The sequence below is a fragment of the Panicum virgatum genome, chromosome 5K, assembly GCF_016808335.1.
Source record: "Panicum virgatum strain AP13 chromosome 5K, P.virgatum_v5, whole genome shotgun sequence".
NCBI classification, from domain to species: domain Eukaryota; kingdom Viridiplantae; phylum Streptophyta; class Magnoliopsida; order Poales; family Poaceae; genus Panicum; species Panicum virgatum.
Window position 1 is genome coordinate 12,083,005 of NC_053140.1, and position 140,617 is coordinate 12,223,621.

Sequence of the window (140,617 nt, forward strand, 5' to 3'; positions counted from 1 at the left end):
GCATCAATAAGTACTATGGAGTAGCAATATGGTCCAGTAATGGATGGATTGACCACTGCTTGAATGCGTCCAAGGAATTGTAGTGGTTCAACCTTGATCTTAAGATAAGGGGTTCTTAATATTAATTCCCATGGCACTTGCGGTGCACAAAAAAAAAAATCTGAAGAATTGGGAAATTTTGAATTATCTATGTGATGACCAATTGAATTACTGATAATTTTGATGTCATCCAAATTTTAGAATGACTAAGGCAATGATGCCTTATCTTGACGTTATCAAGATTCTAAAAATTATCTTGTACACAACATTTTACGAGTTTGATGTGTATGTAATACAATCTCGTTGATATTGAAGGAATTGTTTCCAGCATTTTGCTTATATATCAATCATTGTTTAAGATGAATTGATATTCATCGTTGTTGTCATTAGGTGAAAACCTTGTGACAGATATCTCTATAACTCAATAGGGAGAATTAATATGGCTCGACCAAAACCAATAATCACAGTATCGCATAATGCGATTTGTGTGAAATTTTCTTAACTCTTTGTGAGAGTTTGGAAGTATTTAATTTCCCTAAGTATAGTCTTAGTGGTACCATGTCCACTAAATATATTCCTTTTTTTATTTGGATTGTTCCTGTGGAAGAATCCTTGACAACAAATATTTACGACACAATAAAAATATGGCTAGGTATCAAGTTGCTGGGAATTATGGAGATTAAGTTTTCTCCAAATATGTCGTTGAATTGAAATTCCACGACCATATCGTCAGTGCTCAATATGTTATTCCACGTGGTGGGATCTCCTCATTATTTTGTTCTGTAGAACATCTTCATTGTGTTCCGTAGGAACATCTTGGAGCAACTGATGTTACTAGGTCGAGTTTTGAAGTGTGCTTCAAACTTGTCCCCTTGAACTTGTTTACCAACGGATTTCAAGAATAAGTCAACCAAATATCTAACAGTGTTGCATTTTTAGTGATGTGATTGTCACAATCACAGCATTTGACAAACTTTTCAAGTTTGTCATATTGAGTATTTTTCTAAAAATGCTTTTGCCTTTGTTAGGACCCGTATATTTATGATATTTCTTGGTGTTTCCTTGAAATTCATTTTGAATTTCATGCCACCAAATTTCCTTTTGATATTCTGATCATTGTATTTATTTTCTGATAGTAGTGCTGAGCCCTGCGGGGCATAGTTGATGGTTCTTTGTTAAGAGTGCATCATATTTTTCTACCTGTAGTCGGTCATGTATGAGATCAAAATATTTGGCATATTTGTGCCGATGGTATTGCTGATGCAATAACCTATTCGAAAGGAAAAATATAGATAATGTCTTTTGGATTATTTCTGCATTATCTATAATTTGATCACAAAACTGAAGCTTGCAACAAATTTTGGGCACTACAGAGTTGAATTCTGCGATAGATTTGTAGTTCATAAGGCGAAGTGGAGACCACTTGCGCCATGCTTCTTGAAAAATGATTGCCTTATGTTTATCATAATATTCTTCCAGTGCAACCCAAAGTTTGTATGGATCCTTTTCCAATATCTTGATATAGGGGTACATATGTGTCTCAAGAAATAATGTGGTTATTTTCTGAAACATAGACTTGTGTACTAGATTTATTGATGTCGTCAATAAATCCAGGACAGACAGTTGTGACCATCTGTTGTAGTTTCAGCGAAATCCTTATTTGACTAGATTAGCCATTTTTTCCATTTTTTACATGAAAGATCATGTATATGATTAATTTAATGTGGTAAATTAAAATTTGTGTGTGTAAATTTATGCAAAATAATGAAATCAAGATGATTCTTGAATCATAATTTAAGGTATATTGATTTGAATAGTGTGACTATTTTTATAATATTTCTACGGGAATAAGTGACTTGATAGTCTTAATATATATAAATCTAATCGTATAGAATATTTTGGATATACACATTATAGGTAGTCATCATAAGATATAGACCTTTAGCAATGAGAAAATAATTTGCTTCCTAAAAGCATGGTCTCAGGGCAAATAAATTCATAAAGAATTTATTACAGCCAATGGCTAGGTCTTCATTACCTTGTGTTTTCCAAAAATGATTTATATACCTTAATTTGAATTTTGTATATTTCTACATGATGTAGAATGTAAATTATGTGCTAAATTGATAGTAATTTAAATAAAATAAATAGCACATGAAAAGTTTGTTCAAATAATATTTGCATAACCAATATGAAATCTGCGGATCACATATGTACAATTACTGTGGTAATCGTAATATTCATATTGCATTGGTGCTAATTTCTAAACTTGATAGTTTAATTATAATAAATATACAAATTCAGAATAATCTGAGAACTAAAATAGAACAATCTAGGGCCACAAAAATACACATGCAAAATTGGATAGTTAAAACATGTATAATTGATAGAAATTGGGGTGGGGGCCTGGGGGCCTTTAATATATATTGTGAAATTGTATGGGAGAAAAGGGGGCTCGGCCGGCCTGCTGTGGCTTGGCCCGGCTGGTGGCAGCGGCCCAAAAATGGCCCAGTATGGCCCGTGTAAAGAGCAGGGAACGGGGCAGTTAAGGAATCGACGAATCGTCGTCTCCATCTTGTGAATCGGCGGCGCCGCCCCTCCGAAACCAAACGTCGCGGCGCCCCTTCGTGTGCCGCCGCCGCCGATCGTCGCCGCCTGGAGGCGGGCCGCCGGTTCGATGAAGGTGCGACGCGACTTCCTGTCCCTGCTCGTCCCCTTTTTCTCTCTTGCGCCGTCCCGCCCCATGTGCGCCGGCTGATGCCGGCCGCCGGCCATGGCCGAAGATGCAGGCGAGCAAGAGGGCCGCGGACGTCGTGATTGCCGGCTGCTGATGGCGGTGACGCGTGTGCTGGCGAGGATCCATTGTTGTCGTTGTCGGCCGCCGGCCTCCGCCCGCGATGCGAGCCTCCGGTCGAGGGGTGCGCGCCGGCGTTGCCGGCCGCTTACCGCCGATGGTGCGGCCGTGGAGGATCCGCTCGCGTTGAAGAAGGGGGTCACATCTTTGAGGCGTCGCGGGATGGGCGCTGCCGAGGGCGGCGCCGCCGTTGGTGGTGGAGGCGCTGGTCGCGATAGCAGTGAGGCGGACGCCGGCGAGGCCGTCACCGATGCCACTGTCAGAGGAGGTACGGGCGCCGAGGGCGTCGTCGCTGGTGGCTCCGCTGCTCTGCCGATGGCAGATTGGTGGGCGCCGCCGCCGAGGGCGGCTGTACAGGTTCGGATGTGCCGTCGGCCGGCGTCGAAGAACGACGGTGCGTTCGTTCTTCTGTGTTCCTCGGAGTTGCAAAGAAAATGTAAGTGAATAGTCCATTCTTACTCGTCGAAGTTTAGGCCTCTTGGCCTCTCTCCTGTCTTTTTTTCTTTTGCGTTGCATGAATTCCGGCGAGGTCTCCGGCGAGGAATTCCGGCGACGAACTCCGGTGAAGTCTCCCTGCAGTGGCCTTCGCAGGGGTGTGAGGGCGACTTGTCCTCCAGCGTGTTCGTCTAGTTCTCTGGAAATCGAAGTCGGCGAGTTTCTTGCTTTCGGCGAGATGGCCGATCTCTCCTGGCGTGTCTGTTCTCGTCGAGTTTCCTGTTGCTTTCTTCTTGCATGAACTCGGAGAGTTCTGTTTCGTTCTCGGCGAGATGGCCGATCGCTCTAGTGGGAGCAATGGCTGATAACGTGTTAAGAATGAAAGTGAAAGAGAGAAAGGATTAAGGGAATGAATGAACTGTTGTGTATTAATTGATGGTTTAGATCATATTATTTATATGTATAAGAGGACAAATGGTGTCTATTCATGAAAAAACATGCCCCTTCGTGAATGGCTCTTTCGTAATATTTGTAACTGACTAGTGACATCACAATGATGTCATTAATCTAATTATTGAATATGAAAATTGATCACTAAGTCTATTTTCCTTCGTAACAATATCTTGTGAACCGGCGTCGACCTTCATCATTCTAGCCGAAGTATCGGTCAGGGGGGAGCCGACACTTTGGGGAGCTGATGCCAATGTCAATCGGCTGCACACTGTCCAGATGCCCATGGTACATGTTGTCAATGGTGGATTTCTTCGTGATGCCTTGGGGATACGGAAAGGATATATCGGCTGTTTATGAGCACGAGGTATATGGTGCGCTCTGCTGCACTCCACTCATTTGGTTTTTCATTTTTTTAATTTTTTCTTCCATTTCTTTTTTCTTCATTTTTTCTTTTTCTTTTTTTTCTTTTTCTTTTTTTCCTTCTCCCATATCCTCTCCGTCTCCCACCGCGAACCGCTCCTTTTTCTTGGCCTCGTCGCCAGCGTCGACCGCCCGTGCCGGTCCACTCCCGCCACCCTCTGCCGCCAAGCCACTCCACTCGCGTCGCTCGCTCATGCGCTCTTCCCTGCTTCATCCTGCTGCCGCCTCTCCCCCCCCCCCCCTCCCTCCCTCTCGGGCGAGCCTAGTGGCCCGGGAACTGGCGATGCCCACGTGCATCAGGGCGGTGCGGCCTCCAGCGAGCCCAGCAGCCTACTCCGTGCAGGCGGCCTCAGCGGAGCATCCAGCCACCGCGGGCGGGTTTGACGCTGTCATCGGCTGCGGCGCAGGCAGAAGCAGGGGGCTTGGGCGTGGCCTCGGTGTCGCCCTCGTGCGCTTGCTGGGGACCGTCGTCGCAGTGCTCGGCGAAGCACGCCATCTCGCCGACCGAAAGCGAGAGTATTCCGCTGAGCGTAGCGGCACCTGCCCACCCTTACCCACCGCTGCGCCTGCTGCCGCCGCTGGCGCCTTCCAGGGGTGGTTGGTGGGTGGGAGGGCGGTCGCCGGCGGTTGGGTAGTGGAGGGAGGCGGTAGAGCTTAGGGATTTTGGGTTTCCGGGTACCCATGGCTCGCCGGGTTTATAGGATAAGGGGGGCAGCGGCTCGCCCGGCGGCATGGGCGAGGGGCGGGCGTGATAGCGCACCCGGCCGGGCAAGGCGGGACAGCCGGTGGGCGGCGGGTGAGGGTGGGCAGGTGTCGCTGCGCACATCAAATCCACATTGCCCCGGGAGCTGCGCACCCGCAGCCGCGCCATCTCGCCGACCAGGAGCCGCGCACCCGCTGCCGCAAGCCCGCGCTCGCCGGACAGCCACCGTCTCGGTGGCTTGGGTGCCAGCAATAGCGTCTGGCAGCGGGCGGCGTCGGCGTTGGCGCCAGGGACCGTATGCCTGGGCGTAGGCGGTGGCTCGAGTGTGAAGCGTCCCCTCATAAGAGAAGACTTAAATGTGATACAAACATCAGTCCCAGGAGGCTGATGCCACATTTATTACATCAGATGGTTCATTACCGTACAAACCTCCGAGGAGGACACTCGATACAGATAATGATAATAAGTAACCAAGCTACGACATAACACCAGACCGCAAACCACATGGGGTCTAACTCGGGCTCAGAGTACTGCGTCAGCGAAAACATCTCGAAACAAGGCCGGTTCCACAGGCAAGGTTGGGTGTTAGCATTTGTTTGCATGTATGCTTATTGTCTGGTACGAAGTCTGAGTCTTCTTCTGTAAAAAGTAAGAATGGGGTGAGTACAAACGTACTCAGCAAGTCCAACCACACCCACGGAGGGGGTTATATCAGAATAACATGCACAGTTAAAACAAGGATAAGGTTATGGCTTTAATTTGCGGAAAGCTAAATTTTTATGCAGAGGTTTGTTTAACCAAAATATTTCAGAAAACAGTTTTTGTAATGAATAACGCGGGGTTTAAGTTTTAAACTGCTACCGGACTCCCCGTCCGTCGTAGCACACGGCACAACTGCCGGACACAAATCCAAAACAACTCACGCTAGCCCAACCCAAGGTAAACACTAGTTATGTGACCACACCGTAACTCGCCCAATACTGTGGGCACGGCTATTCGAATAGCTTTTAACTCTGCAGAGGTGTGCAACTTTACCCACAAGCGGGTACCACAACACGAGCACCGAAGTGTCGGTGTAGATCCCGACATAGCCATTACCCACCTTAGCTAAACCTAACTAGCCATCACGGGATGCACCAAGGGGTCATCGACCGTTCACTTAGGTATAACCGGGCATAAGTCACTCGGGGCTTATCCCTTCTCCTTAGTCACCCATTGCTCTCAGCTCTTCTGATGGCTATCAAATTAACTAGTGGGATTTATGCTAAGCCGTTGCCCATTCAACGGTCGAGTGGTTTGCACGAGAGTGGAGTTAGGTGAGATGACACACCAACTCGGTCCTTAGACACGAAAAGATGGATATATCCCTTCTTTGCTTTGCCACATTGGCATGAGCACACCAAATGGCAAATCCGTAGAAATGCCATCCATCCTGTCTAAACTTTCTTTATAAAAAAACACCACATTTATCCCATCCCACATACGCACACATTTCCTTTATAAAAATAAATCGTGTTATGAGTAAAGTCCTAAGCATTCTAATATCGATTAACATCCAAGCAAAATCAGACATTAATCTAGGTGGTCAAGGAATGGTCATCACAAATCAAGGGGTGGCTATCCATCCATGTTTTTATGCAAGCAAAACATATGCAATTTTTATAAAGCAGGCCATTGGGTTGTGTTTATAAAAACTAGGACAGAAACATGCATCAAAGGATGGAATTGAACTTGCCGTCTTCAAAGCCTTCTGTGATGTCCTGTCCTTCGGGCTCGGGGTCGCGGAACGGGTCCTCATTCACCTGCTCACAGTACTGCTCGTTGATGGGCTCTCCTTCGTTCACTCCGTGGTCTACAACGTACACAAACAAGCACACAATCAATACACAGAAAATAAAGATCTACCGTTGAGCTCGAATCGGGAACACATAAGATATGGAGTACGGAGTAATATTTTCGAGCGGTTTCCCAATGGCATGGTCGAAACTATGTTATGAGAGGCGTGGTAGAGTTTCGGGTTGATCAGAGTTCATTTGGTGCATGAAATGATAGGTTACATAAAGGGTTAGGGGTTAAACAGGGGTCCAGGGACCTATTTGTAATTATAATTGAGGATGCAGGGGCTTGGTTGGTAATTTAGAAATTATTTGGGTTATTCTAAAAAGGGTCAGGGGTTTATTTATAAATGATTTCATAAGGTGGGAGGGTCTGTTTTGAAATATAATAAAAGAAGGTGTTTCTTTTGCAAAATGGTCAAAAGGTGGGAGGTTCCTTTCCTAAATATAGAAAAGGGGAGGGGCTTTTGGGCATAATGCCCTGCCCTCTTCCTCCCCCGCGCTGAGAAACAGGGGAGGGGCGGCGCGTCGCCGGCGGTGCCGATTCCGGCGGCCAGGGCCTCGAGCGCGGCTCCGGGTGAGGGGCCCAGCGGGGTCGATCCCCGGCCGCAGCTCGGGCGGAGGCGGCCCGGGTCTGCCTGGCCGTGGCGGGGTGCGGTAACGGGGCGGTGGCAGCGGTGGGCCGATGGCTCCGAGTCACGGCGGTGGCTGGAGAGGAGGGGAAAAGGGGCAGCGGGGTGCAGGGGTTCGATTCCCCTGCTCACCTTGGCCTGAGGCGCGGCGAGGAGGCGGGGCAATGGGAGAGGGCGGCGGCGGTGCTGATGGCGCGTGGCGGCGGCGCTGGCGCTGGCGCTGGGCAGGAGGCTAGGGCGGTGGGCTTGAGGTGTGGTGCTGCGGAGCGGCGCCGGGGGGCCTTTTATAGGCGCGAGAGGCGGTGGAGGCGAGGGTGCGGCGGTGGCGGCATGACGGACTCCGCGGCCGGCTTTAATGGCGGTAGGGGGGCCGGCTCGGCGCTGTGCGGCACTGGCGCGGCGTCAACGGCGGCGGTGGTGCGGTCAGCGAAGCGAGTACTGGTGACGCGACGCCTCGGGCGACCGGCGCAGGCGGCGCTGTGCCAAGGTCGCCGGCGCTGTGCGTGCGCCGAGCGACGGCGCGTGCGTCAAGGCGGGACGTGATGCGTCGGGCAGGCGGCGACCCGGTGCAGGTGGTGCTGTGCGGCCGTCAACGGCGGCGGTGTGCGTGTGTGCGGGCGGGCCGGTGTGCGTGCGTGCAGGCAGGCCGGTGCCACGGCTCGGCGCACCGCGGCGCGGCGAGCTCGCGCGTCCGAGTGCGGGCACGGCCTACCTTGGCGTGGCGCGTCGCTCGGCCAGGGAGGGGAGGCCGGGTGGAACGCGCGGGCGTGCGTGGGTGGGAGCAGGGAGCGGCCGGGTGGCGCGCGGGGCAGGCAGGCGGGGGCGAGCGGCTTTCGGGGCCGGCGGGCGCGTACCACGCGCGCGTGCGCGCGTGGGGTCGGCGGCACGCGGCTCTATAGCGAGGGGGCGAGGTCGGGGCCGGGCCGGGCGGCGCTCGGAAGCGGGGCAGAGCAGGCCTGGAGCGGGGAGGGGTGGCGCGGTCGGGCCGCGCGACAGAGGAGGAGGGAAGGAGAGAGGAAAGAAAAGAAAAGATAAGAAAAGAAGAAAGGAAAAAGGAAAATGGGAGAGAAAAAAAAGAAAAGGGAGGGAAGAGAGAGAAAGAAGAGAGAGGGAGGGAGATTCGCGCCGGATCCGCGGCGCGTGGTCGGCCATGTGCAGCGCTGATCACGCGTGCTCGGTCGGGTGCGTGTGCGGGTCAAGGGTGAACAGGGTGATGGATTCGGATGTCGGGGTCGGGTCTTTCGGGGATCGGGAGATCGGGCGGGAAAAAGGTTCGAGCTCAACGACGAAAAACTTTTTAAACCATTTTATCGCGTGAATTATTTCGGTGGATTTTGGGATGTTACAAACCTACCCCACTTAAAATGAATCTCGTCCTCGAGATTCGGCTGGTTCCTAAAGAGGTGAGGAAACTCCTTCTTCAGAGCGTCTTCGCGTTCCCACGTAGCTTCTTCTACTCCGTGTCTGCTCCACTGGACTCTGCAGATCCACACTTCGGAATTTCTGGTCCTCCTGGTGACAGTGTCTAGAATCTTGACCGGTATTTCCTGGTATCGCAGGTCTGGCTGTTGAGCTATCATTTCAACTGGCACGTGTTCTGCTTCGGGTACCCTTAAACACCTTCTTAATTGTGAGATGTGGAACACCAGGTGTATATCCGACATTTCTTCTGGTAGCTCTAGGCGGTACGCTACTGCTCCAACTTTCTTCAGAACTCGGTACGGTCCAATGTACCGGGGGCCAATTTCCCTTGTACCTGGAATCTTCGGGTTCCTCGAATGGGCGACACCTTGAGATACACGAAATCCCCTGGGTTGAAATTTATTTCCCATCTTTTCTTATCGGCGTAGCTCTTTTGTCGGGACTAGGCTGCTTTTAGCTTTTCTCTAATCTCAACAACTCTTTCTTCTGCTTCTTTTATGAGTGCGGGCCCGACTAGGGCACGTTCTCCAACTTCTAACCACATCAGCGGCGTTCTACACTTCCTTCCATAGAGGGCTTCGAACGGTGACATCCCTAAACTTGCTTGGTACCCGTTGTTGTATGAGAACTCGGCATAGGGTAAACTCTGCTCCCAATCTTTGCCATAAGTGAGGACGCATGCTCTCAGCATATCTTCCATAATCTGGTTTACCCTTTCTGTCTGGCCATCTGTCTGCGGGTGATAAGCTGAGCTGAAATCCAACTTGGTGCCCATGGCTTTATGCAGACTTTTCCAAAATCTAGAGGTGAACTGGGTCCCTCTATCTGAAACAATTCGGCTGGGCACACCATGCAACTTCACTATGTTTTCCACATAGAGCTTGGCTAGCTTTTCTCCGTCGTAATTGGTTCGTACGGGTATGAAATGAGCTGATTTAGTAAGTCGAACCACTATTACCCTTATGGAGTCGTGCCCTTTCTAAGTCCTGTGCAAACCTACTACAAAATCCATTCCTACCTCGTCCCATTTCCAAACCGGGATGGGTAAGGGTTGCAGCAATCCTGCTGGCTTTTGGTGTTCAGCTTTGATCCTTTGGCAAGTATCGCATCGGGCGACAAATCGTGCAATGTCTGCCTTCATTCCATTCCACCAATATTTTTGTTTTAAGTCCATATACATTTTGGTGGATCCTGGGTGAATCGAATATGCCGAGTTGTGAGCTTCCTCCATGATCATTTGCCTGAAGTCTCCTTTCTGGGGTACACAAATTCTATCTTTATACCATAGGGTTCCCTTATTATCCACTCTAAAGTCTGGTGCCTTATTTTCTCCAGTCTGCCTCCGAATTTCCATCAGCCCCTTATCCGAACTTTGTGCCTTTCGGATCCTGTCTTCTAGCGTGGATTGAACGCACTTGGCTGGAACCGCGAGGAACAATGTGCACATTTAATCGTGCCATTTCCCCTCACAGATGATTAGCCTTGGGTCCATAGGATTTCCGACTTAGGGCATTGGCTACTACGTTTGCTTTCCCCGGGTGGTAATGGATTTCCAGGTTATAATCCTTAACCAATTCCAGCCATCTTCGCTGCCTTAGGTTCAGATCCGGCTGGGTGAAGATGTATTTCAGGCTCTTATGGTCAGTATAGATTTCGCACTTATTCCCGATCAAATAATGCCTCCAAATTTTAAGAGCGTGCACTACGGCTGCAAGTTCCAAATCATGGGTCGGATAGTTCTGCTCATGGGACCTGAGCTGACGGGAAGCATATGCAACGACTTTCCCGTCTTGCATCAGTACACAACCCAATCCTTGGTGGGATGCATCACAATAGATGACGAAATCCCGATGAATATCTGGTAGGGTCAGTACTGGAGCGGTAGTCAATCTTCGCTTCAGCTCCTGGAAACTCCTTTCACATGACTCTGTCCAGGTGAATTTCTTCTCCTTCTTGAGAAGCTCTGTCATAGGTCGGGCTATCTTGGAAAATCCTTCAATGAATCTCCGATAATACCCAGCTAACCCAAGAAAACTTCTGATCTCACTGACGTTGGTCGGTTGCTGCCAGTTGGAGACTGCTTCGACCTTCTCGGGATCCATTGCTACTCCTTCCGCGGTCAGAATATGACCAAGGAAGGCTACTTTCTCCAGCTAGAACTCACATTTGCTGAATTTGGCGTATAGCCTATGCACTCTCAGCTTTTCCAAAACTACCCTCAGGTGCTGCTCGTGCTCCTGAATGCTCTTCGAGTAAATAAGTATGTCGTCGATGAATACTACGACAAACTTATCTAACTCGTCCATGAACACCTTGTTCATGAGGTTCATGAAATAAGCAGGTGCATTTGTCAGACCAAAAGACATTACTGTGAACTCAAACTGCCCATATCGGGTGACAAAGGCTGTCTTCGGGATATCGCTCTCCCTAATCTTGAGCTGAAAATATCCGGACCTCAGATCGATCTTGGAGAAGTACTTGGCCCCTTTTAACTGATCAAAAAGGTCATCGATCCTGGGAAGGGGGGTACTTGTTCTTGATAGTGACCTCATTTAGTGCCCGATAATCTACACACAACCTCATACTTCCATCCTTCTTCTTGACAAATAGAACAGGGGCTCCCCAAGGAGACGAACTTGGCCTGATGAAGCCAATTCGTTGTAGCTCTTCCAGTTGTTTCTTTAATTCAGCTAACTCCGAGGCTGCCATTCTATAGGGTCTCTTTGCTATAGGGGCGGTTCCGGGGACAAGGTCAATAACAAACTCTACATCCCTATCTGGTGGCATACCAGGAAGTTCTTCAGGGAAGACATCTGGGTACTCATTCACTACTGGGACTTCTTCCAAGGACTTGGCTTCCATGCTAAATACCATTGGGTTTGATCCACTTTCCTGGGTATGGCAGGTCACTCGTATTCCTTCTGGGTTTGTTAGGTGTACCACTTTGTCAGTACAGCCTATGAGACCATTATGTCGGCTTAACCAATCCATTCCAAGGATCACGTCTATCCCTTCTGACTTAAGTACTACTAGGTCTGCTAGAAATTCTACCCCACTTAAATTGATCCTTACCCGTAGACAACCCAGTTGACACTTGATGTCACCTCCAGGCATCTGGGTTATTAGGGGTGTTTTTAGTAGTATTGTAGGTATTTTATGTTTCTCCACAAAACTTGAGGATATGAACGAGTGTGATGCTCCAGAATCAAATAGTACTGTTGCGAGGGTTGAGCTGACTAGGTACTCACCGAGTACTACGCCCTGGCTCCCTGAGCTTCCTGTGCGTCGATGTGGTTGACGCGGGCTCGTCCAAACGACTGCTGAGGCTGCCTCATCTGTTGACTGTTGTTGTTGGCGTTGCTGTTGTTGCGGATGGGCACTCGGTTGTCACCGGTCAGGACTGGCTTTGGTCCGTTCACCGTGTTGGAGAAGGTTGACGTAGCGGGCTTGTTCTTGGCATAGGGACAGTCGGCGATGAAATGTCCCGTCTCTCGGCAGTTGAAGCAGGCCCTCACATTGTTGTTGTTGGTGGTGACCTGGCTTGCATTACTTTGCGGGGCCCTCATGGTGTTCTGGCTTCTGAGCTGGGTGTTAGGGGCCCGTGGTCCTGTCACTTGAGATTGAGTTCTGTACTGCATTGGGGCTTGGGACCTTGGTGCGTTGTAGCTAAAGCTTCTGGGCTTCTGGAAATGATCCTGCTGGCGTGACTTGCTCTCCAGGAACTTGCGCTTGTTATCATTTCTTTCATCAATCTTGGCCTTCTCTGTGAGGATTGCCTTGTTCACCAAGGTGTTGAAATCAGGATAGATCTGAGGAGTGAGCAGGGTCCTGAGTTCTGGGTTTAGTCCCTTCTTGAACATATCCTGCTTTTTCTCGTCGTCGTTCACTTCTTCTGGTGCATAGCGAGCCAGCTCCATAAATTGGTGAGTATACTCTTCCACCGACATACTCCCCTGCTGAAGTGCGCGGAATTCATCTGTCTTGCGCTTCATGGTGGCCGAGGGGATGTGATAACGGCGGAACTCCTTCACGAATTCATTCCAAGTGATGGTGGAGGCATCTTTGGCAGCGGCGCTGTAATTCTCCCACCAGGCTAAGGCAGACCCGGTGAGTTGATGTGCTACCAGCAGAACTTTATCTCGATCCTGGCACTCGAATGGCTCGAGCTTCCTCTGGATCACACGCAGCCAGTCATCTGCATCCAAAGGGTTGCTGGATCCAGCATAGGTGGGCGGCTTGGTCCTCAGGAATGCTGTCAGCTTGTCATTCATAGTTTGTCCTCGTGGCTGCCTATTGACAAGGGCATTGGCCAGTGTTTCAAGGATGAGGGTCTGATTGTGGATTATTTGTGCCAGGTCCCCGAGGGGTGGTGGTGGTGGCAGTGGCATTTCTTGGTTTTCTCCTCGGTTCTGGCTCACTTCTTGTTCATCCTGAGGAGGGCTCTGTCCATTCGGCTGCACTTCCACATCCGCGACTGGAGGGATCCGGTTGCGGGAGGCCCTCGTGATGCTCCGGGAAACCATCTGTAAATCGAGTGGATTGGGACTAAAATTAGGTGATGTTTAAGTTGTTTAATCCGTATTTTTGAAAAGGCAGTATCTATCTACTGCCGAAAAGCACACAACTAACAAGTACACAACATACCAACATCAAGCACAACAACTTTATTACTGCAAGGGAGGGTACAATTACGGAGCAAGGCCAAACGCGTACTACACGTCCGGGTACACAATTTCAAAAGAAAAGGGGAATACAAATCTTCTTCAGACCACACGGCTTCATCCCTCGACGGTCGCTAGCTTTTTAGGCAAACCCATTGGCTTGAGTGGGTTCTTCCCTTGGAAGGGGACTCACGCCTTCCGGGGGAATGAGTGGTCCTTGCTCGTCGTCCTCTAGATCTCTGTTTTCCCGGGGTTGCCTAGTGGCTTCTCTTGCGGCGGCGGCCGTAGACCTTTCAGGGTTCTCGGGTGGGGCTTGTGGGTGTCCAAAGAATGGTCCCCATCCTATGATGGGCGTTCCGAGCAGAACATGGTCTTCTCCTATTGCCGGGACTGGGGTTCCACTTCTAGCCCATTCCTGCATACGCCGGTCCCAGGCTTACCTGAGGCTCTCCTGAGCAACTACCTCACTGCTGGCCGCGGCTGCGGCTCTTGCCTTGGCTTGGACTGCTCGGATCTGTTGCAGTCTTACCGCGAGCTCTGCTTGCTCGGCTCGATGGGTCTGTTCCCTCAGCAAGTTGGCTTGCTCGTCAAAGAGCTGATCCAAGGAGGCTAGGTAGGTAGCCACTTGGTAAAGGAGGCCTTCTTCATGGTGGCGCCGTTCTAGACTTCTCATTCGAGCTTCCCAAACCGGGGTTCTGATGGCCGGCGGAAAGAACCTCATTGGTGTGGGGGCGAGGTGTCTTTCGAAAATCCAGCACAAGTAACGGAGTGCTTTTCTGACGGCTAAGGGATAGGTGTCCTGGTGCCTAAACCCTGTAGCGGTCACTCGCCAAGACTGGATGTCAGGGTAGCGGTCACTTCTGGCGATGACTAGGATCACCCTGCAGCGGAGAGTGCCATGATGCTCGTACTCTCTACTGTAGTATCTTGGGCGTTCCGTGACGCCAAGGCTTTCCAGGGCGTTGGTCAAGAGGCTGGGGAAGCCAGGTGCAGCTTGGCAGTCGCCCTGGGTCCATCCTTCCTCAGCCATCTGAAAACAAAGATAGGGTGAAGAACTTGCACAAATATTTGAGGTACACAAAGGGAGTAGATGATATTTATTAATGCAGCATGGTGGGGTACAACTTCATGGTTACACGATTATTAGGGCAAAGGTTCTAGCTTGGGGCGCTTCTCCTATCATGGAGACTCTTCCTCGATCCTAAGAGGGCACTTCTTCAGTGGAAGATACCGATCCATCGCGTCATCTTCGGTCTGAGTACCTCTATCCCAGTGGGTTTCTTCGGGTTCTTCTCCTTCTGTCTGAGTACCTACATCCCAATGGGTTTCCATGGGTTCTTCTTCTTCTTCTTCTTCCTCTATCCATCCACCTATTCCTCTGCGAGCCTCATACTCTCGCATTCGGGCTTGGAGGGTGGCTAGGGAATTCTCGGCGCGTGTGACTCTTGCCTGTTGTTCTTCCAGTTCCGCCTCTTATTCTTGCATTTGGACTTGGAGAGCAGCTAGGGAATACTCGGCGTGTACAGTTCTGGTCCGTTGTTCGTCCAGCTCTTGGGTTGCCTTTTCCGCTCGGTGGACTTGTTGCTTCAGTTGCGCCGCTTGTTCGCGGTAGAGTCCATCCAGGCCGGTGAGGTAGATGGATAGGTGAGAGACCGTGTCTTCTAGGTCTTCTTCTTCTCTTCCAAGTCCTCTCATCCTGGCAATCCATGTGCGTCCTCTTCCTCCAGTCGGTGGAAAAAAATCCCATAGGAGTCCGCTGAAGGTGATGCCTGTAGATCACGCGTAGACGTCGCAGGGCTTTGCGGGCGGCCTTTTGATAAGTGTCCGGGAAGCGAAAACCAGTGGTGGAGCTGAACCAAGGGTCCACATCTGGGTAGCGGGTGCTCCTTGCCACGAAGATCATCAGGTCGCACCGAAGGGTGCCCTTGGAGTCGTACTCCCGGTAGAGAAACTCTGGTGGGTCCACAACTCCGATGCGTTCCAAGCTGAGTATCAGCAACATAGGAAGGCCGGGCTCTGCGTGACAGATTCCGTCGATCCATCCATTGTCAGCCATCTGGAACAGGGCAAGAACCAGTGGTGAGTGTTTGTGTGAAGGAAGGGTTAAGGAAGGAATAATCCTAGTGTGAAAGGGCCTAAGACAGGGTTTCGTTCCTAGGGTCACGTCCTACGGCCAACCTACGGCTCTGATACCACCTGAAGCATCCCCTCATAAGAGAAGACTTAAATGTGATACAAACATCAGTCCCAGGAGGCTGATGCCACATTTATTACATCAGATGGTTCATTACCGTACAAACCTCCGAGGAGGACACTCGATACAGATAATGATAATAAGTAACCAAGCTACGATATAACACTAGACCGCAACTCACATGGGGTCTAGCTCGGGCTCAGAGTACTGCGTCAGCGAAAACATCTCGAAACAGGGCCGGTTCCACAGGCAAGGTTGGGTGTAGAACGATAACCCTACTTGGCGTTGTCTGGTACGAAGTCTGGGTCTTCTTCTGTAAAAAGTAAGAATGGGGTGAGTACAAACATACTCAGTAAGTCCAACCACACCCACGGAGGGGGTTATATCAGAATAACATGCACAGTTAAAACAAGGATAAGGTTATGGCTTTAATTTGTGGAAAGCTAAATTTTTATGCAGAGGTTCGTTTAACCAAAACATTTTGGAAAACAGTTTTTGTAATGAATAACGCGGGGTTTAAGTTTTAAACTACTACCGGACTCCCCGTCCGTCGTAGCACACGGCACAACTGCCGGACAAAAATCCAAAACAACTCATGCTAGCCTAACCCAAGGTAAACACTAGTTATGTGACAACACCGTAACTCGCCCAATACCGTGGGCACGGCTATTCGAATAGCTTTTAACTCTGCAGAGGTGTGCAACTTTACCCACAAGCGAGTACCACAACACGAGCACCGAAGTGTCGGTGTAGATCCCGACATAGCCATTACCCACCTTAGCTAAACCTGACTAGCCATCACGGGATGCACCAAGGGGTCATCGACCGTTCACTTAGGTATAACCGGGCATAAGTCACTCGGGGCTTATCCCTTCTCCTTAGTCACCCGTTGCTCTCAGCTCTTCTGATGGCTATCAAATTAACTAGTGGGATTTATGCTAAGCCGTTGCCCATTCAACGGTCGAGTGGTTTGCACGAGAGTGGAGTTAGGTGAGATGACACACCAACTCGGTCCTTAGACACGAAAAGATGGATATATCCCTTCTTTGCTTTGCCACATTGGCATGAGCACACCAAATGGCAAATCCGTAGAAATGCCATCCATCCTGTCTAAACTTTCTTTATAAAAAAACACCACATTTATCCCATCCCACATACGCACACATTTCCTTTATAAAAATAAATCGTGTTATGAGTAAAGTCCTAAGCATTCTAATATCGATTAACGTCCAAGCAAAATCAGACATTAATCTAGGTGGTCAAGGAATGGTCATCACAAATCAAGGGGTGGCTATCCATCCGTGTTTTTATGCAAGCAAAACATATGCAATTTTTATAAAGCAGGCCATTGGGTTGTGTTTATAAAAACTAGGACAGAAACATGCATCAAAGGATGGAATTGAACTTGCCGTCTTCAAAGCCTTCTGGGATGTCCTGTCCTTCGGGCTCGGGGTCGCGGAACGGGTCCTCATTCACCTGCTCACAGTACTGCTCGTTGATGGGCTCTCCTTCGTTCACTCCGTGGTCTACAGCGTACACAAACAAGCACACAATCAATACACAGAAAATAAAGATCTACCGTTGAGCTCGAATCGGGAACACATAAGATATGGAGTACGGAGTAATATTTTCGAGCGGTTTCCCAATGGCATGGTCGAAACTATGTTATGAGAGGCGTGGTAGAGTTTCGGGTTGATCAGAGTTCATTTGGTGCATGAAATGATAGGTTACATAAAGGGTTAGGGGTTAAACAGGGGTCCAGGGACCTATTTGTAATTATAATTGAGGATGCAGGGGCTTGGTTGGTAATTTAGAAATTATTTGGGTTATTCTAAAAAGGGTCAGGGGTTTATTTATAAATGTTTTCATAAGGTGGGAGGGTCTGTTTTGAAATATAATAAAAGAAGGGGTTTCTTTTGCAAAATGGTCAAAAGGTGGGAGGTTCCTTTACTAAATATAGAAAAGGGGAGGGGCTTTTGGGCATAATGCCCTGCCCTCTTCCTCCCCGCGCTGGGAAATAGGGGAGGGGGCGGCGCGTCGCCGGCGGTGCCGATTCCGGCGGCCAGGGCCTCGGGGGCGGCTCCGGGGTGAGGGGAAAGGGAGAGGGCGCCCTGTGGGGTCGATCCCCGACCGCAACTCGGGCGGAGGCGGCCCAGGTCGGCCTGGCCGCGGCGGGGTGCGATAACGGGGCGGTGGCAGCGGTGGGCCGACGGCTCCGAGTCACAGCGGCGGCCGGAGAGGAGGGGAAAAGGGGCAGCGGGGTGCAGAGGTTCGATTCCCCTGCTCACCTTGGCCTGAGGTGCGGCGAGGAGGCGGAGCAACGGGAGAGGGCGGCGTCGGTGCTGATGGCGCGTGGCGGAGGCGCTGGTGCTGGCGCTGGGGAGGAGGCTAGGGCAGTGGGCTTGAGGTGTGGTGCTGCGGAGCGGCGCCGGGGGGCCTTTTATAGGCGCGAGAGGCGGTGGAGGCGAGGGTGCGGCGGTGGCGGCCTGACAGACTCCGCGGCCGGCTTTAATGGCGGTGGGGGGGCCGGCTCGGCGCTGTGCGGCACTGGCGCGACGTCAATGGCGGCGGTGGTGCGGTCGGCGAAGCGAGTGCTTGTGACGCGATGCCTCGGGCGACCGGCGCAGGCGGCGCTGTGCTAAGGTCGCCGGCACTGTGCGTGCGCCGAGCGACGGCGCGTGCGTCGAGGCGGGACGTGATGCGTCGGGCAGGCGGCGACCCGGTGCAGGCGGTGCTGTGCGGCCGTCAACGGCGGCGGTGTGCATGTGTGCGTGCGGGCCGGTGTGCGTGCGTGCAGGCGCGGCCTACCTTGGCGTGGCGCGTCGCTCGGCCAAGGAGGGGAGGCCGGGGTGGAACGCGCGGACGTGCGCGGGTGGGAACAGGGAGCGGCCGGGGTGGCGCGCGGGGCAGGCAGGCGGGGGCGAGCGGCGTTCGGGGCCGGCGGGCGCGTACCGCGCGCGCGTGCGCGCGTGGGGTCGGCGGCACATGGCTCTGCAGCGAGGGGGCGAGGTCGGGGCCGGGCCGGGCGGCGCTCAGGAGTGGGGCAGAGCAGGCCGGGAGCGGGGAGGGGTGGCGCGGTCGGGCCGCGCGGCAGAGGAGGAGGGAAGGAGAGAGGAAAGAAAAGAAAAGAAAAGAAAAGAAAAGAAGAAAGGAAAAAGGAAAATGGGAGAGAGAAAAAAGAAAAGGGAGGGAAGAGAGAGAAAGAAGAGAGAGGGAGGGAGATTCGCGCCGGATCCGCGGCGCGTGGTCGGCCATGCGCAGTGCCGATCACGCGTGCTCGGTCGGGTGCGTGCGCGGGTCAAGGGTGAACAGGGTGATGGATTCGGATGTCGGGGTCGGGTCTTTCGGGGATCGGGAGATCGGGCGGGAAAAAGATTCGAGCTCAACGACGAAAAACTTTTTAACCATTTTATCGCGTGAATTATTTCGGTGGATTTTGGGATGTTACAGAGTACGGGCGGAGTCGGCGCAGAGGGCAACTCGATTGCGGATGGAGAGACGCTGCCTCGGGTCGACTGTGCCCGATGGGATCGCCGCGCTGCGGCCGCGGCAGGTCGGCGTGGCAAATCCATGGCCTGTGTCGGGCGTCTCTCTCGGGGGCTGGTCTCAACTTTCCCTCCCAAAGCCACGTGTCGCTCTGGGAGCTTCCGGGTGCTCCCAGCCCTCCCTCCCCATGGAGTTTTTTTTAATTTTAACCCTTTTTAATCTAAAATTTTAATAATAACTTGTGTGGATCTAAATTTCCAAGAACTAGCCCTTTTAGTCGCGCCAAAACTCGTGGCGCGACTCACTGAAGGGTCGCGCCACATGCTTTGGTGTGACCAACTTAACACGCTGGCAGCTCAGCTGACCTGGCAAGACTGAGTCGCACCACATGCTTTTGGGTGACTCTTCAGCGAGTCGTGTCGTGCGGCGTGGCACGACTCTTAAAGGAGTCGTGCCGTCCGGCATGGCGCGACCCTTCAAGGAGTCGCACCGTGCGGCGTGGTGGCGCGACTCAACTTAATAAATAATTACCTCATCTTCCTCCTTCCTTTCTTTCTTCCCCCCGCCCCTCACACCCTACTTGATCTCCATGGCACAGCCTCACGATGCAAGCGGACCCATCTGCAAACGCTGCAGGGCTATCCGTCTCACTTGTATGCACTAATTAATGGCTCTGCAGGAGCCTGCCAACTTAGATTAGGTGTCCTGCAAATCTCCTGTCAGATTTGTGCAGAATAAATCAAACAGGCTGCAAACACCTGCCGAGATATGTGATCTCAAAACAGCTCTCTGGCCATGAAGACATACTACTGATAACTGTAGTGCCAAAAAATGCATTCATGACTGCAACAGTGTTTGAATCAGCATAATCAATCCAATAGCTTCAAATAAAAATTGATTGCTCAAAAAGGACGTAAGCCACATAATTGTGATATAGAACTTGCTGAGCGAATTCAAAAAAAATGCCACATATAACAGATCATTCGCGACAAACATTGGTTGACATTGACCATAAGAAAGAGAAGCAAGAGCCAAATTCAAAGAGCATTTTGAAAACGATAAATATGTCAAATCATAGAGCACAATACTGACCATATGATTTGACATATTTCACACACAAGTACTAATGGTTAAGATATTAGTTCAAGTATCAGTCCATCCATGATATTATCTCATTTTATAATACTAAAATTTTAGATATTAATTTTGTCATCCATGAAACTATACATAGTGTCATGAATTCACGTCGCCAGGTTGTGATTTAGAGTTAGGATAATGAGTCATGACTCTCTAAAACTATAGATATGACATTCTAAAAATATAGATAGCAGGATGTGCTGGCAATATAGACTTGGCTGCAACAGTAGATGTTGTTACAGGCAATACATCTTGGGCCATACAAGCTAGAATTGGATATTTTGGTGCATGCATCTTCTACCAGGTGTAAAATGTCAAAACTATTATTATCACATAGGAATAAATTGCCATACGAGTGAACCTTTCCTGAACTTGTAATCTCACCTTCTTGAGCAGAAGAATTAAAAGACTCTCCTATTTTAGATGAGATGAGTATCCGTTGTACAAATTTCTTATAGTTGTACATACTTAATCAATGTGAACACTAGCTATGTTTCCAAAAGTCTTGTTTAAGTAAAACTTAACAAATCCAAACTTGAATCCAAAAGCCTTGTTTAAGTGAAACTCAACAAATCCAAACTTGAATCGAGGATCAAATATAACTAGTATGCAATTTGAGTATGAGATTTTCTAATATTTCTCAAACTTCGTCTTCATTTATGTCACCATAAATGCAATAATTTGGTTTTGACTTGATGTTTTCTTGTCCAATACTTTTTTCACACTCCACATTTCATAAAAATAAAGATTAGAGGTGGGATATTTTGAATTGGAAACAACATTGATCACTTTTTCGAATACCTTTAACAAATTAAAAACTACTTTAGCTCTTTGTCATTCTTCAAGTGATGGAAAGTATATGTAGTTGTGGTCCTGCCTTTCTAACTCATAAAATGCTTCTCTAAATGCAAAGCTGACTCTAACATATCACATGTTGTGTTCCAATATGTCGGCACATTTAGTGTAGGACGACTCCCACAATCTATGCCCATCACTACTATTACCTCCTCAAATTTCCCCTTTATAGATGTGGAACCCTTAATGTACTTCACGCTCTCTCTTATATCATTGATTACTCCATCAATCACTTCCAAATATTTTTTTACAAAAAGATTAAGAACAAGAGCTGCACAACGGACATGAAATAGATCTCTATTGCAATGCAATATAGATTTTGCTAAGAGATTACTTTCGCAACATAATAGAGCCAATAGTTTCAATTGATATCCAGTTTCAATTGGAATTACTGTTTAACTTCAGCTATTAAATAAGAGTTGCCAGAGAAAAAATAAGTGTGATCGCCATAATAACCTCAACCAACTCAAATCCAAGAAAATCAATGAAATGGAGGGAAACCAATCAGTTAGAATGGAGGAGTTACCTACAAGAATTGATGATTTCCCTTTGTTTCCCCTTCGAATTGGGTGGAGGATAGAGTGGATTTAGAGGGGGAGGGGCGGTGCCATGGAGATATGTCGGGTGGGAGGGTTGGGGGGAAGAAACGGAGGAGGAAAAAGTGATCGTTTATTAAGTTGAGTAGCGCCACGCCGCACGGCGCGACTCCCTGAAGGGTCGCGCCACGCCGTACGGCACGACTCGCTGAAGAGTCACGTTGTGGCGCGACTCAGTTTTGTCAGGTCAGCTGAGCTGCCAGCGTGGAAGGTTGGTCGCGCCAAAGCATATGGCGCGACTCTTCAGTGAGTCGCGCCACGAGTTTTGGCGCGGTCAAAAGGGCTAGTTCTTGGAAATTTAGATCCATACAGGTTATTATTAAAATTTTAGATTAAAAAATGTTAAAATTAAAAAAATCCTCCCCATGCTGCATAGTATTAAGATTATGTCTGATGTGCTAATTGGCCGGATGATTTCTTAGTTCGGCTAGTTCAAGTGATGGGAACATTATTGAAAACTGGTTGTTTAGTGTCCGGCCGACAAAAATATGACACGGGTATACTTGAGGGTCAGACATGCCAAGTTCTAGTGCCCAGATTAATCCGAAGGAGCTCAACTCTCCAGGTTCAGAGGATGATTTCACATATACAAAAATATCCCCGTGCTAGTGAAGCATCCTATTGATTAGTACTATTGAGCCGATGGAATACAGTGTTGGCTGTTCAGTGTTCGCTTAAACAAGCATTGACAGCACCTGTTGGATTTACGGCCGATTGACCAAATTACTCTGGTCTTCTCCGATATTGGTTGGCTAAAAAATATATTATATTCTGTAAAGAAGCTAAGCCGGTGCATTGAAATTCCGTCGATTGGCAAGTGGATGGCCGATGTTCGCATTGGCCCGCTAATGGTTGACATGTCGGAATGAACTGCGTCGCGGAGGTACGCGAGCTGCCGGCACAAGCAAAGGTACAAACAAATAGCCCATAGTTGTTATTAAGCAGCCGAGATGTTGCTGCTGATACCATCAATACTGCTGCTGATATTGAGGATCATCGGCTATGAAAAAAGTTGTGCTGGAAAAGGTTATCACGGTCTCCAATTCGTTGTGGTCTTCATCTGTCAAGTATTTTGAGTTTTAACTTCCGGACGCATCGTTGTCATTTTGTCTGGATTTACCTATCAGTTATCGAAGCCTTAATATTGTCATACTGGAGGCATCAGCTAAATTCTAATAAAAAGCAAATTGAGACATTGGATTTACAGAGTTTTGAAGCATGAAGTCTTTATACTCCGAAACGAGGGGGGCTTGTGTTGACACCGAATTTTGGTAAATTCGATGTAAACTGAATTTTGAAGCAATCGGATGTTGGCGTATTTAGATAGAGTATCAACATGGAAGCCGATATGCATTGTCAGCTGCCGATAGAGCTAGAAGCATGCACACGTGTGGAGAGTTAGTGCCTCGTATAGATTCCACCTTGTATTAAAGGGCAGCACATAGCTGGTCACGTGGAGGCAGAGCTGATCAGAATAAAGAAAAATAATCTAAAGGGAAGAAGCTTGCGTGCGCGACCTGGAGAAGGATCTGCATGCAAACTGAGTTTTTTACATGTTCAATCAAAGGCACACTACAAGAAGTTAGGCCTTCTATGACTAATATATTGTGACAATTACAATCTTTTTCTTGTCATTGTACCCCTTCTATGACAATATGGGTGTGGTCATAGAAGGTGGGTCATAATCCCCCTTCTGTGACTAACAAATCCAATTGTCATTAATCTTAGTGACAATCTACACATTCATCACTAGGTTATGACCATGATATTTATCACTATATTTGTCATAATACATTAGATGGGATGATGACATGTGTCTACAGATTTGACGTGGCACATGATGTGGTGTGTGACATGGCACAAGTAGTATGATAAAAATATTTGTCATAAAAACACATTTGGCCCATATATAGCATAAGCTATTTTTACAGCTATAATTAGAACAAACCAACTGGCCCCATGTGTAGGCCGACCATTTTTGGCCAATTTGTCCAAGCCCATGTAAAAAATTGTCACAGATAATAAACCACATCCAATTTAATGACAATGATAATTAGACATCCAAGCAAGTCATGCCATACAAATTAATGGTTCATAAGTTGTGACCATTCACTGGCCATTTAGACCACAACAATCATTCACCCAAAATAAGTTGAACAGTACATCAAAATAAGTCAAACAGTCACAACTGATCACAGGTCCATCATCACCACTTCACCAACAGCAAAACCAAACTGAATGCAGGCCCAGGTCCATGCATCACAACAGATACAGTTCACCAACAGACACACGGCAATTTAAAGGTCCATGCAGCTATACAGTTCCAGGCACCAAAATGAGTCCGGATAACCAAACATCATACCAAACTGCAATCACAATTCAAGTCAGATATCGCCAAAATGATGAGGCATAGCACAAGTTGAAGATGTGTACCTGAGCACAGTTCAAGTCAGATATCGCCAAAATGAGTTTAGCATCCTGCAAAACATATTGTGACAGAATAGCATTATTAGCCTGCTTCCAGAAATATTAGTAACATTTAGATTTGACAAGAAGCTTTTAGAAGAGTGGTAGCCCCCACAGTTTCAGCATCCAAATAGCATAAGAATATTAGATATTCAGTGTATGCTTAAGCATCATATGAAACTGATACTGAGCTCCCTCATTTGAAAATTGAAATTATGTTTTTGTCTCCCAAATTTATCATAAGATATATAACTGTACAATACCAGATCCGCAACTTTCAATTTAGAGATTAATCAAAGTGACCATGAAGATGTGTACCTGAGCACAGCCAAGGAGTAGTCTGATGAGTGGCTTGACTCTGTCCAAATGCTATCATCTGGCGAACGAGATTCTGAGTATCAACTGTTGCCTTCTTCAGGATGTCAATCTGCTCAGCTTGTTTCTGAGATTTTGCCTCAGATTCTTCTGCCTGCGCTTCCAACCTCTGGAGCTTTTGCCGAAGTCCTGCCGATTCTTCCTTCTGTGCCTCCAATTGAGCTCGTAGCTCTTGCATATGCGGTGAAACAGACTTTGGAGCGGCAGTCTGCTGAAGTCCCACATTACAAAGGAATGTGCTTGACTTCGACAACACTTGGGAAAAAATCTCTGTGCAAGTCTTTTCCTGCTCCCCTTCTTGTACTGGTCTTGTCAAAATGGCTTCCATATCATCCTAGCAAGACAATGATTTATCAATTTGTATTTATTTATATGGTTCATTATGCAGTGTACTACAAAAAATGGAGAGGTACTTACTGCCGCTTTCTTGGCACTATCACTGAAACCCTTAGTTTTGCTGCAATGCGTCAACTTGAATAGATCAATTGCAGTGGACTCTATATCTTTGAATTTGTCTTGCTTCTGAAATGTTCACAAACATAGAATGACATTACCAATTCACATATTAAAATACACAGACAAGAAAAAAACATGTTCTAACACATGCATGCTGTCATACAACCACATGACATGATAGGTTTATTTTTCTTACCGAGGCGTAGGCTGCTAAAATGTAAGACCGAGATCCGATACAACCAGGCAACTTGACTTTTGCACGGTTCTGTTGGCCCTTTGCACATTTTTTCTAGACATGATACAATTGTGTAGCATAAGTAATTGTGTATCACTATTTAATCAAGTTGTATCACTATCTATCTGAATGCATTGAGTGAACTACAAAAGGAAACAACACAAATCTGATATAGTGCTCATTAAATTGGGCCTCTTTATTTAGTGCTTGTTTTTCAAATTATTTTCAGAGTTGTAATATCTTTCAGCCAAAATGACTGGCCTCTCTCGAATTGAGGGGGAAGATGTGTATATACTCCCACCCAGTGGCGGAACCAGGATTGAGTCGAACCCCGGGCCGAGTTTTAAGTATAAACATCCACAAACTCACAGTTCAAAAAATACATGAAAATATAAACGGAAAGATAGATAACATACAAAAAGTGCCATCGCGAAGTAATATATTTATTCTTCTTCAGCAATTGATCCAAGTCCTTCTTCAGCAATTGATCCAAGTCCAGAGGTAGAAGCTACTGTAAAATGAAAAAGATATATTAAATATCTAAAACATGTAGCAATGATAATGTAAATCAACAATTCGAACAAGGATTTTGTAAATACCACTCGAATGAGGTAGTTTAATCCTGTGCTTTCGCATATCCTGATAGTGCCTTAATATCTTATCGTTTTCAATGGCAGTAAATATCTCTCTCAATATAGCACACCATGCGGTGATTTAGCCAATCATCAGCCATCTTATTCCGCAACTCAGTTTTGATGATATTCATAGCTGAAAAGGCCCTTTCTACAGATGCAGTTGCCACCGGCAATATCAAAACCAACTCAATAAGACGATAAACCAAATCTAAATCCCCATCTTTTCCAGTGTCAACCATCAACTCTGCAATCTTACCAAGGTCATTACAACTTGACCATTTGGTTTCATTTCTTGCTTCATGAATGAATGTCTCAAGTTGCTCTCCCAACAATATCAGATCATATGGTTTAAAGTCGGCATCATATATTGAAGCAAGCTCAACTAACTTACGAGAACCGCGCATAGCGCGGGTGGCAGGAGCCGGTGGGTGGCTTCCTGCCCACCAGAGTTCGAGCCAGAGGCTCGCTGGTGTCTCACCGGGATTTATCCCCAATTTCTCCAGCTGCAGGTTTGTAGCTGTTGCCTCACACGTGGATGTGCCACAATGGTCAGGGTGACGTGCCCGTCACGTTCGAAGTCTGGTTAACTTCGAATACCTCTCAGCCACGTGCAGTCTCTTCGTATAGGGGTAGGTCTAGCTTGCGCACTAGGGCGTGAGTGTGTGAGTGTGTGCGTGTGGTGGTGTGAGTTAGTGCGTGAGTTCAGATACTACAGCTTGTATGGAAGAGTTGAGGCATCAAAAAAAAAGCTCAACTAACTTACTTATATCAAAGTTGGCAAAAGAATTCCTAGGATCAAGGCATGCAATGTATTTCAACAATTGTGTAGATCTTTCACCAAAGCGATTGTTTAACTCCACAATAAGTTGGTCAAGTACCACATTAAAGATTTCATGATGGAAATGATGTTGGTAAGTTACTAGCTGGCCTCCACGACCCCTCGAACGACCCCTTGCAACAGTTGTATCCAACATATTTGGCACTATGATATTATGCTTGGCACAAAATCTTTTTGTACCTTCAAATATCTCTTCCCAACCATGTTCTCTAAGGTCTTTCACCTTCTGTAATGTGGCTCCAATCAATGCTACAGCATGAACTATATTTTGGTCCTTCCTTTGCAAGCATTGTGACAAATCATTAGCCTTACCCAGTACTTTTATCATAAGATGCATAATGAGCACAAATTCAAAACTCTCCATTTGTTTTAGCAAACCCGCTGCACAAGTTTTTGTTGTTGATGTTGGGCCATCATCACATATATTCTCTAACACCTCTAATACTGCTTGCCACATGAGTTGAAGACGGCACAAATTTTTATGATGTGATCCCCAACGAGTATCCCCACGTCTTGCAAGATTTGTTTGTTGGTTTTTCCCCCTCCCAGAAAAAATTTCATCATTTTCTAATCCTCTCACTAGATTGTCATGATGTTCCTGGGCCAATTGGTCATGTCTCTTACAAGATGCATTGACAGTGTTAACAATTAAAGTGGTGTAGTTGAAGAAATCCGTGACAGATGAACAACACTTAGCAACTGAAACAACCACTAACTGTAACTGATGGGCAAAGCAATGTATATAAAAGGCATAGGGATTTTCATCTTCTGGTTGTTTCGTTTGCTTGGTATGGTAGCCCTGCGGTTTCTACCTCTTCGGAAAGATTTAGGTTGGTATTTATTTGTGACTGTGTTGGCATAACCGGTGTTATAGCCGGAGAAAAAAAAGATCTAATCGACCTATGCCTCTTCATCCTCAAATCTGAAAAATTGACAATTTAACTCTATTACTCTAACATCATAGATTCATAGTACTCTAACATGATGGATGGATCCAGTCATCGAGAATCGAGATCTAGTCAATCAAATTCATCAAACTAAGTCTTCTTTTCGACATTCTGAAGTCTGTCATACTAATCAAATATTGAATCATTGAAAATAGAAACTGAATCATTCTAAAATTGTTAATTTGTTCATCTAATTTCTTACCTCTCCTCGCTATCTGCTGACTTGCAGCACTGGCTCACCGCAACCCACTGCCGCGCCGCGCGGGTGTGCGGCGGCGCAGGCCGCAGGTGCCTGGCCGCGAGGCGCGAGCCGCCTGCCGCTCGCCGCACCTGACCGGCTGGCCGCTCCCCTCCCCAGTCCTGCCCCTCGCTTCGCCCGTGCAGCCGCCTGCAGTGCCGCCTAGGTGGCTGGGTGCCTGCCTGCCTGCCGCTGCCGACTGCCGTCGCCCCGGGGCCCCGGCCAGTCCCTGGCCGCGCCTCGCGCGATCTCGGTGCGCCGTCGCCGGCTGCCGCCCCTGGGTGCCCCCGATGCCGATGCGCGATGTGGATGGATAGTGGATTGGGATAGGGTTGACTATTTGTGCAACTGGGCCTTGGGCTTCAGAGTTTAGTGAACCGCTACATTAAATTTGGGCCAGAGATCGGAAAACTAAAAAAAAATTGGGCCGAACCCCGGGCCATGGCCCGGGTGGCCCGGGGTGTGCATCCGCCCCTGCTCCCACCGTTTTTATTTACACGTCGTATTGAGGGGGATTGAGTAATAGCTAATAGGGTCGTTGTATTAGATGTCTAAATAGACAATATGCCACTTTCCCAAAGCATGACTCTTGACTCGTGATAATAGAAAGGATATAAGAGAGGAGGGGTCCGCAGCAGAGAGGCACAACCTGTTAACGTGGGCATATCCAATGTTTTTCATGGACGCATGCTGAATATAGTAGGGGGACCAAGGAGAAGTATGGCTACCCTACACATGCCATAGCCTCTAGGTGCATTTGGCGGGGGTGGGGTGGAGTTGACACTCGGAACTAGGATGTAAAACGGTTGGATATCTACAGATACGAAGACATATAGCTATTTTTCTTGAATTCGGATCAGGGAATGATAATATTAAATTTATCAGAAAAAATATAACTAGATATCGATATCAAAAAAATCTGAGTTTTAGTATTCGGATTCAAATACGGCGTCACATACTGAATATTCAAACTCAATACGGACTGATATTAACCCCTCCATTTGGGGTGGGGTGGGGTGGGGGTGGGGGTGGATGGTTTGACACATGGAACCATATTAGAGGAAGTTGTCTGTCTGTTTGAATTCTAAAGTGAACCATATTAGAGCATGATGGGTCTGCCAAACATTGAGAAGAACAGAAAGCACACCGAAAAAGCGCTAAGACAGCAAATAACACAGGATTATCAAATGTTCAAACCTCACTATTACAGGTACACTACACGCATTGGAGGATCTAAACTAATACATGCACCCATCTAAACTAATATGGTGTGTATGATCTTCTCTAGAATCAATAAGATCAGTTCCAATCGTGTGGTCCTGAGGGATGCAGTGAAAGGCACAATCTGAACGTTGTTAAACCATTGTTATCGCCATCAACCATATTATTCTGCAAAGCTTCGCGTTCATTTCTTTTGGGCATCCCGGTACTTTGTTGCAGAAGCGGAACTGGGTAGTGACAAATGCAGGACTCCGGATGAAGCCAAAGAGAACAAAAGAGACCTTTCTGTTCGTTTATGCGTCTTGAATTTGTTCCCGTTGCTGTCAGGTGAAAGATGGGGTATCGCAACCACAGGATTACACTTTTATAGGTATAAGATAGCAGCATGCCACCAAACCATTCACTCTGTTAAGTAAGGCAGGCGGTTTTCATCCAAGTGTTGAAACTTTGAAGGATCTCTTTATAGGAATCATTCAGCCTAGCTCGTTGGTTATCGGCTATTTTATTTTATTATCTTTCAGTTTGATGAAATCTGATGACCGAAAAAACTGTTGGTTCCTTTTGGGAAAAAAAACTGTGGGCGCATGCAACTGAAAAACTGTCGAGAGATAAAACAGAACGATATCGTGGAATTGGCACTCGTTTAGTTATCCCTAACATGGAGAATCTAAATAGCAAAAGCTAACAATAGCTGATATGGACCTTAGAAAAACAACACTCTTCACCAGCATCATAGATGCCACTACTGAGTAACCATCACGTATACTCAGTGGATTGAAAGGAATCTGCAGAATCACTAGCACAAAAACTTAAATCACAAGCATTAAGCCCAATAATTTCAACTGAAAATAGGGTTTCAGGATCTAGCAGCTTTGATACTACTGAAGTTTAGTAGCTCCTGAACCTGAAATACAGATTCACCTGTCTGAATTAGGTGTCAGACCACAACATCAAACCACAATTTCTTCAGGTATCTCATGCAATTAGCACACATCAAGCTGCATGACCATTACGGCAACTTCTCAGGATCCAAATGCAAGTGACAGCAACATAAAGCATAGGTTTGCTTTGCTTAGAAGCAGGAAAGACCATAAGTTCTTCAACTAGATAGATTTCGCCCTAACACTGCTTGGGTTAATACGTACTAATAGCTGCCCAATACTGACTTTTAAGTAACAGTACTGGGCTGAATGCCGGAACATTTAGCAAAATCTTAAATCTAGAGACGTCATCAGCACCGAAAAAGCTTTAGTCGGCTAAAGGTCCTCCGAACAATGATGACCTCTACAGGAACAGGTGCTTGAACTTGTCACTTGCGAGCTTGCACAACCCTTCAAATGCCTTGGCATCTGCCAGATAAACATGGTGAAGACAAAAAAATGTGTTATGGGTAGAGGAAAATGAGTATGAATGCTGTGTAGGATAAAGCTGTTGCAGCAAGAGGCAGCATGAAAGAGAGACTAAGTACAATTTTTTTGCACCTAAAGTGCAGAACAAATACATCTAAACAAACTTCACACCATTGATGAGCTCCTCCAATTGTTATTGGAGATAACATGATTACATTTCCCACCAGATAACATGGTTCTCATCCTGAAATACATTCTAAGATGATGGTTGGGAGAGATTTAAAACCACTTGGGGGATAAGGCTAAAACCTTGCAAAGGTAGCTAGAACACATTAAAAAAAATAACAAAAGACGATCCACATTCCTTGCAACAATTTAAGCCAATTTTGCTCTAGGTCAAGAAACACTCAGCAGTCAGCATCTAATTGTAAATTTGAATAATTGAGTGGAAAAGAACTTCTTAATCTGCAATTGTATAAACACATAAATCACTCAGGCTGCTCTGGTATTCTAAAAATCAGATCAAGTTCTAATGGCTGGCAAAACAAATGTTTGCTCATCATACCTAGGAATAACAAACCCAAACATTTAACAGGTTAAGGGGAAAAGGGGGCAAAGATCATTTTCACTTGCTCCTTATTGTGCATAGGTTACCGTAAAGGATAAAATATGCACACTACAATCATGTGATGTCATGGAAGATATAAGAGCTAACGAGCTTGAACGTTGGAAAGTTTAAACCAGGGAGCAAGCAGAATAAGCTAACAGTTCACATTACTATGATCCACGGGACAAAGGCAAACACCATAGGTGTGTCAAATCTCACCAAAGTTGGGACCAAAATCTGTGCAGACTTCAGCGCGGATGGTCTGGTCATTTTCAGCAATTCCATAAACCTCCATGAAGTGCGATACAGGAATGTTCATGGCACTTTTGATAGTCAACGGGCGCCCGTCAGTGGACTGCCCGACAACCATTCCACCTTCGATGCGTTGGACTTGGACCACCGTGCGCACTCTTCGCCCCACAAACATTTTCAGATTCTCTCCATTGACGAATGCTGCGGGGCTTGATGTGTCCATCTCTGCAAAAGTTGGAGTTCAGAACTTCAGAACTATCAATGTAATTTTGTACTGCCATCTAGTAGCAAACAGAGAAGCAAATAAATTATACATATCATCTAGTCCCTCTTATCACATCAAACCATTATGTCAAAGACTGCAGTATTATGAACAGGTGCTCGGAGAGGTTCTCTACAGCCAAACATGCAATGAGACTTCTGGTATTGTCACATCAACCAAAACACTACCAAGTCTCTGATGCATACATTAGCAATGTGACGTGTAAGGAGCCTATAATATTTATGCACCCTGAGCTAAACATTTTGGGCGTTATGGATGTGATACAATAATATCTGTATGGCTAGAAATTCACAAGAACAGTCTTCAGAATTTCGGCCAGCACAATTAGCGTGAAAATCACACATGCTTGTGCAAAGTACACTACATGGAAGGGGCGGACCCAGCACAGGACGTGGGAGTACACATGTGCACCCGATAGTTTTTGCAAATAAAATCGAACTTATTAGGTAATATATTGCAACTGGGACAGATCCGAATACAAAATAGCTTCGTTAGGGTTTGGGGTGCTCCATTCCGCACGGCAGAAGGGAAGAGAAGGGGCGGGCATACCTGGTGGATGCTCGACGCCGGCAAAGGGGTGGGCGAAGACTTGACAAATGGCGCCGCCGCTCGCCCAGTCGTCGCCGCCAGGAGGCCAGGAAAGGAAGACCAAGGGAGGAGAGGGACAGAGAAAAGGGAAAGTGGGGGAAGAAACAGAGATGAGCCGGCGAGGGTTTTGGCGAGTCGCCGCCGCTGCTGCCAAATTTCTACCGGTGACAAAATACCTGGTGTGATGGGCTTGACTGGACTGGGCTTTTACGCTCAAGAAAACCACTGTGAAGTAGTAGAAAAGGTCCACTTAGCCCAAGTCCGATTTTTAAGTTTCCAACAAAAAACTGAATTCCATTTTCCGTAACCATTACATTTTCTCCGCTGGATGGTTTTTGACGCAGTTTTAGTCTAAGCGCCACATAAAGGCCGTCTTACGTGACCCTACACCATATGTGAGATGATAAATCAGACTTAGTTGGTACTAGTTTATTAGTTTAGAGAAATGTACTTTATTTCAACTATAACAAAAGGTTACCTAAATATTTTTCATACCGGGTGTCATTGAGGAGAGAGAAAAAAAAGGAAGCTGAGCCGGTGCTAGCTGACGTGTCGAGCAGGGGTGAAGCCACATTCACTTTCCCTACCTCCCAGGTGCACATGCACCATGGTGAAAAACAAATTTCTAGTAGTTGACTCAATTTTCATCATGTAAATTATATCAACTTTGTTCTATGCAATGGAGAGTGCACCAAGTTCATTTCAATGCTCACCCCTAGTGTCGAGAGGGGAAAGGGAGCAGGCGAGGGGAGAGAGGCGAGTCAGACTGGGTCGTCTGGTCCTAGCACATTCAAAAGGAAGAAAAGAAAAGAAAAATAAGAAGAGGTCCTGTTTCTAAAAGAAACAAACAAATTTGAACTTAAATGAAAGATAGTACAAAATAAATGCACCAACATGAATGCGTCAATGCATATTATACCCTACATTAAATGCTAGAAAAATCCTTAAATCCTGAAACAAAATGAAATAAATTCTAAATAATTTTAATAATATTGAAATTGTGATTTTTGGGTGTTACATAATTCCACTGCATTTCAACGTAAACAACTAAACATCAAATGCTGCCTGCCAGATGGTCTAGTATAAATGCAATTTTAATCAAATACTCCAATCAAATTTTAAGGCTTTGTTTGTTCCTGAATGAGGATATTTTATACCTCACGTCCTCATCCCCTTGCTTTTAACATGAACACAAAACGATTCCCCTCAAAAAAAAAAAAGGAAACTCAAAACGGTTCCAACACTTCAGCTCAAACTGGCAACGGAAAAAAATAAATCAGAAATCATCGAGAACATAGTCTTCAGAACTGACTATCATGGCAAAAAAAAAAAAGATTACAATAAGCAAGATGACCCATGCAAATTTGGCTAAAGTTGGGATCATGCCACCATGGACTAGTCAATGTCAGTGATAAACACATAATAAGCAGCGACATACGTAGTAACTTGGGCTCTTACTGAAGATCAATCATTTCTTAACATATACTAGTAGTTTAAAACAGTAAAGCACGCATGCCATCATCCATCCATTCATCCCAATGTATTCTGCTCAGTCGACGCAACTAAAACAACCAAACATTACGATCGAGGTCCTGTTCGTCTACCGCATGCAAGTAGTTGACTGCTTACATATATACTACTAACCGCAATCAACGAACAACTTGACAGTTTCTAGTACTTAAAAGCCCAGCAAAATGGGGCGGTAGTTGCAGTAACACAAATTTCTCTAGCTAGGACACCCTCCATCACCAAAATGAGACTAATCAAAGCATCCTTCTCCAGCCTAGTGAACATATGCAATCATCTCTGAGCTGTGATGATATTGGGTTCGTCCCACAGCAAGCACGAGCAGGTTGCCTTCTTTTCCGTCCATTCTTTCCCACAAGTGTAGCAGAATTCATGGGCGCACCTGAAAAAAAAGCAACAAGCAAATTTTCAGAAGCTGGAGTCAACAGGAAACCATATAACAGTTAATGAATCTTTCTCCATGACAACTAGAGTACAGAAATTATGCAACTGAGAGCAAAGAGAATGGACCATACACGCAGGTCATGTGGTAGCAACCCTCTGCAAGCTCAATCATGTGCCTGCATTTGACACGTTGCCGCCACAACCGTGTCTTTGCAAGGTTCTCAAACCTTGCATCTTCTGGATGAGCATAGGGGTACTGCATCTTGTACTCATCGCAACTCATCATGTCATGCCATGGGACCATACAACTCATGCAGAAAGAGCCTCTGCATTTGACACACTTCCTCAACGTGGCAGCAGCAGCAAATGTGTACTTTGAACAGGATTCTTGCATTGGATGGATCACTTCACTCAAGGACATCAAGGCTGAACACTTGGGGTATGGACAATAAATCTTTTGACTCGGTACGATCTGTTCTTCCCTGACACGTTGCAGCATAAAGCAGTGGTGATAGGAATGTCTTTGATCCTTCCACACTCAACATTGTGGTGCAACCATCTTGTGGGCAAGTTGGGAGCATTCCATGGAGTAGCTTAACTTTCACGTGCTCCTTCATGCAGGAGAAGCAAAAGCAATGTGCACAACCTTCAACTGCATGAATCTTTGTAATGTCAGCGTCTTCCAAGCAGATAGTGCAGGTCTCTCTTTTTTCGTTGCTACCATTGGCAGCAAGAGCTTTGGCAATCTGAACAGCTATTGAATCTCTTGCTAATTTTACCACATAGCTGACTTGGCTAGGCTCAACAAGTGAGATTTCACATTGCTCGAATTTCCCCCGCACTGTCAGGACCTGATTGACAATATCTGCTAGCTTCTTCCCTGATGGACCCCAAATCCCAAGCATCTGCCATTGTAAAGATATTAGGGAATGATCACAAGAATGCATTATTATATTTGAGGAGCACATACAGGGAGATACAATCATCAGACCATAATAGAAGAAGGCATTCACACACAGGATTTGAATTTACACGTCGTTCATGCATTTACATACCACAGGTCCACAGCTGATGCACAAGGAGAACACACACTTATTGCGTACGCAACATTAAGACCGGCATTGAACTACACTAAACTGTGATATATCACTCTTAAAGGTTCCAATTCTTGCTGAAAAAAGAAACCATAAAACTAAAAATCATCATAAAGTTGTCTAGTTGTAGATGCGACATTTTAGTCTTGACCATCGAAGTGTTTGCTTGTATTAAGTGCTCCTAGACGAGCTGTTCAAGAAAATATATGGTGTTTTGGATATACAATCTCCTGAAAACAACTTTTGATCATCAATATTAGCACTAGACTATTGTCTTAGCTTCGGTCGCAGAGGAAATGAGGCTATGGGGTTTAGCTGGTCTAAGGGCATCACCTTGCTGATTGCCCCGCTGCTTGGTGCTGTTTAGCTCCTTGGTTGATCCAGTTAGTGGTCGTTTTTTCTTTTGTGCAAAGGTGCTACTGGCGTACGTTATGTCTTATAATTATAAGCATGTGCGAGTGAGTGAGTTTGTTTGTGAGGTTGGTTTTGTTTCTGTTGGGACTCTTTTACCCTTTTCATATGCAACTCTCTTGTGTGTTCGAGAAAAATAAGTACTCCTAAACTATCTGTTAAAGAAAATATGTTGTTTGCCTACAGTAAACAACTTTACTTATGATGACATCCACACTTAGTAAAGAGTGTGAGGTACTGAATTTCAAAATTAGTTATCATAATAACAGAGAAAATAGGAAACCACAAAAGTTCAAAGATAACAGTCAACCACCTTCGAGTCTCAATTCATGTCGAATATCCCCGTTGAAACATAGATTGCACCCTTCAGCTAATGTGGCTCAAGCTTGGCATGCAACATGGCCCTTAACGATATATATGAATGATAAAGGAGCTCGACCCACTTGTTGTGCCTATTTCTTGTTTGTGCCAACCCAAAAGGAGAGGCCAAAAGGAGACCAAGAATTTGAAAGAAAACAGTCAAAGCAAGTGGACTAGGGTCCATGTAATACGTGTGAACATAGAGACTGCATCAGAGCACACCTAGATACCAGGCTTGAGCAAAATGGGCTAAAGTCTAACTTAAGGTATGAGCACACCTAGATACCTGCGGCGAGCTCGCGCGCGAAGAGGGCGTCGTGCGCGGCGATGCGGACGGAGGCTGCAGCTTGGGAGTGGGCGGCGCGGCAGGCGAGGGCGTCCCAGCGGTCCTGCTCGGCGAGCGCAACTTCGGTGGCCTGGAGCTCGAGAGCGTAGGCGACGTCGGAGGAAGGCTCGGGGAGCGTGGCGGCGGCTTGCGTCCAAGAGGATGAGGCCGCATTGGGAAAGGAAATTGAGGTATGGACACGGAGGGAGGCTTGGATGGCTTCGTCGACCTGGAGCTGAAAGGCGTAGTCGAGGTCGCGGGCGGAAATGGCGGAGGCGGAGGCGAGGGCGACCTGCTCGGGCAGCGCGGCGAGGTCGTCGTCGCCGGCGGCCGTCATCGGAATTCGGGATGGGAGTGGGGGATGGAAATGGGGGTTTTACGTATTTGCCATTACAATGGATGGCACTTATTGGAATATCACTTTTACAATGATACCTATAAATTTACTATTTTTATTTCGCGCCTTTTATATTTTTATCACAATTGCATATGTGACACACAGCCAACGGCATGCGAAATGTCGTGATTGCCCTCTTCTCTCTCCTCCCTTCCCGATAGGTGGGTCTCACAGCTTCTCTCACTGCCAGATGGGCCCCACTCGTCAGCTTCGTCTTCTCCTTCTCACGACGCGTCGCTCTTCCTCGAGCAGTACGGCTCCGCGCTCGCCGCGGGCGAGCTCGCTGCCTTCGACGCGCTCACCTCGGACTACGAGCCCCTCACTGTCCCAGCCCCTCGCCGCGAGCTGCTAGGCCTTGGCGACGCCGCTGCCCCCACATCCCCCACGCCGCCGTCCTCGAGCAGAACCGTGGAGGGGAGGCGCGGCAGGGAGGGGTGGGATTTTCAATTGGATAATGTGGCAACGAATTCGTGAATGAAGTTGATGTGCTACTGCTCTGCTGCTTTTCTGTGCGTACTCAAAAGAGATTGAATCAAGTAGCACCTTGGTGGATCCGGTGGATTTTGTGCGGCATGTAGCAAATCGAAGGGAGGAGCAGGGAGCAACTGCTTCCCACCACCTCCAAGAACACCCACCAGATTCGCGCGCCCGGCCCAGCTGCCATGGCCAGATCGACGCTGGAGCTGCCGCCGCAGAATTACGCGCCACACGCTCCGGCCCTCCTTCCCTGAGGCATCCTGCGGTCCACGCGGGGAGAGGGTAGGACCCGAGGGGCGCAACCGTGGCCGCCTCCGCGGCGGGCGGTGCGTCCGGGTCGGAGAGGGCGCCGGCTGATGTTTGTGGGCAAGGGCGCCGGAGGTAGAAGACGAAGCTGACGACTAGGACCCACCTGGCAGTGAGAGAAGCTATGGGACCCAGCTGTCGGAGAGGAAGAAGAGTGGAGCAGGTGAGGGGTAGAACGGACATTTCGCATGTCTTTGCTGACTGTGCGCCAGCGTGTTACGCCGCGTGGCGTGCCATGTAGGCAAATGTGGTAAAAATATAAGAGGCGCGAGATAAGAATGGTAAATTTGTACGTGTCATTGTAAGAGTTATATTCCGGTGAGTGTCATCCATTATAATGGTAAATACGTAAAAAAACCCCACCCCATGGAAATGGGGGGTTTTGATGCCATTCAGGGAATGGGAAGGGAACCATCCACCGCCGGTCTGCCACTGCCCGCTGGAGCTAGAAGTCTGGGCTGGGTTGGTTTGGGCGTTTATACGCTCTAGACTGATCGTAGAAAGTAGAATGGAGTGGGAAAAAGTCAATTTGGTTCCTCATTTACCGATTTCTCATGTCAACCCAAAACGTAAGGGTGCAAATGGGTGATCTTTAGATGCAGTCTTAATTCTCTTTAGTTTAAAAAATTTTTACTATTTTTTTTAAAAATGAAATGGAGGATTGGAGATGCACCTAAAAGCCATTCATTTGCACCTCTACCAAAACCAGATTTTAGTTGCCCCTCAACTTCTGAAACTTGTGGGGACGTGAGTGTATAGTTGGTAAGGTTCATCTAGACTCGAGAGTTCTCGAATCAGTACATGTACTCGTATTTTTTAATTTAAATCTTATTTGGATCGTATGAATAAACTTTAAGCCTAAACTTTAGTTTAATTACTAGATATACAAAATAAGGGGATTAGAAGGTGTGCTAAACATTAGTCACACATCAACTAACCATTAGTTCTTCAAACCCATCGAATTCGGATTAAAGTAGAAAAAAAATCAACCATCTGAGGATGAACCATATTACCCCTCTACCTTATCCCTTCATGCGAAAGGGTAAAATTGACTTTCTTTATCTCAGTTGACTTTTAGTCTTGGAATTCAAGTAAGGTATAAATCTATACTATAAAGTTGAAACAATTAAAAATCTTTCTCACCAAGATTAGACCCACCGTATCTCTCATAGAGGTCCCACTTGTCAGGCCAAATGGTTTGACGAAAGGGGGTGGAGTCCCATTTTTTTTATAGAAGGAAAATGTTTCCACCCAAAATACTTGTTTTTTTTTCACCAAAAGTTCTAGCATACCCACCTCTTCTACCGGGAGATACCTGCAAAACATACGCACACAACTGGAATATGTATGGCGTTAATGACGGGGCTTGATTTGTTTTGTTTCCATATTATATGCACACGGACAAGGATTTATTTTGTTTCCTTATTATGAACACGCACAAAGGAACGCAGACCCGTCAATTTGTTTCACGACTGGCTGACGTTGGGTCTTTTTGGAAGGAAAAAAGCGTTGCTGCCTGCCGCCGCCTCCGATCCTGCCTGCCTGCCTCTGTGAGAGTCCTGTTCCTCCGCTGCTTTCGTCGGCGATCAGCCCGGTGAAAACGCGGTTCCCGGCGATGCTAAGGCAGAAAGGCACTCGACAATGGACAGCAGCGTCAGCGAGAACAGGCCGACGACGAACCGGTTCCTCGACACATCGAGTTGCTCGAGGAGGTAGAAGGAGCTGAGCTCGCCGGTCCCGCCCCTCCCAGTTGGAGTGTCGCCGACCTGCTCTTGTTGCCAACGTCGACGCCGATCAGCCTATTGCCGACTCACGACGACAAACGGCGACGCAAAGTATCCACTATTGCCGATGCACGACGCGCCGTCGATCAGGCGATCTGCCTACCTGGAGGCCACGCTGAGGAGAAACGACAAGGCTTTGTAGGTTGGTTCCTTTGTTTCGCGAATCATGTTCTTGGCCTCGGTTGATCGCAGCAGATCTTATCATCTATATCAAAATAACAGATCGGCAATCCGTTCGAAAACCAGGTAGGTAGCAGCGGCAGCCAACAACCATGCTAAGGAGGATGTGGACAATAGCATTATCCGATGGCCATATTTTTCTGGCTCCTAGAGGTTTATCTGATTGATTACAGTACAAAGTTATAGATATTTATCTGATTGCACGGCCGCTGCCCTCTCGGATCATACAAAACAATTGCACCCCTCAGGTACGTTTCCCTTGTGTGTCGACGTATTGTATTCGGACAATGGTGTAAAAAGGATGAACCGCAGCACAAAAGTACCGTATTTTCTCAGCAATTGGGTAGGTATTTAAGAAGTGCGAAGGCATATTCGGAAACCATCATCATATATTCATATACTTACGCTGCTCGCAGCCAAAAAGAAAAGAAAAAAGGAATGGAAAGAAATGGTGAGCATCTGATTCGCAGCAGCAGATAGGTTGACAAGTGTCCTGCTGGTGGGCCCGACATGGAACAACAATGGCTCCTGGTAAGCACAGCAGATGGCGAGTTCGTTCTCCTATTGAGCATGGCTTATATTTCTTTTGGACAGTCAGGTTGGTCTAATCTGAGTGATCTCCAAGATTTTAATTTAGATTTATCTGTGATTTAGGAGATAAATAAAGATCAACATCAACATACATAAAAATTCCAATGAAATGTATGGCTCAACATACATAAAAATTCCAATGAAATGTATGGCTTTCATTTTGCACATTAGTGGTACCTAATAATTTCTTAAGGCTAATATTAATCACTACCGGAAAACCCAAATTTGCCGAATGTCTCGGCCTTTGCCGAGAGCTAAGACACGGGCACTCGGCAAAGACATGGTTTGCCGAGTGCCAGGCAACGAGCACTCGGCAAACATCTGCCACACGGCATACCCAAGCGTTGCCGAGTGCCGGCCGTCGGCAAAAAGTGGCACTCGGCAACATGTCCCTTTTGCCGAGTGCTGGCCCGGCGGCACTCGGCAAAGACTGCGCACGTGCCCAGCACGCGCACCCGCCGTGCGCTGCCCGTTAAGGGGCTGACGGCGTCAAGTGTTTGCCGAGTGCCACCTGGCACTCGACAAAGGAGTAATTTTGCCGAGTGCTGGAAATAACAACAAAACAAGTGTCCTGTGAAATTTTGGTTAATTTTTGATTTAGTTATCTATATTCAAAATTATTTTTGCATGAAAATCAATATATTTAGTTTTAGTTTTAATTTGATCTTTAAATGCATAAAATAATAGGGTTTTTTGCATGAAATCATGAACCATAAATTGTTGCATTATTTTGGCAAATTATTTAGTTGGTAGTCACATGAAATAATAGGTTTTCTTGCATAAAATTCAATTTGTTGATATAAATTCAATTTGACATTAGAAACACATGAAATAATAGGTTTTCTTGCATAAAATCATGAAACTTGCAATTCTAATTATCTTTATTTGAGTTTGAAATTATTATTCATGAAATAATATGTATTTTAAATTCGTATCTTATTCTTTTTTTGTGTTTTGCATGTAAGAATAGAATTGGTAGAAATTTGTTTGCCGAGTGTCTCGGCCTTTGCCGAGTGCCACCTGATCTGGCACTCGGCAAACAGATACTTTGCCGAGTGCCCTGATCTGGCACTCGGCAAAGCGTCATAATAACCCCCCCCCCCCACCGGCTCACGCGCCCTCACACATTCGCTCACTCAAACCTCGCTCACACGCCGACCCGCCCCGCCGCCGCCGGACGCTGTCGCCTGGTGCCGCCTCGCTCCCGCCCCGCCGCCGCCGGACGCCATCGCCGTCGCCTCATGCCGCCACGCACCAGCCCCGTCCACGCCGCCTCGCGCCGTCCCGCCCCCGGCCCGTCCCCGCCGCCTCGCACCGCCGCCGCCGTCGCCACCAGGCGCCGCGACGAGAAGCCGGCGGCGGCTTCCTGCCCGTAGCCCCGCCTCCACGCCGGCGGCCTGCCCGAGGCTCGAGGCCCGGCGCCCCAACGCCGCCGCCGGCCCCGGGCTTCGGCTCGTCGGCGCCCAAGGGCACCCTCCCCGCCGCGCCGACCCGCCCCCTCCCCGCCGCCGCCAACGCATCCCCAGCCGAGGCACCAAGGTATTTTTTTAAAATTATTTAGTTCAATATTTAGATGTTTTTTATTTAATTTATTTAAAATGATTTTGTATATAGTATATTTAGAGTGGTTTAGTTTAGGTGCATATAGATTTTATATGTTAATTGTTTATAATACTTTTAAGGCTTCTTTAGTTTATTGAGTTCGGTTATTTTAGATTATATAGATATCGACAAATGGATTTTATATTTAGTTAGTTTATTGATAATTATATTTTGAAGAGTAACCCGCAAATATGTTATAGCACATACACCAGTTAGGCATCTCCCGTTCGAAAAAGATACGGTTGAAAGTATGCAGATATTTGCATATTGATGGCCGTATCTGTTTCGAATTGTCCACGTTTTTTGACAGCCCGAGGATGAGTAGATGGGGTTAGTTTATATGGTCCACTCCGATCCGAGGCAGAGTTTTGGCATCATCTCCATGTTGTTCTTCGGATACACAATCTCCCTTTCGGATTCTGCTAGAGCGACTATGTTTAGGCAGAGACAGTGAAGACGACATTCCTCCTTCGGATTCTGCTGGTTATGTTGACATAGCTGATAGTGATGATGGGGATTACGATCTAGCTAATCCCGATTATGACGACTACTTCTAAAACATGTAGGACTCGCAATATTTAATATATATTGTGCTAATTTGTAGTTATATTTTCTTTATTTTCATTTATTTGCAAGTATTGTTTATCCTGACTAATTCGTTCACTCCTTTTGATTTCAGGTAACTAAACAAAGATGTCAGGTGGTCACAAGATGACTTGGCTGAGCTCCTTGTACAGAGGCAGTGGTGGAGGAGGCGGTAGTGGGTCCGACGCACCCGAGGGGTCCGGGAGCCGTAGTGTTCGCAAAGGTGGTGGAGGAGGGGGAGGGAAAGGGAGACGGAGAGGGAGGGGTGGAGGAGGAGGTAGTGGGAGTGGTGGAGGAGGTAAGGTGAGGAGGGGGAGGAGGGAGAGGACCCCTTCTCCTGTAGAGGACGAGGAGGAGGAGGAAGAGGAGAGGGTGGAGGACCAGGGGAGCGAGGAGGAGGAGGAGCACGTGGAGGGGGACGAGGAGGAGGCCGAGGAGGGGGCGGCAGGAGATGAGCGGATGGTGTGGTTGCGTGGACCGTCGCAACTCCCGCGACGTCCGATACCTCTAGCGAGACGCCCGATGATTCGGCCACTAGAGCCTAAGTAAGTATGTTAGTATTTATTTATTATGCATTACATATATTTAAAATTGCAATACTAACTAAAATTTTACCTTAAACACTCTTGCAGGGGGTGGTTTTTTGTGCGGCCTGGTGAGCACAAACGGAAGCCCAATGGTATCTTGGGTCTTTTGTGCCGGCTGCACTTCCCCGGGCTCGTGATGCATGCCGGGGTGCTGGAGCCGGCATACACGTAGGACCACTACATGGCCAGCCCGGACGCTACTGATCACGAAGGAAGGAACTTTACCACCAAAGCGAGGCGGGTGGTTGGGGAGTTGTGGGTAAGTCATCCTCGCACTAAAATGGTTGAAATATCACATTCTGTTTCAATTTTTGGAATAATGATTGCAATTATCTTATGGGTATATATGCAGGATTTCTACAGGTGCGAGGAATGCTATGAGGCCCGGGCGAACGAGCGGGCTCACCAGGCTTGCTACAAGCTGGTGAAGGACATGCACTACGAGGCGCGTGTCCAGGCCGTCGTTGTGTACTGCGCCGAGTTCGAGAAGAGGAGTGTCAAGAAACCAGCCGCAAAGGATATCTTTCTCACGCGAGACCAGTACTTAAGGGTAAATAAATGCCATCTCTACTCATTTATCTTGTATTTGATATTACAATATGTCATGCACTTCATTACATTTAGGTGCCTCCGAACTGGTGCGCAAACAAGGCCGAGTGCTGGTCTATGATGGTGGACAAGTGGATCAGCGAGGATTGGGCCTGCCAGCACGCCTTATGCCGGGAGCGCCGCTTGATGATGCCGGGTCCGGCACATCATCAAGGGAGCCTTAGCCTCGGCGAGTACAAGAATACTTGGGTAAGTTCACTAATTTCTTCATTCTTTCTAAAGCTATATTTTTAATTCTTACTAATCATCTTGTTGACTTCTTGGCAGTCGGAGTCTCGTCCAGGCCAGTCTTGCAAAGACTTCACGGCGTACGCCATGTCTCACATGGGCAGGGCGACGTCGGACGTGGCCTACAACCCGGCGGCTCCACCAGAGGCCTACACAAACCCAAGCATCCACGCGCGCATCAATGCATACACGGAGGTGGGAAGGGCGCTCCACGGGGAGACTTGGGATCCGACCACCGCGCCACTCTCCGGAGAAGCCATCATGAGGGCGGGACAAGGGAAGAAGCACGGGCGGTACTTGATCGCCAACAGCTTGGTCGACACGGTGAGTACGCCCAGTCTCTCGCAGCTTAGGGCAAGTACCACCAACTCGACCCCGCCCATACGCCCACGGCCTGAGACTTCAGTGGCCAGCGTGCACCAGAGACAGGTTAGTTTAGATTTAGTTGCCATTCTATGATTAAAATGAAACTTTGCTTCGTATTATAACATGGAGGTTTAAATCTTGTAGGCCGAGATGGAGGCTAAGTTTAAGGAGGAGAGGAGGTGCCGAATGGAGATCGAGGCCAAGCTGGAGCAGGAGCGGAAGCTGAGGGAGGAGCAGTCGGTTATATTGCACAGCATGGTCACCTGGATGCAAGGACTTGGTGAGTCGATGAACTATGCGACGCCGCCTCCTCCCTTCGCCTTACCAGCTCAGCCTTACTTTCCTGCAGGACCTTCTGACACTCCCATGAGTATGCTTTGTTTGTAAATATTAATTATTATATCTTTGTTATTCTTATTCAAATTATGTGTTTCTATTTGCAGAATCAGTCGTGGAACGCATCGAACGACCCTCCTCTGGACCAGAACTCGCCGGCGACTCCGTGGCAATCTTGCCCCCCCCCCACCTGACCGTGAGTGACACCTGCTCATAGCTTGTACACTAGTGGACTTGGCGCGTCGATGGACTCTTAGCTTGTGGACATATTTTATGTATTGGACTTTATATATGTGATGGACTCGTTCTATGTGATGTATTGTCTATCGGACTTGTGATATATGTGATGGACTCGTTATTTGTATCGATGCTATTCTCGTATTTGTCAATTATATATTTATTGTTATAACTGCCTGTAATGTCCCTGCATTTATATATATTGTTGTTGTATTTATATTGAAAAATAGAGAAAAAAGAAAAAATGTGTCAACTTTGCCGAGTGCTTATGCAAAAACACTCGGCAAAGTGGCCTTCACACGTCAGCAGAACATCCACTTTGCCGAGTGCCAGGACCCAGCACTCGGCAAAGCGACCACGTGGCGTGTAACGACCTGCCCTGGGATAACAGATAAGATCTACTCTGCACGTTGAGTAAATCACACCTGCTAAATAACTCTCTTGCGCTTTCGTCCTCGCTTCGCGCAAAAGGTTGCAACCGGAGTTATTTAGCTTCCTTGGGCCTGGTATTTAAATTGGTCTGGGTTCACTTCTGCTTCCAGTATGGGACTAATTCCTGACGCTACAGTAGCATGCTACAGTAGCTCGCGAATTTAGCCCGGCCCACCCAGTCCGTGGGCTGTTACAATCATCCCCCTTAGGACTCGACGTCCCCGTCTGAGTACCAGACCAACCTAAATACCACCAGGATCTCCTCTCTTGGCCACGTCCCATACGTCTAGTGCTAACGGTCCCATGTGCCACGTCCGTGCGTCCAGTGCCAACGGTCCCTGTGCCACGTCCGTGCGTCCAATGCCGGCGCATCCCAGATGCCCGCGCACTGACCCGCCATGCGCCCGTCCACATGCCGGTGGCAACTGCGCCCCCACGCGCCCGTGCTCATGCCCGTGCACTTCTGCCCGTATGTGGCGTGAAACCGCGAGAGTCGGCTCTGATACCACCGTAACGACCTGCCCTGGGATAACGGCTAAGATCTACTCTGCACGTTGAGTAAATCACACCTGCTAAATAACTCTCTTGCGCTTTCGTCCTCGCTTCGCGCAAAAGGTTGCAACCGGAGTTATTTAGCTTCCCTGGGCCTGGTATTTAAATTGGTCTGGGTTCACTTCTGCTTCCAGTATGGGACTAATTCCCGATGCTACAGTAGCTCGCGAATTTAGCCCGGCCCACCCAGTCCGTGGGCTGTTACATGGCGGGACCCTGGGTGGCTGTTTTGCCGAGTGCCTACCGTTAGGCACTCGGCAAAGATTTGAAAGTTTGCCGAGTGCCAAACCCAGCACTCGGCAAAGCGACCACGTGGCGGGACCCTGGGCGGCCGTTTTGCCGAGTGCCTGCCGTTAGGCACTCGGCAAAGATGCCGCCCAGGGTCGCGCCACGTGGCTCCTATACCGAGTGCCAAGGCTCTCGGCAAATTCTTTGCCGAGTGCCCGAAATCTGACACTCGGCAAAGACCACTGTGCCGTGGGTGGTTTTGCCGAGTGGTGTTTGCCGAGTGTTACACTCGGCAAAGAGTTTGCCGAGTGCAAACTGGCCTTTGCCGAGTGTAACCGGCACTCGGCAAAGCCAGTGAATGTTGGTTAGTTGTCTGGCTAAACTGATGTTTTAACAATAAAACACGTATGCTTGGTTAGGCTCATTGTTGTGATAATCAATATTGCTTGTTAGGTTACTAAATATTTGCTTTCATTTTTTCTTGAGCTCATGATATTTGATATGAGAGGCAGTGAATCACCAGCCATGGTTATGCCGGCAAAACGAACGCTTGGTTCATGGTATTCTGTTTTATACTCCATTATATTAATATATTATTAATATTTTGGATTATAGAATTCATGTTCTAATTTTTGGACTATAGCTTCAAAGTTGTTTGAGTGTGGCACATTGTATTCTGGGTTGTTTTGATATGGGTGGATATATTTTGTTTTTTTATATGATATAATACAGGGTACAATGACTTTGTTTTCCTTCACATTGTTATTTTGATGTCTTGGAATATATTTGCTGTGAAATTAATCAGGAAAATATGTATGCTGCCAAGATAATTTGTTTTTATTTAGTAAATTAGCTGATGCAGACCTCTTTTGTTTTAAGTTGATTAATGATTTTATTATCCACAAAAAAAATAATCAGCATCTGAGATATACGGGTCATCTTTAGAGTTGGTTGCTAAATAGAATTCGTTTCCATCATATATCTATATGCATAAGATATATGCAATTACAAAGTATAATCCTCAAGGAGTGAAGAGTTTGGGATTCTGTCTGTGCAGGCGACAGACATCGATATGTGAACTGGCGATTCTGTTTATACAGGGCCTCTTATGTTTGAGATCCTGTTTAAATAAACAGGGCCTCTTAATTTTTATGTCTTATGACCTAGACAGCATGTGGATTCATTCCTATACAAGTTAGAGTAGAATAGATTTTCGATCTAATGTTCCGTATATAATTGTGATTGCACTCAGGTTGAAGTTAGTTGAAGAAAATAAAGTAAAATCTTGGTTATTTGTGGAACTTACAGGATTCCTTTTTCATCTTGTAGACACGCACATAGCTCCCATATATGAAATTACTTGGTGCAACAAAAATTTGTTATTTATTAATGAGATTTTTTTATAGTAGTTCGATGCAATCCAATCATTTTTAAACAATTTGACTTTAAACACGTGCCACAGGCACGTGCATCTCTACTAGTTAGTCAAAAAAGAAACCATTCCACATGAATCAGTTCGGACTAAACTTTTGTTTCAAGTGATAGGTGATATAATCGAAGTTATTCTTTCAGTGACAGATGATATACCCATTAGTAGCTAGACGTTTGAGATGATTTCATCAGTCTTAAAATCAGCTGGCTCAATTTTTCAGAAGTCCTCGTAGGGAAAGAGTTGCATACGCATATTTATAGGTGTTAGTATATATGAGTGTATCTGCGTACGTGTCTATACCATATATTACACACTATATTTTGAAGCTAAATTCTGTAGCTGACTTTCAGTGCTGATGCTCGTTGTCCTTCTGTTCTTGGATATCAAATTGTGCCAACTCTGAGACTCCCAGCTGACAGTCTTGCTTAAACAATACTAATAAATTAGAACACGCTATTAGATTTCTTCTTGTATTTATCTGAAGCTTTTCATCTACTACTACTACTTGTCAAACATGCTAAAAAAGCGAGAACAACTTCTGTTCATGATTTTTCACGCAAGTGCGAGCGTAGTAGCACTGCAGATTTTGCATTGCTGTAGCAGCAGTTCTTCTAGCTCATTCCGCGACAGGTCGAGTGGTCGATCACAGGGGTCTCCTATCTCGATCCTTCAAGTCGATCGATCCCATGCACTACGGCTAATAATCAACTAAGTTACACTGTCTCTACACTATATATACTTGATCCAATCGAGTAACTGGCACCGAGACATGTGCCTCGTCGATGTGATCGGTCACGCCCACGCGAGGATCGCGGCGGCCGCGCCCAGCAGCAGCGGCGGCGGCGTGAGGCTGCCGCCGACGAGCGAGGCGGGCCGCGTGGCCGTAGAAGTACCCGTCGCCGTAGTTGTCGCCGCGGCCGTCGTCCTCCGAGGCGGCGCAGCACGTCGAAGTCGCCGCGGAGGCCCGAGCGGCCGCATCCCCGGTCGAGCGCCGAGCGGACGTCGGCGGCGGTGGCGCCGTTGTAGAAGCGGAAGTTGCCCATGATGCCGTCGACGCAGCGGAGCACAAGCTCCGTCTCGGCCACGCAGGGCCCGCCGCAGAAGGCGTCGGCCGACCCCGGCGGCACGTCCAGCGCGCCCTGCGGGCCCAGCCGGAACGAGCCCTGGCACCCGCTGTAGATCTGGTCGCCGCGCCATGATCGATCGTTACAGGAGCTCAGGCATTAGATCTTATCGATCGAATCAGACAGTGAGGTGATCATATCGATGTACTTACGTAGCGGTCGTCGAAGCAGACGAGGGCTCGCCCGACAATTTCCGGGGCGTCTCTCTCCTGGCCATGGAAGGCGGCAGCAGCAGCCACGGAGCCATCTGCATGAGAAACGAAGAGATGAGCCGTGTCGAGGAAACTAAAACAACAGAGTAGAGCTGAGAGAGCATGAGCGAAGTGATGGCACCGCACCTGATGTGCAGCAAGGGACCAGCAGGCAGCAGGAGATGCACGCCAGCAGGAAGCAGCGCAGCGCCCGGCTGGGAGCGGACGCCGCCATGGGAGGCAGCGGCTCCTGGCAAGCAAGCTCTGGACGCCGAGCGAGGGGGGGTGGAATGGTGTGCCGCCGGCGTGCGAGGAGGAAGAAAAAGAAGAAGAAGAAGCAGGGTGAGCAGAACAGCGTTGATTGATCTTCACTTGATCTGAATAAATAGTGCAGTGCGGGGTTACACAGCAGCGCACGCATGTTGCTGCCGTCCCCGATCGCTGTCAGTCCACGCGCGTGAGCCGTGCTTGCGGCCGCGCGGCCACCCGGTCACGATGACCGTTTCCACCAAAGCTCCTGCTCTGCTCCGCCGCGCGCTCCGGTTTGGCCCTGGTTTCGTCGGGGCAGGCCAACCAACCCGACCAGACCTGACCAAGATCGCGCGGGATGCTCCGCGCGCGTGCCATCTTTTATAGTTTCTCGCTGCCTCACCCGTGTCCCTTTCGCGGTTTCGCCGCAACGATCTGGAGCCCCTCGACCCGTGTGCTCCTAGTCCTCCATCCTTGCTCGGCGCACGGCTACCTTCTTCTGGAATCGTTTTCTGCACGCACGTACTCTTTCCTGGAACGGCATGTTGCTTCGCCGGTGAATCCTCTCATCCTCTGACACCTGATTGAGACTTTGCGAGGGTTTGTTTTCAGCTAAGGTGTGTGGGGTGTGTGGTGAGGGTCTGGTGGCCCGGGAGGAACCTACACGTGCGCGCCTGACGTCCGTGCCTCCAAGGGACGGGGACGAGGACGCGACCGGCGTGCAAGTAACCACCGGTCAGGTCAGGGGCACGCTCGCCGTCTGCTGGGTAGGAAAAACCTCACCAACGCCACAGGCCGGCCACTCGGCCAGTGGTAACCAGCCGCAATCTTCTGCTAGTTTCATCGGGCAGATCTAGACATCATAGGCCGACACGTGCACAGCTGCTTCGTGTTTCTGAGAGGAGAATTGACGGGAAAAAAAATGACCTGCACAGCTGCACTGCACGTCTGCACATGCTCAATAGCTCGTCTGCAATTGCAATGTCGAAGGTGGTGGTGGTGGACAGGCCGAATTCTCGTCCTGGAAACGGGCTCGTCCAGGGCTCCTCCATCCTTTCCACCGAATTGGGCTTCAGTACCCCCTCCGGCCCGTTGCTTCTGCGGCCCATCTTCAGCCCACCGGTCCGTTGCTTCTGGACACCCCCCGCCTTGTAGCGAGTTTGAGCCCGCTGCATGGCGCCCGCGCGGCCAGCGCGTCTACGTCCGCGCGAGCGGCCTCATCCGCTGACGTGTCGCCCCCGCGCCAGCCGGCTGACGCGTCCACGCAAGTACCTCCCCGGATCTTCTGCGCCTCACGGCTCAGGCTCACGACCCCCCGGCAAGGGGAACGGACGCGGCGGGTGCCGTGCCAACCTGCCGTGTCACGCTGAGCACAAGCTTACCGAAATTGCAAGCGTTTGTTTATCCTTTGGCCTTGGATCGCGTCACGGCACTGTGATCTCATGCCACGGATAGAGATGTCTTCTTACACAGTAAACAAAACTCCAAGGGGGAAAACCACGAGGCTCTCACCGTCTTTTCTCTTCCTTTTTTCCCCATTTTTTTATTTTTCGTCGAACAATGTTGAATCCAGATGAATACACCAAGGTCGTTTTGTGATAACTTTTTTCCCTTTTTATCTCCCATAATACCAAGAGCCTGATTAGTTGGATTTCAAAATTTACCCTACCAAATTATGAGCTTGCTAAAATATGGTATGCCAAATTTATTTGCCAAAATACAGACAAAAATGACAATTGTTGGATGCTAAAATGTAATACCTAACATTTTGGCTATCGATTGGTTTGATGTCAAAATACAAATATCATGAGAGGGGATTGACAGGAACAGCTAAAATATGGGTGAGATAAACATTCACTCTGTTCGGCCGCAATCAGCCAATAGTATTTTTTCTCACACCAAACCACCATTAGCCACCAGCCACAGCTAGTCAGCAGTATTTTTCTCTTATAACAAATCAGCACCAGCCACCAGCCACAGCCAGCAGAACAGAGTGATCGCTGATTTCTCAATAATTTTCGACGATACTAATTTTTGGTATACAACCAAACGAACACCAAAATTTATAGGTACACACACCTTGGCAAGGTATGTTTTAAAATCGAATCATAAAATTTGACCCCGTTGAGTACTACTGCTGCTAAACAGAGGATTGCGTCTCAAGAACCCATAGCAGACGGTGTGGGGCACCAGCTGGAATCCGCAGCCAAAAAGCACCACAAGGAAACAAGTAATATCGGTGTCAAAGGATCCCTACGAGCAAGCAACCACGAGATTTTTCCTCCGCTCACAAACGATCCGCAGTCATCGCCTACCTCCACCCACCTCCCCCCTCCTCCATGTCTCCACGTATATAGGAGGAGCTCTCCTCCATTGCGCCTCCCCCCTTCTCCTCTCTCCCATCCCCGGCATCCTGGTCTCCCAATCACCGCAGCTGGGCAGCCACTGCCGGTCATCACGATCTACTCAGGTGAGCTGAGGTAGAAGAAGAAGGGTTAACCACCTCTCCACCCAGCCGGCGAGCCACAGACCGCGGCGTCAGCCAGTCGCCTCGAGTCCCGTCAGCCGTCGGGGAATCCTAAACTTAACCGCGCTATTATTAATCGGCGGAAGCCTAACCGCGCCCAAGTGCTCGTGCGCACGGGGGGAGGCGAGGAGGCCACGTCTCGGAGGCGCGCGCGCCCAGGGGTGCGGGGGGCGACGGAGGCCATGGACGCGCTGAGGTTCGTGCGCGCCGCCGCGGCGCCGCCGCCGCAGCCTCCGGTGGCGCCGGCCTCGGTGCCGCCGCCGACGATGCCGGCGCAGCAGCGGCGGCAGCGGCAGCACGCGCCACTGCTCCGCCTGTGGCCGCGCGGCGGGGGCGGGGCCGGGGGAGAGAAACCGGCCGCGGCGGGCGGCGCCGTCCGCGGCGCGGAGCCGAGGAGCAGTCCGCCGCCCGAGGAGGAGCGGGAGGCGGAGGCGGGCGGGCGCGGGCAGGGGAATTCGAACTGGGTGCTGCAGATGCTGCGGGTGCAGCCGCGGTGGGCGGACGCGGCGGACGCGGAGGCTACCGGCGGCGGCGGCGGCGGCGGCCGAGAACCGGAGGAGGAGGAGGCGGAGGTCGCCGGCGGTGGCGTCGAGGAGTGCGCTTCCTGCGGCGCTGGGGGCGAGGACGAAGGCTGCGCCGTCGGGTACGACGAGGGCGAGGTGTTCGACCGCGCGTCCTTCTCGCGGCTCCTGCGGAAGACGTCGCTCGGCGAGGCCAAGGAGTACTCCATGATGTCCTACCTCTGCAACATCGCCTACATGATCCCCAGGATTCAGGTAACATCTTCATCGCCACCTTCTGCTGTAATTTCACGCGTCAAATCGCAGTTCGTCTTTGGTGAAATTTGGTCTGATCGTGATTACTTTGGGTAAATTTAGCTCATGTGCCTTTACCAATGCCAGGCTGGTGTCGTGATCTAGTTCATGCTGTGAATTTTCAGCGTCAATGCTGGTGCCGGATGGTGATATTTTTCTAGGATTGTTCAAAGCTAAATTTGGTCTGTTTTGGAGTTCACTGATTGCTTTTCTGCTAGTGTTATTTTCCATATGCTACTCTTGGTTTAGTCCATCCTTGAAATACCATTTGTCTTGCAGTCTTGTTACCGATTGGTTACTTGTCATGAACTGCTTTTCTGGCTTATGGATAGTAGATGATTAAATTTGATCTAAAGAAGAACAGATGATCATGCATATATGTGACCCTTCAGAACTCCTATTTGGTTCTGATGTGCAGCATTACCTCATTGATCTAATGTAACTGAACTGGCGCTGCAAATATCCTACCTGTTTCTAGAAAGTCGCCTTTTTCGCTGTGACTAACTTGGGAATTGTATGCTTTCGTGCCACCCATCTCAGCCAAAATGTCTCCGGAGGTACAATCTGCAGTTTGTGACTTCGTCAGTGCAAGACAAGGCCAGAACTATGCCTGATCAGAAGCAGGAGCATAGCAATGCGAAGGATGAATCTCAAAATGAAGTTTCTGAAGCTGTCGGCAATGCTGCGTCCGCAAGCAAGGAGGAACGCAGTGGCCTGGGGATAAACCCCTTTGGTGCGTACCATGTTGTGTCATCTGCTGCATCTTATTTGCATTCCCGAGCCATGGGCATTATGCCGTTTGGTTCTAGGAATGATGTCAAGGAAGATCCGACGGCCATCATGGCATTCATGAACGGTGAGAATGGTGAAGGGTTAAGTATGGACGAAGCCTCATTCGTGGCCACAACGAATTCAGTGACTTCCATGGTTGCGGCAAAGGAAGAGACAAGGCAAGCTGTCGCAGATGATCTGAATTCTTCGAGATCTTGCCCCTGCGAGTGGTTTGTTTGTGATGATGATCAAAACAGCACAAGGTACTTCGTGGTTCAGGTAATGCTCATGCCCAAATTCTCATGGTTCGACAGGTTTCTGCTTGTAATACTTCTTAATTCTGTAGCTTATCTTGTGCCACTGTGGTTTCTTGTCTATGTAATCTGCAGGGCTCGGAATCAATTGCTTCTTGGCAGGCCAACCTTTTATTTGAGCCTGTCAAATTTGAGGTATGTTGCTAGCTGTGGCTAAAATTCAGTTTCATGTAGTTCTCACCAACCAATGCTGCACAAAATGTTGAAAGTACGGGCAACCAGATTGAATGTAGCAAGATCATGAACTAGTGCATTATATAACATATGTACATTTTTATGCGATCCTGCAGGAACTCGACGTGCTAGTTCACAGGGGCATATACGAGGCTGCAAAGGGGATGTATCACCAGATGCTACCATACGTGAAATCCCACCTGAAAGCCTGCGGAAAATCTGCCAGGCTGCGGTTCACCGGCCACTCCCTCGGCGGGAGCCTGGCCCTGCTCGTGAACCTGATGCTGCTGATGCGGGGCGAGGCCCCCGCTTCGGCGCTGCTGCCGGTGATCACGTTCGGCGCGCCATGCATCATGTGCGGCGGCGACCACCTGCTCCGCCGGCTCGGGCTGCCGCGGAGCCACGTGCAGTCCATCACCATGCACCGGGACATCGTGCCCCGCGTGTTCTCGTGCCACTACCCGGACCACGTCGCTAACATCCTCAAGCTCGCCAACGGCAACTTCCGCAGTCACCCGTGCCTCGCAAACCAGGTATACATGTTCGTGCTCTAGTTTTCTCGTGTTCTGATCATGCTACATTTCTGTAGCATTTGTGCTGTGAACTATGATTCGTCTTCAGAAATGTTGCTAATCCAATTCCAACTGACCAACTGCAGAAACTTCTGTACGCGCCAATGGGGGAGGTGCTGATCCTGCAGCCGGACGAGCGGCTGTCCCCGCACCACCACCTGCTCCCGCCGGACAGCGGCATCTACCGCCTGGGCGGCGGCGGCGGCAGGTCCTCCTCGTCGGCGCCCGGCGACGCCTCCCTGGCGGAGCTCCGGTCCGCGCTGTCGGCCTTCTTCAACTCCCCGCACCCGCTGGAGATCCTCAAGGACGGCGCCGCCTACGGGCCCCGGGGTTCCGTGTACCGCGACCACGACGTGAACTCGTACCTCCGGTCCGTGCGCGGGGTGGTGCGCAAGGAGGCCCGGCGCGCCGCGGAGGCCGAGCGCGACCGCTGGCGCCTCCTCGTCTGGTGGCCCTTCGGCGTGCACGGCGTGCTGCCGTCGGGCTCGGGGCGCCGCGGCGGCGGGTTCGTGGACGCCGTGGTCGAGGCGGCGCGGCGCGCGCACCTGCTGGCGGTGGTGCTGCTCCCCGCGGAGCTGCTCGCCCTCGGCGCGCTCCTGGTCGTCGCTAGGCTCAGGTGATAGGATAGGGGTTCGATCCGTCCGTCCGTTGGTTGGCGATGGTTGGTCCACCGTCGATAGATTCATACACACGATTCTTTTGTACCAGAAACGCGTCCCCAGGACGCATGCGAAATGGAAAATTGGAAATAGAAACTTTCTTTCGTTATTTCGGAATTTCTCTCTGTATTTCCGTTCTCAAGACCCAGCACAACAAAGGAGGAGGGAAAAAAATCCGAGCAGCAAATGTAGACCACACCTGGCTCCGTTGCGTTCACGTACGTAGTAGCTGCCGTGGAACACGGAACAGAGGCGTGCAGGCAGTGAGTGTACCACCTACCGCGCACGTGTAACCGAGAGCGAACACGCCGGCGGAAAAGGAAAGGGCCGCCGTTGCTATCGGCGCACCCGCACCCACAGCTAGCGCAGGCTCGGTTCGCCGTCGCCCGTCGGTCCGGATCGAGGCACACCGGAGGAGGGGAAGGGAAAGCCGTTGGCCGCCGAGGAACCTCGCCGGCGCTACTCCACGCCCATCTCGGACGTCCCAGAAACGCTTTCGAAATCGGCCGTCCTCCAAGGTTTTTTGCCTTGCCCTGCCTGCCCGGCGCGTCCGGTCCGCTGGCTAGCGCGCACCGCTGGCACGCGGCAACGCGCACGCGCACGCGGGGCGCGCGAGAGCTGCCAAGGCAGGGGTCCGCGCCCGCGCTCGTGAGTCGTGCCTGGCTGCCTGTCGACCCGGCTGTGCGGGTTCGCCGGCGCGGGGGGCGGGGCCGGCCGGGTCCTCGGGTCGGATACGACGGCGCGCGGACGTGCCGAGCCGATCCCCATCCGACGCGGCGGTTTGATTTGCGTGGCGCTCGCCGTCTCCGGGCCTATCGCGGCCGGCGGAGAGCGATCGCCGCGCTAGGCGACGCCGGAGGTGAGCCGGCTACAGCGGGAACCGGTCGGCCGCAGCGAACGAACGAAGAAGCCTGCACGGAACCTCGCGCCCCGTTCCGCTCCGTTTGGCATCGCGCATGGGACGGCGGGTGCGTGCAGCGTGCGTCCGGGAGGAAGCGGCCGAGGGGCTGCACGGCCCGTTCCCTGACCGCAAGTATCGCTCTCGCCCGGGCTTCTCGACAGAAGGAACTATTCGGATAGGAACTCCAGCCTGAAAATCCAATGCCATGTCATTCGTGATTTATTTATCCACTTTTCCGGCCATTTTCATGTTTCTCTGCAAAAGTGCTGCTTCCTTTTCGAATTGACAATGATGGCAGAATTGGCGTGCCGCTTCGTTGCGGTAGAAGTTGCAAATTTTACCAATGCAACCTTCATCAAGCATTCATGCATGCTCGGTGAGTTTGCGTCACCACCTCAAGCCTAAAAAAATGCACGATCTCTTTCTTGTTCGAGAAAAAAATGCACGATCTGTCCTCAGTTGAGACACTACTTCTACACCCTACAACCATGCTTTCAGTAACCACAAACGCATCGTTAGCGACCAAAGTTCACCAAATCTGCTACCAAGCATTTCACTGGTTGAAGTAACGTGATTACATAAACTGGAATGCTTCTCGCTGCCTCTGAAGCGGTTCCAGCAACCGCATTTTTTTCTTTAACTTGTGACCGTCACTCACAAACAATCAGAAAAGAAAATAGACCCCATCACATATCTAGGATTAACACAAACTTACAGGATTTGCCCACTCGCTACCATAAACCTTTTCATACAGCTGCGGATTTCTCCATAGTGACGACCAGACCTAACTCCGACCACCTGCAAGAGCGCCTCCGCCAGTGCTATGGACAGAGGGTTGCGGCGCTTCACTTGATGTACTGAGACATCCATTTGAAGCCTTCGCCGTAGCCCATCTTGCGCACCACACTGCACATGAAGATCTCCAGGGGGCGAACATTGGAGTCAGACAAGTTCACGTTGCCCTTCCCGGTTGTGAAGTTGCTCAGCCCGAGGTAGTACCGCAGCTCCTCCTCTGAAGCTGCGTACGGAATGTCAATCTTATTGCCCAGTATGAGGAAAGGAACGTTCGCAAGTGAGTCATCTGCAAGAAGAGCATCAAGCTCCTTCTTCGACTCGGCAAACCGTTCCTTGTCAACAGCATCCACCAAGTACACGACAGCATCCACCTATAAGACGGATAAGAAATCAGAAAGAGCTAGACAAAAGCATATGCTGAAAATAATAGACTGTGAAGTATAGAACTTATTAAGTTTACAGTTACTCGTTAAAGCCTGGGATATTGTTCAGCCAGGGGAATAAAGCAGTAGCTGAACTTGGGCCCTGGTATTAAATACCTAGCGCTAAACAGTCGCATTTTTTTCCCTAGCGCTAAACAGTCGCATTTTTTCCCTGACCAAACATTGAATCAAAAAAACTGAATCAATCAATTCAACATGGCTCAAACATGTTGTTCTGAAAAGATAAACAGAAACCTTAAGCAACTTGTGTTAGACAAGATTTAGTCATGCTAATAAGAACTTTTGAGATTTGAGGGGCAAGATGTATGGGAGTGGTAATGACATTGGGCAGTTTTTATGCAGTTCACATGAAGATGAGTACATGAATTCAAGTTTTGAATCATTTCCAGCTTTTGTTGCTCCCCACCCTTTTGGGCCAGCTGGAGTTATGTTGCAAAATCCACAAGTGGCTTACAGTACTTCAGCAAATCTAATCCAAGAACAGTACAAAGCGCCAAATCCAGGATTCCTAGGGCCCTCCAGTTTTCCAACATGTCAAAAAAAAAAAGTTACCCTAACCTGTTTACCACTAGCGGAGCTCTATCTTCCTTTCTCGGCCACAGTCTGTCTCCAATTCAACTGCATCCTACGCACAGGTAATGGGTTGCAGAGCCTCAATCCAAGGGCACTGCCATCACTCGCCCTGTGGAGTCTGTTCCTCCCAAGGTTGACGCCTTGGAAGTGAAGCAGCCAGGCTTGACAGATAAGAAGACGCAGCAGTAGAGAAAGCCTAGTAAGGGCGCCAGAAAGAGCAAGGTGCTCATCAGAGTTCATATGCTCCCCAGCGTAGATGGAGGACCAAAATAGTCCAACAGTAATAAGCATGGATAGTACATTCGAAATGCTCTCGATATATTTATATCAGGCTCTGATTTGCTGAAAGAACTGAAAAGGACGTCTGTCTTGTTCCCACCATATTAGGGCATCTGGGGTTTAATTCAAAACCCTCAGGTGAACTCAGATGTTCTCAGCAAGTCCCATCCAGAACATACAAGGCATAAAGTGGAGGATATCGTTAAAAGTCTTTTAGTTTCTTTTACGAAAGATTGATCAAGAACCAGTGTGTCTGAAGAGCTTCGCAATTGTAGCACTCAGACTTCCCACATTGCCCAATTACCACAAAAAACTGTGACATTAACCAGTTTATCAACTATCACAAAAGGGCGTACCCAGTGCCGTAGGCTTCCCGCACTGTGCCGTAGACTTTGTTGAAATGAATAAATATTAGAATCAGACAGGATACTTATCTTGTTCCCAATATTCTAGGTCAGATGGGGGTTCTATGAAAACCCACAACTGAATTCAGGACCTTTCAGAGACTCATTCAAGGACAGTACAAGGCATAAAGTGGATTTTGGTTAAAGCAGCTTCAGTGTAACAGAAATCGAACTATAGATGACCAAACTCCTAAGACGAGTCCACCCATGAGCTACCAACTGGTTAAAATATTCTACGCACAGGAGGACAGGGCATGGGTGTCAGGCATGTGAAGCTCCACGCCTCCATTGGCCCAACAAACAAGCGGCTCACAGTTTTTTATATTTTCCTTAATGATCGAATGCAGCAATGGAGCTCTTGAACTGAATTCCACATCAACGATTTTCCAATCCAAAATAAAAACTACTAGGGCTGCTCTTAAAAGCCTAATATTTGTTTCAGCAAAAATAGACCAAGAAACCAGTGTGTCTGGAGAGCTCTGCACTTATATCACTCAGACTTCCCACATTGCCAAATTACCACACAAACCTGTTCACCACTAATGGGCGGCTTTACCTCTCCATATTCTGCACGGTCAGACTCAGCCACAACTCAAGCAAGGCGCTGACCAGAGGTCTGATGCATGAGAAGATGGAGTAGCAAAATTGCTCAATAGTTGTAAGCAAGCATCTCATAGCCTTATTTGTGGTAATTTGGTCAAGTGAGAAGCATGAGTTGCACATTTGGAAAGCTCTTCAAACACAGTGATTCAGGGAAAATTTTCTGCATTTTTATTTCAGACTATATTTGCTGAAATAAGGAACATACTCCCTCCGTCCCAAAATACTAGTCATCCTAGGATTCAAAATTTGTCCCAAAAAACAAGTCATCCTACCCTATTTAGAAAATGCATGTGCATGCAAGAATCGATTATTGCCAAATATGGATAATATATAGGGGCAAACATGGTCATTTTACCTTCTTGTTAATTTGTCTTAGAATTCCTAGGATGACTTGTTTTATGGGACGGAGGGAGTAGAAGACAAAGGAAATCTGTCTTGTTCCCACCACTCCAGGTCGGGTTTTTTTTTTGAATGAGAAAATGAATAGTGGACTCAGGTGTTCAGGAAGTCTCATCCAAGAACAGTCAAGTGGAAAGCATGAGCTGTACATTTGGAAAGCTCTCCGTGCACAGTGGTACATGGACAATTTTCCCATATTTTTGTTAGAAGCTGTGTTCTATTGAAATAAAGAATCGCATAAGAATTCAAAAAAGACTAGTTATGTGTCGCAAAAGTTTGTTCCATACTTCTATTAAGGTTAGGTAACATCCTTGCTAGGAAATACCAACTATTCCACCTGCACATGTAGATTGTGTACCCTTGTTGGATAAAGAGATCACATCCTACAAAGCTCATTCTGAATGTTTGATGATGAGGAATCAATGGCACCGGTAGGTATCCCCACTAAAATTGTAGTGGACCATTGCAAATGGGCAGCTAATCTGGATGTAGGAGCTCGAAAAACAGCATAACAGGTGGCCAGAATCTCTCAAGAGGGTGTGTTGTCCTAGGTTGCCCGAGGTGACAATCTATCTACACAAAAATCATAGCTCTGAGCATGCTGTTACGTTCTACAAATTTTCTATTCCTACAGCACCTTGCCTATTCGGCTATTCAAATGTAGTATGTTTAATTAACCCCAGATACTACATACTAATATCTAAAACCCTATCATCTTTGTCTCAACCAAAATTTACGCCAAATCACACAAAAACATATGGAAGCAATCTAATCTAACAATAACAAGTAAAGAAATTCGGACGTTTCTAGTTTAAACCGAGATACTACTTGCAACTAAAACCCTACCATCTCCATCTCAACCCAGATTCCAACGCCAAACCTCACAAAAACTGTACAGGGAAGCGCTCAAACAGTAATAATAGAAACGAAACGGGCAGCAGGAGGAAGGAGGATCAACCTTGGCGTAGTAGTCCTTCCAGACGCGGCGAGCGATCTGGTGGCCGCCGAGGTCGAAGGCCTTGAACTTGATCTTGCCGATGCTCAGCTCCTCCGACGTGGGGTACTGCGTCGGCTGGTGCTGTACGAGCCGCTGCGATCAATCCAACCAAACCAGATCAGAAAACCGCGTCAAGGGGAAATCACGACAATAAGACCGGAATTCGCAGGGGGGGAAAGGGCCGCGGATCGGAGGGAGAGAGGGACCTCGTCCTTGAGCATGTGGAGGAGGGTGGTCTTGCCGGCGTTGTCGAGGCCGAGGAAGAGGATCTTGGCCTCCTTCTGCCACAGCCCCAGCGACGCCAGCACCCCGTAGAACCAGTCCACCAGGAACATCTCTGCTCTCCTCTCCGGCGTTGTCCTCCTCTACGCAGCAGATCGGCCGACGCTTCCTACTCTCCTGCTGCCTTGTCGCTCTTTCCCTCGCCGGCTTTCGACGGGAAGAATATTTCTTCCTCTTTTCTTCTGCTCGTGGTCTGCGTGGCCTGGGTGCTCCGTTCTAGATTCTTCGGTGGCGTCTTGTTTCTAGAAGAACCTCCTCCTGTGCCGTCAGATCAGGAGCGTTGGTCGTTTGCCAGCACTGCGGATTAAGAAAAATCACGACCCTTCATTAAAAAGACATCACCAACTAACACATGACGGAATTTACCTCTTAAAAAAATAATCTAATACTCTTCTAGTTAATATAACCACCTCTATTTTTACTAACATGTGTTTTTGCATATCTTTTGAGATCGAGATGAGATCTCATCAGTAAAAATTTCTTAGGCCGGCTCCAACGGCTCTGGCAAAATCGCCGGATGAGATTGAGTTCAGATGGGTTAAAAAAAATAAAAGTTATTGTAGCTCTTCTCGATCTCTGCACTCTCCCTCTCACATCACTCGGGTACCTGCGTCATGCGCTAGCGGTGGAAGAACAGTTTTGGTAGTACCTTTTTCAATTCCTCTCTCCACCACGTCATCTCCAGCCGCGACATCATCGATTGTTGGAGGAGGCCTTATTAGAGGGAATCCCTAACCCCGCCTTTACCTCTACCCTATGCAAGCGGAACTGCGGAAGCACCGGATGCAACATCAACATCACCAATTATTAATTGAATTCAATAACCTACATCAAAATGAGTAGGAATATCCTCGATGTAGAAGTTGGTATGTTTACATCCAAAGTGGATACACTAGTAGGGTACAGGCGGCGGAAATAGTACGAGGCAACGATAGGGTTTGTGATGCTAGGGTTAGTGATATGTGCTTAAATAAGAAAATAAGACTGATTTGGAACCGTGAGATTTGATCTGACGGATGGAAGAGATGGAGAAAACGTACACGATAAGGTAAGATGGCGGCGGCAATCGAAGGGAATAGGGTCTTGAGGTGTTAGGGTTGGCTATATACTTTTTGAAGCAATGAGTTATTACATACGTATACGATCTCATCTAATGGCAGAGAGGGCAGAACTAGAAATGGGAAGAAAAATACATAGTACAGGTGAGTGAGGTGGTAATGATGGAAGTATGGATGGAATTGGCATCTTAAGATTTTTAAAGAAGGTATATGAACTCTAAAACCAAGAGAAGGAATAACCATACACACAAAATTCCATCCTCTTGTTAATATTTTATATAATACATGAAACTTGTGATATATACTATGTTTGAAGTCAAATTTTGTACCACTCAAGCTACTTAGTATGCAATCCATTTTTGTTAAAAATGGACCATAGTAGTTAAAGATCCAGTAGTTGGAACATTACCAATGTTGGAAATATAGAAAAGTTTCATGTAAGTATTGCTGGCTTACGTTATATTTGTATTTATTGATACCGAATGTTTCGTGTAATTTATCCATGTCTATACCTCTAGGACATCATATCTTTTTAAATAATACCCACTACTATGTACTCCCTATGTTCCAAAATGTAGGTCGTTTTAGATTTTCTAGATTCATAGTGTTTGCTAAGCATCTAGATATAACATATGTCTAGATACATAGCAAAATATATGAATCTAAAGAAGTCAAAATGACCTACATTTTGGAACGGATGGAGTATTACCGATTGAGCATTGGAGGATGAGCCTAAGTTTGTTAGCAAATTGAATAGTTTATTTGCATATTTATAAGGAAATGATTTCGTACTCATTGCTTCCTTTAATACTCCCTCCGTTCCAAAATGTAGGTCGTTTTGATTTTTTTAGATTCATATATTTTGCTATGGATCTAGACATATGTTTTTTTCTAGATGTATAGCAAATACTATAAATCCAAAAAAACCAAAACAACCTACATTTTGGAATGGAGGGAGTATCAGATATAACTATATTAATATAAGAATATAGAATATAGTTATATTCAGTGGCCTTCCTGGCCTTTTGCTAAACGAATTTTCAAGGTGGTCATCAGAATATGTTCAGTTTCTGAATCAGGTTTGACAGGTATTCCAAACTCCAAAGCGAGGGATTATTTCTGAACCTGACAACAAGAATTGGTCTGCGGAAAATTTGTGTCACGACACATACGCACGCAGAAACAAAAACAAAATAGGTCAAAAACTGATCGCAGGTACCTCGGCTCGCTCAAACGTGGTGGCATTTCGAGGATTCACCACAGCACTCCTTTACTCCTTTCCTTTGTAAGGGTATAATAACAATAACAAGAGAACATGGAATAGGCTAGAACGGGATTGGAGAAAAACTATGTATTGCTTTACATGCATTAAGAAATATAGGCTACATCATCATTCGATCTAAACCTGAGAACACCTAAGCCAACACACTTTATGGACACTACTGTCCCCTATTGCAAACATCTTGCATGAGAACCACTAAGGTAATGACATCTTGCAAGTAACAGCACACTTGACCTTTACCTGTTCTGTCATGCTTTTTCCAACAAATGCAACAATAATATCCTAACGACATTCACATACAAATAAGTCAGTTCAATTAGAAAATTTACAGAGAAAAAGCTTTGGCGATGCATCTATCTTTGGATTTGATCTGCTGCATGGTTGCTTGTAGCTGATGACGCCGGCGTCTTGCCATTTGGAATCCCATTGTCGGCTGGAGCGGGAGTTCCCCACTTGCCATCAGACTCCAAGGGCTCAAGCACTTTAACGCACCCATCTGACAGCCCGACCGCAAATTGGTTTGGCTCATGGGGATGTGCAGCGACAACAAGAGGGTGAACAGGTGGATTGCTGGAACCAGGAAACAAACATGTCTTAAGTCCTAGGAGCTTTGTAACAAGATCACATGGCATTATGGAATGAACAAGCATTCAAATGTAGGAAGTGTGTCTGAAAGTTCATTATCCGATATTTTCTTTAGGGGTGCAAATAGATAACCCTTAGGTGCACCTCCAACCCTCTTTAGTTCAAAATATTGTACTAGTTTTCCAAAATGGGTTCCATTTTGGAAAACTAGTACAATATTTTGAACTAAAGAGGGTTGGAGGTGCCCATAAGGGTCACCCATCGACACCCCTAATTTTCTTAATTTGCCATAATGCTCCCAATCCAAGGACAGCACCACCAGAGGGAGAATAGTACCACAGCTGCCTGAAGCCCTGAATCAGCTCAATGGCGCTACGGATACTTAGGGTTGGTCTATGCATGTCAACAATTGTGCCGCAAGTTTAACACAATAATCTCAGAACAGTGATGATAACCTATCCAAACTTAAATAACCAGTAAAATCCAGAATATGCATGATATTCAACTAGTAAGCTAATAAACTCTCCCAAATCAACTCACTATGCCAAACCATAGAGAAGCCCCCCCCCCCCCCCCCCCCAAAAAAAAACCCAAAACAAAAATCAAAACTTGGTCCCACAAAAAATTGCAGTTACTTATTTTAGCAAAACTTGGGTTAAGGACCATCCAGTGTCCTATCCCTCTCTTCTTTTGAATCAACAAAGCTTCTAATTACAACGAGAATATGCATTGGCTGACCTCAAATGTTACCAAAGTGAAAATAAAATGCACCAGCACATCAAACTTCTCATATGGTCAGCTAAATAATATGAACTCAGTGTACAAAAAGGGTAGTACCTGTTTATGGCTGTTGAAGACATGTATACTGACGGTGCAATCCGGCATCTTAATCTCAGGTTCTCCGCATCAAAGACACCTATGTTACCATCAGCGAAGGCAGCAAAAACAAGCTGGCTGTTGCATGAGTATGATGCATGCGATATAGGAGCTGACAAGGTGTCCTGGGGTATCCACTGAATCAAGAAAGAGACAGATATTTAATAGGCAAGGCGGTGAAAAAATAATTCTGACTTTTGACAAAGTATACAAAGTGTCACCTGATAGATCCTCTCCATTTTTGATGCATCATATATAGCTAGTTGAGTTTCGTGTACTACTAGCAAGTGACTTTGGTCAGAACTAAACTGGACCCTTGTATCTCCTGAAGGAGTCTTTCCGGCTGGCATTTGTATAGAAACTGTTCTCTTTTTCTCCCAGGTGTCATTGGCCCACACACACAGCTGAAATATGAAAGTGAATGACTACTATCAGAATGAATTCAGAAGAGAGAAAAGGGCAAGATGTAGGGATGTGGGGGTTGTTGAGAACAATGGTCATCTTGTGACACAAACAAGAAATGCATTAGTAATAGTAACCTGTGCATCGGCGCCTGAAGAAACGAGTACACCAAGGTTGGTGGAGAAGGCTAACCCAGTTATCCTTTTCTGATGTCCTTTGAGTCTAGTTTTTACCTGAAAAAACAAAGGTCACAAGGATGAATGAAATGATTCAAAAAGACATAATCTGTACAGACATTAGGCATTTATTACCTCATCTACCCTGACATTGTATATGTGGATGGTTGAATCTTCCATTCCTATCGCTATGATGTTGTTGTCTTGAGGGTGAAATGCTAAAAATGTTGATGCTGGTGGAGGTGGCATGAATGTTGTCATCACCTGCATGGAAGATGCATGATCAAATCTTCTTGAAGTCTGAAAAATGCATCCGAATAAAATAGTTAAACATTACCTTAAATGTCATCATGTTAAACAATGAAACCTTGCCACCACAAGCAGACATCACATAAGAATCATTCTTGGAGAGTGCAATGCATGGAACTGCCTCCTCTGGATTGGTATCTGCTGTATCATTTGTCATGACAAGACCGCTATTTGGCTGCCAATGGTGTGGCACAACACCGGCTGTGGCCTGCTTAGTAGAATGGACAAAAATTATACCACAAACTTGATTAACCTAAAAATAACCAACAGAAAGCAATATGTACCTTTCCACTTGGATTTTGCTCATTCCGACTCCATTTCCATAACCTTTGAATGGCATTAGACCCTAATGCTAGTAACCCAACACCGGAATTTGTGTACAGAAGGCGGACGACCTGCACACAGATGTTGTTAAAGCCTATCACATATTCCACGATGAGAAGTATGTAACATACATCAAGATAAAAGAACCTTTCTGGGCTGATCGGGGGTTTCTGGCATTGTAGCTACACGGCATTGCTGGGGATTTAAAACCTCCATCAGCTCCCAAGGTTTTGCTTTATCAGGTTTTTCTTCTGATATTCTTGGCTTTATTTCTATGCTTCTTGATGCTGTATCTCCTCCATTCTATTCAAATTTATATTAAGTCAGATGTTGTTCAGATTGTTGATAAATAGGTAAGAAAGGAGGAATCAATCTCTATTGTCTGAAAATATGAATCACAATACCAGTATAGGAGATGGCTTTGCAGGAGAATTCCTATCTAAGTGATCCATTCGGCCTATATTAGGAGAGATGCTAGCAACAACAGGAGCACCCGAGACCTGTAAATTCAAAATTAATGTCAGGATCAATCTAAAAAAACACAAAAGAAAAAAGCAAGACAAAAAGTTGTAAGAACCTTCATAGAAGAAGCTTCATATTGCGGCCTAAATGCTTCGAAAGGTCGGCTTCCAAAAGAACGTAGAGTTCTAAGTCCATCGGCATTTGCAAGTATCTTAAAACCATTGTCCACTGTAGTAACAGCAAGAAGATTGCCTTCTTTATTGAACCTCAAGCGAGGAAGAGCCTGGTAATAATGTAAAATGGTTAGATTAGAACCCCTCCAAATCAAGGATAAATATGACAGGGAGCAGAGACTAACTGGGAGGCCTCCGTCAGCTTCAGTACAGGTCAGCATATTAGTATTATCAACATCCCAGAATTTAATCTGGTTATCTTCACCAGCAGCCAAAAAGTGATTCTGAGCTGTATCAAACTGCACTACACCAGCAACACCAGCAGATCTTTTACGAAATCCAGAATATGTCCTCTTAATAGATCCTTCACTTTCATTCCACTCAACCAAATATGAGTCTCCCTCTTTGCCCGTTCCACATGAGAACAACCTTCGTATTGATAGCAAATTGTTTCGTTAGTATAAACTGGAACCACTTTTGGTGGAAAAATAAGGGCTAACCTATCTATTCTTACCTAGTTCCATCAGCACTATAGAGCATAGTAGTACACCACTTTCCAGGAGCATCATAGTCCACCCTAGATCCCATATTGTCATAAAGCCAGGCCTTTATTTTTCCATCGAGGGAAGTTGAGAAGATGAACTGCGTTAAGCATAAGAAAATCATGTATTAGACTTGATTTTGATCACAACCTGAAGTGGAAATCAAAACACAGAGCTGTCTGAATAAGTGAACATTATAAAGCAGTTTAGATTCAGATAAGACCACTCTTCTACTAATCAATTAAACTATAATAAATTATCAAATCATGAATTTAATACATAATGATAAACAATATGGAGTTGTGTACATGCTCTAGGACAAATGTAATATGGCGAATAAAAGGGAGGTACACATAAACTATTAGAATCAACATTTGTCTTAAAAGTCATGCACTTGCAGACCTCATCTTTTCCACTTGAATAGGTATATCATTAATTGTGTGCCATTATGTAAAAGTAGAAACACAATGATTGCTTTTTTAATTTTAAACTGGAGAAAAGTCAAACTTGGCATAAAAAAAGAATCAACAGCAAAGATTAATGCATCCTGAGATTTTTTTTTGAAAACTATGCATCCTGAGATATTGATGGCCAGAGTATGAAAATGCACCTGAATACTCTCTTTATGATGAGGACAGATAGAATACACAGGCGCCTCATGTCCTTCAAATGTGAATAGTTTCTGTCCGTGCATATCCCAAACCTATAAAAAGAAAGGGAAGTTCAAGAAGACAGGCTATGTATGAGTATTAACCATCTGAGTCACATCATACCTTTATTAGTTTATCATCTCCACAGGTGACAACACAAAGTTGCTTGTTTGGTCGGGAGAAAGCTATGTCATTTACTCCTCCAGAATGAGCCTCAATCTGACAAGGTGAATAAGATGTTTGTAACACAATTGATAATATCTCATTTTTAATATCTAATATCTATACGAGTTTGTTGCAGTACCTCTAGAACATGGCGTGTCTCATTTGGCTGTTGATAAGCATGTAGATGGATCAAATGTTTTGTGAATGCGACTCCTGCAAAATCACAAAGGTAGGTTTAAATGAAAATTATTCCCTGTACACGTATTAACTGAAAAGGTACAGTATTGACACTGACCAATCAATTCTCCATCAGGGCTCCAGGTAACTCGATTAATGGATATCGAGGAATCTTTGACCACAGCATTCTTTACACAGGATAGGCAAATAATGAGTCTCATAATAAGATGAACACACACACAAGTAAACTACAACTATGACTACAGCTTGTATATAAATAAATACCTGAAACTGTGCTGAACATGCATTTATGTCCCGAATTTTGAAGGGCCTTGAAAGCAACATCTCACGCAGACCAATCTCATAAAGTGTGAATTCACCATTAGCAGATCCAACTGTGGAGTCAAACACATAAGAAAATTAAAATATTGGTTGTATATCAGAATTCACAGGTATTACATGAAACAGTACATACTACACATTTTTTAAGATAATCAAATAACATAGTTATCGTGATTAGTACCTAGAAGTAGTGTATGCCGAGTCGGGTGGAAATCCATGCTAGTTACATTAGATCCATGTGACAATGAACAAGCAACTGTCCTAGGAAGATCATCCACTGACCATGCAGGTTGAGGGATGGGGGCATGATAGGTGGCCTGCATAGGCATGATTGATTATTAAAATTCATACAAAATAAAATGTCATGTTTTCTGAGTGCAAATGCAATATAACCTCATCAACGCCATGTCCACTAGGCCTCAGTCGCTTCATTAGTTGCTCAGACTCTGCACTTTGATAATCTGTTATAGTTGGCCGTTTCAACATGGAGACAGCTGAGGAAAAATATGTAATATAAATTGCGTCATGTGAACTTTTGAGACATGCAAATAACTGACAACATAAATACATTTCCCATGACAACATACAAAACAGTTCTAAGACAAATTGAATTCTCCCTTTTGTGAGCTTAAACTTTACAGTATATCTTAGCTGCATTACTAACTGATTGTTGTATGTAATATCACACTTCTTACAATATGGACAAACATTAAAAACTCAAAAGGACAAGAATATGCAATGAATAAACTACCAAAGAATAGTGTTATTTTACAGCTACCCGTATATAAAATAGGGTTGAAGCTTATTTTACAGCTACCAATAAACTAAGATTGAGACCAATGCCTATCAGCTACATCATATTCATCACTGAATAATGCGTAAAAACAACAAATTAGCAGCATCTGTTATATGCCTGGAACTGAAGTTTCACATGTCCAATTGTTTCAGGAATGCGCTGATGCAAACAAATGCTACAAATTTTGGTGCTTAACGTATCCATTGAATTGCAAAAAAAAAAGAACATATATTCATGCACTCAAAACAAGCAACCAGATGCATTTCCAGAGAAACGTGGCACCACACTTCAATACCTTGATTCGGTGGAACAGGTATTGATGATGTTGCTACAACAGCAGACTGAACAGATGAAGAGGCAGCAGCATTTGCCATCCAACCAGCTAAAGATGGACCAGGTGGAGGAGGTTGAAATGGCTGCATGAGTAAACACATAATGTAAGAAATAAAAGATCATGCTTTCAAGAAAAGTAACAAAAGATCATAAAAAGCCATGCACAAGCAGAAAATGATCAAGCAAACATACAGTATGAGCTGTGAGTGGTGGGTATGCGGCACCAGCCTTTGGAACAGCTGCTAGTGGTACAGACACTGATGATGCACGAGCTCCATTGGGAGGAGTGCAAGTATGATCAGTGAATAAAGTTTTGATATCTGGATTTGGACGAGGGTTCTTACAAAGCTGATGTTGCCAATTCAAGCTGCACATGTTGCCAAAAAAAAACACAAATTCAACTTACATGAAAAAAGAATGTCTGGTATGTAATGATAGTTACTTTCAAACCTTTGGTTAATCAGGGTTCGCAGGCGTGATGCCTTAAGAGTTGGAAAGACAAGTTTTTCCCGGAAAAGGGGGTTTGCTTCAATAAGTTTTTTTAGCTCAATCAGCATAATACTGCGAGCTGATTTGGTATCCCCATACTTCGACAACTGTTCATTTTCCCTGCAACAAAGCAACATTTATTTGACGATTTGAGCTAAAATTGTAAACAGAAGCAGCAGGTTAAGGAATTCCAATAATTGGAACAAATCATTCAGAGGAAATAGCAATAACTTTTTATTGTTAATGAACCAACATTTTCCATAAAAATATACACGAAAAAACAGCATAACATAAAAGCTATTAAATGAATATCTTGAATAAACATTAACTATTTTTACAAATAAGCATCTGGCTTAGCTAAAAGATTTATGCTGTTGTCAGCTTGCCATGCCTGCTCAGTTAACATATATGTAGTGGTTACTTGCCATGATTTCCTAATGGTTCATGATCTATTAGTACATGTCCAAGATACATTCATTGCAATGCACCAAATAGGAGAAGCTTTTAATGATTAGCTTAATAAGATCCAAGAAGCTCTAAGAATGCTTCTCAACAATCTGATGACATAAAGCAAGACGAACAAACCTAAAATTCTCAAGAGTGAGAAGCTGAGTTATCTCCTTATATAACTCCTCGTTGAATGTCGAGAAGACTTTAAGATCCTTGACAAGAATATCTACAGCCTTTGCTCTATCATGCCTGTTCAGAACATGTAGAACGAAAAGTCAGTAGATTTTACAGTATAGAAAACAGTGGATGGAAAACCCAGCTCCTCTTTCAAATGAAGTGAAATATTAGAGGACAGTACCTATCAAGTGCTTCCAAATACTTCTGCTTCCTGATCTCAAAGAATATCTTCATCGAATACCTATTGTCATCTACCTTGGTGAAACCTGACAAGTATTTCTCCACCTCATCCCATTCCCCAGCATGTACCTTCTCCTCAAAGTACTTCATATTGAAGAAGAACCCTGACTCTTGCTCAAGCCTAGAACACAATGTGACATAGGAAATTACTACATATCGATGAGCAGACCACAGATAATTGTAATTGTTGGAGCAATGAACGTGAGGGAGCATGAGTAGCCAATTTTTCCAATCAGGACACAAAATGAGTACACTAAAGTGCCCACAGCTCCAATGGTCAAAACATGGCATAAACCACTTAAAGAGCCAACCATACTATCCTAAACCACCAAGTAAGTTCATGCCACTTATTGTAAAAGAAACGAAGTCAGACTGTCAGACAGTCTAATTCTGACAAACCTCCCGTGTGTGTGATCTGCAAAGCAGAACGTGGAACAGAACAGAACAGAGTGCGGAACACATTAAAAACAGAACCTACTACAAGTTACAGTACTAAAGAGACTGAATTGCGAGGCCAAAGTTCATTCCTGTCCGAAATGAAGCAATCCAGCTAAACTGCCAGGTGCCAGCTACCTCAACGTTTACTGATCACTCGCAGGACACGACAAGGGGACCAAAGCGCCAGCACACCAATCACAGAATTAATCACACTAATCTATGTGCTCCGACGGGAAATTAAGTAACCGACAGAGAAGGCGCAGCCCAGTTGACAAAAGAAGAAAAAACACCAGGCGCGCGATTGGTGTAGGAAACCGCACATGCAAGCTCCATAATTTCAAATGCGCCCCTGAATTTATCCGGAATAAAAGAAAAACTGAGACCACGAAAATTGATTTTGACAGGATTAAATAAATAAAACAACGACTATCACGGAGAACGGCGACGAGGAAGGGATAAAAATGTTTTGACCGAAGTAACCCGAAACTTCCACGAATTCACCGCGCATAACAAATCGAACCGAGTTGGAGAGAAACCCTTTTTTTGGCAGCAACCATCAAAGCCCAGAACCAGAAAAGAAAAAGACCTAGAAAACCGCCGAATTCATCAAGGAGAGGGAAGCGGAAAACGAGACGGGCGGCGTGGCAAATCAAATCCCCTAAAGCGCAGAGGAGCATGCGCAGGTGAGGCAACCGCCCACCAACCGAGCACGCGCAGGTAACCACCGGACGAGGCGGGAGGGAAGGGCGGAGGAGGGCGACGACGCACTTGTGCACGGTCTCCTTGAACTTCTCCTCGTCGAGGAACTGGAGGATGAGGAAGACGAGCTCGCGGCTGAGCGACGACATGGCGGCGGCGGCGGCGGCGGCGGGAGGAGCCCGCCCGGCGCTCGATCCGCGCGGCCCGGAGCTCGGCTGGCGGAGGGCGCGGCGCTGGTGGCTGGGCCGCCCGGGCGGCCGCGAATCCTAGGGTTCCGTCGTCGGCCCCCCTCCTCCCCTCTCACGAGCGAGGCGGAGACGAGAGAGAAGCGGAGATGTGGAAGAGGGGTTGGGGAGAGAGAGAGAAACTTTAGCCTCGCTTTCTTCGATGCGTTGCAGACCTCTCGCCCTTTTCTCTCTCCCCACGCCACCCACCACTTGCTTATCTGCGAGAAGCAGGCACTCTTATTGATAAGTGGTGTACCTATCGATAAGCTAATTGGCTTATACGATAGGCCGCGAGCGGCGGAATCGAAGGGGCCGGGATTAAATCGGGTGGATATTCGTGAGCTGGCGTCCGGTCGTGAGGGCGACGTGCGCGCGAGACGAGACGGCTAGAGATAGGCAGATCGCGCGGAGGGAAAGGGCGGTTTCGCCTCGGCGCGATCGGGAGGAGGAGCAGACGGGACGAGTAGACGAGACGAGACGGCAGGATACGAGATGGGGGGCTTCCATTTTATCGGCTCGCGCGTGGCTCCGGCGGTTCGCGTCCGATGCGCGGTTTCTCGGATCGGCCGCGCGCTCGCGTCGCGCGCCGCGCGGGGAAAGCAGTGGCGCACGGCACCGACTGCGGGGAGGGGGAGTGGGCCAGGGTCACGTGTCCCTGTGATTAATGGGGTGATGCCCTGGTAAACCTCTGCCGACGAGGCTTTGTAGTGTTGCTACTCGCGTGAGTGGACAGCAGACCTCCGGCTGCGCTGCCCCCCTTTCGCGTTTCGGTGAAGCCAGATGAGTACTCTCTCCATCTGAGTTTACAAAAAACGCACACAACGATCTCTGAGTTTATTCCAAATCGAATTCATACTGAGTTTGATAAAGTTTATATAAAAATAATAATGATATTTTAAAAAGTTTTCTTTTTATGCGATAGTACATGATACCTTAAACTTTTCTTAAAATTATGAAACTTAGAGAACAAAATATATGATGCCTAGCTAATACTGTGATGCATGGGTAAATCTAGGCGATCTGTGGATGATATTCATACCATGAGTTTTTTTTTCACCCATCTTGTTTGTACTTTTGATTGGCACATATGTGCTATTTTACACCCTAGGTGTAGATTAGTATTCTACACCCAACATCCAACCCACCCAAGCTCGCGCGCCCGACCCGCAAACCTCTCAACCCCGCGCGCCTGACCGGCTGACCCGCACACCACCCAAACCCAGACCCCCATTAACCCCCACGTGCCCCACCACCACCCAACCCAACCCTGATTGGCTGCTTCTTTTCCCCCAACGCAGAAATCCCGCCTGGTGGCGGCGGCGGCGGCGGCGAGCAGCGGAGGCGGACGGCCCCGAGCGCAGCCCACGAGTGGAGCTCGCGTAGCCGGCCCGAGTGGCAGCGACGGCGAGCGGCGGAGGCGGGCGGCCCCAAGCGCAGCCGGCTCGTGCGGCCTCGAGCAGCCTCGAGCAGCGGTCGCGTGGCCGGCACGAGCGCGGCGGGAGCAGGGAGCGTGGCTACCCGGACAGGCGGCAGGGCTGCTGATCTGCGCCAATGGCTCAAATCGGGAGCTGCCTGGCTGCGCAATTTGGGTGTGCGCGGTTCTCCCCTCCACTGCGTTCTGTAGTTCCTGCTTGTCGATGAATTGTTTCTTTTTGTTTCTCTTTTCCGTCAGGTTCATTGTGGGCATGGCACCCTTTTCGACTCATCGTCTCGTCCATAGAACTAACTATTCAGTATTATGCACTTTTTCAGTAATTTCTCAAGTTTTTGATGAATTGTTTTTCTAGTAACACACCATGTTCATGCTTGGATTCAGTAACAGGGAGATCGAGTTATTCAGTAGTTCTTTTATGTAATAAATATTCAGTAATTGGATTCAGTAACTGAGAGACTCAGTAACATGGAGACTCCTTTTTTACATTGAATGGATTAAGTATTTCGAAGATCCAGTCATTCACGAATTTTTTATATGCATTCGTAGGTTAAGTAATCAATAGATCCATCTAATCAGTATTTTCATGCCTACTAATTGTTGCAAATAGTTCATATATTTGGATTCGGTAACCAAGAGACTCAGTAATAAATATTCAGCAGATACTTGCATTCATTAATCCAGTTATTCAGTAATAAATATTCTGCAGATGCTTGCATTTAATAATTCATTAATACTTACATATATGAGTAATCCCTCAATACCCCAGTAATACTATATAATTCTCTGTAACCTATTAATACTATGCAGCGTTTCATTTATTCTCAGTAAACCAGCAACCAAGTAATTCAGTATCCTGCCGGTCTTTTGCTCTGTTTTTCTCAATGATCTTTCTCAAAGTTTAACTGGTGGCAGATTCATGTGGGCATTGCACCCCTTCCCAACTCATCGGATCATGCATACGACAATGATACTACTGAACTTTTTTTTAGACTTTATGTGTTTTTGTGTTTTGGAGGCTACATGAGATAGTTAAACATAACTAATATGTGTACATATGTGTAGTAACCACCCAACTATATGTATATTCTTGGATTCAATAATCCAGAGAACTAGCTTTCAGTACTATGCACTTTTTTCCAGTAATTTCTCAGGTTTTTGGTGAATGATTTTTCCAGTAACCCACCATGTACTTTCTTCGATCCAGTAATATGAAGATCAGTTATTCAGTATTTTCTTTTTATGTACATCCAGTATTTTTTCCTTATGTTTTTGGTGACTTGGGACTTTTCACCTACACTTTTTTTATTTGATGTATTCAGTAATTTGGAGATCTAGTTATTTAGAAATTTTTTTTGTACATTGGATGGATTTAGGATTCCATGAAGGTCAGTAATTGTTGCAATAGTTCAAGTGTTTTTGGATTCAGTAACTGAAAGACTCCGTAATAAAATAAATATTCAGCAGATGCTTGTATTCAGCAATCTAGTTATTCAGTAATATATACATCCAGTAATTTTTTCAGGTTCACCAACACCTTATTTTCATAAATCATTTTTTTTGCAATCAACAAAGGTGTACCTTCCAGATGTTCAGTATTTTCTCATGCAGATCCAGTAGTCAGTAAGTATCGGCAATTTTTATGTACGTCCAGTCATGCCTATGCATATATAGATTAAGTTATTCCATACATCGAAGCCCATTTATCGAACAAATCCATAGAATTTTTTTGTGATCCGGTAATGCCTACCCATATGTCTTCAAACCTGCATATCAAGTGCCAGATACTTCAAACCCTAGTGAAAGCTTTTTCAGTAATTTCCACACCCCAACATGCTCACCTCGGTACAGATAACACGCGGCCGCCTCCAGGCACGTTGACATATGTATACTATGTCAGTAATTTTTCATGTCATCGGATCAACTAATTCAGTAATTCACACAATTCTGTCATACATGATCAGTAATTACTTGGATCCAGTATTTTCAGTAATGCAAGCACCCAAGAACCATGTGTATACCAACTCTGTGCACATCTCAAGTAATTCAGTAATTCAAACACATATTCCCATACACGCTCAGCAATTACTGACAGCAATGCATCCAGTTGCTGGATCTTAGAGAATAGGCCATTTTTACTGAGCCATTTTAGATCCGAATACTGATCTCGATAGCTAAGAACAAAACTAAAAACCATACCACCAATTACTGAACTTAATCATAGAAAAACATACAAAGAGAAGATAGGACAGGAGTGGTAGCTCACTTACTAAGTGAAGAAGTAATATGCTTTGGTAATTTTTTCGAATTCCAAGATGAAGCTTGAGTAATTTTATATTTTTACTACCAGACTATTGGCGACTTTTTGATATATCACCAATGATAATATTGGACTACTGAACTACATGATATTGAGATAGTTTAGTAATTGTCACTAGTGAAACTACAAAAACGCATTACTGGAACAATACAACGCATCTTAAATAATTTTTTGCCATGTCAGTTTGACGGAGTGCATTTACTAACAAAATATAGAGATTTTTGAGCGGAGGTAGATTACTGAATTTGATGGATCAAAATACACACGAATAGAAAACTATTCCCTCAAATCAGTGTGTCAGTGAAATCGTCGGTGATAAGAACTCAATTACTATGGCAGATGCCATTATCTACAAATCACAGCAAATCAAATCAGTGGAATTTCGCAGCATGCGCGTGCTCCTGGCTCTGCTCCACACTGCTCTACGCGAGCTGCGATTTTTGCGGGCTGCGCTCGCCTGCAGCCACTCCCGCCCCGGCCGCCGCTCCGAGCAGGCTGCGCCGTCCCACGCGATGCTGTCACTCCGCACGGCCGCCGCTCCCTGCGAGGCTGCTCCGCTGCTCCCGGGAAGGCCGAGCCGCCGCCACCGCGGCACCGCGCCCGTTGGCCGCTGCGGTCACCGCTCCCTGCTGCGCGACTGCTGGTCCACGGCCGTTCCGTGCAGCGAGCCCCTGCGGCTGCACCCATGCCGCCTCCGCTCCTCGTGAGGCCACGCCGCTGCTCCCCGTGCATGCCGCCCCGCAGCTCCCAGCGCGGCGCGACTTCTCGCGCTCGCCTCTCGCCACGCTCCGCGCGGCTCATGGCTCGCGCTCGCGTTGTTTTCCGCCCCGCCGCCGCCGCTCGCTCCGCCACGACCTCCGCCCCGCGCGGCACACCGCAGGCCCGTGCGCGGCCGCGGCCTCTGCCCCCGCCGGTCCGCGCGCCCCCGATGCGGGAGGTCTCGCACTCGCCGCTCGTGCGCTCCGCGCGCTCGCGTCTCGTGCTCGCGGAACGCAGAAGCTGGACAGGTGGGGGACGGGTTGGATCGATGGGTGGGAACCGGATTGGTTTGGGTTGGGTGTTGGGTTGGTTAGGTGTAGATTCCTATTCTACACCTAAGGTGTAGAATAGCGCTGCCGTATATATATATATATATATATATATATATATATATATATATATATATATATATATATATATATATATATATATATATATATATATATATATATCATCTCGATTTTCTTAGCATAATATGGAGGTTTGGCGTGGTTTTATAGTGATGATTTTGTCGGATTAGAGAGCCGACATGCGTTACAATCCGTTCTTAGGGGTGCACCGACGAGTACATACAAGATAGCAATAACCAGATTGATGAGGTAACGATAGCCATATTGCATTCATTAATGGTGTAAAGGAACACGTCACGTATTTTGACAAGTCTAGCTCAGCAGATGACTATCCCTTGTACAGATCAAAATAAAGGGTTTGGGCTAACAGATATTCTAGCCTGCAATGTGTCCCGTTATTGTTATGAACCAAGTTATAGGGTAGCATGAGGTTTAATTTTGCCATGCTCGTCCACAACCAATTTATTTGCATATGCGTACCTGGTAGGTTGGTGACATTTATCTTGCAACAACTCAAGGAAGGTAGTGAATACGTGCACGCCGTCAGCAGGAATTAAAGACAAAAACACGCTCCAAAGTACACATATTTTTGTGACTATGGTAATGGTAATAACACTTACTGATCGTTGCTTTATTATCCATAATAACACGAAAGATTTCTAAAGTATATGCATCACGCGGTACTTGAGCCCTATCGAGAACACATCATTGATTTCACAAAGGGTGCAGAAAGACAATCCGTTTAATACATGCAAGGGTTTCTTTTTTAAAATGGAAACGTGCGGAAATTTCATTGACAGTTCAACAATTCTTCTTTTCCACCCGTACCCAAAAGGCAAATAAACATGTCACCACGTTATATTCCTCAACAGGAAACATCGCATGTTGTATCTCCTCGATCAAGTCCTTGTTTAGTTGCTTTTAAAATTCCAAAACTTTACAAGATTCTCCATCACATCGAATTTTTAACGCATGCATGAAATATTAAATGTAGCTAAACAAAATAACTAATTACATAACTTGTCTATAATTTGCGAAACAAATTTTTTAAATCTAGTTAACCCATAGTGGAACAATAATTACCGAATACAAACGAAAGTGCTACAGTGCTTTACATCCAAAACTTTATGTATCTAAACAAAGCCCAACATGAACTTGGCTTGGAGCAGGAATGTCCGGCGGCAAGGCACTCCAAAGTTGAAAATCCTTGCTGGGATGAAGTGGCTGGGCTGGTTGGCTTGCTGAAACAGTCAGCTGAAAACAGCTCCAGTCAGCCCATCCCGAGCTGCAGGGGACGGTCGTCGTCGTTCCCGAGCCCAAGCCATCGGACATCTTGTACTGATGTCCAAGATAGAAAGGTGTGGCTTTTGATGCTGTGGGAGTCTGAGACCGAGCCAGCGATTTATTCATCAGTTGCCTGTCGTTCGGTTGGATCTGTGCCACCGAACAATTGGGCTGATTAGTCCAGCCAGCTGTTCGGTTATATCAGTACCACCGAACAATTGGGCTGATTTGCCCAGTCAGCCGTTCATTTGGATCTGTGCCGCCAAACGATTGGGTTGATTAGAGCAACTCTAACAGATTGATCTTCATCTCTTTCCTTTTCATTTTTCTCAATATAGCTTTTTATTTTTTTCTCAATTCTTAATAATTTCTCTCCAATCCCCAATAGAAAAGGGAGACATCGCATCTCCCTTTCCATATAGAAAGAGGGTAAAATCAATCTGCTGGAGCATTTTTTCCATATATGCTGAAATTGAGAAAGAAAATTTCCATATATGGGCCGTGTTTGGATGAAGGGTGGAAAAGTTTTGATGAGAGAGAAACGATGCTTTGACTACTAATTAGTGATATTAAATAAAGTCTAATTATAAAATTACCTCCACAACTGTGGTACTGTAGCAGTTGCTCTAACTAATAAGGTCTTTGACCGCATGATTAGAGGATGTTTGAGCGCGGTTACTGTAGCATCACTGTAGCCAATAATGATGAAACTTGGCTCATTAGATTCGTCTCGAAAAATTACACCCATTCCTAAAAGGGTTTTGCAAATAAACTTCGTTTAGTACTTCATGCATGCATTCGTCTTTTTGTGCAAAAGTTTTGATGGTTTTATCCAAACATGGCCATGGTGAAAAAAGGGGGGGGAAATCAATATGTTAGGAGTTGCTCTTGACCCCGCCAGCCCATCCGGGCGTTTGGTCCGTAGCTCGTGGCAGCACAATCCCCTCAGAGGTTTCACCGTGCAAGCAAGGTAGGAGCAACCACACTGACCAGATGCTTCCTCGGCAAGTTGCGAGCGCTTTCTCTTCACCCCGCGAGCGAGCGGGGTGCGCCCGTGCGCCCGGGGAACCGAAAGGGCTCATCTTTTCCCTGTGCTGGCTGCTGCTCGACGCCCGTGAATAAAGAGAGGCCGGCTTTCGCATGTGGAACCCCAGAAAAGTCGCCAGCCAAAAGAATGGGCAAGCCAAACCAAACGCCAACCCCCGTCGCCTCTCGCGTCCTGGTAGCAGTAATAACCATCTCGCGAGCGCGAGCTGGAGCGCAGGGGCGCGAGATCTCGCCGCGGGGAGGAAGAAGAAGAAACGGCGCGAGAAGGAGACGAGGGGAGGAGAACGAGAACTGGCGGCGGAGGGGAGCCGACGGCGACGGGTGTGTGGCGCCACCACGGGTGTCGGCCTCTCGACGGGTGGTGCAGGATGTCTCCAGAAACCACGCGATCGATGAGGCCCTCCCGGAGGGGCGGCGAGCGGGGAGATCTCGCGTCCGGGCTTTGAGAGCGTCCCGTGATATCTCTCGCGCTCGCGCGGCGAGAGGAAGCCGCGAGGACTCGGGATCGCGAGCGGGAGGAGGGTCTCGGTCCGTTACGTGTTGTTTGCTCGCGGAAAAACCCCGCACTTGCTTGGGATAAAAAAAAAATCTCGGCGCGGGTCGACGGGTGGTGAGGTGGACGGGAGATGGAATGATCGACACGACAGGACCGGGGGGCAGCAGCGGCAGGGGACGTGTGGGGGCCTGGCCGGTTTGAACGGGCAGAGCCGCGCCGGCCGCAGGGCAGAGACGACCAGGCAGGCGGCCAGGCCGGGCCACTGGCCACCGTAGAAGGCGCGCGGGCGGAGAGAGAGAGAGATAGAGGGGGTGGGCACGGGCGGACGGCGGAGGATTGGCCGGGCCGTGCGGGTCCGATCACGCGCGCCTGTGATTTTGCCAAGCGGAAGAGATTCCTTTTGGGGCGTCCGACAAGGGGTACAGTCACCCGCGGTGAGCGCTGGGCGTGGCAAGGGCCAAGTGGGTTTTTTTTTTGGGTAACAAGGAGCCCTTGGATTTGATGCGCCACTTGGGGAGCAAGGGGTACTTGCCAGCCGTGACGTGTCTCTCCGCCGGCGACGTCGTGCGTGAGAGGTGAGGGGGCCTCGGATTCCGCCTATAGGAGTCGCAGGCGGGTCGGCCGTACCGTACTGCATGTCTCCTTTCCTTTGCCTTGGCTGATCATGCCTCCGCGCATAAAGATTTTTTTTTTAAAAAAATAGGTATATTATTCATTCTAAGAAATAATCTTATTACCACTAATTGTTATATCAATTGTGATTGAAACTATATTATTTATTTAATTTTCTAGATTACTAATAAATGCATATGGATTAGAACTAGAAAAACATAATATACTAAACATTTAATTGGCTTTACGCATTTTTTCTGAACAATTCTTTACTTTTTATTATTTTAATTATATAAATCTTATGGCAAGTTACTCCTTGCGGGACAAATTTAAAGACAAACAACAGTTTTCTTGGAACGGAGGAAGTCCTTTTCATTTACAAGACTAGCAAAGCCATTGTCTACTTTTCATTTACACCTAAAAGACTTTCCTCCAACAGTTAGCAAGGGATTGACACATTCAAATCCTCGACAAAAAAAAAAGACCCTTTCACGATGCTACATGTGTGTTTTTCTCCATAACACGAGAACAGGACCGTGTGGTGTGTAGGCTACGGCACCATCACGAGCGTCTAATCACTGTGTGAAAACGTTGATCTACGCTGTTTTGTACGCATTCTACATCAGTTTCTCTCTTTAAAGAAGCTTTTTGGCATGGTGAGGCCAGCTACAAGCCCGCGACAGTAGGTTCACGTGGAGCGGCTACCTTATTTGAATTAGCTGGAGACTATAAAAAGTTGCTAAAAAAGGCTCTAGCCCATCAAACAGAACACACAATAGTCTATAGTAGCTTTTTATTATTAGCCAACTCCCAGCTTTCTGCAATATAATGAGTTGGTCTTATCCAGTTATTTTTAACTAATCGATTTTGCACACCTACGCACCACAATTAATGATCCAACTGGCTCAAGCTTTTTATTAGCCTGGTATGGCCTTTTATACGGCATAATTGATCCAAACAATCATCGATCTAAATCAGTTTGTACTTTTTTTTGGCAAAATAGCCAATTGCATCCTTCAACTAATGGTCAAGAGTGAACTATCAAAATGGCCATTTCGGTTCTCAAATTCTTCTTTTAGGCTCAATTTTGTCCCATTTCCTATGTGGCATGCCTTGTTGTCGCGCCACGTCAGCTCTAGCATCACCACACTGTCGGCTGGTGGCCGTGTGGAACAATACGTATGGCCGGCAACCGTGTGATGAACACGACGACCAGCATCGTTCAATTCCAAATACAGTTGATCCTCTACTTACACTCATAGACAAATATCCCCTCTCTCCGTCTTAAAAAATCACTGAGCATACCAGCACCACCACTCCCATGCCTTCCCACCACAAATACCACTCCAAGAAGACAGCAAACCCTCAATCCTTCGATCCCAAGCACGGACAATTAAATCTGCTTCTCACTACCTCTCAAAATCAAAGCAGCAGAGTACCTCCAACATGCCATGCTTCTCGGGATGTGCTGGAGATGAGACGACGTGGCATGCCACCTAGGACAAAGGATGAGATTGATCCCAAAAGAAAAGCTTGAGTAATGAAATGGTCACTTTGATAGTTTAAGGATGAAATTGAGCCTCAGCTAATAGTTGAGGGACGACAATGGCTATTTTGCCTACTTTTTTGTACTTTGTACACATTTTAGCATGCCATCTTTCCTACTCAAAACACATTTACAACTTTTTTTCTTTCCAACGAGTAGTGGTATATTAGAAAAGCTCGTAGCTAATTTCACGGGGAAGGTCTTGCCACGAAACCAAGATACTTGTCGTAAAACCATATACGATGGTATTCCCACTTAGTTTCTTCGTTCTAAATTATTAGTTATTTTAGATTTTTTAGATGCTCTGTGTTTAGATATGTAATAAAAACTATACATCCAGATTTCTTAAAATGATGTACAATTCGAAACAGAGGGAGGAAGTATTTCCCAATTTCTCCGGTGGGTTGGTGAATGGATGCCTTGTCTAGTGACTCTTCCGCTAGCGACTCGTGGCATGCGACCCTAACCCTTGCGCACGCTGACTTCCACGCACAACTCCCTGAGCTAGGAACAAAAGAAAAAAGAAATCAACAAGTGCTCGCACTTCTCTTTCAATCGCAAACAGTACACGGCTGCTCCCACTTCCGGAAAAAGCAGGAGCGCGTTCGCCGAAAGCCGGCGAGTGGAGAAGGAATCCGCCCTGCGCCGCCCGGTCCGGCCGGCCCGCGACCTCCTCCCCGTCCTCCGCCGCGCGCCGGCCTGCCACCACGAGCGCCGAAGCTAACGCGTCGGCAGACCGGACCGCGCCGCCCCGTGGTCGATCTCGCCGCTGCAAGGTTGCGTGCGCGCAGACGGCCGGGTAGCTCTCGATCGGACGGTCACCTTCCCTGGCCCTGCTGCTGTCACCATGGTTAACCTAACCGGTGGGAACCGGTCCGGTTTGACCGGTTACCGGTCAAACCGGTCCGGTCCGGTTCCGGTTCCGGCCGGTACCCAACCGGCCAAAATTCAAATTTTAAATTTGAATTCAAAAAATGAAAAATTCCTAAAAAATTCCTAAAAATACTTCAAGGTGTGATGAATCTAATGGTGTCAAATTTTCTCAAAAATTCATTCATTTAGTATAGTTTGTGGGAATTTAAAGTTAAATCAAAAAAGAAAAAGAAAAAAAATGGGCCGGCCCATGAAGGCCCACCGATCAAACCGGTCAAACCGGCCGGTAAACCGGTCAAACCGGTCGGTAAACCGGTAAAACCGGCCGGTACACGGGTTGCACGGGAGCTTTTGAATTTCAAACCGGTCAAACCGACCGGTAAACCGGTAAAACCGGCCGGTAAACCGGTCAAACCGGCCGGTAAACCGGTCGGAACCGGTTGCACGGGAAAATTTGAATTTATTTGAATTTGGATTTGAATTCAACCGGTTTCCACCGGTAACCGGTCAAACCGGTCCGGTAAACCGGAACCGGAGCCCGGCGGTTACCGGAAACCGGTTGGGAAATAAAACCCTGGCTGTCACTCGGTGATGCATCGATGAGACGGTGATTCTCCCGGCCGCCGTGGATCAAGCAACCTCGTACTGACCGGGAGCCGCTCAGGCCACCACCGGCTTCCCAATTCCCATCTTCTGCATGGAGCTTTGACTTCAATTTCTGTGACGAACAGAGTGCATGTCTGAACAAACTGATGAACAAGGCGCAGAGGATTTGTCTTTTCCTTAAAAAAAATACTGTCAGCTGTGGGCCACCGTCAGTGGGGGTTATCACTAGCTGTACCCTGTAGGCTATTAAGGGGCCGTTTAGTTACCAAAAATTTTCACCCAAAAATTTTCACCTCCTCTTTAAACACATGTATGAAACACTAAATGTAATTAAATACCAAAACTAATTACACAGTTTGGATGTACACGACGAGACGAATCTTTTAAACCTAATTAGTGCATGATTAGTCATAAGTGCTACAGTACCAATATGTGCTAATGATGCGGTCAAAAGCCTCAAAAGATTCGTCTCGTGGTTTCCAAGTGAGTTCTGAAATTATTTTTTTAATTAGTGTCCGAAAAACCCTCCCGGCATCTAGTCAAACTATTGACGTGACATCCAAATATTTTTTTGTTTGGAACTAAACGGCCCCTAATTTAGTTGTACTACTACTAATCGGTAGTGTACCGTTCGGTACTTGCTTGCTCTTGGACGTATTATGACCCATGCGTCGCGTCGCGTCTCATCCAAATACGCTACGCCAATGCCGTAGCTCACCAACGCCATGATTGATTGCGACCGGGTCGGATTAATGGAGCTAGTCAATTGCATGTGGAATTTATATATAGCATTTGTTCATTTGATTTATATATTCTGCTGACCAACTAATAAATGGGTGAAACTGAACTTTGGGATAGATTTTTGAAACCTGACAGCAGTTCAGTTCATGTTTTTCTCGTTTGCTTAACTGGCGTTAGGGTCTGTTTGGAGGCAGCTAAAATTGAGTGTTTTTTTTTTTTGAGTTTTAGGGCAAGATGCTCCAGTTGAGTGTTAAATTTTAGCATATATTAGCACTCGTACTTTTGCTAAATTTTTTGAAACTTTGCTAAACTTTAGGTCACCCTACTAGCACTTCTGTTTGGATACACTAGTGCTAAAGTTTAATATTTTTATCTATTAGCATTTGAATCCAAGCAGGGTCTTGATCCTAGTTAATTTTTGTGGAAAGAACAGTGAAGCTGTGGAGCGTGCGGCGTAGTTTCTGGGTGACGACTATTTGGGACCTTGGTGGTTGGTAGTAGAGTTGGTAAATTGCTACTGGTATCAGCTTGATCGCTTCTTCTCAACGAGAGATGATAATAAACGTGATCTCCACGTGACCACGTATTAAAGGCCTCTGTATGAATGGTCATGGTCCTCCCCATTTCATTATATTTGCAGAACTAATGCTACCGTCCATATACGCGGGGGGGGGGGGGGGGGGGGGGGATGCTGACCAACAACGAACGACCCTTGATGACGTATTTGGTGACATACCAGTACATTTGTTGCAGCTGCTTAACCATTTTTCACTGGCCCTGCTGTTTAGTTCAAAAAAAAATTCTACAGTACCTGTCACATCGAATGTTCGGACACGTACGTGGAGCATTAAATACAGTTAAAAAATACTCCCTCTATTCAGTTTTGATTGATATATTTCTATATGGCACAATGACTAAGGACACCACAAGCGTGCTTATCAATCTAATAGATGGCACAAACTTTTTTTGTTGGTCCTCCAATGTTTTAACTGGGAAATGCTCGTAACTAGTGCTATTTATTGCCACAATCCATGCCGATAGTAAATATAGCTATCAGTTCTGAACATTAAATTTTTGAAATATAGCTATCAAAAGTGATTTGAGGGAGTAACTAATTATATAGTCTAACTGATTAGCACAAGATGAATCTTTTAAGCCTAATTAGTCCATAATTCGATATTATTTGTCAAGTAACAATGAAATATGCTACAGTACCAAAACCAATAACTTTTCACCAACTAAACATGGCCTGAAGCTAGCAAAATGGCTTAGAAATGGAATTACGTGAAAGTTTAGGCGTTGTTTAGATTCAAGAGGCTAAACTTTAGCTCACTTATTTACATACCAAATAGTAGGACTTAAACATGGACTAATTGCTGATCCAATTACATATGCTACTTAGTCGTTAGAGCCCATTAGTATTCTACTATTAGCTCTCGTTAGCTCTATTTAGCCTCATTAGCATATCTAGGATTAAAATTTAGCATCCTATTTTGGCACATCCAAATAGGCAAACACCCCTTAGACGACGCAACTTGTGACAGCGTAGCAGTCAGCATTGACTAGATCCGGAACTGCTAAAGTGGGGTCGTCTGAGTAGGCAGCCTTGTCGCATCCTTTGGGCTGTCGGAAAAGGTTATCCTAACTAGACGAGGAGCGATGCGATCGGAGAATGGCAGAGTCGTTGGACCATTTTCAGTTTTCTCTCTTCTCCTTCTTCCTTCTTTGAACGCAACGTGTCCACCACTAATCCAATACCAAGCCGTATCGATGAGACACGCGTGCCGTCAACGCTAGCGATTCATTTCATGGTGCGCAGAGATACAACTAACCACAACGCCTTGTAGATCGCCTCTCCTTTCCGTCTTCGTTTTGAGTTGAGAATGAATTGCAAAGGCTGTCTGAATCTTTCTATCCTGCGTGGTCGTTTGCTGGCGTGCTGCTGACGGCGAAACGCGTGGACGATCCTGGAAAGACTTGAGCTCCTCGGTAAAACGTGTTGTTGACTGTTTGATTTTTTAAGTTGCTGTCACATTGAATATTCGAATATCAATTCAAATATTCAGATGGCAACTCAATATAAAACTAATTGTATAAATTGCAATTAAGATTTTAAATGAATATATTAAATATAATTAAGACACATTCAGTGAATGATTACTGTAGTATTTAGTGGTCAAATTATGAACTAATTAGACTCAATAGATTCGTCTCGTGATTAAGTCACAACTTATAAAATTAATTTTATTATAAGTCTATGTTTAATACTCCTAATTGGTGTGTAAATATGTGATGTGACGGGACTTATAACTTAAATTGAAAAAAATCAAACCGAGCCTAAACGGACTTGTAGACCGTGTGGATCACAAGTCCCTTGTGTCGCGCGGTCATATCACGGCACGGCAGACAACTGGTAGAGTGCGGGAGGACCGGTCAGGGTTCTAGTTCTAAAACTCTGATCGTCGCGTCAGGTTTCTCGAGGTGGCAGGAGGCTAATTTACCTATGGCCTCTGTATCACGGCACGGCAACTGCCAACAGCCAGCGGCCAGGTACGGTCGCCGCTCCTCAACCGCGACGACGGAGATCGGAGAGAAAGAGAGGGGAGCTCCGTCGCTGCTGCTCGTCCCGTCAATGGCCGCTAGCATAGCAGAGGAGGGGATGGGCGAGAGCGACGCCAGCTCGAGTCCCGATCGCCGCCGGCCGGTCATGCCAGGAAGCAGCTCGGCCCTCCCCCGGACGACGGCGACCGGTAATGGAAAGCAAGCCATTCACCGTCGCGCCTTCTGCTAGTGCGACTGCGAGCGATCCCCGTCAGCCTCGAGCCCTCCGTTGATTTTTTACTGCTGGTGCCGGTGGGTGTGGACGATGTTACGTGTTCGCCGCTGTCTCTGCACCTTGCAACTTCCACAAAATCACTCTTCTTTTTTTAAAAAAACTTTTTTATAACATTTTTGTTTAACTTTTAGGGCCATCGCAAAAACGTAGAAGGAAGGGGAGAAATGTATATAACCTCACCAACCGAGAAGAAGTGTGCGAGAAACAGCAATCACTGCGATTCAGACTAAGGGACGACGACCAGGTCTATTTCTGGTAGAAAAGATTGACTCGTGGAGCATGGGCATGTACAAAGACCAGCACAAACGTAGCACGACGTGGTAGGATAAGAAAAACGCACCCGGCCCAGATGAGGACGCACCGAACGTCACCAGCACCGGTCCCGGCCCAGCACTCCAGCACTCCAGCAGGCAGCCCGGGATGGAGAGCGGTCGCGATCGCATGCCCGAGTAGCTCTCTCTCTCCGCTCTGGTGTGCGTCGATCGCGTCCTCACTAGTAGGCAGCCTGTGAAATCACGTCGTTGAATCACGAGACGTGGTATCAATCATTGATCCCACGAGAGCTGAATGAAAGAATGCCCACAAAATTGCAGCGGCGTTCGTACGAGTGGGGCTGCCTGCCTTTGGAAATAAGCCTGAGCACAATTAACCGAATAATTGAAGACCGAACCGAATTATTCGAAATCGAAACCGAAAAATTCGGTCATTGTTCGGTCCTAGCTTCAAACTAACCGAAATAACTTCGGTTAATTCAGTTTCACCTCTCGTGTAACCGAATTGACCGAACTAACCAAATAACATCCAGCTCAGCCCACTAAAACAAGCCCAGCCCGCGGGAGTGAACTCTTAAGTATATAACTCAGCTTCACCCACCATTAGGGATGAAAACGGATCGGATACGGATGGATATTACTGATATCGTATTTACTAGAAAGGCACGCGGCTTTGCCGCGCAGGGCCTGTATCTCATGTTGTAGTATTGTAGTTGATACTTGATACAGACTTTAATTCATGTATATAGTAATTATTGTATGTAAGTAAATATGCCTTTTTTTTAAATAAAAAAAGCAATGTAGGTAAGATAAATCCGTCGTCGTTATTTTCGCATAGGTGTCATGATTTATAATCCGTCCTTGCACTTGATGTATATTTTGAACACTCTATTATCGTGACACTATTATTTAAGTAATATATTTTTCCAGAAAATAAGTTATAACACTGTGTGTTGCTAGCATAAATAAAAAATAATATTGATAGAAAAAATATGTAGTACTGGATAAAATGTGTTGAATATCCCTATTCACTACCTACAGGATATGGTAAGAAAAGCAAGTATCACAATGGTTAAAGAAGGAACATGCAGTGCTTTGAGAGGCTTCCGGTTTAGATAAGGAACACATCAATCTTCCGAATTCGCTCAATACAGATTGGGCATGATTTAAGCAGAGCTCCTCATTCTAAGAATTGTGAATGTTATCTTTACATAGCAAAGAATTTGATAAGCATCTAAAAAAGAGAGAAGAATTTACAATATTAGAAAGATGTTTTAAAAAATAAACTATTTTATCTTTTCAATTATAGATGTTTACAATATTACATAGGAAGGTCACTTCAACCCTCTCGGCACTGGATCGCTTTGATTTAATATACTGAATCCATCAATTCCATCTGATCACTACCCTGACATCAGAAATTAGATCATGTTCTCCTTTAAGTAATTGTGCACTTGTGAAGCAGATTATTGTGAAATTTTTTTGAATAGCTGAGGAGATAACTTTTGAGTATATGCTTATTGATTCCAACTTTAGGCAAGCACCTAAGTTTGGTTAACAGGGAGCTTTGTTTCATGTGTACCTCAAATGCTATTCATGAAGACCAAAGCTTAGGGACACCTGAATGCATACAGGATAGGACAATCAGAAATTTAGAACTGAATCCAAAAACAACCACATGGATTTTTTTGGTAGCTATATCAAATTATGCCCCAATCATGTGCTCATACAAGCATTGAACTAATTGCCCACAAAATGACTAACTTCTTATAGTTATGTCCCATGCATATCATCTTATCCTATAAGCATTCGACTGATTCCAAAAACTGCATCATGCATCTATCTGTAGTTATCTGAAATTTATCTGCCCCAAGCATATTCTCTTACAGACATTGGACTGACTGCTTCGGTGATTTTTAGGCATCCTGGCATACGCAAAAACTAATGTGCGGAATTCCCACGAATCCCATGGACACAACTGACGTATCCATAACATAAGCAGATACAGCATCATCCATGATCCATCTTAAAATAAGCCATCAGAAATGAAGAACAAATTAGTCGATCTTATCTCACATTCTCACTGCCATGCACCAGGGCAATATTTAAAATCCAATGTGTCTCGAATTACTGGATTTTAATTTACAGAACTAATAACAGCAACCACAACCAGATAGGAAGGCTAACGATACTAACACCATAAGAGATTTATAAAAAGAGAGATTACCATCATAGAACTGAAAAGATAGCTTTACTGATCGATCTCATGGTTTTTTATTGGTTCAGATGGACCATGGTTTATAGGTTCAGATGGACTACATACAGCAAAGAAACATCAAAAGGCTAAATGTGTTAGTATTATTATGCTACCAAGTGGCACTGAAGCCTAAACGACCAGACACAGGCAAGACAATGGAGCTCTCGACCAAATGACAATCCAAAATTCAATTGATTAGATCAAAATGAATAAATGATGAAAGCAAGTCATAATCTATAATACTGCTTGCTGTGAATTATCAAGGATGACATACAGATGGAGGTGCTCTCCAATAAATAATTTTCAAAAACATATATAGGCCAGATCTTACGAACATGCAAGAAGCACAAATCACCTTATCATTTGGGGAAACAGAAGCATACCTCATCAAATTAACCAGTATTTTGACTCTAATCTGCAAGGATCTTGGTGATACTTCTTGTATGTTGGCGCCCTTGTAGTTGCAGATCAGTTCGAGGTGTGCGTTCAAGGATTTTTTCTTTTCTTTTTTGGCCCAGGCAGATTGGATTGGATCCAGGTTTCCCCATTGGAAAGGGAGAGTTGTTTGGAGTCCTATAATATCAATTTTCTTGATTATTTTTATTTGTCCATGTGTGCGTGAAGCTGTGAGCGCTGCGGGAGGAGAATTTATACAGCTGCAGAAGGGGAAGCGTCCCGAGTTGCTCTGCTCGAGTAGTACTGTGTGTGTTGAAGAAGCTTCAAGAAACTAACCCATGTGCTAGCTTTTGTCTGCCGTTTGTTTAGAATTAGGCCTGATAATGGGTTGGGTTGAAATGGATTTTATGGGGTGGGTTTTGAAATGGAGTGTGTTTGGATAATTTAAAATGGGTTGTATTAGTTAATGGGGTGGGTCGGGGCGGGTTCTATATAAATGCGGGTTGGGGCGGGTTGGGGTGGGTTGAAATGGATATTTTTTACAAAATAGTATAACTATATATAAATGTGGGTCCCACGTGAGAGCTGGACTATGAAATTAAAACCACGTGTTTATATCAGAAAATTTTATCGAAATTGACTGAAATTTGTTGGAGATGACTCAGTACGACTGGCAGCTATTTTGTGCAAAGCAGTGTGGCTAGAACTACCTGTGTGCCCCACATGAAGAGCCGGACCCTGGAATTAAAACCTCGCGTTCACACTATAAAATTTTATCGAAATTGACTGAAATTTGTTGGAGATGACTCAGTACGACTGGCAGCTATTCTGTGCAAAGCAGCGTGGCTAGAACTACACGTGGGCTCCACATCAAGAGCCGGACCCTAGAATTAAAATCTCGCGTTCACACTATAAAATTTTATCGAAATTGACTGAAATTTATTGGAGATGACTCAGTACGACTGGCAGTTACTCTGTGCAAAGCAGCGTGGCTAGAACTACACGTGGGCTCCACATGAAGAGCCGGACCCTGGAATTAAAACCTCGCGTTCACACTATAAAATTTTATCGAAATTGACTGAAATTTGTTGGAGATGACTCAGTACGACTGGCAGCTACTCTGTGCAAAGCAGCGTGGATAGAACTACACGTGGGCTCCACATCAAGAGCCGGACCCTAGAATTAAAACCTCGCGTTCACACTATAAAATTTTATCGAAATTGACTGAAATTTGTTGGAGGTGACTCAGTACGACTGGCAGTTACTCTGTGCAAAGCAGCGTGGCTAGAACTACACGTGGGCTCCACATCAAGAGCCGGACCCTAGAATTAAAATCTCGCGTTCACATTATAAAATTTTATCGAAATTGACTGAAATTTGTTGGAGATGACTCAGTATGACTGGCAGCTACTCTGTGCAAAATAGCGTGGCTAGAACTATACGTGGGCTCCACATCAAGAGCCGGACCCTGGAATTAAAACCTCGCGTTCACACTATAAAATTTTATCGAAATTGACTGAAATTTTTAGAGATGAGTCAATATGACTGACAGATACTTTGTGCAAAGTAGTGTGGCTAGACATATATGTGGTCCCCACATTAAGTGTAGAACCACTAAATTCTTCTGCATAGTAGAACCCATGGGTTTTTATGGGTTACCCGCTTATAATGGGGCGGGTTGGTTAGAGTTGAGAAATTAATTAATTGGGTTGGGTGGGGTTGGGTATGTAAATATGTTAATTTTGGGTGGGGTTGGGTATGGTGCGGGTTCCAACCCATTAGCAGGGCTATTTAGAATCGAGGGCGCGCCGGCGGGTTGGCGAGGCGCCGAGACGTCGCAGCCCAGCCGAATGACTGAGCGGCGAGGTGGAGCTCGAGGAGTGAGGTGAAGGGTGGAGGCCGGCGGGCGGGCGGAGCGGCAGGCGGAGGGCTCCTCCGGCTCGCGGGAGTCGCCGTGTAGTGGCTTCGATCTGACCGTGCGGGCTTGGGGCCACTGCCTGGTTGGCCGCGCGCACCCCGTCACAGCCTCTACACGCTGGGGTGCCGCGCGAAAGAGGAGCAGAGGGAGCCAGCGATCTCGCTGGGTGAGCCGGGATCAGTAGGCGGAGGGCGCGACGGTGGGCTTGCGAGGCGCCGGGATGTCATGATTAGTCGAAGGCCTCAGCGGTGGGGCGGAGGTCGAGGACGGAGGTGAAGGGTGGAGGTCGGCGGGCGGAGCAGCAGGCGGAGGGCACGGCGGCGGGTTCGCGAGGCGGCGGAGGGTTCGCGAGGCGGCGGAGGGCATAACGGCGGGCTCGTGAGGTAGCGGGACGGCGGGTTGATTTCAGTTAGGCTCGAGGAGTTTTGTGGAAAATATGCAAAGTTTAGTGGACTGCAGGTTTATTTCGATAAAGCTTGAGGGTTTTTTTTGCAAAATGTCCGAGATTCGCACAATCCTGACCATCCGCCCGGCCGATCCGACGGCCGGGAATTTTCAGCGACGTGGCCACGCTCCCCGTGCACCTTTTGGTGCAAGAATCGTATTGAGAAGATTTTCATATTTGTGTTCGAATACGAAGTCGGATACGGAAAGTATTAGTTTTTGTTGAATAAGATTGTAATGGATATCGATATCATAAAAATATAACTTTTGAGCATTCGGATACGGATCGGTTACAGATATTGGATACTCGGAATCGGATACAGACAGATAAAAACCCTTTCAGACCATATCAAATTCGAATACGATCGGAAAATATCCGTACCATCTGCCCACCACCACTCAGTCGACCACTGCACAGACCAGACCCCCACTCCGCACCTCCGCTCGCCAGGCGCCCAGCCCAGGCCGCCACCTGCGCCGCTGCACGCCGCCCGCCGCCCACCTGCAGCTGCAGATCCCCGCCCCGCCGGCCCGCCCCTTCACCCGGCCACGGATGCGCACGCGCCGGGGCGGCCACTCTGCCAGGGGCGGCTACGCCAAGGCCTGACGCCCGCTGATTTGCTGCTGTCTGGTGCCTGCAACAAGCAGTCAGGGGCTCGGGCCTCGGGCAAGACCGCAAGAACAACGGCTACATCAGTGATGACTTAGCCTATGTCATTGTGTATTTGTGTTGTACTGATTGGCCTATTTTCTCTTGTGACTTTAGTTCTAAATGTACTGAAATGCTGCCAAAACTTCATTGTATAACGTTTGCTCTTAGCCTGTGTAATCCTATGTTAGTTATATTCGGTCAATTCGGGTATAACCAAAGACCGAAACGAATTATCTAAAACCGAATTCGTCGGTCTTTATAAATTTAGATGACCGATCGGTTCTTATTTCTAGATGACCGAATTTCCAAGAAACCGAAGAACCGAACCAATCGGTTCTGTCAGACCGAACGGCCGGGCCGATTTGGAAACAAAGGGACAGTGTCCGTTCCACATGTTTGTGACAAGAATCCCTCATGAAAAATGCTATTTTTTTCTTTTTTTTGTTTCACTAGATCGTTGTCCGTGCATTGCTACTGTTAAAAAATCTATTTGTGAGCACTAATCTTCATCATAAAAAATATTCATAACAGTACATGACATATATTTTGCCTCAAGTTGATGCTCGATATACATATACTGAAGTATGGGAACAAATCATGATGCAAATCAATCGGTGCAGATGAATTTTATGTTTTGTTAATGAATCATGGTATAATTAAGATTCAAAGGAAAAAAGTAATGATGCAAAAACTTCTTTTTTCATTATGCAGATACAAAAGTGAAATTACCTCCATCTATTGTAGGAGGTTCACAGTATGTATTTTGTCAACTGTGTCATGAAACGAACTCTAAATAATCCCTTTCAAATTCTTGAGTACAGAATATCTCACCACGAAGGATAACAATAGTAGATGACTCAGGAATGTCACTTAGGCCTCTCGCACAATGGATCTAAATTTGCACAATGGATCTCAATTTGAGAAAGAAGGATCCATAAGAACACCGTGCTTCACAGTCCATACATTAAAAAGTAACAAACAAATATCTTTTTGTTCGAATTACTTACATAATGTCTGGTACCAATTCTTAGATGTAAAACTTGAAGCAAGACTTTCTTGACAGCGGTAGTAAAATAACAGTTGATTCATAGAGATTACCTGCATCAACCACCCAAGAGATAAACATACATAAGCAAACATGACATTTGTAAGAAAGCTTTCTCGAGGATTGACATTCGAAAAGCGGGCAAATAATTAAATATCTCTAGCCCTACGTTCTCTCCCACCTCTCGCTCGAAGATGCGGTTGACCACCATGACGCGGGCATGGTTGACGCGAGGTTCGGCATCGTGAACCTTCCCGAATTTGAAGCAAAGATGGCGGCCCACAACAAGATACTGGGAGTGAGACGCGAGATGTTGCAGCTCAACGGCCCTCTGCAGCAACTCCTGAAGCAGCTCGTCCACTACCACGCCCAGCTCACTCATCTTCTCAGTAAGGACGTGGATACAGAACTTGTCAACCCTGTTGCCCGCGTCGAGCCCTTCCAGATTGCAGAGATGCACGACATGACGGCGAGGTGGGAGGAGGACTTGGAGCGGGCTTGTGCTGCCGCCATGACTGCAAGGCAGAGATTGATCCTTGCTGTCCACCACGCCACCATCCTCGTCGTTTCAGATATGGTTGGTGCAGGCGAGGATTTTCACTACACACTTCTTATGCTTGTGACAAAGTTGCATGAGAGACTGTTTGGTTGACCCCTGCTCAGCAGCCACGTATGCATGATAGCTAGTGGGAGGTTCGCAGGAAGCGTACTGATGTTGCCATTCAACAACTTATGAGATCCTTGAATATGGAGATGAAACCCAAGCAGTTTTTGTTGTTCTCACTTGTCCGGAGCCGGCGTGATCTTGCAGAGTGTGAGGGGAAGTCTTGGCCTCTCTGTAGGATGTCGATCGGAATTTGCAGGATCATATCAGTTATCCAACTCTAATAGGAAATCGAGGTACCTAGATATTACATGTTGTCACTTGCCATATATCAAAATAATAGTTTGTGCAATTTGAACTACCTTATCACACATATAACTAGTTTTTAAGTAGTTGACCTTTGTAGAGCACATTCCAATGATCACAAATCCCAAATCTTAGCAATAGTTGAACTCTACTCATTTACCAATATATAAATTATAAAATATATGTTGCTAGACTACAGCTACATGACATTCAAATTTGGTAGCATGCTTGTCTACATCACATCAAATCTGGTAGAGTAAGTACCCCTAAATCCTCAAATTCTCAAAATATTTCAAAAACAATATTTTTAAAAATCAGTTCCCCTAATTTAACACAACTTCCGAGAAGCGATACCAAAATAGTTTATACCACTTCTTCTGCGGACCCTATGCCCACACTACACGACCAATTCTATATAGGGACACAACTGTTTATTCACCATAACTTAGTACACATAAGATTCATATACTCTTTATACGATTACCCTACTATGATATTACTACGCAATCTTGCATCTCCTACTTAGAGAGTTGAGACCTCTAATGCTATAGTATGTCAAAGGGGAGTTGAGCAACTCTATTTATAGAATCCCACGGCTCATATAGTTTTGCCAAGTGTCAGTTTTCTACACACTTTCTATAAAATATTTAACTTTAAAATTTTTCTCATACTTATCTAACTATATAAATATTAGCTTTTAGAGTACGTATGTCAGAATTAGAATTTAGAATTAGCAGGTAGTCGACAGCCCGAACGGGCACCGCTGGAGCTGGGCGCAGCGCGACGGCATGGGCGGCGAGGTAGTCTCCGTCGGCGGCAGGCCGGCAGCAGCTCCGGTGCGGACTGCATGTTCCTGGTGAATACATACGGCTTCTGCGATCTGCCAGTATCTCGGGTTCTTGTCTTGATTTCTTGCCTTGCAATTTTTCCCCTTTTCTTATGTGCTCGCTGCCAAATTTACTGCATGGCGATGCTGCTGTTTTGTGGCACTTTGACTGATCTGCATGCGTCTGCCTTGTCGATGACGCCTTAGGCCAGTCTCAGTGAGAGTGTCATCGACACATTTATCTAGACTAGAATCTTAAGAAATGTGCCAGTGGAGTGTCATGGTGATGACACTCATCACATTTCATGACACTCCTCTTTTCTCTCTCCTCATACTATTGGTACGTATTAGCAAATTTAATATCCATAACACTCTTATGACACTCCCACTGAGATTAACCTTAATCACAGCTGAAGCCGCCACCGCCTTACCTTCTTTGGAACTAGAGCTTCCGCCCCCGCCCATTGTCAAGCCAATGTCACCTCATCCAAAACGGCCATGAACTGAGTTAATTTGACAGCAAATGAACAATTTTAACCATTGAGTATTGAAAGGTGATTTCCTAGTTAAAAGGTTGAAAACCAAACTTAATCCATTGTTGATGGAATCATAGTTGTAAAATGGGCTTTTTCTTTCTTATAAATTAAAGTTAATTTCGCGGCACAATCTACTCCATCCATTCCAAACCGTAAGATCTTGATTAAGTTTATAGAAACAATATACATAAATGCCCCATCAGGACATATTTTAAGTGGATATATTTGTATTTTTTTCTACAAACCTGATCGAACTGGATAGGTTTGATTTAATAGAAAAATAAAATATCTCATTTTTTGGAACACGACACATACTTATAAATTTTAAGGACTATATATGTGATTACTCCTAAGGGAAGAATTTATATTATATATCCTTGTCCTTTTAACTGCTTGTGTTTACTCTTATGTGAGTAAGCAAAGTCTTGTATGACGTTTGCCTCAAGAGGCTTAGACAACATGGCGTAGAATTATTGGCGCACATAATCTTATCGATGGATCCTACATACACGATCGGTATGGTTTTGCTTTGGGCTGTTTTTTATGTTTGCACAGGCCCACGCACTGTTGAGTCTGGATAAACGAATATTTGTGATCACAAACTTTTTTTCCATTCGTTTAACAATTTGTCTTTTTACAAATATTTATGTAAATAAATAACTAATATACAAGGCGTGCTTAAAAGTGCAAACTAAGCAATTACTACTAAGTTGTTTTTGGAACACGCCCATCTATGCTCGAGTCAAGTGCTCTTAGTTTCTTGGGTATATTATATAAGAACAAATGACACCATTTTTCAGGGTGAATAAGAAAAAGATGAAAAATCAGATGTATGTGCTTTTGCACGTAGATTATTCTCAATTCTTTGGGTGTGACGTTGGTAAATTTTCCTTTCGCTACCTAGGCCTACCCATGCATTACAGAAAATTGAGTAATAGTGATTGGAAAACCATAGAACAAAGGATTGAGAAAAAACTAAGTAGTTGGAAAGCCAAAATGTTAACGGTTGGCGGTCGTCTGGTGTTGATCAACTCTGGTTTTGTCGAGCTTACTATGTTCATGTTGTATTTCTTTGAAATACCAAAAGGGGTGCTAGAGAAAATCGAGTCCTTTAGATCGTATTTCTTTTGGCAAAATGACTAGCATAAGAAGTATAGGCTAGTGAAATGGAAATTTATTTGTCAACTGAAAACACAAGGTGGTCTAGGGGTTCAGGATTTGGAGATACAAAATAAATATTTGCTAAGTAAGTGGTTGTTAAGTTGTGTAATGAAGATGGGATGTGTCAAGAATTGTTGCGTAACAAATATCTCACAAATAGAACCTTAAGTGGTTGTGAGAAAAAAATCAACGGATTCTCACTTTTGGAAAGGCCTTATGAATGTTAAGGACACCGTGTTGTCCTATGGGACATTTAAAATTGGTGATGGTACCCAAACACGATTTTGAGAAGATAAATGGCTAGGACCTATCACACTAAAAGCGAAATTCCCGACTTTGTTCAACATAGTTAGAAGAAAACATGATACTGTAGCTCAAGTTTGCAATTCATCTCCCCTCAATATTTCTTTTAGAAGGAATTTGACAGGAAACAACTTGAGAAATTGGAATAGAATTGTTTCTTCTTTACTTAGAGTTCAACTTACAGGACGGGCGGGATAAACTTATTTGGTCCTTACATTCAACTGGGCAATATTCGGTTAGGTCGTTACACGTTGTTCTAATAAATAATGGTGTTCAGGTGTCACCGGAAATTTGGAAATCTAAAATTCCAGGTAGAATTAAGATTTTCCTATGGTATTTAAAGAGAGGTGTAGTTTTAACTAAGGACAATTTAGCTAAACGCAATTGGCATGGTGATAAGAATTGCTGCTTCTGTCACTTACCTGAAACTATACACCACTTGTTTTTCGAGTGCTCCTATGCTAGATTTCTATGGTGAGCTGTTCAAGTATCTTTTGACATAAACATTCCTACTAACAAAGATGAATTGTTTAGTCAGTGGTTAAGGCCAAACGGTTCTAAAACAAACACTTTATTGCTAGTAGCAGTATTGGCACTAATTTGGGCTATCTGGTTGATAAGAAATGTGGTTATTTTTGAAAAAGCTAGACCCAAAACTTTTTTGCAGGTACTATTCAGGGGCACACATTGGCTACGCCACTGGGCTAGCTTGCAACGTCAGGATGAGCACAAGGACATGTTGGTTCAGGCGTGTCGACACCTTGAAGTATCTGCTTTGGAGTTCTTGGGTTCTAGAGGCTGGTTATCTAGTAGATGTATTGGTCCAGTTTGATCATTTTTTATCTTTTATTGTTTGTCAACCTGCTTGTAAGCCGTTGTGCCTTACAACTTTTTCGTGGTGCTGTGAGTTGAACTTTGTAATAATTGGTCTGATTCTATTTCCATAGATGAAGCCGGATTTTTATCCTTTATCTAAAAAAAATGTGGTTTTGCACGTTCAAATTTGCTTGAAATTTGGCGTCAAAACCTACTAATCGCAGAGACAAAGTGAGTGCTAAGTCACGACGGCATGCAATAAATTTGACTGGAAAAGCTGAGCATGTACCGAAGCGTGCATGAATGGACCAGCAAAATCATCATATCACCTATTACACACTGAATCATCCAAATTTTCTTCAAATAAATACAAACGTGCGAGTTTGGTCAATTAACAATAATCCAAACAGCCCCTTAGCAGGGTTCTGGGATTCGGTCCGAATTGACCTAATTTCACTGAAATTCACCTATCTCGGAAGGGTCCGAACCGAATTTAGTGCTTCAAAATTCGAATATTCTCAAGAATCTAACCGAAAACCAACCAAAATTGATCGAAATTCGCCCTATTCGGTTGGGACCGAATTTTTTTCGAAATTGAATCCCAAAACCTTGCCCCTTAGACACTGCCAGTGACACGATTATATATACATTATCCCAATACTGATATGCCTGAATCTAGCGAAACAACGCGAGGGCTATACACAAGACGAGCGAAAAAAAAGAACTCATCTCTACGCCTACGGCAGCTCGAACCCCACAAACGGCGCCATCGTCGCCCCGGCCGCCACCCCATCGTCTCCGGCACCCGCGTGCTCCCGCAGCAGCCGGCCAACCTCGTACGACACGAACGCGTCGATGCAGGCGTACCGGACCTGCACCGGCGACAGGGACCGGCCCCACTCGCTCCGCGCCACGCCCTTGTCCTTGTCGACGTCCACGCCCATCACCTCGCGCGCCAGGGCCTTGAGCCCCGCCCGCCGGAGCTCCGGCCTGCCCAGCACCTCCGCCGCGGCGGGCGGCAGGTCCACCGGGTTGGCAACGACGAGCCCGCAGTCGTCGTAGAGCCGCTCGACGTCGTTGCCGACCCCGACGGCGGCGAAGATGTGGCCCGGGTCGGCGAGGAACCCGCGCAGGGCGCCGGGGACGTAGTCGGCGCGGGCGATCTGGAAGACGAGGCAGCGGCGGCCCACGCAGAGCTGCAGCACGGCCATCCGGTGCGCGCCGCTCCGGATGACCCGCCACTCGGTGTCCAGGCCGACGAGGAGGCGCCCGCCGCGCTTGCGGACCTCGCGGAGGTAGCGCTTCACGGCGTCGCCGGAGTTGGTGACGGTGGTGCGGATCGGGGGCGAGCCGTCGTCCATGACGACGTCGGTGTCGTACGCGTACGTGTTCCTCATCGCGGAAGCGAAGGGACACGAGCGCGCTTGTCTCTCTCAGGTGTCTCTGCAGTACGACGATGGATCGATCAGCTCGAACGATTCGAGATGATGCTTCTGCTTGTGCGCTGCAGCTTCGATATATAAAGGGCAGGGGAGAAGAGGAGCGGGGGAGTCCGAGTCGGAGTAGGGTCGTCATCGCCTGGGGGATTGGGCTGTAAATCCGCAGCAACCGGAGCTCCAAGTCCGAGCAGGTTTCGGCACACGTATTGGGATTTTAAAAGATCAAACCTCGTAAATTTTGACGAATAGATAATAATTAGACTAGATGCAAAGTTGATGCTGCTTCTACAGACGAACGCACTACGGGACATAGGCGCTTTGCCGAGTGCCCAAAATACTCGGCAAAGCCCCTTATGCATTCAGCAAAGACTTTGCCGAGTGCGGCACTCACCAAAAACACAAGGCAAAAAAAGTGACGGCGAAGCCATCTTTGCTGAGTGCCTTTGAGAAAAGACACTCGGCAAAGATTTGCCATGTGCCAAACCGCCCTCAGCAAAGTAAAGAAAAAATGCAGCGAGTGCTAGACGGAAGGCACTCGGAAAACTAGATGTCCTGCCGAGGGCTAAAGATTTGGCACTCGGCAAAGTGTCTGTGTTTAATATTCAAATTACATCAATTTCAATAGTGTAGTTGTAAAAAAAATTAATATTATCAAATGGACTCAAAAAATGACAAAAAATTAACATAAAACAATCCATCATGACCATTGCCTATACAAAAAGTTTTGGAGTCAAATCTCGACTTAATTGTCACTTTGACGCAAAATTTTAATGAATCATTAACAACTCTCTGAAACTTCTTCGGAGATGCTTCGTCTTGTAACCAACATATGTGACAACTTTTACAAAATCTTCTCAATTTTTTACCACAACATCCACTTATGATATCATGATATCATGACAAATTTCATAATTTTCAGACTTCGTTTGAGTTTTATAGAATTTAAAATCTATTCAGCCACACATTCATGCTCATGTTTCGTGAATAAGATGTTAGAATTTTTCTTTGAATTCTTTGACAATGCCTCAAATTGGACTCAACAACATTAATATCATTTTTCCATTCATTACACTACATTTTGGGGTTCAAATTTGAATTATCCCCAAAATATCCTTTTAATCAAATAAGTTTAACTAAATATAATAAACATAATGAGAAATGTACCAAATTTTAATATGCAGCCTTTTGTATAGTATAATAGCATAGCAAAAAGTTTGGAGGGCAGAAGAGGAAGTTTTTTTATTATTTTGCCGAGAGCCACAAAAGACACTTGGCAAAGGCACCTTAATGCCGAGTGCAAAAACGTTGGCACTCTCCGCAAATACTAACAGCTGTGACGGCCACCTAACGGCGTGCACGGTTTGCCGAGTGTCATCTAGATGGCACTCTGCAAAGAATTGATTCGCTGAGTGTCTGCTTGTCGGAATTCGGTAAAAATGTTGTTCGCCGAGAGTCGACGAGACGGCAAAGAGTCTCTTTGCCTGTGCTCGACAGTGTGCACTCGGCGTATCTATAGTTTCTGGTTGTGATGCACGGACGTAATGTTTTCTTTTTTCACAACAATATAAACTCATTCTGGTTTTGCACACATATAATTCACAATCATATCCACTGCCATCATGAACATGAGTTTATACTGCATCTTTTCAAGTGTCTTCAACCACTTACAAGAGATCGCGTAACAGCACAAACTTGAGGTAGTTCCAGCCTTCCAGCAGAGACATCCATATCGAGGAAAAGAATTTAGCATACACACATCAATATAATGTACCCACGGTTTACAATAAAACTGTAGCAAGAATGCCAGATACGATCTATCCATGTTCCTTTTACTAGGCTGCAGCAACCAAAATTATCCAACTGGATGATATAAAAACAAAACTAGTTACATAGTTTGGGGTTTAATTCCCCTCGACGCCTGCTGCTGTCACTGCTGGTCCTTTACCTACCCAGTGTTTGTATTTTATAAGCAGCATAAACAGAGGATACGACTATACGACACCGAGGACCAAGTAGGTGAAGATCGTGATCCCACTGATTTGGCTAGCGCCCTTCTTCACTTTGCTTTGTGCGTGATCATACTGATTTGGCTAGGGCCCTTCTTCACTTTGCTTTGTGCCACTAGTTTTATAGGCTCTCACCATATTTAGTTTTAAGACTCATCAAGATTTGACAACGTGCATATATGATTTCATCTAGATTAGACTCATTTCATCTTTCTGCTCATTATTAAGTGCCAAGTTCGTTTAAAATGGTGACATGATACTCTATTTAATATGCATGAAACTCTCATAAAACTTTCACTAGAAATAACCTAAAGTTTATTTCCTGGGAGCCTCACCAGTCAAACAACACTTTCCAACCCCCTATCCCTATTTAATTGGGAGAGGGGGAGAAAAAAAAATAAAGGACAATAATGAGAGGCACAAAAATCATTAGTACCTTCTATAAAGACTTATTATTATAACCATACAACCAAACATCTTATTTAGGCTTATAAGAGCATCTCCAATAGGTTCTTTAAATCATTATGAATAGATAAAAAAAGAGAAAAGACGCTAAAACTCGTTTCCATAACCGGTGGCCTTGCTTTCTCATTCGTCATCCCGAAAAACACGGTAGGCATCTTTGCCGCTGCCCCGCCGCTCGCCATCCTCCTTTTTTCCCGCGCGGTCGTCGCCTCCCGCGCGATCCTCTCGTTCCCGCGCGCCTGTGGCCCTCCCGCGCCTCCCTCCCGCGCGCCGGAGGCAGGCGGCGGCGAGCTCGGCACAGACCCCAGCAGCGGCGAGCTTGGCGCGGATCTCGGCGGCCGCGTCAGCTGCTGGCCTACCCTGCCGGTGCTAGGCCGTGTCGCTGGCCCGGTGCGCGCGTCGCGCTACTGGAGGCCGCTACACCCGCACCTGGTACTCGGGCGCCGGCTCCCGGCTCCGCTTGGCTGCCGAGCTGGACGCCTGGACCTCCACCACCTGGCCGCAGGGGTCGCCGTGCGCTGGCCCGCGTGAGGAAGGGATACACACTAGAGAGAGAAAGGAGCCTAGGGAGGAATGGGATGCGCTGGGGCGCCATGGATGTGGAGCTCGGTGGGGCTTGCTTGCTGCTCTGGATCTTGGTGGGGGGGAAGCAGAGGAAGGGGGCGCTGCTGGTGGAGGGGAAGAACTGAGGGAGAGGGAGGCGCCATAGGAGAGGAGGCAGAGAAGGAAGAAGGGGCTGGTGGTGGATGGAAACCGCAGGGAGGAACAGAGGAGATGGTGGAGGTGGCTGCCGCGGGTGGAAGAGAGATGAAGCTCGTCTTGGTCTGGTGGAGAGGGAGTTTGGTAGATTTGGCTAGTCTATTGGTTCCCCAACTCTATGGAGAGCTAATGGTTAGCTAAAAGTGAATATAAATAGTGTGATTTGGAAAATCTGTTGTAGTTGTTCTAAGTCTCTTCATCTGAGAGGCACATAGTTGGTCATGCTCGTCAGTCGTCACTAGTATTATCTTAATTGTCATGATTCTTCCTCTACCACTGCTGCTTGATGTAGGTTCATACAATTACATTTATGGTAGAACAAAACCAAAACATTAGGAGATGTTTAGGGTTTGTTTTGAGTTGTTTATGGTAGCCAGTACGTTTATGCCTACCACGTCGGTCATAGTAGCCTCTTTGGTCCCGGTTGATTTTTGTCACGGGTCTTTAACCCGGGACTAAAGCCCCCCATTTATCCCGTCTTGGCGGTTCTGGTTGGAAAACCGTGACTAAAACCAATTTTCAATTTGGACAAATTAGCCTTTCTATAGTAGTGGGATGGAATACTATATAACAACCCAATTAACAAACTCGATCGACGTCGATGTGCATGCTAGTTCTGCATATTTCAAAAACTCAAATATTTATAAATGATAGCTATATTTACTATTAGCATAGGTTGTGGCAATAAATGGGGTGTTTGGGAGCACTCCACTCCATAAAAAATTACCCAAACACCTCAACCAACTCCACTCCGCTCCACAAAAAACTAGCTCCACTCCACCTTTTTTGTGGAGCTCCTCAAGAGGTACTCCACCAATTCTTGGAGCTGGTAGAGTTGGATAAAATTGCCCACCATACCAACAGTTACACATTCCTCCTATACCGTTTCGTTAAAAATAGATAAAGTCAACAAGACTTCTCCTCACTCGCGCTCCCTCCGCCCGCCCGCCATGGCTCTGCCGTACCACCCTTCATGGCCCCTGTCGCCGCCCAGATCGACACCCTCCATGGCCCCGCCGCCCCAGCAGCCTCCTCCTCCACCGACGCACAGAACCGCCACCCCCATCAATCCCCTTCGCCGCCGCCACCGCCGATAGCCCGGACTCGCTACCGCACATGCCCGCCGCCACCATGGAAGTCCGGCTCTGCTCTGTACGGGTTGCCTCCTCGTGCCCCATCCCCGCAGGCTCGCACCGCCGCTAGAGCTCGCGGTCGGAGCTTGAGGCCGCCGCCACCCTGGCTCGCGCCGGTGTCGGGGCTCGCTGTTGCCGCCGCCATGGGAGTTCATCTCTGCTCTGCACGAGCCGCCTCCCCGTGCCCCACCCCTACAGGCTCGCATTGCCGCCGAAGCTCGCGGTCGCCACCGCCAGGGCTCGCGGCTGTAATATCCCGTAATTTTTACGGAATGTTATATATTCTGAAAATACAAGTTTTCAAAAACTTTTTGTGTGGAAGTGATAATAGCTAGAATAATCTAAGAATGACTTCTTCTCTATCTCAAAATTCCTAGAATTTAAAACCAAATAAATATAAGGACAATATTGTTAGTATGATTTATTTGGATTTTATTTGGAGTTATTGGATCTACCGTGTTTATTTGAACTCAAGTTGAATTTAAATTTCTCTTTGTTTGAAATTATGTGGAAATTTATTTGAATATGGCCATTCAAATAAATTCTAACCTCTAACATCTAACTACCCAACCCAAACCAGCACGAAACCTCATCCCTAACCAGTCCAGCCCGACCACCCCGGCCTGCTAGCAAGCACAGCCCTGCCGGCCCAGTTCGCGAGCGCAGCCCAGCTTCGCTCGGCCTGCCACCACCTGGCCCGCTAATACGGAGTCCAGCCCGACCCTCTTTCCCCACGCGGACGGCCCGTCTCACCAGCCCAGCACCGCACACCGCCCTCACCTTTCCGCTGACAGCCCGGTCCTTCCTGTCAGCCGCACAACCACCCTCCCTGTTCCCCTTTCTTCCCCACGCGGATGACACCGTCCTGCCCCGCCTCTGCTTTTCCCGTCGCCGCGCCCTCACGCCGCGCGCGGGCCTCGCTGTCCCCGCTCCGCGACAAGGCAGGAAAACGGCCTCGCTCTCACACCGCGATGCCCGCCGCGAACCGCGCTGCCCTGTCCCCCTTTTGCTTGCGCGCCAAGCCCCATCGCGGACCGCCTGGATGCGCTCCACATCTCCCACGCCGAGCCCGTTCCATCCGTGCCGCTCCTCGGCGTCCGGGCCCGCCGCGAGCTCTCCACCCTAGCCGCACCGCCTATAAAGCCAGCCTTGGCCGCCACGGAAACCCTAGCTTGGGGAATTTTTCCCCTTCCCAGCCGCCGCCGCCAAGGAGAGAAGAGAAGCAGAGGAAGGGCAAGGAGAGGAGAAGAAGAAGGAGATCCCGATGTCGCCAAGGACGCCACCCGTTTGAGTTCTTCATCACACCGGCGCCCCCGATCGATGACATCGACGTTGCCGCGCTACCTGCACAGCATCGACTCGCCGCGGCCTCGACTCGTCACGGCGCCTCGCCCTGTTCTTTCCTGAGCCGTCGGTAGGCCACCGTCCGTCTTCCACCTCGCCGCCGATGAGCCGTAGCCGCCCTAGGATCCCCTTTGTGTGCCCCGCTCACGAACCCGCAGCCCGCCATCGCCTTCCCTTTTGCGCCGCTGTGTCGCACAGGCTCGGCACGGCCATGCGCGGCCCTGGAACGCCAGGTGCCCGCGCGTGCGAGCGCAACCCGACCAACCCCGTTCCTGGATCGAGCTATGATCGTGCTCTGCTCCCTTGTCCCGTCGTCATCCCTGTCCTCCGCCAGCCACCGCCGTCGTGCCGCTGCGCGAGCCCGTAGAGCCGGTGTCCCGCGCGCGCCACGACCACGCTGCGGCCCTGGATTACCAGGTGTCTGCGCGTGCGCGCTCACCCAGTTCCACCCCCGCTGAGCCCGTTGGCCGCCGCTATCCAAACACCCGCCGCGCCGCGGCCTCCGCCGAGCTGAGCACGCGCGTGCGTGAACACAGACCGCGTCACCCTCGACCTCACCGGACCTCGCCCGAGCCCAGCCTTGCCGTCGCCGCGCCGTTGGCCGTTCCGCTGCCTCTGTTTCCCGCGGCACATGAGCACGCCGAGCCTCGTTCACGCGCACATCGCACGACGTCGCCTCGGCCGTACACGCGCACCCGCGTTCCGTGGCCGTGCCTCGTCCGTGCACCACGTCGACCTCGCCGCCGTTAGCTCGCCGCCGCGCAGCCTGGCCACGCCTTGCTCCGCCACGGTTGCCAATGCTCCCGTGTGATGTCTCGCCGTCGCCACCACGGGCCCAGAACACTAGAGCCCCCCGCGCTTGACCGTGCCCAGCATTGCTGCCTCGCCGTGGCCGCGTCGTGTTGCGCCGCGGGCACACGCACATGCCACGCCATGGGCGCTTTGTCCACACACGTGCACACGCCCTGCGCCTGTGCACGCACGCGCACCACCCAGCCCCGCCATGGCCTAGCTTTGCCCAAGGCGGGGAAGGGCCAAGCTTGTGCTTCCTGACCGCCAGAGCCCCACCATCTCCCGAACCAAAGACGCCCAGACCTGGTTTCACTCCGCGCTGTCGCCGCCGGAGGACGCGCCGCCGTCAACCCACTCTGCTCTATCAAGAAGAACCGCGCGCCACCATCCCGGCCGACCTCGTCAAGCCGTGCCGCCGGAGAAGCCTCGCTGTCGCCGCCCTTCGGCCCAGTCCGCCAGTCCTTGGGAGAAAGAAAGGAAGGGAAGGAAAAGAAGAAAGAGGAGAAGGAGGAGTGGGCCGCCAATGCCCCACGGCCAGTTCGTCGACCCAAAGCCGAAGATGAAGCTAGCCCGCCTAGCTGAGCCGGCCTGCGGAGCCGCGAGCCCAGCAGCCCAAGTCGCCGAGCTGCCATCTGGACCTAGCCGAGCCGAGTAGTTGGGCTTTTGGAGCCGGCCTGCTTTCCCTTTAAGCCCGCTTAATCGTTCACCCTTTCCTTTTTCTTTTCCTTTAACCGGACCTGACACGCGGGCCCACATGTTAGTGTCTCCTGTGAGACTGACCGGTGGGACCCACTGACCGCAGGCCCCGCTGACCTGGCCGTGGACACGTTGACCGTTGACTCGGTCAATGTTGACCAAGTCAACGCTGATGTCATGATGATGTCAGCAGGACACGTGGCACTCTCTGGTGCTGCCATGTGTCACGCTGTGTGTTTTTTTTTTCCGAAAACCTTTTATTAATTCCATAAATTATTTTAAGCTTCAGAAAATCATAATAAATCAACCGAAGCTCCGAAAATTATGAAACCAGTTTCATAATTTTTCTAAAATCATGATCTACGCGTTAGAGTAGGTTTTGTTGTGAGTTGGATCTTATTTGAATAGTTTTGTGCATTTTTGCACTTTGGTCCCTATAGTAATCTGTAATTACAATTAGGTCCTGCTGCTGAAGAGAAGACCGACGACCAGGACTACCAGGAGTCTCAAGAGTTCTACGAGGAGCACCCAGGTTCATGCCCATCTATGATTTGAATTCCTATTTAGGCATTGCTTGCTAGAAATGCTAGTGCTCTACTTGTGTGTATGTGATATAAGCCTGCACGGCCTACTTACTTATCCTATTCCTTGTACCCTATGACTCCTTGATGGATTCTTAAATGCTTTGGCTACTATGTGAGAGATTGGGTATGGGAATGCCATGATATGATAGTCTTGCATGCTTGAGGACCCACTTTGTGAGGAGCCAGAGATAGGGCTTTTAGCGGGGGCAAGCTACTGACCGGGAATGTGTATTGGGCACATTCTGGGGAGCACCTGTGGCGGGTGCGGGAAGATAAGGAGGGGGGATACCTGTTATGGGTGCCCAAGGAGAGACTAGACCTGTTATGGGTGCCTTTGGCGGACCACTGCGGAGGACTGCGAGATGTGCTTGCCCCGGCTTCTTATGGACATATGTGATATCTGTGATTTGTAGGACTTTTCGTGCACACCACTTACCCACTGTGATGGTGGATCCAGTTCGTGCTAGCTATGCGCGTCACCAGACCTGTCAGGACTCAGGAGTAGGGTAGTGCGGGGGAGGCCCGATGCTGGGGGAGCATGGGCGCTTGGTGGAACTTCAGATGGCAGGGGGAGAGCCACACAACTCCAGTGCGCCCCAACCACGAAGGGGTTGCATCCCAACCTGGGGGGACAGGAATGGTGCCGTAGCGGTTAGTCTTGTTTTGGTGCTTCGGAGACAGTTGGAGTAGCTTGCCGGCTGGATTCGGGGCGAGTGGGTACAGGTGTACAACCCCTGCAGGGTGAAATCTATACGTATAGCCGCGTACTCGGATATGTACATTCTCCTACACTTCTGTTACTTCATTTAGAGTAGTAAACCCAGCTTTCTACCTCTCTCTAGTCCACTTTCCCCTGTGTAGTCAGATGAGGTGCAGGGAGAGGGAGTTACTGCACCGACCTGGGATGGGTGAGAGACATGAGTATGGATATGTGTAGATATATAAATACTTGTGCTTGCATAGGAAACCTCAGCCTATCCTTGGCTACTTTTTATATCTTTGCATCCACTTAAAGCTTGCATACGGATGGTGACGTGAACCTATCCCGTCCTTGGGGATAGATTGGCAAGATGCAGGATCCGATCCGGAGTTCGACACCAACAACGACGGATGGTATGATTGAAGACTTAGAAGCCCGTGCTACGCTCAAGTGCTGCCTGTGGAGTTGAAGTTCGAGATGAAGGATGGCCTGAAGACAAGCTACCGCTTCTGTTTTCTGTTTGTTCCATTTAGCCCAATGGGCTTGTAATAAATTCGTACTGCAGATCCTACGGATATTGTAATAATTAAATCCATATTTGAACCTGTTTTAAGTGAGTATGAACTAATTTACTGTCTGAAATGAGTTCTGTATGTGATAGCTACTGATCCAGAGACTATCACGACGATACAGGGATTCGGGTTCTTCTTTCGAAAACCCGAGTCGTTTCAGCGGCCACCGCCGCCCCCGCGGGCTCGCACCGCCGCCGGAGCAAGCGGCCGCTGCCGCCAGGGCCCGTGCCGGCATCGGGGCTCGCTGCCTCCGTGCGCGGGCCTGCCCCCCGGGCTCGCGCCTGGAGCGGCACAGAGAATGAGATGGAGATGGAGGAGAGGAAGAGGAAAGGTGTGGCAGTAGAATTACCTTATGAGGGGCCCGTGTGGAAGTGAGGGGAATTTATATGGGCCGAGATGATCTGCTGGGCTGGCGGGGTGAAAGGAGCTAGGCTGGCCTTTTAAGAGTTGTGGAGTAGAGTCACAGAATATTCAAATAGAATGGATCACAACTAGTGGAATGAGGTGAAGTTGGTAGGGTGGAGTGCTTCTAAACATGACCAAATAACACTAGTAACAAGGAGTTTCTAGTTTAAGTTTCTAGTTTAAGTATTGAAGAACTAATAAAAAGTATATGTTGCATTTATTAGATTGATAAGTATGTTTGGTGTTGATGCCTTTGGCCATTGACTGGAGGGAGTATATGATACAGCGCGCATGATCAGTGCCCAGCTCCGATCCAATCTCATCCCCAGCTACCAACGATGAAGGGCTTGTTTGTTTCCATGACTTTTTTTTAAATCTCTATCACATCAAAAAGAATCTTACTATTTTATAGTATCAAATAAAATCTATTTATAAATATTTTTTGACAGCTGAGTGCTAATTCGCGAGACGAATCTAATGAGCCTAATTAATCCATAATTTGCTACAACGATGCTACAGTAATCATTCGCTAATCATAAATTAATATACCTTATTAGATTCATCTCACAGTTTAGCTCTAGAATTCTGCAGTTATTTTTATAATTAATCTTTATTTAATACTTCTAAATATTAAAATTCTACGTAGTCTAGGGCCTTGTTTGGTTCCGGGACTTTTTTCAGAAGTCCCTATCACATCAAAAGGAATCTTACTATTTTATAGTATTAAATAAAATCTGTTTATAAATGTTTTTTGACAGCTGAGTGCTTTTTCGCTAGACGAATTTAATGAGCCTAATTAATTCATAATTTGCTACAGTGACGCTACAGTAACCATTCGCTAATCATAGATTAAGATATCTCATTAGATTCGTCTCGCAGTTTAGCTCCAGAATTCTACAATTAGTTTTATAATTAATATTTATTTAATACTTCTAAATATAAAAAATTCCTAGGACTTTTTTGAAGTCCCTGTTTCTAAACACCCCTGAGTTACTCCCCAAGATGCTCGGCGTCTTCTCGGTTCTCTTATTGCTCGGGTCGCCATCGATGGTGGTGGGGGCGGCGGAGCCGGCCTCCTCCCTCCCCGTCACCCGGCGCTACGACTCCATCTTCAGCTTTGGCGACTCCTACGCCGACACCGGCAATGACGTCGTCGTCTTCACCAAGCTCTCGCTTGACAACCCACCGGCTCGGCCCCCCTACGGCATGACGTTCTTCGGCCGATCCACAGGCCGCAGCGGAGAAGCTGGGCCTCCCGCTCGTGCCGCCGGCCCTGGCGCGCAGGGGCAGCTTCCGGCGAGGCGCCAACTTCGCCGTGGCGGGCGCCTTCGCCCGCGACGCCGGCCTCTACAGGGACATCCCCGTCGTCGGGCGCTTGGCTCTCAACACCAGCTCCGCCGTGCAGCTGCGGTGGTTCGAGTCGCTCAAGCCGTCGCTGTGCCGCCCCGCGGAGTGCAGGGCCTTCTTCCGCAGGTCGCTCTTTGTCATGGGAGAGCTCGGGGTCAACGATTACAGCTTCTCCTTGTTCGGGAAGAACCTGCCGCAGATCAGATCCTTCGTCCCGGGTGTCGTCAACACCATCTCCTCCGCCACCGAGGTAACAAGAATCGCGAGTCTGGATCACCAACACCGGGGACTGAATTGAACTACCGATCACCAGCACCGAACTGAACCGCAAGTCTGGATCAACAATTCTTGGCAGCGGCTGATTGAGCAGGGGGCGAAAACCGTGGTCGTCCCCGGGATCCCACCGTTGGGGTGCTTACCGCCGAACCTCGCCGTCTTCTCCACCATCGTCGACCCGGCGGCCTACGACTCCCGGACGGGCTGCCTGACAGAGCTCAACGACCTGGCCGCCTCCCACAACTCGCTGCTGCAGGAGGCGCTCGAGAGTGTCCGGACAGCGCACCCAGACGCCAGAGTCGTCTACGCCGATTTCTTCACCCCAATCATTGAGATGGTCGAGGCCCCCGACAAGTTTGGCCAGTCTAGTTATTGCAGTAATTACGACTAGTAGTCCTCTTCTTGATATTTTTGTTATGGGGTGTGTTTCCCACCAAATTTCCAAATTTTCTATCACATCCATCACATCGAAACATTAAATATAACAAATAACTTATGCATAGAGTATTAAATGTAGTTAAATAAAAAACTAATTGCATAATTTTGATGTACGTTGCGAGACGAATCTTTTGAGCCTAGTTAGGTCATGGTAGGACAATATTTACCACAAACAAATAAAAAATGCTACAGTGACTGATGTTGTTTTTTCTCTCCCTTTTCCCCTCGTCTAAACACAGCCATGGAAATGTTAGAAAGAGACGGTAATGTTATTGCAGGGTTCACCAGGGATGTGCTGAGATGCTGCTGCGGCGGAGGTGGCAAGTACAACTTCAAAGCCGGGTGTGGCATGCCAGGGGCGACGGTGGGCCGGGATCCATCAACCTATTTGTTTTGGGATGGCCACCTCACGGAGGCAGCCCACCGCTACATTGCCGACGGCTGGCTTAGTCTCGATTACACGAGAGAGCGAGCAATGCACCATTACTGTAGATACAGTGTTACTGTAGCTACAGTGAAACAGCCAAAAATCAGCCAAGTGCAGCCGAACAGGCAAATAAACCACTGCGAGGGGCAAGCTCTAGCATTCTGATGGGTCACGCGGCTACTACAATATTGTCAAATTGTTGAGAGCGTTGCACTGGCCGGCTGTACATGTAACCTGATTTGTTTCCAATAAATAAGTTCTGACTCCTGAAAGTGGATCAGACTTTCTTATTATTATTATAATTAAATGATAATGGCCCGTGCTAATAGCGTGGCTAATCTGGTTTTAGCTGTCATAATAATAAGTATATAATATTCTCCTTTTTTTCTCTAAGCTGTTTTCTTATTTTTATCGTAGTGGTGGTACATGTACGGGCTCTTTTGAGTTGTTTCTTCTCATGTTGTCTTTCTAATAACCAATGCAATTACATTAATGTGCCATTTTCTTTCTTGCGCCATGAGCAAACCAACTTTATCACTGATGATTAAGATCTTGGCGCACACCTGATCCATGGACATCATAAAATAGACCTAATCACTACTCCAGCGCCCCCTATCACCGCCGGTTCGAAATGAGCATCACCGCCGGTTTGGGGGGCGTTGGATTTAAGTCGTTGGTGATAGGAGAGGTCATCACCGCCGGTTCATAAACCGTTGGTGATGAGTGCTCATCACCGCCGGTTTGTGGATGGAACCGGCGGAGAAGGCCATTTTCCCATCAAAAAAAATATATTCATATAATAATATTGCACCATTTGTACATCATATATAATATATGATTATAGCAGCAAAATTCAATCACATGAGCTCATACATCGAGATTAAATGAAAGAGTTCATACATTAAAATTAAAACAAAGAGTTCATACATTAAGCCTACTTTTGAGCCTCTCTCTGTAGCAAACTTAATAACAAGCTGCCCATTACTCTCTGGTTGGGCACTTGATATGATTGTAAAAATTAACAATGTGACTTATTACATGGAAATTGGACAGAACATACAAGACTTCAAATTTCAGAATACAAGTAAGATACCTAGGTTTTGATCGAGCATCTATAAGTTGATGTGTCTGGGTCTTGATGTTCTCTTTCACCTGAGAAAATCATATATTAGTTGCAATGGAATGTGCAGAAAGAGTTTAGGGAGTCGCAAAGAAAAACAATAAGCAGGTTTGGGACCCTTTCAACACTGACCTGATCATGGCTCCAAATAAGATGGGTCTGCAACTTTGCTTCAAATGTGAATGGACCAACCTGGAGAAATATATGGAGGTTATGTATACTGAAAATTGGGATTAAATGGCCATATGGGAAGAGCTGCTAATCATATCTGTATTGAATTAAGACTCCATAGCTCAAGAGAAGTATCAAAGACTCTTGCTGTGTGGTTGCAACTTACAATTGAATTACTGCCAAAAGAAACAGGAGAAAAATAAAATAAATTACCGATTGACCCTGGTAAACTTTCTCAATTGCTTCACCAGCAGCACTGGCCTTTAAGATGGCATCACTGGAGGCGCTTGATTCAACATCATACACAGAAACACGCCATTGAGGCAAACCTCCATCTAGCACCCAAACTTTATCATGGCAAGAACTTTGTAATCATGAATGAACAAAATAAGATCCGCATCTCGTTTCGACCACTGCTCATTTGGTCTACAACTATCGCATGAGAATATATGAATAATGCTTTCAAAATCAGATAGTGAACCATTGGAAGAGAGACAAATTTACAGAACAAAGTGTATCTTGTAAATAAACCCCATTGTTATAGCTGAATCTCTGCAAATAACCAATAACCCTGCTGGGTTTATCCCATAATGTCAACCATGCCTGATAATTTTCCCTTAGAAGCAACTTTCAATTATATTTTGAGCACCACCTGTATACACATGAGGTCAGCATCAAAACTCTTGAGTTCTGTTAGAATAGCTTTGGATCGAGATTTCCACCTATTTTGCAAACATGAAAGAGAAACATAAGTCAGGGGCAGGAAAAAGAACCCCAACCTAAGCCCACACCCACCAAGATAGGCAGAATATTTACAAAAGTTTGATCAAGTTTGCTGGGGCATCATCCATGTCACCAAATTCATGTATATTTCAGTATCATTTTGTTCCACTTATGAAGCATAGTTCAAGCATATTTCCATTCCTTCCTTTGTCAGACACCATGATTATGCAGCATTATATTGGAATCATATGTACCATGATTGTATGGAAAAATCCAACACAACAGTACAAACAGCTAGTCACTCAAGAGCTTACTTGAGGCACGCAGATGAAGAATGCGGGAAAAATAAATTCTTAACATAAACCTGCAAAGCAGAGCAAATTATTAGGCGCGAATGGCAACGCACCAGCATCAATCTAAGCCCAAAAGCTAAGCAACATCAGCAAATTATAAACGTGATTTGTTGGCAAATGGAACCATCAGCTCAGGCGCAGCAGAGTGTGAGGGGAGCGAGCTTCTCTCCAGGAGCTGCTGGCGGCGGTGCGGCGCAAGGCGTCGGGCGACGGCCGCGCGGCGTAGGACGGCCGGCAGCACGCGCGGCCCAGCGAGGCGCAGGACGGCGGGCGGCGCCTGGGCGGCGGCGTGTGGCCGGGCGTGGCCAGACACATCAACTTATAGATGCTCCCCACCGCCGCCACGCTGCGCAGCACTGCGCGCCGTCGCGTCCGCATCCCGCGCAGCACGGGAGGAGATGCAGGATCCATGCGCCGCGCGGGACAGGAGGAGAGGAGGGGGCCCGTGGAGGAAGAAGGAAGAGATGGGGAGGGGATGGCCGGAGGGGAGGGGAGGAGGAGACGGGAAAGGGGTTGGGGGTAATTTTGTACTGTATTGGCTCATCACCGCCGGTTCGTAACACGAACCGTTGGTGATGTTTAATATCACCGCCGGTTTGTGTTACAAACCGGCGGTGATGCGCTCGCAGGCCACCACCAACGATTCGTACCATGAACCGGCGGTGATAGGCAACATCACTACCGGTTCCAACAGCCACTACGGCCATCTGCTCTGGACCCGGCGGTGATACCTCATCACCGCCGGTTCGTGTTGAACCGGCGGTGATAACCCGTTTGCGATGACCAATTCTCTAGTAGTGAATGATCTTTTATATTCTTCTACTCCTTTCTAGCATATTTAGCTCTTCGGATATATCATGAATTGGACCAACTTCATATTCTCTCACTATCTTTCTTTATAACTTTCAGTCTGGCTTAATTTTGTGTATTTTTTTTAGTTAGGCTCCTGGTGTAATTCTCGGCAACTACACCAATGAACCATCTTCTTTTCCACACTTGAGCAAGTCAATTTTCTCGCTAGTCATCACAATATCGATGCATGTGTAGTCCATCGGCATTGTGAATTAAACCTCCTCCTTGATGTTCTAAGGGAAATTGTTTTGGCCCTAGACAAATCTAGACCTCTCCACCTTGTTATTCCAATACTCTTTCAGTTATGTTTATGCGTTCTTTTATGCTTTTTTTTTTGTCTCACCTTAACCTTCTTCTATGTGTTGTTGTTCTTGTCTTCTTGGTATGGTTCCTCTCAACATCATGCACCTGCTACTCCATGTTGATTTGTAGACTATCCGCGTTCCCACTCATCATGGTGGGCTTCGGATGCATATCCATTGTGATGCTCATATCCTTTTATTTCATCATTCGGCCTTAACTTGATGCTAAAAATTGATCTTATAATGCTTTCATATTTTAATCCTAATTTAGCTTAAATTAATCATATTTTATAGTCCCTTTATTCAAATTTTGGAGGATAATGCATTTCAGAGATAATATGACATCCCTAGTATGACTATTCCATAGCTATTATTCGTGAGAGGGAAGTGGTTCTCATTGTATAAACATAAGCACTCAACTACATCATACCACAATGTAATACCATTATTATGTCACAATTTATTTAGTGTACATTAGTAGTTACTAGCATATTGCTCGTGCATTGCTACTGGTAATTTAAATTTTACCAACACCTACATGACACAACCAATTTGTTGATAGAAAATCCATGTACAACCCATATCGTGACCGCGGGAGGTATGAATTGTCCATTTTTCTATTAGGATCAATTTGTCCAGGTTCTGACTAAGATCTCAATTGATTTATCTAGATTCTGATTAGAATTCTGATTGACTGACTGTGAAATTATTGCTTGCTTTATAGGAATATAATAGTTATATAATTTCTCCATGATCAAGTATATAAGTCTGAAACTATAATTACATTATCGCTTAAAAGGTATAGACTTTAGTAACTGAACATGATTGATTAAGTATTGTATAAATTTATTACATCACAATTTACTTTCATATGTAACATCTCTTTCCTTCATGATTTATCTCCTTAAGTTCATGCATAGATGAAGATATATAATCTTCCAACCATTGCACCTTTTCCCCATCACGTAATTCGCTTCCAAGTATCAATTGAGACTAAAATATCACTTCTCACTATTTTTCTTTTAATTTATTTATATATTCATTATTTATATGGTTCATTTATTTCCTTTCAAATTCATGTAGAATAGTACAATTTTTTATTATTTAGTTTCAATTAATGTATATATTGATTGTATTTCATGAACTATTTGGATTAACGTAACTGTTAGATTACTACAAAAATCATTGTTGTGTATATTTTTCCTATTAGATTTCAAACCATACTTTTAAATGTAGCGTAAATATACTTATATGGTCCGTTTAGATATGTAATTTGCTTCCAACTCGATAGAAATCAAAATAGCTATTTTTATTTTAAAATTCAATTCTTTCTTAACTATATTCGACACTTTTACTTTGTTATTATTGTTCAAAATCTAGATTTAGATATTTATTATTAATTATATTTGATATGAAATGTTTGTGCACTTATAATTCCTTTTTAACTAAAATTTAAATTTTTATTATTTGTATTTGATCAAAACTATTTATTTAGCTAATTTTCTGTCTAATTTGCTTCCTATTCACTATACAAATCAACTTCTATTTTTTCTATATTTAGTTCTTGAAGTTATCTATTTATTAGTTTATTTGATATGGACTCTTTCATCATTTACTAATTTCCTTATATTTTAAATTTTGAATTTAGCTATTTATGAATCGTCCGATGTGGACTCTTTGGTTAAGTCCTAGGGTCTGCTCGCTTCAGCTAAATCTACAAGCTGCAGCTGCAGAAGTCAGCTGCTCGGCTACGGGCCCAAGCAACAAGTTGGCGTCATTTTTCCTGGTTGCATGGGTGCAGTTGTGGCTGCTAGCTACAGGTGCAGCCGCACTAAGTTGTATCGAACACTCCCCTAATTTTCCTATCTTTTTAATTCTAATCGTATTTGGCATGGACTCTTCGGTCATGTTCTAATTTTTCATAATTTTTAAATTCAAAATTATCTATTTATTAATCATATTTGATATGGACTCTACTTGTTAGTTTGGACCGTTGATCTATATAAAATCCAATGGTATGAATCTTTCTCTTTTTTTAGATTAACTTGGGAATTTCTAGACCCTCTCACGAACGTGGTGGTTTCTTTTAACACTCCTTTATTAATACTAGTAAAGTGCATATGCGCACATGAGAAAAAATATAGATAGTTTTCTAGGTTAGAAAGGTAACCTTAGTCCCTACTCAAACATCACTGAGTAATAATTTGCGATAGGTAATATCCTTTTAGGGATATAGAAACCAATAAATTTGATACTATGGTGTGCACCCTTTAGTTTGCTAGGTAACACATATAAAACCTATTGCCCAGCTTTTGTATTGACTGATTCAGGTTCCAACAATTATTGATCAAGAAAATGCAACCACCTGGCATCGAATCAAATGAAACCATATGCAGGCAAAATAAGGACATGGATCTCCATGAGAAGATGGAGACCATGCTAATGCAGCTGCGATACAGGTTAACTTATGTTTTCAGGATTTTAATTCTTGAGCACTGAATATTTGCCGACAACCGTAGAGTTTAAACTGTTGTTGGATTTAAGGGATAAGTAGTTTAATTTTCTGCTATTGGATTTGATTTTGTTTGCCTAGAGAGTTCATGCGTTGTTCCAGTAGGTTCACATTGAATTGACGAAACCTACGGTACTGCTTTCTATTATGATCAAACCTATGGAGCATGTGTTATTTTTTTGTATGTCTGAAATTTACCCATAGCGTTAGCACGAGCATGCTTACTAGTTGGGATTTTAAAAGATCAAACCTCGTAAATTTTGATGAATAGATAATCAAACTAGATGCAAAGTTGATGCTGCATCTACAAAAGAACGGACGTAATGTTTTATTTTTGCACCACAATATAAACTCATTCTGGTTTTGCGCACAGAATTCACAATCATATCCACTGCCATCATGAGCATAAGTTTATACTGCATCTTTTCAACTGTCTTCAACCACTTACAAGAGATCCCGTAACAGCACAAACTTGAGGTAGTTCCAGCCTTCCAGCAGAGACATCCATATCGAGGAAAGGAATTTAGCATACACATATCAATATAATGTACCCACGGTTTACAATAAAACTGTAGAAAGATACAATCTATACATGCTCCTTTTACTGGCTGCAGCAACCAAAATTATCCAACTGGATGATACAACAACAAAATCAGTTACATAGTTTGAGGTTTAATTCCCCTCGACGCCTGCTGCTGTCACTGCTGGTCCTTTGCCTACCAAATATTTGTAAGCAGCATAAACAGAGGATACAACTATGACACCGAGGACCAAGTAGGTGAAGATTGTGATCACACTGATTTGGCTAGGGGCCTTCTTCACTTTGCTTTGTGCCAGCAACGCCTTTGGCTTGAGCTTTGCCATGCTGCGCTTCTGATAATGCCAAGCCAAAAGGGCAAAATCAGTGTAAGCAAGTTGTGGATAGTACCAAAAAGAAGAAGACAAGCATGGTTTTTGTCGGGCTAGTGTTAATCAACAACAAATATCAACTGTAAGTCTGTAGCTACAATGCATCAGATTATCAAAATAAAAATTTTGTTAAGGTGATTATTTCTTTCAAGGTAATAATACCTCATTAGGTAGCAGAATATGGTAATCTGAAAATATGAAACAGGTATATAACAGAGGCAATGATGGGATCAGAACTTCAGGTTGCAAGTGTTCCATGTAGGGAACAAAATGGAACTGTGCATCTTAATTGAACCAAATTTCCAATTGGCTTGCAAACATTCACAGAGTACAGTCTCTTGGTCTTATGTAAATAGCAATATGATTAAAAAGAGGAGCTTAACAAAATAACAAGTGATGAATGCGACTGGGGGCAACAGCGCAAGTGCGTAACAGCATTTACATTCGTGCACTCAAAAGTTGCTGACATGCAAACTATTGGATTTTTCATTTATAGTTGAAAGACTTGTTGGACAGGACAGATAAAACATGATAGTCTTATGGAGTTACATGATTATTGAAACAAGAGGCGAATAACCCACTTGAAAACTCCATACACAACATAAGTTTCAGCCTTTCAGGTAAGTGTTACTTGTATGATATGACATAGCAGACACTTTGATGGACATAATTTTAAAACAATCATGAATCAATTTCTGAAACTTTGCAACCTGAATTGATGTATGCACTCAATCAATTTACTTGCTTGACACGAAGCAGCAACTAGCTAATCAAACAAGTCATTCCTCCCTTCCATCCTCCTGTCTTACTACTTCAGAATTCAGATGTGGCCAAGGCAAGTTCATACTTTGTTTTCGTGGGAGTTTGAAATTTCAGCTACCATACTTAACTACATGAAAGTAGAAAAGGAGAATCAGGAAATATAAATGATTAAGGAAAGATAATTCAACCATGAAACATAGTTCTCAACAAGAACAACTTTGGAACTTTGGACAACATATTTTCATTTTGCTCTGTAAATGCAAGTGCAAGCTACAACAAGCATAAGAAAACACTAGCTTTTTTTAAAAAATATATATATATATATATCATGAACGATCTCGTAAACTAAAGTATATATTCACTTGTCACCTCAGAGCGGTATTCACTTGTCACCTCAGAGCGCCTCCGAAGCCAATATTGTTCATATGAAAAACTAAATGCAAAGCTTGAAGCATATCAACCACTTATTATCTAAAGCAGCTTTCTTTGCTTATTATCTAAATGATTCTCTGACTTAATTATGGGTTCGGCCTTTCAAACAAAAACTATGCGGTGCAGACCAAGGTTCCGCATATTGGGCATATCCTTATAGACCGATACACCCCATTTCCGATTGGATCAAAGGCGACAATCAGACTAAGACAACATGACCAGGGAAGGCAAACTTCCTTGGGGTAAAGAATGCTATCAAGTGGTCCACCATGCCCAGGGACAGGGGTTCGGTCAAAGTGGACTGTCGAACTAAGACTGCCCAGGAGCAGACTCGATGCAGTTTTCGGGGATCCAGATACATCCTCAAAAATTTTTAGGGGGAAATTTTGCTATCCAGTGATCCACACAACGCGGCAAACAAAGCGGACGGAGTGGAACATTCACCCCAGGAAGAAATTCTCGGAATTCAACCTCTCTACTACCTCCAAGCAACAAGCAAAGGGAAGAGCGGGACAGGAACGGATCCAGAGCACGCGAATTTTGCACGGGCTTGCCGTTGGGAACCAACTAAGTACGGGTAGCTTATCAGGGCACCAGGCCAACCCTGGAAGTAGGAGCAGGAGTACAGGGCCGCAACTCCACAAGCGATCCCGCCACCATAGGCGTTGGTTGCTGCAGTTTGGACAGATCCATGTGCAACGGACAAAAATAACGACGAACTAGTGGATTGGAACCGGAACCGGAACCGCGCCGCTTACATCCCTCAACCCATACACGCGAAGCTAGGGATTCCTCACCTGGGAACGGAGGAACGCACTCCAAGCGGTGGACGAGCGAGGACGAGGAGGGAGTCGAGGACGAGACGGCGGCGGCGGGCGCCACTTCCGCTGCGGGCGAATGGAATATGAATAGTCTGGGGGGAGACCGGAAGGAAATGCCCGGACCTGGATCGAGGCGTGTTGGAACTCGGAACTGGAAGCCGGGAGGAAACGCCGAGACCGGGACGCGGTTGTGCTTGTGCGCCGCCCTCCACCCGCGGGTGTTGGGGCACTTGCGGCTATTGCAGGAGCTTGGCTGGAAAGGAATCAGGCCTCGTGTGATCGCGCGATCAGATCAGGTCCCGGCTGGCCTGGTGCATTTTGAGCTGTCCGGCTGCTGGGCCTGAAGGGGTTTTGCCACATGGAGCCCATTTGCTTGGACAGTTACCAGATAATAATAAGACACATAGTATTCCATTTGATTATCAGAGAAAATAAAAAGACTATACACCAGACCCGGTCACGTAATGTAATGGTAATTTACTACACCAGCATTAAGAGACGGTTCTATATAGGTAGTTGCGGAACACAGACCACACTAGTCACCCGCCGAAACAATCAATCCAACGTGAAACGTGACAACGTTGATGTAACTTTATGATACTACATGTGTATTTATCCTTATTACGTGTGCCCTCCCAAAAAAATGAACCCAGCCCACGAGGCCGCATTGGCCTCCACGGCGGTGCGCGTCGCCGCCGTCATTTCTTGAACAGGTCGGCCGTGAAGGTGACGCCAGTGCCGGGCAGCCAGGCGAGCCCGTCGATGAACCGCCGGACGGTGAACCGGCCGGCGACGGCGGCGTCGGCGATGACGTGGTACCCGGGCCACCTCACCCGCCCCGCGACGCCCGCGCCAGGCCCGTAGTTCCTGTACTCCCCGTAGAAGAGCGTGGCGAGCGCCGGGCCGCGCTCCCCGGCGCCGGTGGCGGCCCACTCGAGCCACCCGCGGGCCTGCACGCCGGGGCCCAGGTAGGACTCCATGACCACCACCCGCGAGAAGGGCCTCCACGGCCGGCCCAGGAACGTCGGGTGTCGGGCCTCCACTACGCAGCCGTGGAAGACGAAGCCCGTGTTCTGGTTCGGGTCCCGGCGGCCCTGCGCGGTGACGCTGCCCGCCTGCCCTGGCGCTGGCGGCGGCAGCGTGGCCACCAGCGTCCGCTGGAGCATGGCGGCGCCGTTGCCGAAAACGAAGTCGACGGTGCCGGCGACGCGGCAGTCGCGGTAGAACTGCCGGAGCGAGTGCGCGTACAGCGTGTCCTGGTGGCCCTCCACCGCCACGCGGAAGAAGGCGGAGCGGTCCGAGTCCACGCGCAGCGCCACCGCCTGGTGCGCCTCCGGCCCCGCCGTGTTCCGGATCGTCAGGTCCCGGGCGACGAACCCCGCTCCGGCCACCGCTGCATGCCGAGCAAAGGTTGAGATAGCTTGCTGCAATGGCCAAGGGAAGAACAGTAGAGCACGCACACGTGCATCCTGCCTTTCGAAATTAAACGAAGCAGTAGTAGTAATGCACGGCAATAACTGTGCCGCCGCGAGCTTTAATTTATCGACGGTCATGTACATACCGAATGTGGCGCTCCGGAAGGTGGTCCAGCCGCCGGAGAAGCTCCGGCTGCCGGAGATCACCGTCTCGCCCATGCCCTCGCCGACGAGCACGATGTTGGTCTTCTTCTTCCTCACCTCCACGTTCTCGTGGTACACGCCGCGCTTCACGTAGATCACGTACTTCCTCTTGCTGTGGCTCGGCGCCCGCGCCACCGCCTCGCTGACGGTCCGGTACCGCCCGCTGCCGTCCTGCGCCACCACGACGTCCACGCGCGCCGACCTGCCGCCGGCGCGGGCGCGCTTGAGCAGCAGCTCCTCGTCCCCGCCGCCGCCCTCGATGTCCATCACCCACGGCGGCAGCTCCGAGCCGGGGTCGCCGGCGCCGCCGCCCGTTCCGTTGTTTCCCGGCGGCGCGTGGTGCAGCAGCGGCGTGATGCTGCGCAGGCGCTTGTGCATGGCGAGGAGGTTGCTGACCAGCTGCGACAGCTGCGCCACGGCCGCCTCGACGCGGCGCAGCAGGCGCCCGTCGGTGCCCCGGAAGCCCTCGAGGCAGGTGTCCTGGTTGCCCAGCGCCGCGCTGAGCCACGCGTGGAGGTCGTCCTCCGCGCGCCGCGCCGCCGCGGCCGCCCGGGACGCGTCCAGCTCCTCCATGCCGTCGTCGGCCTCGGCCATGGCGTCGAGCGCCCACCCGAGCTCGTCGACGGAGTACCCCAGCAGCTCGAGGCAGTCCCGCACCGCCATCTCCTCGCGCGCATGGTTGGACAGCGAGGCGAGGGCCCCGACGGCCCCCGCGGCGCCCACGGCCTCGCCGAGCGTGCCGCGCAGCGCGGCGCGGAGGACCGGCACGGGCCCGCTCCCCGCGCCGCCCCGCGCCGTGTCGAGCCGCGACACGCACGCCTCGCCGCGCCCGCCGGCCGACGAGACGTTGAAGCACGCCTGGTGCAGCAGCGCGTCCTCGAAGGCCTCCGCCTCGCCCGGGCTCTCGAACGACAGGCCGGCGAACACGGCGCGCCCGTCGCCGCGCCGCGCGGCGGCGAGGAGCAGCACGGACGTCAGCAGCAGCCGCAGCAGGGAGGAGGAGGAGGCCATCATTGTTGACGAAGCTGCATGCAGCTTGCGCGTTGCCATGAGCACGAGGGGCGCGCGCTTGTATATATACAGGTATCCATCCGCGTGCCCTCCACTCCTTGGTGCCGATGGAGGCAAGGTATAGTTTGCTGGGGAAGAAAGGTCTGCACGCAGTCAGGGCAAGTCTTTTGCGAGCCCCCCTTTTTTTTTGTCTCTGAGGAAAAGGGGGTTCCTTAAGGCGGTAAGCTCTTGCCATTTCCTCCACGATTAGCTTCCGAGCGAATCGAAGGTTGCATTGGCTCGTGCTTCGTCACAGTGATCGATAGCATCAGGATACAGGATCCAGAGCACTGATGGTGTCGGTCGATTCCTGATCGGCTTATCGATCTCGAGCAAGCGAGTGAGAAGTATCCGGAAGCACGGAGGTGATCCCCGGGCCGGAGGCAGATTGTGCCATGCTTGCTGGGCAATTCTCATGCGTGCGCACGCATCGGATGCGCGATCGCGAGGATGCTCTGGCGGCCTGGCTGCTTCCGGAGCTGAAAAAGTTGCGCGCGGGGGGCCAGCCGGCGACCGACCATCGTGCGCTCCCGGAGCCATAGCTGCCATGGACAGCGAGCTCCGGGGCGGGCATGGCTCGTGAGGGCAGTAGATGCGTGGAGCACTCAAGGTGTCTATTCCATTCCAGTTCGTTTTGGTTGGCGCCGCGGGCGTGTAGAGATGCGCTCGGATCGGTGCTGATCCTGAATCTCTGCTCCACTCGAGTCTTAGAGAAAGGGCACTTGCTTAGTGGGACCACCTCGTCAGGCATCACAAAGCGGACGCGGAATAGTCAAAACTCACAAAAGCCTCGTCAGGCATATACATTTGGTTTGGGAGTAAACATGAACCGGTTGTTCTTGGACTTGACTCATAGTGTCAGTTTAGGTTCCAAAACTTTCAAAATACAAATTTAGATCTCAAACTTGCTAATAGTGCCATATAAGATCCAAATCATCATTTTTTAAGTTAAAGCGAAAGTATTTCTGCTGATATGGATCTTACGCATAGACCCAATTTCATTTAAATTTTCTTTGCTAAGCTCTTATATTTTCTTTTTTTGTTCGATTTTTTAAAACTCAATGTTTCTTCAAATCTTGTTCCTTTTTTTTATTTTCTTTTTTTAGAGAAAATCCTTTTTTATTTTCTATTTTTACAAGTTTTGTCGTATGAGTTTTATTCTCATACAATTTTTGCATACACATCTTTTCTATTGGAACATATTTATACAAGTCTTGTCATGATTTTCATGCGTTTATACATTATGTGTATAGTTTTATATTTCAACAAATTATATAACTTTCAATTTAGCTCAGGCAATTAGGATTTGAATCTCAGGTGATACGATTAGAAATTCGAAGATTTGGATGGTGCATTTTAAAATTTTAGAAATGTAGATGATATCCTGAACCCGGTTCTAGGACTATTTTACTCGGCTTGGTGAGGCAGAGACAGCATCCATTCAAACGTTGGCGACGATGGCGAGTACGACCGTGACGACGACCCAGATGACGAGGAATCGAGGATCATTGCCAGCGAGGCAGCGGCGTGCGTGGCTGTGACGTCACGAACATGTGGCTGGAGTAGGCCCACCGCCTACCACGAACGCGCTGAGCACAAGCCGCGGCGAGCCCGAAGATTGCTTCGCATGCTCCAAAATGCGAACTGCTCCGAGCTGCCGGCCGAGGATTCATCCGAGATGCTCGATGGCGGATTGTGAGGCTGCAAAGTTGCAGCTGGTTTCCACTCTCGTCGTTTTACACGATGGCTTTGGCAAACGAACACAACATACAGCCTACAGGGACAACAAAAGGAATGCTCGAGAGAGAGGGGGAAAAAAGGGCACTTTACATTGCAGCCCAAGAAGAAACAAGCACCACATTACGACCAGAGCTGTTCACATACCCTGTAGTTATTGATTGAGCAACCAGCAGCGGAGAACAAGAACAACAAAGGGAGGAACAGCTACCACTGCACCCCTTTTTTTTAACAGAACATTAGGCACAAAAAAGAAAAAAAAATCGCACTTACAAGCCCACAGGTCGGATCACCGACCCAGCAGCTGACGAAAAGCTGCCTGCGCCCATGTCGGGAGCCTGTCGAGGCGCAGGTACGAGGTGACGACGGCGAGCGCGGCCATGACGCCGACCCAGATGGCGATGTCAATGGCGAGAGAGGTGCGCGGCTGCGACGTCACGAACGTGAGCACGAGGCTGGAGTAGGCCACCAGGAACGCGGCCCGGATGAACCGGGACCCGGCGGGCACCCCCGTGAGCAGCCCCACCGTGAGCAGCATCGAGCTGCCGAACGCCACCCAGCTCCCCGACATGAACAGCCAGTACCGCCGCCGGTGCTTGTCCCGCATGATCGGGTCGCCGGCGACGTGCCCCGCGGCGTCGTCCTGCCAGTACCCGCCCGGGATGTTGGTCCCCAGCTGGTAGGACAGCCCCGAGATCAGCGTCGCCACCACCAGCAGCGTTCCCGCGTCGTTCGCGTCGAAGTCCGGCGCGTGCCCGCCGCCGCCGCCGCCGGCGACGGCGGCGCCAGCATTCTGCGGGGGGTTGTCGCCGCCCGGCAGCTGGCCCAGTTCCACCATTTGGACGTGGTGGCCGTTGCCGTTGCCGGCGCCGTCGTCCATCTATCTCGATCGGAGCTCCGCGCGTGACCAAAGCGCAAGAACTCTAAATACTCTTGTTGCTGCGAGCTTCTTGAATCTTGCGCGCACAATTTGACAATTATATAGGACTATGGGAGGAGCTCGGTGATTCCCTCTTGTTGCTTCCCATCCCATGGAAGGGTAGCACTAGGAGTGAAGTAATTTCCTAGAAGGACGCGGGAAGCTAGCGCTAACTGAACTGGGAGTGCGACTGGTTGACGGACCTGGTCCTCTACTCCTCTGCTCCGGCAAGACCTAGGCGAAGACTCCAGAGTCCTCGTCAACTCGTTTTTCGATCGCTGTCTGGAGACCTCTGTTTATCCGAGGGCCATGGATACCCTCTTTGTTATTGCTTGCTTTGTTCAGTAATACGGTTTCCGTGTTGTGAAATAACAATACTGTCAAGTGGAACCTAAGAAATTGGAAAAGGAACGCGTGTGAGGTAGTGGATCCTATGGAAGTTCTTGTCCGGTGCCGGCAAAGCTGAAGCTTAGTACGCGTTTTCATGGCGCGGCCTGGTTGTATCATCCATCAGTTTTTGGATGATTACTGTACGGGTCATTTTCACAGAATAAAACTTGAGTTGAATACTAGTTATTCAGAACTGTTCTTCAGAAATAGCAATATAGTCAGGGAAGTTTGTAGTATAACTTTGTCTCGAGAAAACGAGTTCAATTTGAACGGCGATTCCTTCATTATAATTCTTTTCTAGAATACGTAAGAGAGCTCTTTCATTTAGGAAAGAAAACTTCAAAAGGTGCTGTGAACTAAACAGAACAGTCAGCACCACACCATAATTGAGCTTGCAGTTGGTTAGACCAAAGGAACTCTGTTGGGGGTTAATCCCACTTTTTTAGGGTTCACGCTGTCCTATAGTTTGAAACAATTCAATGTGGCCAAATGCCCAAGCAGAAGGAAGAAAGATGCAGGAATAGGTTAATAAGTTTGGGTCAATCTCAATGTTTTTGACGAATGACCATTTCCTAAAGATTACTGAACATTGTATAAGAATCGTGCAAAAAGAGGTAAGTTAAAGTTTACTCTATGTTACTAGCAAAACTTCGGCTGCATATGCATAACTTTTTCTTGGATAAATTATGATAGTAGTGTAATTGAAACCAAATATAGAGGAAATAGGTCTTATTGAAATTTCGTGACATCGCACATGGACCCCCCACATGTGGTCAATTTCTCCATATAACACTTTCAGTTTTAAACGCCTTTAGTTTCGCAATTGCAATTCAGCACGCATCATCCTTCGGTTCGTGGGCTGGCTTACTTTGCTGAGGCCCACGGCCCATGCCTCTCCTGAACCTCTCTTCTACCCCGAGCTCGAGGAGGCTTCGACAAGGCGCCTGCGGCAAATGTTAGGAGTCGCTCGGGCTACTAACAGTCAAACTATTGCACAAGGCTCATTAATTATTTTTTGTTTCGGAACAAATTTTTTTTTGTATTGCTAGAACAACTAAAAAACTGTTCTGAAATAAAATAAATTTGTTCTAGAATAAATATGACTATATGTCTATTTGTTGGATCAGTTTAGGTCCAACAATATAAAATTTGTAGTGGGTGATAGGTGTGCCGGGGGTCACCCGCGTGACCCCCAGCAGCGCCCGGCGCCTGCTCCCAATCAGTTTCAGTCCCCAACCCCAACCCCGCCGCCGCCGCTCGACGGCTCAACTCCTCTCCGCGCTCGACGGCTCCCCGGCAAACCCTCGCTCCTCAGCTCCCCAGCTCCGACTCCGAGCAACCTGATCCGGCCATGGGCGTCGTCACCCGCGCTCAAGCGAAGACGATGAAGTCGCAGCAACCCGACAGCGGAGAGCCGCCGCCTCGGGGCGGAGGAGAAGCGGGAGGCCCCGATCTGATCAGCCTTCTCCCCGACGAGATCCTGGGCAGCGTCATCTCGCTCCTCCCGACCGAGGAAGGCGCCCGCACCCAGATCCTCTCCTCCCGGTGGCGCCACCTCTGGCGCTCCGCGCCCCTCAACCTCGACGCTTCTGGCGTAATGTTCAGTCATGCCGTCGTCTCCCGCATCCTCTCCGAGCACCACGGCGTTGGTCGTCGTTTCAGCAGCCCGCGCTTCATCCGACCCGACGACTCCGCTACTTTGGACGGCTGGCTCCGGTCCCCAGCCCTCGACCAGCTCCAAGAGCTACATTTATCCTTCCACCCCCACATTTTGCCCAGCCCTATGATGCCTCGTTCTGCAATGCGGTTCGCGTCCACCCTCCGCGTCGCTACATTCAGCTTCTGCGAATTCCCAGAAGACGCAGCACAGCAGCTCCAGTTCCCCAATCTGCAGCACCTCGAACTTACATCAGTGACCATCTCGGCTCGGAGGACTCTCTGCACGCCATGGTGGCTGGCTACCCCGCTCTGGACAAATTTGTACTCGGATACATCCGTGGGTCTTCACTGGGACCGCAGGTGCCACTTTCTGCCCTGCATTCCTTGTCCAACATCCGCATTGCCAAATTTCAAGGCTGCCAATTTCCAGAAGGCATTGTCCACCAGCACCAGGTGCACTTCCCTAACCTCCAGAGCCTCGAACTTGCCCTGGTCACCATCTCAGAGGCCTCCTTACACGCCATGCTCTCCGTCTGCCCTGCTCTGAACACAGCTTAAAACTGGTTTATAGCACTGGCTTCCGCCAATTCAAAATCATTGTTGAGAATGCCCCTTGTCTAGAAACACTTCACCATGAGGGGCCGCGCGAATACAACATGCACATCACAATAATTACGGCACCAAAATTGAAGATTCTTGGCCGCCTCACTGATACTAACATTTCCAGGCTTGAGCTTGGCACCACTGTTTTTAAGGTATGCACGACTTTCCTTTTTCTCAGCTTCATCACTTACGGGCTATACATTCCCTTTCTGTTAAGTCACTGACATACCATACACTCAGGGATCGCCTGACTGTAGAATGGCTACAGTGGTGCGCACTGTGAAGGTTTTAGCTCTCAGGCTTGATAATCGTAGACTGGATGTGGTTATTAACTTCATGAAATGCTTTCCCTGCGTGGAGAAGTTGTACATCAAGGTTACATTTCTTTTGTTATTCAGTCTCCATTTTTTTCTTACCTTTCTATTACTGCAGATTTGTTGTTCTGAGGCTTGGTTTAATTATTCATTTTCAGACATCTGCAGCCTGGAAAAACACACAGCGTCGTTGTTCCCCGGGCCGTATTGAATGCCTTGATCACCACCTTAAGAAATTACAGATCAGTTACTATTCGGGCAAAAGGCCACATGTTCAGTTTGCTAAGTTCTTTGTACTGAATGCGGGTGTGCTAGAGTCCTTGGTGCTTGATGTTTATCCTAATAAACACAAATCTGATCGGTGGATCGAAAATCAGCGGAGGCTGCTCCAGCCAGAGAAGAGGGCATCAATTGGTGCTCAAATTGATTTCACTTTTGGTGATTGTTCCAGTTATCTTCGTGATGGTTAGGACTTAGGAGTTTCAAATCCATGATAGTATAGATGTTGAAACTTTGCTATTCTTCTTTTAGGAGCTAATCTTCTATCCCATCCGTGTTGTGTAGCATCCAAACTGTGCTTGTAATATATGAAATCATGTGTTTTCCTGATGCTATGATTTCAACCATCTGTGCTTTTGTCATTACTTTCTCCGTGAGTGGTGACAGCACATTTTGAATTTGCATCTTATATTGTTTGAATAATTCTTACACACTTTGATGATGGTAATGCCTGCAAACTTTTTTGAAGCTATAATGATATATTGTTGTATGTACTGCTCTTGTTTATTTTACCATAATGTATCAGGATCTGGAAACAAGATGCTCATTCATCTGTTCGCTAGTCAGAGCACTGAAGCAGCAGTAGTCGTAGAATGCAGATCCAAACCTGAACCTTCAGAGTGCACAGAAATTTCAGTCTGCATGTTTACAGCCCAATCAGATATTTACAAGTTATAACGAAGCTAGCATGAAATTGCTGATACTATCACTATTTTTGTTTGCTTGAAAGTGTTGACTTTGACAAATGCTCTTGAAATACCATGAAAGCTCTAAATGTGATTTTTTAAACGTAACAGTTTTGTTGATAGATTTAACCATGCCGCTTGCACGCATCATAATTAGATATTTTAAAAGTTATTGTTGGTCGAATCTAGATCGGATCATTCTTGCCAAATACATGGAGACGCAAGGGTACATTACGCAATAAAGAAGGCTTTGTGAGAAAACTATTAGTGGTATCACTCCTACGCTGTTTTTTGGTGCAGTAGCCACTCCTGTATTTTTTTTTGTTCTCAAACAATGGTGGATGGCACTATGTTTTTGTTATAGCAAATCCGATGAGTATAGTGTTCTCAAAATTAAAGAATAAAAAAATGACAAATGATGCGGAGAACATAAATATATGCCGCTGTATATATATCAGCATAACGGAGAACATAAATATATACAATTGTCTTTGAAAAAAAGAAAAGAAAATATATTTTATGTTCTCATCGCAAAATATACCACCTTCAGAAACAGAAGCAGCATCGTCTTTCATCCTTGCGGCTTCCAAAATTGAAGAAAACTACACATTTTGTAATCAAACTTTTGGCAATGATCAGGATGTTATAGAACATCTTTTTTTTTGAGAAACCAGGTTTATATTTCATTAAAAAGTCTGATGGTTTACAACCTAATACTTACAAAGGCACCCTTGAAAGAAAACAAAAATACATTCGAGCCCTTGCAAGCTTCTTCCGGTAGCTCTCCTCGCCGACGGCCGGTACAGTCTCGTTAAAGCCGACCATCCACCTGACGAAGAAGCTTCAAAGTTTGAAAACGGCACAAACAGCAGTACACCGGCAGTAGCTCCGACATACTTTTTACACGCTGAACGCATAGGCCTAGGAAGATGGCAAGCAGAGAATAGGAAGCTAGACGCCTCAACCGTCGACATTCCCGAATCGCTGGCCAACAAACACTCCAGAGGGGAAGGAAACCACCAGAAAAGATGGGAAGAGATGAAGACCAATCCGATCTCACAAGTTGGTAAAACAAACCTCCCAATATTTGCGCCGGAGATCGTAGCCGACACCGACGAAGGCGGGGGAGGGATAGGAGACTCACTGAGATCCAGAGTACCCAAAGAACCTCAAATTCCGCGAAGTTATCTCTTATTCTCCATGGATCATCACGAAAGGAAAGAACTTCAGCTCAGCCGAACCCGTCGATAGAGCCCTAGGCCATTGCCCATCCCGCGCCCATCCGCTACAGCCTGCACCGAGGCGGACCCGACGAAGGACCCCAACCAGGACAGCAGCATGGACGGAGCCATGAGCAGTGACGGAAGGCGCCGCATCCGCCCCTTCCAACACCGATCCAAAGGAGCAAAAGCACCGGCGCCCGACAAACAAGCCCACGGGTAAACCTAACCCTAACCCTATTATATAGCTAATATATACAGGGGAGGTCATCCGCCACCGATTCAACCAGTCAACCTCCTTCGACGCCGACGAGGACGCCAGAGGTGACGTCGACAGCGAATCGGCAGAGGAATCTCGAACTCGTGTGTCGCCGGTCTCTACCGTAGGGAAGGGATCAAGGGAAAGAAGAGTCGTGTTATAAAACATCTAACATTCTAAGGCCCTGTTTAGTTCCCAAAAAATTTCCGACAGTATCCGTCACATCAAATTTTTGGACACATGCATAAAATATTAAATGCAGTTGAAAAAAATAACTAATTACATAGTCTAACTGATTACCATAAGATGAATCTTTTAAGCCTAATTAGTGCATAATTGGATATTATTTGTTAAGTACGAAATGTGCTACAGTACCAAAATCTAATTTTTTCACCAACTAAACACACACTAACAGGCTAACACCCACTTATTTCGAGTAGGCCAAAGGGCCCAAATAACTCGAGCCAGGAATAACACTGTTTGTTTGCTCTACGCCCGCGCTAACCCAACATCTTCACTCATAATATCTCTACTATGATTGCTTGCCAAAAATAAATAATAATGATGAACCTGATGAGTACTATGTCGTTTTGGTATTTCTAGGTTTATAATTTTTGTTATGCATCTAAATATAATATATATTTAGATGAATAATGAAATTTTTGAATTTAGAAATACTAAAATGACCAGTAATTTGGAAGATGATTGATCACTTCAACTTCTCGAGCAACGCACTGCACGGATGCTCGCCGCGCTGCCGTTTCGGCAGGTGCTTGACGTCTCCCTCCTGGCGTCAGACGATTGGATGGGTGGCTCCGGTCCCCAGCCCTCGACAAACTCCAAGAGCTTGACGTCTGCTTCAACTCCTTCATTTTGCCTCTGATGCCTCGTTCTGCACTGCGGTTCGCGTCCACCCTCCACGTAGCTACATTCCGCTTCTGCAAATTCCCAGAAATCGCAGCTCAGCAGTACCAATTCAACAAGCTGCAGCACCTCGCACTTAGATCAGTGACTATCTCAGATGACTCTCTGCACGCCATGCTGGCTGGCTGCCCCGCTCTGGACAAATTTGTACTCAGATACGTCCATGATGGGTCTTCACTGGGACGGCAGGTGCCACCTTCTGCCCTGCACTTCTTGTCCAACATCCGCATTGCCGAATTTGGCGGTTGCCATTTTCCAGAAGCCATTGTCCACCAGGTCCACTTCCCTAACCTCTAGAGGCTCGTACTTCAAACTGTTACCATCTCAGAGGGCTCCTTACACGCCATGCTCTCCGGCTGCCCTGCTTTGAACAGCTTGACGCTGGGTTATAGCTCTGGCTTCCGCCAATTCAAAATCAACGCCCTCAAGCTTAAGTATGTCAACATGTATTTCCATGGCTCAGATGCAGATAGGCTACAGGAACTCATTGTTGAGAATGCCCCTTGTCTAGAAACACTTCACCACGAGGGTCCGTACAAAGACAACATGCACATCTCAATAATTTTTTTTTGAATCGTATCGGGGGGAAGATCCCCACCTACCATTCATTGAAATCATGGAGCAGTTTACAATCGGACCTCAGCAGTCTGAGGTAGAGGGAGTTACAAGGGGGTGAGATGAAGGAGAAGAAGGGAAGGGGAGACAGTTTACAATCCACTCACGCCAGACGTTTAGATCAGAGCGTAGTCTCCTATAGCGACAGGACCAAGCGTCCATGTCATTTACAATTCGACGGAGAATATCTTCAGGGGAGAGGTTTTGATGCTCGAAGATCATCGCATTCCGGGCCTTCCAGACATGCCAAAGAGTCAGCATCATCACATCACTTCGTATAGTCTCAGGGAGGTGGGGGGTGAATTCAAAATTCCATGGTTGTCTTAGAGTGTTTTCTTGCACAACAAACTGGAGCTTGTGCCAAACCACCCGCGCTTTGGAGCAGCCCAGAAAGATGTGCACGTCCGTTTCCAGGATGCCGGGACATTGCTCACACCAAGACTCCTCGCGGGTTTTGATGTTTCTGTGGAAGAGGTGAGCGCGTGTATTTAGCCGTCCATGGTGTAAAAGCCAGGTGAAGAATTTAACTTTTGTTGGCAAACGAGCATCCCAAACCCTGGCAATGTCTGCGACGGTAGCGGGAGTGTGCAGCACGTGGTAAGCATTGCGCGTGGAGAAGGGGACGAGCCCTTGAACATCAAGAAACCGCGTGTCCGGCTTGTCCCTCAAGGTGACTTGCGACAAATGATCAGTGAGCGCCAAGAACTCAGCTGCAGCAGCATGTGTGAGGCGAGGCCGGAGCTGCTGTCGGAGACCAGACCCCATCACAGCTTGGACAGTCGCCGCGTCAGAGACGGTGTGGGAGTAAAGGATAGGGAAACGCTCAGCTAAGGAGTCGTCAAGGAGCCACTTGTCATGCCAGAAGGAAACACGCACACCTCTACCAAGCTGGACTTTGGTTAGGGATCTGTACCGAGGCAGCTCCGTCAAGACCAGCTTGGAGAGATAGGAGTCAGGATCGCCGCCGAAATCATCCCCCGCATGAGAAATGAACCAACGTTTCCAAGGCAGGGGTTCATCCTCATGTAGTTTGTGGACAAACTTGAGGAGCAAACAATGATTCACATCCTCCATATTCTTAATACCGAGCCCACCAGCACTACGGCTCTGGCAAACGCGTTCCCAAGCAACGAGGCAGTTTGCCCCTGAGCACTTCTCCTCACTAGTCCAGAAGAAAGCTCTGCGCTTAGCATCCAGCAGGTCACGCACTGTCTTGGGTACAAGGGTAGAAGACATATAGTAGATGGGGAGGCTGCCCAGCACTGCGTTAACTAACACAATGCGGCCTCCAGCGCTGAGCAGACGGGCTTTCCAACCAGCCAAATAGCGGTCAAAAGAAGTTAGCAGGGGTTGGAAATCGGAGACCCGCAGTTTCTGTGGCGAGAGGGGCAACCCCAAATAGGCCTGTGGGAAGGAGGACCGTAAGCATCCTAGAATATCAGCCATCGTGGTTGCAGTAGCGTCATCCACGTTCATGGGACCAAAGGTGGATTTGTGGAAGTTGATGGCAAGTCCTGTTGCGGCTGAGAAGGAGTCCAGGATGTGTTTTAGGACAGACATGGAATGGACATCACCACGGGTGAGGATCAACGTATCGTCCGCGTACTGAAGAACAGGACAGGGAAGAGAACTGTCGATTGGGTGAACCAGATCACCATTCAGTGAGGCCTGTTGGAGCAGCCGCTGTAGAACGTCTGCAACAATGATGAAGAGGAAAGGCGAGAGGGGGTCGCCTTGTCTCAGACCGCGACGGCAGGGAATCCATCTCCCCGGAACACCGTTCAACAGCACCGCGGTCTTGCCACTACGCAGAATATTGGAGACCCAGCCTCGCCACCGAGAGTTGAAACCGCGGGCTTGAAGAATCGCGTCCAGGCTTTGCCATTCCACAGAGTCAAAGGCTTTTTTAAAATCAAGTTTGAGCACCGCCGTAGGAACGTTGCGTTTATGGCAACAACTAAGGAGGTCAGCTGCATAAATGAAGTTCTCCGCGATGCTCCTACCATGCACAAAACCGGTTTGATCCGGGTCAACAAGAGCAGGGATGTGAGGCTTGAGGCGGTTCACCATGACCTTGGAGAAGAGTTTCATCGGGCAGTTCTGTAGGGAGATCGGCCGGAAGCCATCTGCAGTGCGCACGCCTTCTTTTTTTGGGAGCAAAACGAGAAGAGCACGGTTGAGACCGTCCAGCTCAAGGCACCCCTCATAGAAATCACGGAAGAGATGCAGCACATCATCCCGAATAGAAGACCAGAAATGCCTGTAGAAGGAAGGCCCAAAACCGTCAGGCCCCCGGCTAGCATGAACATCCATAGCGAAGAGAGCATGAGTAATTTCTGTCATGGTGAAGGGGTCAGACATGTTGTCTGTGTTGACTGCAAAATGAGGATAAAGATCATGGAGGTTGAAGTCCCAGGCAGTCTCACGGGCTCTACCCAGAAGGTCTGAATAAAACGTGTTCAGAATTGTGCTTTTCGCGTCATGTGCAGAAGTAACAACCCCATCCTGCTCAAGGCAGGCAATCGCATTCCGACGGCGACGACCAGACGCAGCGGCATGAAAGAAGCGAGAGTTTTCATCCCAATCCATCGCCAGGCGAACATGAAAGCGCTGACGCCAGAATGCAAGCTTCTCAGAGTGGACATCCTGCAAGCCCAGGATGGCCGCACGCCGCAGAGCCGATTCATTGGGGTGAAGCGTTCGCTGTTCTTCCAGAAGGTCTAGGGCGTTAATCAGCACCTTAATGTCGTTCTCCCGGACTTGAACAGGTGTAAGCCGGCGAGACCAGGTACGGCAAGTGCTTCTGCAGTGTTTCAAACGTTGGACGAAACATTTCTCCGTGTTGCCAGTCACCGGCCGATCCCAGGCGGCCTAGATCAAGGGGGGGAAGTGGCGATGGTGCATCCACGAGTTCTCAAATCGAAAGCACACACTCCGAGGGATGCTGGTAGAAGCAGTCGCAACTAGAGGGACATGATCTGAGGCAAACCGCGAGAGAGAGCGGAGTGTCGTGTTAGGGAACACGGTGTCCCAGTCAAGACTCACAAAACAACGATCCAGGTGAACAAGCGTTGGCTCATCCCTGCGGTTGCTCCAAGTGTAAGCCCGATCGACCAACGGAATCTCGATTAGGCCAAGAGCGTTGATGACTTCGTTAAAGCGGTCCGCATCTGCAACGTTGAAGGAGCCGGTGTTCTTGTCGTCGGGAAATCTAGTGAGGTTAAAATCACCCAGGAGCATCCAAGGTGAGCTAATGGAGTCTGCAATCGAGGCCAGCTCACGGAAGAAAGCAGGCTTGTTCTCCCTGCTTGTAGGAGCGTAGACATTCGTTAGGGAAAAGGACACGGAATCTGCTCTGAGAGAGAGGCCAGAGGTCAGTGTGTAGGGAAGCGGTGAGGCGTTCTCCAGAGAGAAGACAGACGCGTCCCAAGCGGTGATCATGCCCCCCGAAACACCAACAGAGTCCCGAGTGACAAAGTTCGAAAGGCGCGCGGGAAGAAAAGAGTTGCGTTTCTGGTTGGAGACTGTGGGGAGCTTGGTTTCTTGCAGCGCCACAATGGAAGGCCGAACCGAGAGAAGTTCGGCAAGCACATCGTCACAACGGCTTGATTGCCCCAGACCGCGTACATTCCACGAAACAAAGGAGATTGTTCTGTTCATTCTAAAACGCAGCAGCACCCAGGAGCAAGAGAAAGACAGGGGACACGCAGCAGGTACTGAACTGAACTTAACAGAGAGTACGGAACAACACTGAGGAGCATACAAGTTACACCGGCCACTCCAAAGCCGGGACCCCAACCACAACTAAGCCCGAGCAAGGCATCAGGCCACACACACAATCTCCGGCCGAGCAAGGCATCAGGCCGAGCAACCCACAACTCCCAGGGAAGGGGGGGAGTAGCGCTTGCAAGAAGAACTGGATCAAGCAGCGCAGTACCATCTCAATAATTTCAGCACCAAAATTGAAGATTCTTGGCCGCCTCACTGATAACATTTCCAGGCTTGAGCTTGGCTTTACTGTTTTTAAGGTATACGTGACTTTCTTTGTTCTCAGCTTCACCACTTACGGCTATGCATTCCCTGTAAGTCACTGATATACCATACACTCAGGGATTGCCTGATGTTAGAATGGCTACAGTGATGCGCACTCTGAAGGTTTTAGCTCTCAGGCTTGATAAACTTAGACTGGATGTGGTTATTAACTTCATGAAATGCTTTCCCTGCGTGGAGAAATTGTACATCAAGGTTACCTTTTTTTTTTTGTTATTCTGTCTCCATTTTTTCCTTACCTTTCTATTACTTCAGCTTTGTTGTTCTGAGGCTTGGTATAATTATTCATTTTCAGACACCTACAGCCGGGGAAAACACACAGCGTCATTGTTCCCCGGGCCGTATTGAATGCTTTGATCACCACCTTAAGAAATTACAGATCAGTTACTATTCGGGCAAAAGACCACATGCTGAGTTTGCTAAGTTCTTTCTACTACTGAATGCGGGTGTGCTAGAGTCCTTGGTGCTTGATGCTTCTCGTAATAACAAATTTGGTTGGTGGATTGAAAATCAGCGGAGGCAGCTCTGCCCAGAGAAGAAAGCATCAGTTGGTGCTCAAATTGATTTCACTTTTGGTGATTGTTCCAGTTATCTTCGTGATGGTTAGGAGTTTCAGATCCATGTTAGTATAGACGTTGAAACTTTGCTATTCTTCTTTTAGGAGCTAATGTTCTATCCCATCCATGCTGTGTTGCGTGCATACTGTGCTAGTTCTCTTGTAATATATATGAAATCCTGATGCTATCATTTCAACCATCTGTGCTTCTGTCATTACTTTCTTTGTGAGTTTGTGAGTGATGATTGCAAGATGCTCATTCCTCCGTTAGTCAGTGCACGGAATCTGCAGTAGTCGTAGAATGCAGATCCAACCTGAACCTTCGGAGTGCACAGAAACCCAGTAGCTCTCGATGTGATTTCTGAACGTAACAATTTTGTTAATAGATTTAACCATGGCACTTTTATGTAAGTGATTAGATATTTAAAAAATTATTGTTTGTTGAATCTAGATCGGGTCATAGTTGCCAAATAAATTAGAGATGCAAGGGTACATTACGCAAGGGTAAGCAAATAAGGCACTGAGAAAAACGAGTACTATCCAAATAATATCACCCCTACGCTGTTTTGGGTTCAATAGCCACTCCTGTATTCTTTGTTTTTATCCATAATATCTCTAGTTAGATTGATTAGCAAAAAAAAGAGAGAAAAAAAACAATGATGAACCTGATGAGTACCATCTAATATCATCTGGCCACATGGGAGAAGGAACACCAAATTGATATATTGCAAATGATTTCTTACGGAATCAAGAAATGTCATGCCACAGATAATGTAAACCTCCTTGTTCTACAGCACGCATTCATCCAAGTTACATTACAGATATAAACAAAGAAGGCTGTGAGACAAGAGGCACTACGCTGACAGGAAACGATTATGCTTATATGAACTGATGCATTCCAGGCGCACACCAACACCACATACACCACCATACCACAACCAGAACGCCAACCACCACCTCCAGGCGGAAACCAGGATACATTCCTGACCGCATAGCAAAAATAACTTATGAAGGAATTCTTCGCGCTCAGCTTGATCAGATTTCGGAGCCTCAGGTGCCCTTCAAGCTTTTTAGGCTGCAAGGACTATTATCACTATGAGCAGGACAACTCCGAAAATGACCAGCAACAAGCATATCTGCAGCGAAGGGAGGGAAAGAGAATGTGTGGCCAAGTGAGATTGATGAAGATGGAGGATTTTGTTTCTCAAAAAAAAAAAGAAGGATCATGATAGTGTAGCAGAGGGCTCCTGAAATTACCAGTGAAGAGTTTGATTTCTGAGTTTTAGCAGCTTTTGAAAGCTGGCCTTTTGCCTGTGAAGTTGCAACAACTGCATTCTCTATATGGGAGTCAATGTCATCTGCAGCAAAATAAGAGAAACGGAATTAGATGGGAAAATAGGCAGGCCTGCTTTGAACATATTGAAATGCAGATATCTCATCTATCATCCCAACAGGTCACATACCAATCATTGCTCCTTGATCGTGGACTAGCACAGCAAGATCTTTGAAGATTTCGTTTACTTCAGTAATTTGGTGTTGAATCTCTTGTATCCCCTGATCCCTCTCCTCAATGATGGCCTCGTTGAACACAATTTCATTATCCAAGAAGACAAGCTCTTGCCTGTGGTAAATCAAAGATTGATTAGCACCATGTGATATTCAGAAAAGAGTAAAATGCACTGGGGGTCCTTAAACTAGTGAGGGTGTGTCAAGTAGGTCCACGAGGGAGGGTCCGCCGTCCGTGCCGGCCGCTCGCTCGCCCGTCGCCGCGTTGCCTCGATGCCCGGCGCCGGGAGGGGAGCGGAGCCGCCGGGGGGCAGGGGCGGCGCCGCTGGAGGACGGCCGCAGGCCGGAACAGGGGAGGGGGCGGGTGGGAGAGAGAGAGGAGGCTGGGAGTGAGGAGAACCGACGTGGCAGGCCACGTAGGCGGTCAGACCCGGTCAAAGGGGTTTTGGACCTCCAGTGACACACTTAAATAGATTAGGGGGCCGAATCTGCATTTTCGGAGTTCGTGGACCTACTTGACACACCCTCACTAGTTTAAGGACCCCCAGTGCATTTTACTCTTCAGAAAATGACCATTTTTAAGGGAAAAAAGCTTTACTCTTGACATGAAAAGAAAGGGGGGTATGCTTTTCCAAGCATCGTGTATATCAACAAGGGATACATGTGGCCAAAGTGAACACAAGCTAATAAATCTATTTATTTATTTGTCCACAACAGGCAAGCCCAAATTTTATTACTAGCAAAAGCAATGAAATTACAGCATATCCAAAGATATCAAGAAATAAAAGAAATCTAAACAAAGTAGATCTGCAAACTCGACAGAACCTGTACAAAATAAGTAGTTCCAGAAAACACAACAGGCATAATCAACTTACCTTCTAGATTCCAGAAGCTGTGTTCGCTGCTCAGCCAACTTATCAGCACCATCATTCACCTCGCTTGAGTTGTAGCTGCAAAACGTGGCCACTCTTGAGGTTAGGCATATGATAGTAATAAACTGAGACAGTTTTAGAATAAACAAAGGCAAACGAGAAGAAAAGAAAAAACGGATAAAACCTATTGAGTCCACATATTACAGAAGTTATTACAGAACAAGGCATAGAAACATGACGGAAAATGTCAGAAGGCCATAGTTTACTGTAACTAACTATTTCCCATGAAGAGGCAACTAAAATAAACTATGCAGGGTGAAATATTTTGTCATGTGAAATCAAGAACGCCACATTTTCCCTAACTTGCAAAAATGTGTGCCCATACAAAATAAGATTATGACAGCTGGGCTCAGGGGATAGCAAACCACAGCTGCAGTCATTAACTAAATGCTAGTGCTTAGTCAAACGAGGTTAACTTTGTTGTGCAAAAATGTGGTAGTGAACACAACTTCTTTCCATAAGAAGACAAATAAGAAATTATTAACTATAAGGGCTCATCTTAGAACAGAATATAATTCTGATATTTAGGTCTATGGCAGGTTGGATTAGCTTAAAATTGTCGGGTAACTTTGCACCAGAATTGACAATGCCCCATAAATATACTGTGGAAGTGTGTATGCCATGATTGATAAAACTGAGGACAGTTGGTTGAGAACAGATACGTCCTAAAAGCCATCACAAACTGTTTGCTATAATTAACTCAAATTCATATATGCATCTTTGTGATGTTAATGGGAATCTTACTACACTTAACAACTGGCTGGCAAAAATCTTGATCATTTCATTCATTGGACTTTTATTATTCTAACAGAGGCGTGATATAGTTTCCAGGCAT

At 46.9% G+C, this 140,617-nt stretch overlaps 12 protein-coding genes, 2 long non-coding RNA genes and 3 pseudogenes across 15 annotated transcripts in view; 7 read left to right on the top strand and 10 right to left on the bottom strand.

Moving 5' to 3' along the window:
* Positions 1 to 2,589: 2,589 nt before the first annotated feature.
* Positions 2,590 to 3,760, top strand: LOC120710521. The gene is made up of 2 exons (XR_005689918.1): positions 2,590 to 2,722; positions 2,829 to 3,760. It is a non-coding gene; the product is annotated as an uncharacterized LOC120710521 (long non-coding RNA).
* Positions 3,761 to 29,942: 26,182 nt separating this feature from the next.
* On the bottom strand, positions 29,943 to 32,350 carry LOC120706370 (replication protein A 14 kDa subunit-like). Its single transcript, XM_039991000.1, has 3 exons — positions 32,174 to 32,350; positions 31,309 to 31,566; positions 29,943 to 30,482 (listed from the first exon to the last, which is right to left on the bottom strand). Exons 2-3 carry the CDS (start codon positions 31,562 to 31,564, stop codon positions 30,418 to 30,420), a joined length of 321 nt encoding a protein of 106 aa, XP_039846934.1. The 5' UTR covers positions 31,565 to 31,566; positions 32,174 to 32,350; the 3' UTR covers positions 29,943 to 30,417.
* Positions 32,351 to 33,686: 1,336 nt separating this feature from the next.
* LOC120709696 lies at positions 33,687 to 36,662 on the bottom strand (annotated as a pseudogene).
* Positions 36,663 to 43,403: 6,741 nt separating this feature from the next.
* On the top strand, positions 43,404 to 44,555 carry LOC120709697. The gene is made up of 3 exons (XM_039995366.1): positions 43,404 to 43,620; positions 43,699 to 44,088; positions 44,469 to 44,555. Exons 1-3 carry the CDS (start codon positions 43,489 to 43,491, stop codon positions 44,553 to 44,555), a joined length of 609 nt encoding a protein of 202 aa, XP_039851300.1. The 5' UTR covers positions 43,404 to 43,488.
* Positions 44,556 to 47,787: 3,232 nt separating this feature from the next.
* On the bottom strand, positions 47,788 to 49,022 carry LOC120710522. The gene is made up of 3 exons (XM_039996187.1): positions 48,705 to 49,022; positions 48,519 to 48,613; positions 47,788 to 48,423 (listed from the first exon to the last, which is right to left on the bottom strand). Exons 1-3 carry the CDS (start codon positions 48,976 to 48,978, stop codon positions 47,956 to 47,958), a joined length of 837 nt encoding a protein of 278 aa, XP_039852121.1. The 5' UTR covers positions 48,979 to 49,022; the 3' UTR covers positions 47,788 to 47,955.
* A 2,075-nt stretch (positions 49,023 to 51,097) lies between these two features.
* Positions 51,098 to 54,747, top strand: LOC120706371 (phospholipase A1 PLIP3, chloroplastic-like). The gene is made up of 5 exons (XM_039991001.1): positions 51,098 to 52,109; positions 52,689 to 53,198; positions 53,309 to 53,368; positions 53,524 to 53,940; positions 54,066 to 54,747. Exons 1-5 carry the CDS (start codon positions 51,516 to 51,518, stop codon positions 54,597 to 54,599), a joined length of 2,115 nt encoding a protein of 704 aa, XP_039846935.1. The 5' UTR covers positions 51,098 to 51,515; the 3' UTR covers positions 54,600 to 54,747.
* Positions 54,748 to 56,054: 1,307 nt separating this feature from the next.
* On the bottom strand, positions 56,055 to 60,553 carry LOC120706372 (GTP-binding protein SAR1A-like). The gene is made up of 3 exons (XM_039991002.1): positions 60,239 to 60,553; positions 59,994 to 60,125; positions 56,055 to 56,705 (listed from the first exon to the last, which is right to left on the bottom strand). Exons 1-3 carry the CDS (start codon positions 60,365 to 60,367, stop codon positions 56,385 to 56,387), a joined length of 582 nt encoding a protein of 193 aa, XP_039846936.1. The 5' UTR covers positions 60,368 to 60,553; the 3' UTR covers positions 56,055 to 56,384.
* Positions 60,554 to 62,705: 2,152 nt separating this feature from the next.
* LOC120706373 (protein TPR1) lies at positions 62,706 to 71,933 on the bottom strand. 2 transcript variants are annotated; one of them, XM_039991003.1, is made up of 25 exons: positions 71,529 to 71,933; positions 70,264 to 70,443; positions 70,041 to 70,154; positions 69,417 to 69,575; positions 69,159 to 69,333; positions 68,929 to 69,049; positions 68,231 to 68,331; positions 68,019 to 68,154; positions 67,781 to 67,890; positions 67,614 to 67,683; positions 67,458 to 67,531; positions 67,277 to 67,372; positions 67,114 to 67,206; positions 66,476 to 66,603; positions 66,147 to 66,390; positions 65,904 to 66,071; positions 65,731 to 65,826; positions 65,474 to 65,629; positions 65,287 to 65,397; positions 65,031 to 65,210; positions 64,829 to 64,957; positions 64,655 to 64,750; positions 64,337 to 64,519; positions 64,077 to 64,252; positions 62,706 to 63,224 (listed from the first exon to the last, which is right to left on the bottom strand). In XM_039991003.1, exons 1-25 carry the CDS (start codon positions 71,606 to 71,608, stop codon positions 63,008 to 63,010), a joined length of 3,393 nt encoding a protein of 1,130 aa, XP_039846937.1. In that variant the 5' UTR covers positions 71,609 to 71,933; the 3' UTR covers positions 62,706 to 63,007. The 2 variants fall into 2 exon arrangements, with proteins under 2 accessions (XP_039846937.1, XP_039846938.1); XM_039991004.1 differs by having other exon boundaries at positions 68,231 to 68,283; positions 71,529 to 71,872.
* Positions 71,934 to 93,792: 21,859 nt separating this feature from the next.
* LOC120709698 lies at positions 93,793 to 94,460 on the top strand (annotated as a pseudogene).
* A 4,217-nt stretch (positions 94,461 to 98,677) lies between these two features.
* Positions 98,678 to 99,583, bottom strand: LOC120710523. Its single transcript, XM_039996188.1, has one exon. It carries the CDS (start codon positions 99,519 to 99,521, stop codon positions 98,862 to 98,864), a length of 660 nt encoding a protein of 219 aa, XP_039852122.1. The 5' UTR covers positions 99,522 to 99,583; the 3' UTR covers positions 98,678 to 98,861.
* Positions 99,584 to 109,999: 10,416 nt separating this feature from the next.
* LOC120706374 lies at positions 110,000 to 111,809 on the top strand (annotated as a pseudogene).
* A 547-nt stretch (positions 111,810 to 112,356) lies between these two features.
* On the bottom strand, positions 112,357 to 114,015 carry LOC120710524. Its single transcript, XR_005689919.1, has 3 exons — positions 113,836 to 114,015; positions 113,012 to 113,520; positions 112,357 to 112,819 (listed from the first exon to the last, which is right to left on the bottom strand). It is a non-coding gene; the product is annotated as an uncharacterized LOC120710524 (long non-coding RNA).
* A 6,909-nt stretch (positions 114,016 to 120,924) lies between these two features.
* LOC120706375 (pectinesterase-like) lies at positions 120,925 to 123,257 on the bottom strand. The gene is made up of 2 exons (XM_039991005.1): positions 122,026 to 123,257; positions 120,925 to 121,857 (listed from the first exon to the last, which is right to left on the bottom strand). Exons 1-2 carry the CDS (start codon positions 123,131 to 123,133, stop codon positions 121,163 to 121,165), a joined length of 1,803 nt encoding a protein of 600 aa, XP_039846939.1. The 5' UTR covers positions 123,134 to 123,257; the 3' UTR covers positions 120,925 to 121,162.
* A 1,574-nt stretch (positions 123,258 to 124,831) lies between these two features.
* On the bottom strand, positions 124,832 to 125,962 carry LOC120706376. Its single transcript, XM_039991006.1, has one exon. The coding sequence runs from the start codon at positions 125,748 to 125,750 to the stop codon at positions 125,160 to 125,162; it is 591 nt and encodes a 196-aa protein (XP_039846940.1). The 5' UTR covers positions 125,751 to 125,962; the 3' UTR covers positions 124,832 to 125,159.
* A 1,403-nt stretch (positions 125,963 to 127,365) lies between these two features.
* On the top strand, positions 127,366 to 129,467 carry LOC120706377. The gene is given in 4 exon segments (XM_039991007.1): positions 127,366 to 128,383; positions 128,385 to 128,593; positions 128,682 to 128,816; positions 128,914 to 129,467. Coding segments are annotated over 4 exon segments (1,509 nt in total). The 5' UTR covers positions 127,366 to 127,530; the 3' UTR covers positions 129,226 to 129,467.
* Positions 129,468 to 132,176: 2,709 nt separating this feature from the next.
* LOC120706378 lies at positions 132,177 to 137,544 on the top strand. Its single transcript, XM_039991008.1, has 4 exons — positions 132,177 to 132,674; positions 136,676 to 136,766; positions 136,849 to 136,983; positions 137,084 to 137,544. The coding sequence occupies exons 1-4, from the start codon at positions 132,469 to 132,471 to the stop codon at positions 137,393 to 137,395; spliced, it is 744 nt and encodes a 247-aa protein (XP_039846942.1). The 5' UTR covers positions 132,177 to 132,468; the 3' UTR covers positions 137,396 to 137,544.
* A 500-nt stretch (positions 137,545 to 138,044) lies between these two features.
* The window catches only part of LOC120706380 (syntaxin-22-like), a 5,334-nt gene continuing 2,761 nt past the window's right edge, over positions 138,045 to 140,617 (bottom strand). Inside the window, exons 4-7 of the mRNA XM_039991009.1 lie at positions 139,726 to 139,800; positions 138,808 to 138,965; positions 138,602 to 138,702; positions 138,045 to 138,480 (exon numbers count right to left, since the gene is read on the bottom strand). Of these exons, the coding sequence (XP_039846943.1) occupies positions 138,415 to 138,480; positions 138,602 to 138,702; positions 138,808 to 138,965; positions 139,726 to 139,800 (400 nt within the window). The 3' untranslated portion in view covers positions 138,045 to 138,414. The remainder of the gene's footprint in view (positions 138,481 to 138,601; positions 138,703 to 138,807; positions 138,966 to 139,725; positions 139,801 to 140,617) is intronic.

Coding starts and splice junctions, on each gene's coding strand:
- LOC120710523 (XM_039996188.1), bottom strand. CDS start 99,521: ATGAGGAACACGTACGCGTACGACACCGACGTCGTCATGGACGACGGC.
- LOC120706378 (XM_039991008.1), top strand. CDS start 132,469: ATGCTCTCCGGCTGCCCTGCTTTGAACAGCTTGACGCTGGGTTATAGC. Junction 136,767..136,848: donor TTGGCTTTACTGTTTTTAAG/GTATACGTGACT, acceptor CCATACACTCAG/GGATTGCCTGATGTTAGAAT. Junction 136,984..137,083: donor TGGAGAAATTGTACATCAAG/GTTACCTTTTTT, acceptor ATTCATTTTCAG/ACACCTACAGCCGGGGAAAA.
- LOC120710522 (XM_039996187.1), bottom strand. CDS start 48,978: ATGCGTGCGCTGCTGTGTAACCCCGCACTGCACTATTTATTCAGATCA. Junction 48,614..48,704: donor GGTCCCTTGCTGCACATCAG/GTGCGGTGCCAT, acceptor TTTCTCATGCAG/ATGGCTCCGTGGCTGCTGCT. Junction 48,424..48,518: donor TCTGCTTCGACGACCGCTAC/GTAAGTACATCG, acceptor CGCGGCGACCAG/ATCTACAGCGGGTGCCAGGG.
- LOC120706370 (XM_039991000.1), bottom strand. CDS start 31,564: ATGGACACATCAAGCCCCGCAGCATTCGTCAATGGAGAGAATCTGAAA. Junction 30,483..31,308: donor AGATTTTGGTCCCAACTTTG/GTGAGATTTGAC, acceptor TTTATCTGGCAG/ATGCCAAGGCATTTGAAGGG.
- LOC120709697 (XM_039995366.1), top strand. CDS start 43,489: ATGATGGTGGACAAGTGGATCAGCGAGGATTGGGCCTGCCAGCACGCC. Junction 43,621..43,698: donor GCGAGTACAAGAATACTTGG/GTAAGTTCACTA, acceptor ACTTCTTGGCAG/TCGGAGTCTCGTCCAGGCCA. Junction 44,089..44,468: donor CCAGCGTGCACCAGAGACAG/GTTAGTTTAGAT, acceptor TTCTATTTGCAG/AATCAGTCGTGGAACGCATC.
- LOC120706376 (XM_039991006.1), bottom strand. CDS start 125,750: ATGGACGACGGCGCCGGCAACGGCAACGGCCACCACGTCCAAATGGTG.
- LOC120706371 (XM_039991001.1), top strand. CDS start 51,516: ATGGACGCGCTGAGGTTCGTGCGCGCCGCCGCGGCGCCGCCGCCGCAG. Junction 52,110..52,688: donor ACATGATCCCCAGGATTCAG/GTAACATCTTCA, acceptor CACCCATCTCAG/CCAAAATGTCTCCGGAGGTA. Junction 53,199..53,308: donor CAAGGTACTTCGTGGTTCAG/GTAATGCTCATG, acceptor TGTAATCTGCAG/GGCTCGGAATCAATTGCTTC.
- LOC120706373 (XM_039991003.1), bottom strand. CDS start 71,608: ATGTCGTCGCTCAGCCGCGAGCTCGTCTTCCTCATCCTCCAGTTCCTC. Junction 67,684..67,780: donor CATGTTCAGCACAGTTTCAG/GTATTTATTTAT, acceptor TCCTGTGTAAAG/AATGCTGTGGTCAAAGATTC. Junction 63,225..64,076: donor TCTTCAACAGCCATAAACAG/GTACTACCCTTT, acceptor TCCTGGTTCCAG/CAATCCACCTGTTCACCCTC.
- LOC120706372 (XM_039991002.1), bottom strand. CDS start 60,367: ATGTTCCTGGTGGACTGGTTCTACGGGGTGCTGGCGTCGCTGGGGCTG. Junction 60,126..60,238: donor TCCACATGCTCAAGGACGAG/GTCCCTCTCTCC, acceptor GATTGATCGCAG/CGGCTCGTACAGCACCAGCC. Junction 56,706..59,993: donor GGAAGGACTACTACGCCAAG/GTTGATCCTCCT, acceptor TCCGTCTTATAG/GTGGATGCTGTCGTGTACTT.
- LOC120706375 (XM_039991005.1), bottom strand. CDS start 123,133: ATGGCAACGCGCAAGCTGCATGCAGCTTCGTCAACAATGATGGCCTCC. Junction 121,858..122,025: donor CTTCCGGAGCGCCACATTCG/GTATGTACATGA, acceptor CTCGGCATGCAG/CGGTGGCCGGAGCGGGGTTC.